At 39.1% G+C, this 144,179-nt stretch overlaps 4 protein-coding genes across 8 annotated transcripts in view; 1 reads left to right on the top strand and 3 right to left on the bottom strand.

Moving 5' to 3' along the window:
- tle2b (TLE family member 2, transcriptional corepressor b) overlaps positions 1 to 19,041 on the bottom strand; it is a 73,937-nt gene extending 54,896 nt beyond the window's left edge. For all 4 annotated transcript variants that reach the window (XM_058401152.1, XM_058401153.1, XM_058401154.1 and 1 more), the window contains exons 1-3: positions 18,369 to 19,041; positions 9,892 to 9,989; positions 7,714 to 7,777 (exon numbers count right to left, since the gene is read on the bottom strand). In XM_058401152.1, coding sequence (XP_058257135.1) covers positions 7,714 to 7,777; positions 9,892 to 9,989; positions 18,369 to 18,392 — 186 coding nt within the window. In that variant the 5' untranslated portion in view covers positions 18,393 to 19,041. The remainder of the gene's footprint in view (positions 1 to 7,713; positions 7,778 to 9,891; positions 9,990 to 18,368) is intronic.
- A 28,785-nt stretch (positions 19,042 to 47,826) lies between these two features.
- tle5 (TLE family member 5, transcriptional modulator) lies at positions 47,827 to 72,278 on the bottom strand. Of its 2 annotated transcripts, none has more exons than XM_058400883.1 (7): positions 71,843 to 72,278; positions 60,864 to 60,952; positions 58,974 to 59,037; positions 55,839 to 55,883; positions 54,635 to 54,697; positions 53,959 to 54,033; positions 47,827 to 51,514 (listed from the first exon to the last, which is right to left on the bottom strand). In XM_058400883.1, exons 1-7 carry the CDS (start codon positions 71,867 to 71,869, stop codon positions 51,281 to 51,283), a joined length of 597 nt encoding a protein of 198 aa, XP_058256866.1. In that variant the 5' UTR covers positions 71,870 to 72,278; the 3' UTR covers positions 47,827 to 51,280. The 2 variants fall into 2 exon arrangements, with proteins under 2 accessions (XP_058256866.1, XP_058256867.1); XM_058400884.1 differs by having other exon boundaries at positions 47,827 to 51,511.
- A 4,855-nt stretch (positions 72,279 to 77,133) lies between these two features.
- Positions 77,134 to 103,850, bottom strand: LOC131360851 (guanine nucleotide-binding protein subunit alpha-11-like). The gene is made up of 7 exons (XM_058401648.1): positions 102,622 to 103,850; positions 87,943 to 88,127; positions 86,750 to 86,904; positions 85,814 to 85,942; positions 82,440 to 82,569; positions 81,969 to 82,122; positions 77,134 to 81,075 (listed from the first exon to the last, which is right to left on the bottom strand). Exons 1-7 carry the CDS (start codon positions 102,755 to 102,757, stop codon positions 80,885 to 80,887), a joined length of 1,080 nt encoding a protein of 359 aa, XP_058257631.1. The 5' UTR covers positions 102,758 to 103,850; the 3' UTR covers positions 77,134 to 80,884.
- Positions 103,851 to 107,721: 3,871 nt separating this feature from the next.
- Positions 107,722 to 121,946, top strand: LOC131360565 (guanine nucleotide-binding protein subunit alpha-11-like). Its single transcript, XM_058401156.1, has 8 exons — positions 107,722 to 108,050; positions 109,123 to 109,278; positions 110,357 to 110,541; positions 111,542 to 111,696; positions 114,630 to 114,758; positions 115,912 to 116,041; positions 119,661 to 119,814; positions 120,649 to 121,946. The coding sequence occupies exons 2-8, from the start codon at positions 109,128 to 109,130 to the stop codon at positions 120,849 to 120,851; spliced, it is 1,107 nt and encodes a 368-aa protein (XP_058257139.1). The 5' UTR covers positions 107,722 to 108,050; positions 109,123 to 109,127; the 3' UTR covers positions 120,852 to 121,946.
- The last annotated feature ends 22,233 nt before the right edge of the window (positions 121,947 to 144,179 follow it).

Here is a 144,179-nt window from a genome sequence, read left to right as displayed (position 1 = left end):
TGTGTGTGTGTGTGTGTGTGTGTGTGTGTACACAAAGTCTAAGGGGTCCTACAGTCTAATGAGTGTGTTAAGTGTCCTTTGGTTCAACTTGGCAGCTGTTTGCTGTCCGAATGTACTGCTGCAATACGTCCAGCTGAAATGCTGAACATTCATCACTTAACGTGTGTGTGTGTGCATATGTGTGTGTGTGTGTGAGTGTGTTTGTGTGTTTGGCCACCGCTGGGGCATATACAGCTTCGCTCAGAAAGCTCAGCATTAAAGTAGTAGTAAAAAATTTTGGGGGGAACATTTATATTATGAAAAAATTCTAATAATACATTTTACAATTTGAAATATTAATATCAAAAAGACATAATATCCACAATATGTCAGAAAAGCATACTGTGACATTATTTAACACAATATTATCATAACACCCAGCACCACAATGCATGTGAACTGACACTAATAAACCCGTATAAAGCTTTTTCAACAATTTCTGTTTGGAGTCTGGTTGTGTTTAGTACTATTACTAATATAACGTGTTCCAGCATGTAAAGCTTCACTCATTCAGACTGGCTTCAGAAATTTAATTTAGGATATAGCTTTTGAGATTGTGTCCTGAATTTCTCTCTTTTGATTTATACGTCTACTTGATTGTGCGATAATTAATCTCGAGTCCCCCATGGAATTGATTAATGAGGAATTGCTGGAAAAACGCTACTTTTTTTTTTTTTATCAGAAAAAGAGCTTTCCTCTGAGGGTTGTTATCTGTTCTTTAAAGCGTCTTCATTTCCATTAGACATGATTTTGTCATTAACATTATCATTAAAAGTTTATCATGATGTCATTCTGTCCAATAGAACGGTGGCATTTTTACAGCTAATGACTGTATTAGAAATGCAAATGAACAGGGTGGAGGTTATAATGCTAGGATGGTGAGCGATATATTTCAGATATAAATTTGTTGCTGCAGACACACAGGTGGAGACACACACACACACACACACACACACACACACACAAAGGAGGCTTTGAAGGCATTTGTGACTGTAGCTTCACTGTTTGGGATTCCTCTGAAGAGAGGACATGGGGAGTGAGAACCTTTTTAGTAATTCTGACAAGGAAAGTTAAATGAACTTGAGCTCACTTGAAAATTTTTACTACAGAGCTATGGATTTACTCTCAACATGAACGTGCCAGATAAAGAAGCAACCGAGTGGCCTCCGTTCAATCAGAACCACATTTAACAATCAAACAAACAAGTGCATTTAAGCGGTGCTTGGCTAATCTTTATCTAATCTGCTGTTTAAAACTACAAGGCAGAATTAGTTGCCATGAGCACACGAAAAATACTGCTCTAAAAACCGTATACGAGGAATAAATGAATTCTTATGCAAAACCTTTATGCCTAGGAGTAATTAAACATACAGTAGTAGTAGTAGTGGTACAGCAGTAGGAGTTATCACTCAAAAATACACCAGAGGAGTCTCTTAACTCCAATAAAACAGGAGAGGACCATATAGATATATGAATTTGGACTGATGTGCTCAGGTGTTTTGAACTCTGTAATATTAACTGACACCATCTGGACCTGCACCATTCCTCACATCTCAAATACCCTCGACTGGACCCAAGCAGTGGCATCATTTTCTGTCATTGTAAAGAGACAGCTTTTGTTAATGTGAAATGAACTCTATCAATGGTATGGTCGACTTAGCTAAAATTAGACAAGTATACACCAACCAGGCATAACATTATGACCACCTGCCTGGTATTGGTCCCCCTTTTGCTGCCAAAACAGCCCTGAGCCGTCACGCACTGTGTATTCTGACACCTTTCTATCAGAACCAGCATTAACTTCTTCAGCAATTTGAGCAACAGTAGCTCGTCTGTTGGATCGGATCACACGGGCCAGCTTTCGCTCCCCACGTGCATCAATGAGCCTTGGTTCACAACTGTTTCTTCCTTGGACCACTTTTGATAGATACTGACCGCTGCAGACTGGGAACACCACACAAGAGCTGCAGTTTTGGAGATGATCTGATCCAGTCGTCTAGCCATCATAATCTGGCTCTTGTCAAACTCACTCAGATCCTTACGCTTGCCCATTTTTCCTGTTTCTAACACATCAACTTTGAGGACAAAATGTTCACTTGCTGCCTAATATATCCCACCCACTAACAGGTGCCATGATGAGGAGATAATCAGTGATATTCACTTCACCTCTCACTGCTCATAATGTTATGCCTGACCGTATATTAGACATCTGTTAGTTACCTTTATTAGTGATGTCATAAAAAATATCTACCCAAAAAGATTAAATAGTCCAATTTAAAGTGGCAAATGTAACACCTTTGTAACACAAATACTGATCATGGTGATCATAAGTGATTAAATACACTGGGTTTTTTACCGGTTCTCTCCTGCTCGGTTTTGGTCTGAGACCCTTTAGAGATACTTTGAGAGCAGTGAACAGTGAAAATGTCAACTATGTGGACTTTAGACAACTGATTTGTAAAATGATTCTAATGAAACATACTTTTCAGATTTCCTTTCACTGTTTACTGCACATTACTGCAGAATCACTTAAAAATCCACCATCCTACCATCCAGCAGAGTCTTCACAATTGCCACATTTCCTGATTGCACAGCTGGTAATATTATTATGCATTCCCATACTCTGCTTAAACCTGAAAAGGTGGAAATGCTTGTTTTCCTGTCTTTTTTTAAGCTAGCATGTCTGGGACGATTTCTTTTGTCTCAAAAATTTCCTCAATTAGGGAAAAGGATGCCATTCAAACATAGTTGCTGAGGGTTGAAAATCTTGCTCAATGGCCTGGCAGTGTTTCTGGTATACCAGGGATTGAGTCTTTTTCTAATCATTGTCTTAGAATCAATTTTTTGTAAGCTGCAAATGGGGAATTTGATGAAGACACACAGTCCCATCTTTCATTTATACACCGACCAGGCATAATATTATCACCACCTGCCTAATATTGTGTTTGTCCCCCTTTTGCTGCCAAAACACAACAAATTACCATGCACTGTGTATTCTGAAACCTTTCTATCAGAACCAGCATTAACTTCTTCAGCAATTTTAGCAACAGTAGCTCGTCTGTTGGATCGGATCACACTGGCCAGCCTTCACTCCCCACGTGCATCAATGATCCTTGGCCACCCATTAACCTTGCGCCAAGTTCACAACTGTTTCTTCCTTGGACCACGTTTGATAGATACTGACCACTGCAGACCGGGAACACCCCACAAGAGCTGCAGTTTTGGAGATGCTCTGATCCAGTCGTCTAGCCATCACAATTTGGCCCTTGTCAAAATCGCTCAAATTCCTTACTCTTGCCCATTTTTCCTGCTTCTAACACATCAACTTTGAGGACAAAATGTTCACTTGCTGCCTAATATATCCCACCCACTAACAGGTGCCATGATGAGGAGATAATCAGTGATATTCACTTCACCTCTCAGTGCTCATAATGTTATGGCTGATCAGTGAAATTTAGAACAAATTAGATGTCATCAATTCCCAGTATACTCAAACCAGAGGGGAAGAAAGTCAATAATAACCCAATAATAAGATATGCACATGGACTATCCATGGGATCCAACACAAAATGTTGTGAGAGCATATGTGTGTGGGCCACGTTGCTTAACCTGGGAGTGTACTGGACAGGCAACAATGCACAGCATCTATATTCCAATGTGTTTACAATGTTTATTAATTTGTCCGCATAAAGTTATGCTTCATACAGGCCAGGGTCACTGTGCTAAATTACTAATGTGTTTATATTTTCAGAAAACAGGACCAACCAGGATTTTTTTGAAAGGATTGTGGGCAGGTGCAAACAAAAATAATAACTCCGACAGCAGGTGGAGTCGGTCAGGCTGTCTGTGGGAGCAGGTAAAATTAGGATTTTTATTAATTTATTTTAAACAACTGGGGTTATAGATCAGTAAGAAGCTAATCATTGTTTAAAAAAATGGCTTTAAATGGCATCTACAGTGACATGGTTAGACAAAGATAATGGGAAAAAAATCATGAATAAATCATGCAATTTTTCTAAATATGTGTAAACTCTACAATCCTCCATGTGGTAAAACCGAAAGACATGTTAAAATATTGTTTATTAAAATAAAACAGTTACAGCAGTGATTAAAATGTGATGAAAAGCACAGGAATAATCCTACTATATGTAGACTATAAGTAAAAAAAATCTATTGAATTGTGTGGTTAAAACGTATGAATAAAAAAAGCCTACAATGAAATGACAAATTTTAATTTCACCTTCACTATATTCCCCACACACTCCCGCTATATAAATGTTTACTGAGGACTAAGCAGTTTTAGAACCACTCTTATTCCTTCCTCCCTCTGTCTGCCTCACTTCATCGTTCCTCTCCCCTAATCATTTTTTCTCCCTCACCTCAGCTCTCTCTGTGCTTTTATGTTATTTATCACTCTTTTTCTCACTGCCCTCAATCTAGCTGTATTCATCCCTGTTTTTTATCTTTTCCTCTTTTAGTGCTCTGTTTTGAACACCCATCTCTCTCTCTCTCTCTCTCTCTCTCTCTCTCTCTCTCACATTCTCTTTCTCTCTCTCTCCCCTCCTTCTCTTTCTCTCTCTGTAGGCGTGAGGGCAATCTGTGGCAGTAATGTTCCTGGATAGAGCTGAGAGTGTCAGTGTGAATCAGACAGATGAGCTGGCCAGGGGAGTTACAGTGCAGAGCAGTGCATTAATCCCCCCCGTCCACCCCTCCTTCTCTCTCTCGCTTTCTTTTTTATCTCACCCTCTATCCTTGACCACCTCAGAACCATGACTGCACCAGTGAACCCAAGTGGTTGAGTGACCATGCATACCACTTTCATTATTAGCAGTAGACTGACCTCACACCTGTCACGCACACACACACACACACACACACACACATTCCTTCATGTTAACACGCTTAGCTGAGAACTGTTTGTGGAATGTAAAATAAGGAAGTAAATGAAGTCAGACAAATCATTTTCAGCCTAATCTCTGCCCACTGCTTCAGTATGTTCAATTACACTATTTAAAGAATTTCAACATGTTTTTCTTGTACAGAGAAAAGGACGCACAACCTGTTTGCACTAAACTGAAGGCTAAGCCCAGTTTAAAACATGAGATCATATCATGCAAATTCAAAGTAATTCTCTAACCGGGCTTACAGTTCAGTTACTTATCTTAAAGCATATTATTCATGAACTACTATGAATTATTCAGATACTACATTTAAATTAATGCACTGTACTGCACTTAGGAGAATGAGAAATGCCTGAGCCCACCAATGCGTCCAAAGAGTTTAGGGCTTAAGTATGGACATAGAAATATGCCATTTAGAAATCTGTAGTTAAAGGCAAATATCTAAATGTGAATTGATTGATTTTTGTGCCTTGCATAAGGGGTTTATGAAATTATATTTCTAAAAAAATCGTTTTTGCTTTCGAAATACCTTCCCAGCATAGAGTTGTGGTATAAAGAACCTTTATTTCTTCTTTAAATACAGAAAATACGAATGTAAAATGTTCTAAATACAGTTCATGGAAAAAAAAATGAGAGGTTATGTGTTGGACTTGCCTGCAAATGACCCAGATTTTATCGCTCAGATAGCTGCGGCCAGCTGAATTCTGACTAGAAAAGTTGACGTGGCTGTCATGAAATTTGGTGGAAGAATACAGAAAAACATGCTGACACTATGGTCTCATATAAAACCATTAATCCAACATCTCTAATGAGGCTGAAGAGCCATTTCGTGCCCATCACCATATAAATCATTCAGTGAAATTCTGAAAAAAAAAAAAAACCCAATACAGTTCAGGAATGGGAGAGGGCATTGATGATGAATTAAAAATGCATGGAAATAAAGGCAATGGCTGTCGAAACAAGTCTTGGTGTACATGACAGGTTTAACTGGCTAAATATAGCCCGCTGGGCTAGCTGCTTTTTCAGAATGCTTCACATTATTTACGTGTCTGTGCTTGTGATGTCTATCTCTCCCTGCTCTTCTCCTTGCTTTCTTCATCCGTTTCTGTCACACTCTTTTCTTCTATGTCTTTTTTCATCTCTCATTCGGTCTACTGTCACATTCTCACTTGTCTTCATTCCTCTTATTCCTTCTTCTTTTCTCTCCCTCTTCTCTCATTTATATTATCACTTGCACTTCCTCACTATACGTTTTTCTTCCTTCTTGTCCTCTCTACAGATCACTGTGAAATCACACACAGTAACACATACACAGCAGTGCATATACACTCACACACAGCACACATTAGGCCTCATAATAAATGTTCTAACTGCTGTTATTTACACCGATCAGGCATAACATTATGAGCACTGAGAGGTGAAGTGAATAACACTGATCATCTCATCATCATGGCACCTGTTAGTTAGCAAAAATGGACAGGCGTAAGGATTTGAGCGAGTTTGACAAGGACCAGATTGTGATGGCTAGACGACTGGATCACAGCATCTCCAAAACTGCAGCTCTTGTGGGGTGTTCCCGGTCTGCAGTGGTCAGTATCTATCAAAAGTGGTCCAAGGAAGGAGTGAAGGCTGGCCCATTATTGGCCCATAAGTTAATGGTGGCTCTGATAATGTTATGCCTGATCTGTGTATACATGGGGTCTTCGATCTTGCTATATTATACAAATTGTGAAAATATGAATTAAATAATCTGACTGGAAATGCTTTCTTAAATATGAAAAAAAAAAGATTCTCGGCTTGATTAATGTTAGAAAAGTTGGTAGAAAGGTCCGCCTAAAAAGACGAAATGCGAACAGTAAAGCAAACAAATATTTAAAATAAATACAGCTATGAAAGTGGGGGATGGGGACGGGACAATGCTGTATTGAGATATATCTAAACATAAACATGGACACATTTGCAATGATGAAGAAACGAATGTTTTCACGGTTGAATTACCAAATGTCACCACAAGCCCGAGCAGGATCAATTAGCTACTGAAGATAAATGAATAAAGAAACAGAAAACATTAAACCTCTCTTTCATGCTGCTCTTTTCTATATAGGCACAGATAAAAAAAACAAAAAAAAAAAACAGCCGTAACCTTTGGAAAGTGTAGTCTAGTCACTTTTCCTTTCTTTTAACAACTTTCACATGACTTTAATTAACAAAAGCACAAATTCATTCATGTGTCTTTTCCCATCAATTCTTCTAAAACTCGGGAAATACTTGAATTGAACCCCAGCATGTGTTTGAATTTTAAATATAGATAAAACACCAATTGTATATGAAATTGTATAACCCTTAATCGTAATCTTACTATCATGATAGCTTTTATCTAATAAAGTAAATTATTTCTTGCTTTCCGGCTTGGTATGGTAGGCATCAAGGTACAGACAGTGTGGGAACTTGCGAGAACAAATCAGCAAACAACCTTGACACTGACAACAAAGGTACATGTGTTAAAATAGCTAGAGCATCGTCATCAGCTGCTAGTGGACCTCTATTACAGGTCCCTGATGATAGCCTGTATATCAGGTTAAGTAGTTATTACATTTATTTTTGTGCTATATCTACTCTCGTGTGAATCGAACCCTAGCTGCCTCCGTGAAACATATACGTTCTAGCTGCAACCCCGCCCCATGCCAAAGTCCAGAGTCAAACCTTTTTCTCACTTTCTGTACCGCTCACGCACTGTACAGGATTTGACTGCAGAAGTCTGAGCAGGACTCACCATGATGTAGTGCCTCTGCATCTCAGTCTTCTCACTGGCCAGCTTCTCGCACTCCAGCTTCAGACTACGGAATGAAATAACACAACTGTCAGTTCAGGTAACAGAAACAGTTAGTTCAGGTGAGAAAAACACAATTCTGCTTCAGATAAATATAGTTACATAACAGTTTTAAAAGCTAAAAGCGAAGCATGTTTTAGCTTACGAGAAAAATCGAATTCTAAATCTAATTAGCAAATCTAGTTCATAAAATCTAGAATGAAATGCATATAGTGACAAAAACTTAGATACCTGCCTTTATAAAAAAATGATTTAAAAAATGTCACTTAAAAAATAGAGGGGTCTAAAAAGCTTTTTTTTGTCTAATTTATTTCTTTATTTTTAGTCATTAGTAATAACGGGCTATTCAATATCGTTTTTAATCTGGTTATGACTATTTATAGTGCTCAAATCTAAATAATAGTAACTTTTCTTTTCTAGTTCCTACATGTTGTAGGTGTTAGTACCTCATTCAGAAAACACAAAATACATTTCCCATAATCCCCAGTCATCCAGAGAGCTCCAGCCACATCAGATGACTGACCACAAGCACACAAGCAGTACATCCCTATTCACGATCCCCTGACTAATCAGAAACAACTGTGCACAGTTACACAGACTCCTTTAAATAACTTTGTAAGGTCGTGCTTGTTGTTAACGCTGCCTTCTAGTCTTTTCGGAAAAATATGGTAATTACTAGGTGAATGCGTAACCATCTTTCCGAGTTGGGACATGCTAATAACTGTTAGCTGTTCAGTTGTTTATTTTCTTTCAGTAAGGCAAAATTAACTTCTTGTCAATGATACTCATGGTTTCCATTTTTATTTAGTACCATCCATTTTTCCGACCATACACGTGACCTTCTAAGCTAACATCAGCCGCATATATTCCTGTGGTTTTGCCCAGGTCTACATCAGTCTTTTGTTGATCTGATTTTGATTATTGATTTGTAGTTTGTAAATCACTCATCCCTTTGCCTAATATTTGGTTCTGATTAAAATATTGCTTTTTGGTTCATCTGCCCTGGTTATTCTTTATAAAGCCTAAACACAGCATTTGTATGCAAGCTTGAGCGTTGTTGACAATGGTAAATTTCCTCTCCTCACATTAAAAAAACAAAGCATCATTCTAGCAGTGCAAATCAGTACAGCTTCCCATCGCCAGGCTTAAAAAAAAAAAAAAAAAACAGATTACATGCTGTAGCCTTGCATTTATGAAACATCTTGCCTTGTGGAGTATGAATGTGACCTTAATTGATTTTGGGGTTGATGCTATATTAAACTTGCTAAGTACAATAAAGCCTCAGTATGATTCAGCCTTAATTCTTTGGATTCAGCCATCTGCCAAATTAATAAATGTAAACATAAACACAAGCTCTATGTATATTAATAGTTACTTAGTCCAGTCGACTCTAATTCTGTCACTGTTTAGCGCATGTCTGCCGGCTGATTCACTTGAACACGAGACATTTAAAGGCGTCCGTTTCTCTTATACTGTGTTCAGTATGAAAATCTCTGATGATGGAAAAGAAAGGAAATGTTCAACATTCAAGACTCAATGCACTAGGTCACTATTCAAATTTAAGCAAATCTGGGATATTGGGGGAAAAAAAAGGTCAGCTTTTATTTGAGTTGTATTCCTTTTTATTGATCGAAAATAGGTCATCAGGTTTAACCCAAACTTGAAGAGTCCATGAGAGCTCAAGTGCATGCTAAGAAATTCATGTAAGATTTTCTCTCCAATTTCATAACATTACAAAAGAATGCAAAATAGAAGCATTTTCACTAATGGTTTTAGACTGTTGGACCCAACTGTGCTTAAGTTTGCTTGTTAAAATGTATAATAATGTATAATTCATTGTGCCCTGCTGTTATTTGTTTTCTATGAATCATGAAGTAATACATGCATACTCTATTCACAGCATCCTTTCCAAATAGTACAATTTCTGATACTCATCTTTTATTCTGCAAGTCAGTGCGTATGGATTTTTTTTATAAAGTCATTGTGTAGATAGACTTCAAATAAAGCAGAAGAGTCCTTATTTCCACTTCCTGTAATAGAGGCCAGGGATGGGTGAATGGGACCAAGAATTAAGCAGCGTTAAATTCAACCAGCAGCCCCAGGGTCATGACTATTCCTCACCTGTGGTACTGTGCTTGGAGGAACTGGAACTCCTCTTTAATCCGGTCCAGTGTCTCCAGCACAGTGAACTTGAAGGACTGGCCAGGCTGCAGGGGAACCTGAGAGAGAGAGAGAGAGAGAGAGAGAGCGAGAGAGAGAGAGAGAGAGAGAGCAGATCATCCATGTGATTCATCATTTTATTACGTATCAATCACATTAAGTATCATATAGCTACCTTCTAATTTCAGATGGACACAAACAAGTGTCCTAAACCTGAGACTAACCGTGCAGCTGATTACTTGTATTTACTGATGCAGAAGCAGAAGGATGAATTATTTAGTATTTTATAGCCTATATTATCTGCTTAGATTCAGACAAATGCTTCAAAACATACTGGACTGAGCAGATGGACAATGACACAAAGCGTACTTCAAAAGTATGTTTACTACCTCTTAAAAACCGCTTACCAAAAATAGATTGTCCTTACCCAAAATGTAAGTTCTTCAGCCAAAACATGTCCAAACTTTATTCCTGCAGTTTTACTGATCTTAGCTAATTGATTATGTTTGGTCATTCTTCAACAAACTACTCCAACACTGTTTATAGATCTGCATCCTGCTCTCATCTCCACATGACAGGATCACAGTTAATCTCACACACACAGCCTGAACCAGACAGTAACCTTATTTATACACACTGTTCCTCATTAATTCCCTCACTTACTCTAATTCCACTAGCTATTTAAAGCACGGGCCACACTTAAAATGGCTGCTTTCCTGCTCTAATCTTCAGCTCTTTCTGTGGCCTGTGTGCCCTCCCTCTTTTTCCAGCCACCGTAGCACACTGCAGGACATGTGAGGAAGAACGGCTGAAAGTTTGCAGGTTTCAGAAGGAGCTTCATTAGTCTAGACAAGTGAATTTCAATTAAATTTCAATTAGGCTAACGGTGGAGGTCAGTCACTCCATGGGCTTTGTGGTAATTAAGCTGGAGGCTCAGCACTGGCTGGATGGGTTTGGCACATGCAGCACAGACGTGTGTGTGTGTGTATGCGTGTGTGTGTGTGTGTGTGTGTGTGTGTGTGTGCGTCTGTAGCATATCCCCACTGACCTTTTTCCACTCAGACAGACACAGACAGTGTTTGTGCACTCTAACTATCCTTTAGTGAGCATCCTTTAGAGCTATTACACCACAGCAGAGGCAGTTAGTACCATAAATTGCAGTATGTTGAAATACAAACACAAAAAAACAAATAAACCACATCTGAGCAAGAAAAAGTTCTAGGCCATGCATTATAGAAATAGGTATCACTTTGGTCATTCTGTCCTCCTTAACAGTTGTAAAAGGAGAAATTTCTCATATACTAATATTCAATATTCAATTTTAGTCAAATTATTAATCCAGAATAAGTGATTGTGGGTCAACAGATGCTGAGTTGATCAATTAGCAGTAGTCGATTAGCTCTAGAGTTTACATAGAATGATATATATACTTATATTATGTCGGTCCCCGTTTTTGCCCATCATGCTCTGTGTATTCTGACACCTTTCTATCAGAACCAGCATTAACTTCTTTTTGCAATTTGAGCAACAGTAGCTCGTCTGTTGGATCGGATCACACGGGCCAGCCTTCACTCCCCCCGTGCATCAATGAGCCCTGGCTGCCCATGACCCTGTCACCAGTTCACCACTATTCCTTCCTTGGACCACTTTTTATAAATATTGACCACTGCAGACCGGGAACACCCCACAAGAGCTGCAGTTTTGGAGATGCTCTGATCCAGTTGTCTAGCCATCAAAATTTGGTCCTTGTCAAACTCGTTCAGATCCTTATGCTTGTCCATTTTTCCTGCTTCTAACACACCAACTTTGAGGACAAAATGTTCACTTGCTGCCTAATATATCCCACCCACTAACGGGTGCCATGATGAGGAGATCATCAGTCTTATTCACGTCACCTGTTAGTGCTCATAATGTTACGGTCGATCGGTGTATTAGTACATTTATGAAATTTTACAAGTTGTTGTAAGTATCATAAGTTTTTCATTTCAAACTGACATGCTACTTTTTAGGTACAGCACACATGTTCCTGTCAAAGAAGAGGTTTTAAAACCTTCGTAGTGGTTTTCACAATTTAACTCTATAAGCAAACAAAGTATGCTACCCAGAATAATAATCAGTAAAAATAACTGGATAATGAATCAGCTTGGACACTGCCCTAAGAATAAGACCGTACTAATTGCTTTGTTTTTTGTGTGTAGCAAATCTTGGTATCCACCAGAGGTAAGACTGGCCATTACCTTGTCTGGTGACCTCTCCATCCCCTTCAAATATTTAAAAAATTTCAACCACCATGTAAGATGAAGCTGATCCTAAAATGCATCGGAGGTCCATTTATGGCTGAATGACTGCTTGCTGACACTGGGGTCCTGCTCAGCATGGAGTCATTTTAAAGCACATTGTGATAATAGCATAAACCTGTAAAAAATTTAATACTGGTACATGCCTAGACGTAAGCATATAAACAGGAGCAGAGTTAGAATGTCTGCTTAGTAATTGAGTGTCAGACAGCAGGGGGATCTAGAAAACCCAAACTGATCCAGCTAATCTAGGGGCTTGTGTGTGTGCATGTGTGTGCGTGTGTGTGTCTGTGTGTGTGGGTGGGTGGTTGGTAAGATAGACACACACACAGAAAGCCATGTGAGATAGTAGTCAGTCAGTCAGGCACAATTTAGATGAGCAGGAGCAAGTGAGAATTACCAAGGATTATCTACTGAGAGTGTGGAGGATGAGAAGCTGAGGAACAGACAGAAGAAGATGGAGAAAGAAAGAAAGAAAGAAAGAATATAATAATAATAATAATAATAATAATAATAATAATAATAATAATAATAATAATAATAATAATAATAATTATTATTATTATTATTATTATTATTATTATTATTATTATAGTTGTTGTTGTTGTTGTTTTTGAATTAATTATGACCAAAGATCAGATATTAAAATTTCCAGAGGCCCATTTTTGCAATTTGAACTGAATTTGGTCTCCCGACATTTTGTATCAGTATCAAAAACATTAAACAACTAAACAATGTTACTGTGGTAAAGCTGGGTTTACATTTACCACACATTTTGCAATGCTGATGTCAAAAACATTTTATTTTGCATTCATTTCTAAGAACTTTTTGGTGCATCTCAATGGGTTTTAATCTGGCAAATTTCAATTTTAATTCTCTTTTAATTTACAATAAATGGCCCATGCAAAAAAAACACACAATGAAAATAACTTTTTATCTGCTAACTTGCTAACACATAGGTTAGCAAGCTTTATTTGGGATCTTAGTAAATTAGGACATTGCTTTCATTTATTTTATATGGAATAATCTGAGTGAGATTGGTAGTATTATTTGAAATTTGGTATCTTGAAAGTAACTCCTCCATTTTGGATTTTCTCTACTGGAAAAAGATTTAGAGTTTAAGGCAAACAAAGTAGCTGCATGAATATTTGAGGGTGTGTGTAACTCAGTGTGAGGTTTTGCTTAGAAAATATATTTGCATCAGATGTAAATAACAATAAACTGTTGTCCATTGAATTCTATTGAAATAAATGTATTTTTACAGACAAAAAGCTAGAGCAACTTAACCTTAAAGTACAAAAGAAATTAGACCTGGTACCCGAACTTTTCAAAGTATTGGTGCTTGAAATCTGATGGAATCGTTTTGATCAGTCCATATAATTTGACTCAGCACTAAAAGAGACACACAGAGGGGGACAAAGGCACAAAGAGATATCAACATAGATCTATCAAGAGGGTCTCTTATCAGCAGTGAGGTATGAGCCCTTTCTCTGATGTTTCCTGACGTCTGATCACTTTGTGTGTGAGTGTTTGAGCTAACTGCAGTACCAGAGTTCAGACTGGGTGGTGAAGAGAGACTGCACTATTTCTGAAGCGTCTGTGCCAGTTGCATCACTGCCTCTTCCAAAATAGTCAGGAGACGGCCAGGGCCATGAAATAATTATCGGCTGGTGAAATATTTAGCAAAAAATGAGAGGAGAGATGAGGAGCACCAGAGTGTGGAGGGAAAGGGAGTATAGCTGTGATCCTGGGAGAGTATAACTGCCTTTGCATGCACATGCTTTCCACACTCCTCCACTCACTAACCAATGCTTAAACCCTGCAAGGCAGATCAGGCTCCTTGTCTATGTCCACTAGAAAAACACTCCATCATGGTAAGAACCACAACTGGATTTCGCATGCTACACAGTCCAGCACTGGGAATGGGTGCTCAGGTAATCAGTGCCAGTCTCCCAGCAGAAACCACTGTCCCAGCAGCTGCTATCCAGTAGTTTTCTACTCCATCTTAAACCACATTTAACACTCCAGAGTCTAAAGACTCAGCAAGTCACCATGGTTTCAGCATAGTTTGCTCTCACTTCGTTGGGTCAACCCAAAGCTGCAAATCCAAGGCTGGATTAGAAAATGCACACAGGCAGGAGAAAAACAACCTGGTGCCTTTCCAAAACCGTTCTCAGCTCACTTCTCTCACCTCTATGGCTTTACGTTGGCTGATGAAAACATTAGATTAGAAGCGAAAGCCATAACTGACTGTAACCTGCTTCGATTCCAAAATCCTGCAGAGTTACATAGGTGAGTTGGTCAAAATCTGCAGTCAGAATGGAACAATGGAAGGGCGGGAAGGAGAACATGTGCCAAAATGAGCAGCTCCTAGCTAAGTGAGCATGTGTGAGGCCTGGGGTTGGATATTTGGCATAGATGCTTCCCTTGGCCACCTGATTAGCGCAAGAAAAAAATGGCAGTCTTCCACACACACACACGCATACATTAGAACAGATATTTTCAATAAAAAAGCAGGAAGAGCAAGCTAACGACTGATGAAATCTGCATGGGATGCATGATCTCTTTTTAATTATTTTCAACAATATTAATGTCAGTACCAGTCAATGCACAACATCCTCTTAGTAACCTAGCTAACTAATATGCCTAAGGGAAGTATGCAATTTCCTATGTGATGTCCATGATCTGTGTTGTCAGTTAAATTCCTACCAGTTAATCACATAAAACTCCCATATCAGTGCAATACCAATATGGACCAATGCCCAACTCTTTTAGTTATTGGGCACACATGATGATGATTGGGCAAATGCTGTGATCAGGTCCACACATACTCACTTAGCTAGGAGATGCTCTTTCAGCCTCTTATTTTGATCCTCGTCTATTGGATCTGCCCCAGTTTCTAGCTGGTGCAACATTTTAGGAGGCTCGAAAGGGAGCTTTTAGTATCACTCCTCCCAGACAGAGGCGTTGCATAGTGAGCATTGCTAATATTTTGTCTTGTATTTAATATTAAGTCTTGTGAAGCATTCATCCAAAAGACTCCCTCAGCTGGTATTTTAAAGATGATAGAAAACACAACACTCAAATCTTAACTGGTTGCAGATCTGGTGAGTGTGAACATCACAGCATGTGATTTATATCAATTTCATCCTCCAAGTCCTTGTTCCCTGTGGATGGGGAGGAGTCAATCTGAAACAGACCACTCCCATCCACAAATATTTTTAGCATGGGTTAAAGGTGATCATTCAGACGAACTATCTATTAATTTGCAGTTCTTTAAGGGGACAAGTGAACCCAAACCATGACAGCAAAATAAACAAAAGCCCCGTAGAGCCTCTGTTTTTAACAAATATAGAGCCTCTGTTTTTCCTTTAAATTTGTCACAGATATATATATATATATATATATATATATATATATATATATATACACACACACCAACCAGGCATAACATTATGCCAGCCTAATATTGTGTTGGTCTCCCTTTTTCTGCCAAAAAAGCCCTGCCCATCATGCACTGTGTATTCTGACACCTTTCTATCAGAACCAGCATTAACTTCTACAGCAATTTGAGCAACAGTAGCTCATCTGGTGGATCGGATCACGCGGACCAGCCTTCACTCCCCACGTGCAACAATGAGCCTTGGCCTCCCATGACCCTGTCACTGGTCCACTGGTCCTCTGGTACTGTTCCTTCCTTGGACCACTTTTTATAGATACTGACCACTGCAAACCGGGAACACTCCACAAGAGCTGCAGTTTTGGAGATGCTCTGATCCAGTCGTCTAGCCATCACAATTTGGCCCTTGTCAAACTTACTCAAATCCTTACGCTTGCCCATTTTTCCTGCTTCTAACACATCAACTTTGAGGACAAAATTTTCACTTGCTGCCTAATATATCCCACCCACTAACAGGTGCCATGATGAGGAGTTAATTAGTCTTATTCATGTCACCTCTCAGGGTTCATAATATTATGCCTGATCTGCCTGATATTATATAAATATATATATATATATATATATATATATATATATATATATATATATATATATATATATATATTATATACATACACATAAACAGGGTAAGACAGAACACAGCTTTCCCAAGCACACATACATGTTATCATTCTCTTCAAATACAGACTGCACTAGAGCAACCTGCAGGGGATTCACACACCCATTTCATCATCATGTGTTCACACAACTAAACTCCATTACTTAATGTATAAGACCCCTACTCTCTCATGAAAGGTGTGCACTGTTTATCCCAAATAAGTCTGCAGCTTTCGTCTGAAGAGCCGACTCACATTACTAACCGCTTACACCATTTAGCTCATGGAAGTGTGTGTCCCAGTGTGTTTACTGTGCAGAAGCAACCTAGAAACAGAGACACAGGAACCTGTATATGGTATGGTACTAAGTGGGTGTCAAGGTTTTTGTTTTGTAACTGCACGGAAACTGATGTAGCATTTTTAATGGGCATAAAAATCAATCAATTAAATTGCCATTCTTGATTTTGTAGGCAATTGGAAAGATGTATGATCAATGTTCTATACAACAGATATTTTTGCTGTAGAATTTAAAAATTGACACTTTATTTGTTTAAATGGAAATGTTAAGTTTGTTGCTTGTATTTTTATTTAGTCCTACCAAATATATATATACAAAATAATTAAGGGACTAAAATCAAAACACAGAATTTGCGTACCATCCGACTCTCTCTTAGGCAGGATAAGGCTTATAATCACTCCAATCTCTTTTTAGCAACGACAACAAAACATCATGGCAAAAACACTGGAGGGCTTTTTCACAAATCCTAACATGTATATTGCTATTAATGCTTGTAAACAAGTGCAAGCAGAACATTTCAAAAACACTTAAAATTATATTCTATATTACAGATATATATGTATTTGTTTCTGTAACAGTGAAGTCGAATGCTACTGTAAAAGTACTACTAATGTTCTTTAAAAAACGCATAATTTATCGCAAAGTAACATCACGTAGCACAGCCCTACCAACCGCAAAAATTCTGTGGTGTTGATGATCGCTACCACACGTCCTGGCACTGTTTGCCTTGTAAAGCAGGTCTTAACCTATACACACTACATACATGCATAGGAACAGAACAAACAGAGGCTGGCACTGACATGATTTAGTGATGTCTACGATCTGCAAGATCTGCCTTTCTAGGAACTGAACTGATAGTGATGACTGAGAAGCTACAGAGTTTCTGACGGATTTACTGCCCTGTAATTGATTTTGTCACCTGTTTGGCAACTCAGCAGCAATGGAATACATGTTACAAATACATGCCGATGGTCCCAGATGCTATGAACCAAGCAAACACATTTCCCCAACATTGAAGGCGTATATGCATACACTCAATCATATCATTCTTTCCATTTTCTCTGCCGCCGGTGAGATATAAAAAGAAACACCTGCTCCAACTACCCTCTGGAGTTCATTCCTCCTGGAGAATGCTCTCTATGGCTGTAACTCTACCAATACAGCAGCTTTTACGCATATGATGGTTAGGCAGTGATACAGTATAGAGAGTTGCATGGGGAGATATTTTAATCAGGCTGTGCTAGGATAATCGTTTCACGCCAGCTGAGTGAGACTGAATTATGGATTCTCAGTGGTCTCTAGCGGGAATACATCAAACAGGCCACTGACCCGTATGCTTTCAACACCTACCTGATAACAAGCAAGCGCACTGTGACTGGTCCTCCTTTCCATGAACTCAAGTGTCTAACATGCCAGAAGGTTATTATACAAAGTATAATGCCCACAAACACAAATACACACACACGCGCGCGCGCCCACACAACTTAAAATAAACCAGCTACTGAGAACACCTGGGTGCAGCTGACGGGTTTCTGTGTGTGTGTGTGTGTGTGTGTGTGTGTGTGTGTGTGTGTGTGTGTGTTTGATTGAAAGCCTCTGAAGAGAGACATCTCTCTCCCAGCAACTGTTTTATCTATGTCCTCCCTGCTCTTACACCTTCACTGAACTAGAGAAGAGTGCATGTGCATATGCGCATCACTGAAAAGAGAAGGAATTAAGAAAGATAAATGGAGACTGAGAAAGGAAGAAAGATAAAGGATGAAAGCAAAGGAGTGTCATGCACTTACCGGGTGTCTACCCTGTGGGTACATGGTCAGTGCAGAGACGCTCGTTAGGAGTCTGATGGATAGTGGGCTCCCTCAGCTCTTTGCACTCCTGTAAAGGGGAGAGGTAGAGGTTTTAGCAGGGACAGAGCCCAGGATCCAGAGTTGGGAACCCGGCTTCAGCTTCAGCAAGTCTGGACAAACTGAGTGCATCCAACAAGAGCTGATGCAAAATTAATTCCAGAAACTCCCACTGCTGACTTTTTCTCCACCTTTCCTCCTTAGAGGAGTGAAAGTCACACTCTCAGCTGTCCTCCTCTCTCGCGCTCTGATGAGTCTGACTGCTCTGATGAAGCCGCAGTCACATCCAATTGTCCCTTCTCTGTCCTTCCTCAAAGCACACCAACAAGGTCCAAAAACAAACACACACCTCCATCCGAATCGAGCCAAGCGACTTCCTCTTGTAACACAGAGAGACAAACTAAAGGGATTTTTCCCCCAGCCAGAATGAGAGTGTAAAAGAAAGGGGGAGAGAGTTAAAAAAAAAAAAAAATGAGGATGGGAAAGAGAGAGAGAGAGAGAGGGAGAGCTTTGTTTTTAATCTAAATCTAGAGGAGGGAGAGGGAGAGAAAAAAAAACACAGGAAAGCAGGAAAGAACAGCAGGTCACTGGAAGATCCAGCAGGCTTTTCAGCAGCGAGCCCTAGACTGTAATATATTGTGCCTGTTGGCTTCAACACAAACATGAACAGCCTGCTCAAGCTGCAGTTAAGGTGGAACAGTGAAGATAACCGAGAAAGAAAGAGATCCAGAGAGAGAGAGAGTGAGTGTGTGTGTATGTGAGAGAGAGAAAGAGATAGAGAGAGAAAACACTCCTGTACACACATGTGTAATATATGGATTAATTAAGCAATAAATGCAGTATATACACAATATGTACTTATTAATCTAGCCAACTTACTTGCATCATTCTTAGCAACAAAGAAAGTTGTACAGTTTGTCAGGTTTGTCATCTGAAATATAACCAACCATAAGGCAAAGAGACACACTCATGCATCTTCAGGAAAAATACTACCAAGTTAATTTTAACAATTTACTAACCAGCTAGTTATATGAGTACGAGGAGGACAGACATACTTCCAAATTATAGTTATATATATTTTTTGTCTGTACAAAATTTATTTATTTGTGTGTGTATATATATTTTTTAAATAACACATTATTAATTTATTGACTGTTATTAACCTTTGATAAGATTTTTTTTTAAAATATAGTCCTGATATAAAAGATGTGTATTTAAGAGGCCAGATAAAAGCAATATACACCGATCAGGCATAACATTATGACCAGCTGTCTAATATTGGTGTTGGTCCCCCTTTTGCTGCCAAAACAGCCCTGACCCATCATGCACTGTGTATTCTGACACCTTTCTATCAGAACCAGCATTAACTTCTTCAGCAATTTGAGCAACAGTAGCTTGTCTGTTGGATCGGATCCCCAAGTGCATCAGTGAGTCTTGGTTGTCCATGACCCTGTCGCCAGGTCACCACTGTTCCATCATTGGACCACTTTTGATAGACACTGACCACTGCAGACTGGGAACACCCCACAAGATCTGCAGTTTTGGAGATGCTCTGATCCAATCTTCTAGCCATCACAATTTGGCCCTTGTCAAACTCTCTCAAATCCTTACACTTGTCCATTTTTCCTGCTTCTAACACATCAACTTTGAGGACAAAATGTTCACTTGCTGCCTAATATATCCCACCCACTAACCGGTGCCATGATGAGGAGATAATCAGTGTTATTCACTTCACCTATCATTGCTCACTTGACTAACAGTGGACACAAAAGTTATCATTACACCCCAGTTTAAGTCAACCAGGCTTAATAATGATCAGTAATGGTCATTCAGGGTCATCTCAAGTCAGTTTGTGCTCACTGGAAAAGAAAGGAAATGCAAAAAGAAACCGAGCAAAGCAAGGGAAAGTTGACAGAGAAAACAAGAGACTGAATGAAGGACAGTCAGGTGAAATATGATTCAATTTGCAACCAATACTGATCAAGTGCTCAGTGTGCTTTTACACATCTACTGTCTGTTTGTGTCCCTTCAAGAAAAAATGTGGTATTTTAATGACTTCGGTCATGATTGCAACAATCATGATCTCGGTTCATAATCAGATCTCAGTTCACCATCAGTGTGTTCTCAAATCTATAAAGCTCTCCATCAACTGCTAAACTCATCACAATGCTTTATCACACCATATAGAAACCATCCGCAAAATGTCCTGTGTATTTCTCTGACTCTTCCTTGGTAACCACATCACTCTTGACTCCTGGCTTTATTCTCCTTATGGCATGCTCTCTTCTTTCACCCCAACCCAGTTCTCCTGAGGTGTTTTCCCGCCAGTCATTCCACCATCCACGACACATAACCAGGTCAGGAATTGCCCTAATCAGTGTTATCTAATACCGAGGATTAGGCAGGTAATTATTCACGCAAGTCTCCCTGTGCCGCCCGCTGACAGGGCATGATAATTACCACCGCAGCAAGGTTCAAACTGCCCCGCTGAACTGCGGTAAGGAAGGTATTGTGGAAGGACCTTCGAACCTCTTGATGTCATTCTGTCTTGGTTCATGTCACTGAGTCAAAGCATTGGGAATTCCCAGTGTATGTTATTTATATATGCATATATTTCATTACATAAAAATGTAATGATTGGAATAATAGCTGGTCATAAAATATGAAAGATAGTGTCAGTGAGATGCAGTGTCGTTTTCTGTCATTTGCTGGACATTTCTCTGCTCAGTCTCTCTCATTTGATCTATCCCATTAGATACAAATCAATTGCTTCAAGATGAGATGTAGTTGTGTTAGTCAAGGGAAATCAACCATCTGCAGTGTTTGTATCTGAAACTGAGGACCACTGTACTCACTACATGACAGAAAAAGAACAGAACAATTTTTTAACACTTTATTTATCTCCTCATCTATATTGTTGATCAGTGTATTGAGACAGATATGGCAAATTGGACCTTAATAGATAATAATAATTGTAGATAATAATAATAATAATAGTAGTAGTAGATAATAGACAAAAACACAGACATACAGAATTTATTAACTACTTAATCTGCATCTATATTTATTTAGTGCTCCAAAAAATTTGTATCTGAATCTGTATTACCTGTTACCCAAAACGGACGTGACCTAGAGACTTTTTGATTTTGACCTTACTTTGGCTTGTGTGAATTGTCTGAAATTATTTCTATCTATGTTCTCTATTTGTATTTGTTTAGTGCACATTGTTGATGGTGGTGAAATGATCGTGTACAAAATCTATTTCTTATTTCCCTAGAAAATGGCGCGTGATATTTTTCCTAAACCTAAACCTAAACCTATGTAAGTGCTGCAGTGAGACATTTTGTGTGTAATTATCTGTGCAAAAATGGTGTGGAGCATCTTTCGGAGCATCAAATAATGAAGGACACTCTCCTTTAATAATATTCCAGCAGTTTCCAACAAAATGCTTTAATACTTTAATGCATAGGTGCTGTGCTGCTTTAATGGCATTCGTTTTCAGATTTTTGATAATATTGCATTGAAAGAAGATAACATAACATACCAAAATTGGTTTGTGGGGTTTTTATGCTGTTCATTTTTCACAGCATCAACCGGACTGTCCTTCACAGATCAGTAATGACAGCTGCTCTTTACACCATCTCACCTGATGTTAATGAATGGAAACAGTTTGAAATGCAATACCCTGTTCAGTTCATGTTAATCAGGGCACTGGATGTCTTCTCATACACGAAAACTGCAGTATCTGTTTCAAGATGTGACGCAAAATAAGACGGTCAAAATAAGACGGTCAAAATAAGCAAAGTGAGTTTCTTTTACCTATCCACTGACAGAATGACGCAAAATAGTTTTAATCAACTGTTGTAAGCTGCATAAAGACAACCTTAGCACAAATATGAACTCTCGGGGGCTTTAATGACCCACTTTATACCTTACTTCTTCAGAAATAACCTGCAGAAAAAACACAAGCATACACACTGAGAGTAAACTCAGGTGAACATCTTGTGCTAACGGGGCCAGCTATCAGATGTCACTAGAATTAAACAAAATGCCATTTGTGGCAACAAAAATGAAAGAAACTTTCAATGTAATGCTACTTCAACAACATAATACTACATTAGCACTGAATGGCATTAGCATTAACTTGAAGTTTGGGCACGTGACCTTTATAACGCTTTATAACTTGCTAAATATTGGACTGTACATCCTGTTTATTCTGGATAACAAATATACTAAACACAGATGGTTGAAAACCTTTCTAAACGCACACATGTCTTTTTAAAAATTAGGAAATGATGCTATTATCAATTTAAATCATATATATTATATTATATTATATTATATTATATTATATTATATTATATTATATTATATTATATTATATTATATTATATTATGGATGTAATAAATGAGGATATGAAGCTAGTGGGTGCAAGAGTTGAGGATGCAGAAGATAGGGATAGGTGGAGAGAGATGATTCGCTGAGGCCACCCCTGAAGGGAAAAGTCGAAAGAAGAAGAAGATATTATATTATATTATATTATATTATATTATATTATATTATATTATATTATATTATATTTTCACTGTAATGCTAATTCAACAACATAACACTACATTAGCATTGAATGGCATTAGCATTTCTAAATGCATACATGTCTTTTAAGAATTAGGAAATGATGCTACTATCAATTTAATTCATATATTTTATATTATATTATACTATGTTATATATTATAATATTATATATGTCACTGTAATGCTAATTCAACAGCATAATACTACATTAGCACTGAATGCCATTAGCATTAGCTCGACATAAATGTGAAAGTTTGGGCACGTGACCTTTATAACGGTTTATAACTTGCTACATATTGGACTGTACATCCTGTTTATTCTGGACAACTAATATCCTGAACACAAAAAGAATGATGGCTGTAAACGCATACATGTCTGTTTTAAAAAAAAATTAGGAAATGATGCTATTATCAATTTATTACTACAATAAATTACTACAGAAACATTCTCCATTTCAGCTATCTTTTCAAGTCCACCTTAAACGCTCGCGACGGCAAAGCGCTCTCTTTCCCTGCTCTGATTGGTTGAAGGGACTTACACGGTTCAGCCAATGAGGAAACGAATATCCCACGTTGGGGTCTGACGTGTGTCGGTGAAACCGACTAATCGTAGAGCTTGAGGCTATTGACTGGCTGCGGACGGTGAAGAAGGGAGGTGTGCAGTCTGTGGGGATTGTGGGCATTGAAGTTTCAATTATTCCAACACACACACACACACACACACACACACTCACACACACTCACTCACTCACACACACACACACACAGTTCCCCCCTCCTAAACCCCGCTGTCAGTCACGCCACATAAATGCTCGATAAATTCCGCTGTTAATTTCAGGCTTACCTCTGCTCAGTGAAGACAAACTGAGAAACGGTGCCTGCTGGGATATTGTTTTCTTTTTCACCAATTAACCCAAATCACAAAATATTCCTTCTGTATTGCAGATCATTCCTTTTTAAAAAAAAATAAAAATAAAAAAAAATTCTCTCTGTCTAGCCTATTATTCCTGTCACCTTTATGTGTGAAGAGAAATATGTTATTCATTCAGGGCCATTTTTAAAAAAAAATACCGAGTTTCGGTCTCTTTTTTAGTCTCTCAGCATATTTGTGCCACATAAAAAAAAATAAAAAAAAATCAGGTGCCCAGGAGTGTGATCAGATCAGACGGATCATCTTCCTAGACCGGATCATACTGTGATGTAAAGCTGTCTGTGGAGATTATCTATAGTGCAGTGATCCCCTTCCAGAATATCTGACTTACATCATTTAAGTCAACATGAGATAGATGTGATTCATTACTTATAATAATTTGTGGTAGTTTTTGTTATTCCTGTATGATGCTAGCGACCGTGTGCTGTTGGCTTTTAACAATCCAAAGAGCTTCTTTTTTCGCCCATTATTTTTCGTAATTCGTAGTCAAGAAAAATCCTGCACAGAAGTTCACACAGTATACAATGCAGCTGCAGTTACAGAGGAGACTCAGCTGGACTAGACGGTGATGTATGTGATGGTGTTGACGGCGGTATTAATATGAATCTTATTAGCTATGAAACCGACCTGGATTAGGATTTGAGTGAACTGGACAGATTAAATGACTAAAGTGCCGCTGCATCAGTCTGTATAGGTAAAGTCTTCTTGTTGGCATCAGTAGGTAGTTGAATGTCTTAGCAAAAAAATGAAAACAATATCAAAAGGTGTTTTCTGAGATTATCATTATGAAATAAATGCAGAGTGCCACTGATTATCCCGTTTTAATTATAAATATTGATATGCGTGCCATTTTGGGTGGATTTTTACTGTCTCTCAGAGCTGGTATTTGATGTCAGACTTGGGGTGGCAATCGGGTTAACAAGGCTTATTTCAAGGCAGGCATCTGCCACTCTGTGGTGGGTTTGCATTAGTCTGGGATTAGTGAGAAAATTTGAGCCCACAGGAGCCAATGGCATCAAATTATTCCAAAAAAAAAAAAAAATCGTAGCAAATAACCTGCAAAAAATGGATAATTCTCGTCCCTGGAGCCTGTCCCGACATTCCCTCATACATAATAAGCATAATGCTTGCCACTGCAGCTGCCACTCAACTTCTGCAGCACCTAAAATATGTCACAAAACTTTATTAAATGCAATTTAACTATTCTGTCAAGACAACTGAAACAGGCAAAAGTGCAAGCCAAATAAGTAAGCAGTTAATGTATAGCGGATTTAATTGCATTATTAAGGATTTATAGTATTACATGTTTTCTGTAGTTGTTAATACATTCAACTAATAATACAATGATAAAACACAAAGTTGCCTTGAATTAACCAGCAGCTAGTTGGCTAAAAACAACTTGAAATGGAAAACAAAGCACATTTTTCTTCTGTAACATAAAAGAGAGATAGATAGATAGATAGATAGATAGATAGATAGATAGATAGATAGATAGATAGATAGATAGATAGATAGATAGATAGATAGATAGATAGATAGATAGATTGACAGATAGATAATTTACTGCTCACGTGGGAAATTCTTACAGCAGCTTAGACAGTTACAAGATACAACACACAAAAACCTAAAATGTAAAATTAAAAACAAAACACATAAAAGTATAAAACTAAGTAGAAATAAGAGAAACCTTAAATATACGATACAACAAGTTAAATTAAACGTAGCAGCGCAAATATGAAACTCAGAACTGTCTCTCTGGGGTGCAGGGTGTGGATGGTAAACCATGATATGATATTATTGATTATTCATTTTCCCACAGTGACATAGTAAAAATTCAGCTGATTTTTAAAAGCGGGTATTTTAATGAAAAAATACAAACAAAACAATTAACGATTTATTAACGGTAAGTATAATAATGATCATAGTGATGAATTATGTACAATAAGACCAGCAACAGTTTGTAAGGTTCATCATGTCATGGTTCTTTAGGGAAGCAGCAGGTTGGTTTCTGTCTTGTTTGTTCAGTTTTCAAACAACAACGGTTGTATAGAGAGACATACTAGGTTGATAGATTTTCCTGCATGTGACATTTGTCTTGGGCATGCGACTGCTGACAAAACACACACACACACACACACACACACAGAAGAATGACTTCAATCTAACAAGCATGGAAAATTTCAATACCTTCCCCAGGCATGAACATGCCAACCTGCCAAAACTCTCTGTCACCCCATTGCCACCCAGCATAAAACTTTCTAAATCTGCCATGGCTTATTTGCACATTACAGAAGAGAAGAGAAAGAGAAAAGAAATTGAGAAAACACACTCGATAAGCACATAGAAAATTCCAGATGTAAAGGAAATGTAGAGATTGGATCATTCATTATTTACATTAAGGCTGAAATGCAATCTCAATATCTGTATTGTATTCTGTACCTATACATCTAAGTATATCTACTTATATAATATATATATATATATATACATTATCTCCTCATCATGGCAACTGTTAGTGGGTGGGATATATTAGGCAGCAAGTGAACATTTTGTCCTCAAAGCTCAAAGTTGATGTGTTGATGTGTTAAAGGAAAAATGGGCTAATAAGGATTAGAGCAAGTTTGACGAAGGGCCAAATTGTGATGGGCTGCAGTGGTCTGTAGTGGTCAGTATCTATCAAAAGTGGTCCAATGAAGGAACAATGGTGAATCGGCGCCCGGGTCATGGACGGCCAAGAAATATTGATACACGTGGGGTTCATGTGTGGTCAGATCCAACAGGCACGCTACTGTTGCTTAAATTGCTGAAGAAGTTAATGCTGGTTCTGATAGAAAGGTGTCAGAATACACAGTGTATGATGGATCAGGGCTGTTTTGGCAGAAAAAGGGGGACCAACACAGCATAAAATATAATAAATGCTTCCTGTATCTGTTCAATGCTCCAGATATCTATATCTGTATCCAAATTTAAACTTCAAGTGATATTAAACTCAAAACTTCAGAGATAAAAATGGCAGCACTGTCAGCAAGGTTCCCCAATTCACAAAATATAAACAAACTAGTAGCCTATTATAAACCACCACGACCCTGACCAGGCAGTTACTACTACCAGTCTTTGCTTATCCCACAAGTTTCATATCTGACCATTCGCTTTCAAAATTCGAATTTAATTGTCACATAAATAACCATACACAGTATGACATGTAGTGAGATGCTTGTATGACTGTCTTCCCATCAGAGAGAGTTTAAAAAGAGTTAGACAAGAGTTAGATCATTGCACAGAGTAACAATTTCTCACAAATTCTCATTGCATCCTGTGGAATCGACACACATCAGTCTCAATCAAATTAACCTGACAAGGGTTTTTTTTTCAATTCATGGAAATAAAGAATACTGCACCTTCTATTCATATAAAAGGTGAATTTGTCATATATTCATTAATATTAGTATCTGTATATTTTATATATTCTATCTGTTTAACACACATAATCTGTTCATTTCAAATAATGTATTCATATTCAGCTACAGCTCTAATTCAAATACTGATATTCAGATACATATTACATGTTATGCTGGGTACAATAGGGACTCCGACTCAATGCTACAGCCACATCCAGCACACACACAATCACAAAGAAAAGAGAAAGCCAGCTTTTGTCAGTGAATATTGATTGCTCTGATAGGTGAGGTCTGCACAGTAACTAAGCTAAACAGCTCACCCGCTGCTAACCTATCGGCCCATATCTCACTTCACACCTGTTGCACTACAGACACATGTATAGCATGCAAAGTAGACATAGTCTGATATTACATACAATACTTGGCTAATGTTTTAACAAAGTTTAATATATTGCCAATATACTGAAGGCCATGAGCGATTGTGTCTGTAGCTTGTATGACACTGTTGTTTCCTTGTTTTCCTTATTTTGAGCTATTGTTGATAACATATTAGAATATTGTATATCCATATTGCTGCTTGATTTTCTCATCATCGATGAATATTTTTATCCCCAACAAAATGCATGTCTAAAGAAAATTCAGTTTCATTTTGTGTATTTTAACAGATTGCATTATCCAGCTAGCTGACATGAGCTAACCTGACAGGATTTGAGATTAATATGTTAGAAATATAGTTATATGTTAACTATTAATTACTAATATGTTATTTATATATACAATATAGTTAGATTAATATGTCCGGCTAGCTGGATTAAGTTGAGCTTCAGTATTATGACTATATTTCCTAGAGGAATTTTACATCATATACCTCTTTGGTATTGGGTCTAATCACCAAGCTAGAATACTTTAAGAACAGAGTGCCCAGTCAGGTGCAATATGATTGGACGTATTATGGCATTTGGCAGACATCCTTATCCAGAGTGACTTACATTTATCTCGATATTTATATATTTATACAACTGAGCAATTTAGGGTTAAAGGTCTTGCTCAAGGGCCCAGCAGTGACAGCTTGGTGGTCCTAGGATTCAAACACACAACTTTCTGATCACTGGTCCAACACGTTAATCACTGAGCTATATATACACTGAGCTGAATATACACTGATCAGGCATAACATAATGACCACCTGTCTAATATCGTGTTGGTCCCTCTTTTGCTGCAAAAACAGCCCTGACCTGTCAAGCCATGGACTTCAATAGATCCCTGAAGGAGTTCTGTGGTATCTGGCACCAAGATGTTAGCAGCAGATCCTTTAAGTCCTGTAAGTTGCTAGGTGGAATCCGCATTAACTTCTTCAGCAATTTGAGCAACAGTAGCTTGTCTGTTGGATCGGATCACACGGGCCAGCCTTTGCTCCCCACGTGCATCAATGAGTCTTGGCCGTCAATGACCCTGTCACCAGTTCACCACTGTTCTTTCCTTGGACCACTTTTGATAGATACTGACCACTGCAGACCGGGAACACCAGACAAGAGCTGCAGTTTTGGAGATGCTCTGATCCAGTCGTCTAGCCATCACAATTTGGCCCTTGTCAAATTCACTCAAATCCTTATGCTTGCCCATTGTTCCTGCTTCTAACACATCAACTTTGAGGACAAAATGTTCACTTGCTGTCTAATATATCCCACCCGCTAACAGGTGCCATGATGAGGAGATAATCAGTGTTATTCACTTCACCTAACCGGTCATAATGTTATGGCTGATCGGGTGGCAAATAGAAATACCAACTTGTCCTGATTGATTAGATATTGGTGATCTACATTTGTTTTTCCTCCAGCTTTCAGAGCCTCTGAGTGTTGCAGAGGTCTTTTTCCTCTGACGGTCAATGTATATACAGCTACTAGAATGTGAGCAGGACATTGTTCTGACCTCTCAATCCTTGACTGACCTTTAAGGCTGAAGTTTTTTTTTAGTAGTGTTAGAGTAGGAGGCCTGTAATGAAGGCTCAGTTATGGTGGCCTGTAAGTAAAAAACAAATAGATTAACAAACAAAAAAAGACCACAATGACAAATCGGAAAATGCAAGAGCAAAACGAAAGCGCAACAACAAATCAAAAACACCACAACAAAATTGAAAGGCAACAGCAGCATGTCGACATTAACGATCATATGAAGCTCAGTAAGGACCAACCCACTCTTTTTTCGCACGAACGTTGATGTGTTTCTGATGTTGTTGTGGTGTGTTTGGTTTTGTTATTGTGTTATCTGATTCACTGCGGCTTTTATGGGTTTGTTGTCGTGTTTGCTGATTTGCTGTTGCATTTTTGGGGGGCTGTTAATGTGTTTTGTACTAACGGGCTACAGTACTCAGTCACGGAAAATCATTTCACTACAAACGTCATGCTGCTCCACAGGGAACTCAAACACGTTTCATATGGAGTCATTTGACCACAATTGCATGTCTTGAATTTTCTGACAAATGACATTTTTGCGTTTGTTGTAATGTTCTGTGTTTGCTTGAGCATATGTGCGAGTGTGTGTGTGTGTGTGTGTGTGTGTATTTGTACGCATGGCTTATTTCCCTAGCCCTTTTAGCGTTTCACTATGTACCTGCGCCTGCATTTCTCTTTGTTTTTAAGTGTGTGCTGCCTGTTAGTTATAGGAATTTGTGTTTCTGCATTTCAGTTCTTTGCTGGACGAAGCTATTTGCTAGGCTTTTGCTCTAATGTTGTTTCCAGGGCTATCTTGATGAGCCGAGCTGGAGATCTTTACCGTTCGTGGTTTTCACCTGAGGTGATTTTGTGATTTGATTTGTATTGCAGTTCAGCTTGTGTGGGTGTTTGGTAGAGCGACTGTGAGAACAGTCTGAGTGCCCCACTGCCTGTAACACAAATCCTAAAACCTTCGCATGGTCAATTGTGTGTGAGTATCCCATTAGCTGCAGTGACAGTGCAATAGGAATATTCTCGATTGGATTTGAAACTTCTGACGTCTGTCGTGCGTGCAGAGACATCAAACGTGATTTCTGTTTTTTGTCTGCCTCATGAGAGTCTTGCCTTGCTTTGTGTCTCTCACACTCTCTTTCATGAATTTCTCTCATCCTAACACACACACACACACGCACACACAAAATTGACTGTGTATCTTTGTGAAATCTCCCCATTAATGTGCATAACTAGAAAAATATTACTATGCCTCCATCTAACCTTAAACCAAAAACCAATTTTGTCTCTTTTATTTATTCATTTATTTGTTTTGTTGCAGCACAATGGGAGCCAGCTAAGTATCCAAATGTGTTGCAGTGGCAAATCCAGAATATTTTGGCATTTGTTCATGGGTGTATGGACAGAGTTTTTATGCTTGTGATGTTATAGTTAGGCTTGACCGGAGTGCTAATGATTAACAAAATCAAAATCATATTTCTTAGCTGATCTAAGGACGGGGGAATGACAAAGTGAATGGAAGTGTTGGGGTTTTGGAAGGTGTAGTGTAGTATTGGGGTGTAGCATTGTTTGTACTCACTCTCAGAACAATTTGCTACCAAGCTTTTTGACAGTACTGATCGGATGAACAAATAAAAAAAAATGAGTGTGTGAGCGAGTGAATGAATGAATGAACAAGGTGAGTGAGTGAATGAATGATTGAATGAATGAATACGTGAGTGAGTAAGTGAGTGAGTGAATGAGTAAATGAATGAATACTCTACTGTATGGGTAAGTGAATGAGTAAATAAATGAGTGATAGAGTGAGTGAATATGTAGGTGAGAGAATGAGTGAGTGAGTGAGTGAGTGAATGAATACTCGACTGAGTGGGTAAGTGAATGAGTGAATAAATGAATGATAGAGTGCGTGAATGAGTAGGTAAGAGAATGAATGAATGAACAAGTAAATGAATGAATGAATGAATGAGTGTGTGAGTGACCAAGCAAGTGAATGAATGAATGAATGAATGAGTGTGTGAGTGACCAAGCAAGTGAATGAATGAATGCTTGGCTGAGTGGGTGATTTAATGAGTGAAAAAGTGAGTGCATGAGCAGGTGAGGGAATGAATGAATAAATTAATGAATGAGTTTGTGAATGAGTGAGTGTGTGAGTGAATGAGTGAATGATTGATTGAATGAATGAATGAATGAATGAATGAATGAATGAATGAATACTCGATTGTGTAGGTGAGTGAATGGGTGATTGAGAGAGTAAATGAATAGGTGAAAGAATGAATGAATGGATGAATGAATAAGTAAATGTGTGAGCAAGAAAATGAATGAATGAATGAATGAATAACTAAGTGTGTGAGCAAATGAATAAATGTACTAATAAATGAATGAATGAATGAATGAATGAATGAATGAATGAATGAATGAATGAATGAATGAATGAACGAACGAACGAACTATATACATTTTTTGCTCACTTATTTTTAGGTTGAACAACAGACAGAAATCATCTCATACAGACTTCATCAACAGCTCTACTACACAAACACAATATTAAGCCAGATGCCTCATGATGTGTGTATCGAGCTAGAAAGTAGCTCATGCACATTTAGAGGTGTGTCTTGATTTCTCGCAGCTGAGTTAGCTGTGTGAATCCACACGTGAACAATGCGATTTTTCATTTTTAGTGTCTTACCCTCCTTCTTTTTCTTATTAACATATTACAAACAAACAAAAAACACCTCTGCTCTGAATTTCAATTGGATACGGAGATTAGGAAAGCTGGTATAAGGCGTGTAATTAAGGCTGTTTCCTCTTGATTGCTGGTCTGCTTTTACCTCATTGATTTTTTTGTATTTAGCTCTGTCTGAATGGCAGCTGCAGAATTAACGCAGTAGATATTGTCTTTAATTGAGAAATCTTCTTGTCTATTTCAGGAGTTTAGATACTTTGTGTGTATAACAAAGTGGGTAGCTGGCCGGTGTGGTGGCTGCCCTTTAGATAAACCCACATTGTTATGGTTTTTCAACGATCAGTGAGACATTTGCTTCTTACAAATACCTGCTCTGGCAGCAATTCTGGCAAGTAGTTGTAGTAAATGTGTGTGTGTGTGTATGTGTGTAAATGAATATGCAGCGGTGGCAGAGGCTTGGCAAAAAAAAACAGCAAACGCTCAGGAAAGATAAGCGCATGAAGCAGGAAGGGGAAAACAGAGAGACGGAGTGGAAGAGGTGGCTACGGCTCTTGGCTGAGGGGCAGACGGAGGATGTCAGCGCTGAAAAGTTCCAGATGCCATGTTTTTCAGAGTCCAGAGGGAGTTCTGGTGTTTAAATGGTTTTACAACAGCTGGGTTTTAATTCAGGAATGAGAATGGACAGACAGAGGAACACAGTGAGACAGAGAGAAACCGTTGCTTGTGGGAGTACAATATCAAGCACACGTACACATGCTATTGTGCCTCATTCCTTACTTCATACACTGCAATCTCAGTCATTAATACACATTAGTGCATATGCTATGTTAGCTTTGAGAAACGCAGCTAGTCTGCTTACACATGTAACATGTGATATTGTCATAACAGAGCTAGAGATGATTATTATTCAGCGTTCTACTGCTGTGAAGTGTTGAGTAGTGTAAAGTGCAACCTCAAGCCCAGACTCATTACTGTCTTTTATTTATCCTTTTTTTCTGATGCAACATTGACGTTAGTGACCAATATAATTAAAAATCTCTGATAATATTCTAGCACTGATTACGTTTACAAATGCTACACTGCTAGCCCTAACGCACAGTAGTGTTTTTATTGTTATTTTTTGTTTGTTTAAAGCTAAAGGCTCAGTTTTATTCGGTTGTTGGCAACCCAACTAGGAAAAGATGGAAGGAAATACTGCAAAATCAGCAGCATAAAGTCTACAGAAATAATGTTGAGAAAACAACTGAGACCATCCATTTGTATTGCTGACAGATGAATATTCATTTATTGATTAAGGTAACAAATCAAACAATTCAGGATAATGAAAATAAAAATTTGAAACAAACTTTTGTTGTATAGCAACTCTAGCTCAGCTCCAGTTGCAAATCCTCTGTTGCTGCTTGAATGATGAACAATGATAAATCAAATTGTCTAACTTATAGCTATGAACTAATGGTTAATGTTGAGTCATTAAAAGGTAACCTTGGTCACCATTCAGTCATGTTGGTTGCTTGACGTCTCCAAGCGATGAATTTTCTGTGACTGGACCTTTATGGATTTTAGATGCATAGCCCTGCCTTGAGCTGATGTTTAACTACAGCACAAGTGGACAATTCCCATCCAGGGGGTCACACAGCACTGCAAGATGTGACGCTGCTGTCTAACACTCCCATTAGCTGATGAGTTGAATCAGGTGTGATCTGTACCGTGGACTGAAATCCTAATTTTATAAGCGTCGTTTTATAACTTCCTGTGAAATGCAACCAGACAGAAACACAGGCTATGCATCATGTCCTCTGAATATGTACTTGCAAGCAAAACAAATAAATCTACCAGTGGGTTTTCTATAAAGGTATATGATCTGTATATGAATTATATATATATATATTTATATCAGTCTTCCATTTCATTGCTGAGGTACAAATGGATGAAGAAAGCATGTGATGAATGAGATGAAAGCACACTCTGTCTCTGTCTGTGTTGTTCGCAGCTGCAGAGGGGTATGGTCCATTGGCACACTGCCTAGTCCATGTCGTGCCAATTAAGTTCAGCGGCTAAAAGTCTTCCATCTGGGATCACCGCCCGCTCCTGACAGAATTAACCCTTTCCTGAAAACACACACACACACACTATGTAAACATGTCTTTCCTTCCTGGCTCTGACTCCAGCCCTGTAACACATCCACTACTCACACCCCCACACACTTGCTCACTCTCACCCTCTCACGCTCTTCCTCTCCCTCTCTCGCACCCAATTTACTTTTATTTTGGTCACATATTCTCCTTATTCCTTGGGTGGAGGGTTACAGGAGATGAGTCAATGGCTAAAAAAGTTTCAGGTTTGACATTCCAGCAATCCAGCCAAATTACACCAACAGCCTGGAAGCTTGCATCACGAAATCCATCCATATATTGAAATAATGCTTAGTGTAAATATTCTTCACCGCTGCTATCGACGTACAGAGCAGAGAAAGGTTTTAAATTCATTATGTTCATCCTGCATACTACAGCATTTTATCTGTGTATAGAGTTTAGAGCATAGAAATATGAAAAGGTAGAAGTGCAGAAACATTTTCAATTTTTAAAGGCCAAAGAAATCCAAGAAAATAATCCAGGAAAATCATTATCTATATGGAGATATGCATATTTCATTTAGTTTTTTTATTTATTTATTTTATTATTCGAAATGTCTTTATGAAATTACTTTTTTTTTTATCATATATAATATTTTTTAATCATTATATAGCAACTATATAATAATAAAATTGTGAATTGTGAATATTCACAATAATGTAAACTAGGATTCCATGAAAGGTTGTAGGAGGTTAATTTAGATAGAATCTAAATTACTTTTCAGTTTGTCTTTCTTGGAGATTTCTTCTACACATCTACTGTTGAAAGCTACAGCAGGGGTTTGTTCCATAGTAACAATGAATCTTAGCAAATAACTAGCGACATAATGAAGGACATACGTTACACACGAGCCGGTTTTGCAAGTGTTTCCCAAAAGCCTTCGTTAAAGGATCTGCTGCTGATGTCTTGTCCTGGTGCCAGATACCACAGCACACCTTCAGAGGTCTTGTGGAGTCCATGTATATATAAATATATGTCCATTGTATTATGAACACTGCACATCATTCATTGGAAGTATGATGCAGATAAAGGCTAAGATCTCTGTGACTTTAAAAATGCCATTGTTGTTGTTGTCAGATGGGCTGGTTTGAGTATTTCAGAAACTGCTGATCATCTGGGACTTTCACACACACAACAGTCTCTAGAGTTCACACCAGAATGGTGCAAAAAAAAAAATCCTGTGTATGGAGGGTCTGCAGGCTAAAACACTTTGTTGTTGGGAGAAATCAGAGGAGAATGACCAGACCAGACTGGTTAGAGCTGACATCAGGAAATCCCTAAAGCTTGCTCAACAACACTCTGATGTGTTTGCGGATTCAAAACTGGACGTATGAAGTGGAAACCTGCTGTCACACAGTAAGCACCCATTAGTGAATGCAATGTCCTTCACCATCTGACACACGCCAGAATTGGCTCAGATGAAGTATTCATGTATACTCCCGGGTCACAATGTCCGTTAACAGTCCTTTGGTGTTGTGCATGACTTTCATGTTCACTGCTGAGAATCTTTTATGGGAAATGTACATTGATGGTGCTCAGACTGGAAGGAGGTATTGGGTTCAGTGCACTTACCACTACAGCTGAAATATAAGGTCTGATCTGATGCCAGTGGAATGAATACTGACTTTTACTGTGTGAAAATTTTATGTACAGTGCATATACACCCATCAGGCATAACATTATAACCACTGAGAGGTGAAGTGAATAAGACTGACTCCTCATCATGGCACCTGTTAGTGGGTGGGATATATTAGGCAGCAAGTGAACATTTTGTCCTCAAAGTTGATGTGTTAGAAACAGGAAAAATGGGCAAATGTAAGGATTTGGGCGAGTTTGACAAGTTGTGATGGATAGACCACTGGATCAGAGCATCTCCAAAACTGCAGCTCTTGTGGGGTGTTCCTTATCTGCAGTGGTCAGTATCTATCAAAAGTGGTCCAACGAAGGAAGAGTGGTGAACCGGCGACGGATATACACAGAGCATTGCAGTTTGTTGTGTATGGGGTTGCATAGCTGCAGACCAGTCAGCGTGCCCATGCTGACCCCTGTGCACCCCCGAAAGTGTCAACAGTGGGCATGTGAGCATCAGAACTAGATCATGGAGCAATGGAAGAAGGTGCCAGATACCACAGCACACCTTCAGGGATCTAGTGGAGTCCATGCCTTGACAAGTCAGGGCTGTTTTGGCAGCAAAATGGGGACCAACACAATATTAGGCGGGTGGTCATAATGTTATGGCTGAACAGAAAACATTTATAAGGTTTAAAGTTAAGTAACTATTTTATCCCTAATGAGCAAGCCTGAGACAACAGTGGCAAAGAAAAACTTCCTCAGATGATATGAGGAAGAAACCTTGAGAGGAACCAGGCTCAGAAGGGAACCTCTTCCTCATTTGGGAGACACTGGACAGTAAATAATGTAAATGTAAATAATGTCCTTTCTACAACAGCAACCGACGGCTCACAAGGAAGTCAGTGGTCAGTGATAAATAAATATTCTTGATATGCATCCTTATGACCCTTCTCTAATGCACAGAATAGTTCATAAGTACATCCTGAATAATATCTTCTATTTACAGAGTTGAAGGTAAAAGCCACAATTTATCAAAACACCTAGTGAGAACATCCCTAGAATGTTTATGATGGACAGAATATATATATAATATATTATATATGGAACTTGAAGTGTTTATCCCTCATAATAAGTTTACAATAATTGAAATAAAACATAATGCATATTCTAATAAATATTATATATTATACATATTATAAATACATATATTAAAAAATATGTGCATATATTTATAATATGTATATTATATACAAATTATAAATACACATATTTAAACTACACAATATTATTAATTTCAATACAATTATTAATTTCTCATCATAGTATGTTTATCCCTCATAATAATTTGACAATTATTATAATTTATTAATTAATTAAGAATGACATGACATGACATGTACTAGGTATCAGTTTTCAATTTTATTTTAGAGATATTAATCAATACTTTCTGAGCAACAGCAGTGTATTTCTTGATTTATTTTGGATGTTGTCCTGTCATTTGTAGTGATGATGCTATTAGTTGTAATTTCAAGGACTGTCTGTTTGTATTGAAGTGTCTCAGGTTGAGTTTTAATCGACGAGACTCAAGCTGAAGGCTGAAAGGACCGGGCTGTGCAGTGTGTGTGTGTGTGTGTGTGTGTGTGTAGATGGTGAAGTGTATGCTTGTATGCTCTGGTTAAACACTGGTTTCCTGAGGGAGAAGGCAGCACTCTGTGTGTGTGTGTGTGTGTGTGTGTGTGTATGCTTGTCAACACTCATTTAGATCACCTCCAGCAGTGCCATTCTCCCTCTGATTCATCGTGCCTGCACCTCTGGGTAATATCTTCTCACCTTTCAGTCTCCGCCGCCCATCACTGTGACACAAGCACCTTCTTCTGTAACCTCTGCCCCTTCAGCCTCTCTGTGACTGCTATCCACATACACACACACACCTACACACACATGCACACACACAAGCACACACAAACACAGAAGCACACACAGAGACACTCTCTCTCTCTCTCTCTCTCTCTCTTAAATGTGGGTTTTGAGGAGCCTATTACAACCAATCTGATACTCTCTTATATCCAATCACTCTTACACACTCTCACACTCACACACATAGTCAACTGCTGGACACTATGAACACTCCACACACTGCAGATTTGCTCCATATCAGAGTATTTATATCTGAGTTCAAAAGTTTGCACTCGCCATGGTTTAAGTGAGGGATGCTGCATGGATTTTTTTTTATTATTCATGAATAATAAGAAGATCAAACTGCATTCGAGAATATTTATATCACACACAGAAATGATGATTCTGAAGTGAAATCTGTGAAACATTAATATGATTCATTTTGTCTTCATCATTTTTTCCTATAGGGTATGCAAACTTTTGCACTCAGCTGTTGCTTGCTAACAGATCATGACATGCACAACCATGAAACATTTGGTCAACAGATGATCAAAAGTCTTATAGTAAAGTGATGATTTGGTAGAAAATTCAATTAAATTCAATAAAATTCTCATGGATGTTAGAAACATGTATGTCGTGTATGTACTCCACTAGGTCCCTGAAGGTGTGCTGTGGTATCTGGCACCAAGATGTTAGAACATCCTTTAAGTCCTGTAAGTTGTGAGGTGGGGCCTCCATGGATTGGATTTGTTTGTCCAGCACATCCCACAGATGCTCGATTGGACTGAGATCTAGGGAATTTGGAGGCGAAGTCAACATCTCAAATTTGTTGTTGTGTTCATCAAACCATTCCTGATCCATTTTTGCTTTGTGGCACGGCACATTATCCTGCTGAAAGAGGCCACAGCCATCAGGGAATACAGTTTCCATAAAAAGGTGTACATGGTCTGCAACAATGCTTAGGTAGGTGGTACGTGTCAAAGTAATATCCAAATGGATGGCAGGACCCGAGGTTTCCCAGCAGAACATTGCCCAAAGCATGACACTGTAAGAAACCACTTTTTCGCTGTCTTTCACACTGAAAGTATGATATTGTGTGCATATCTCACCATGCACTGGCCTTCCAGTTCTACCTAAATGTTTCTAGCTTCTAGGGTCGTCATCTGTCCATCATATTGACTCCTTAAACCATAGATTATTGTAAGTGAACTCCATAAAATAAGCAAAGCACTATTGATTACACTACATAAAACTAAACTAAAACATAGTTTTCTTGAACACTTATTGATAATTTTACTTCTACATGAGAGAGGACTAAACCTTAACTCTAGTTCAGTCTGTATATGGAGCATTTCTGTTTATAGACCTCATCAGCTACAAGAATGGAAACTGCACAATCTCAAAAAGTATGCCCTATATTCCCTTCCTCTGTACTGCCTCAAAAGAGACAATATTTTGACTAAAACATGATGGTGGCGATAACTGACTATCCGATCCACAGTTAGCCTGCATTTTGTTTGAGTTTAAGTCAACTGGAGGGAAGTGGTAGCTCAGGTAACCTGATCAGAAGGTTGAGAGTTGGACATTGTCTCAAAGCAGCTTTACAGAAGTAAAGGGACAGATTTTAAATTATAAAGTTTAAAGTTACCAATAAGTAATAATTGGACAAGTAATCCAATAAGATCTGTTGGAACTCCAAATGAGTTTATGTAGATGGAAAAAGGAACCTAGAGTAAGATGTTTGGACACCATGAGCTACCCTTGCTTCAGATGCACCTTAGCATTGTTTCTACATGTTTCTGGAACTGTACTGGGAGATGAACACAGCTCTTCCAAATGATGTTCCCTCAGCTGGTGTTTTTATGATGATGGTGGTGTCTAACATGTTGCTCCAAAATCTCCCACAGATATTCAGTTGGGTTGAGATCTGGTGACTGTGAAGCCCAAACATTTTCATTTTTATATCATTTTCATCAACATCAATCCATCCAGTGAGCGCTCATTCCCTGTGGGTGAATTTGGGGTTATCCTGGAAGAGATCACTTCCATTAGAAATAAACATATTTGATAAGAGATGTTTAGTTGATCTGTCTGAAGACTTTATATCCAGGTATATGTAAAGCTGCTTGCTGACATTATCCACAAATAAAATGCAACTGAAATGAACTTTTTACTTACAGAAATCTGTTGGGATTCTTACATCATATTTATAAATTATCACTAATGCAGGTTAGCTGGCTAATATGATCAAACTTCATTTTTTTCAGAGGATTTTTATGGATATATTTAGCCATAAAAGCCCGTAAACTTCATAATCGCTCCAGTTAACTAGCGTAATATGTATTGCTAAACCTAACAGCATGGCTAACATAAGTTTGACAGGCTACTTGCTAACCTCTTTGAGTGTGATGATAAAATGTTGTGTCTTTTAATAGATATATGGACTTACAGACATACCCATCTGTACTGTTTAAAGACACGCCCACTGGGATAAAGATGAAGATAAGCCCACTGGGCATGAGATGAAGATGTGTGCGCTGAAAATGAAGACACACCTACAGGTCAGTAAAGAAAGATGAACCACTGCACTGAAAGCCACACCCACTGGGCTTAAAATGAAAACACACCCATTGTGCTGAAAATTACGACACACCCACTGGGCTGAAGATGAAAACACACCCATTGTGCTGAAAATTAAGACACACCCACTGGGCTGAAGATGAAAACACACCCATTGTGCTGAAAATTAAGACACACCCACTGAGCTGAAGATGAAAACACACCCATTTTGCTGAAAATTAAGACACACCCACTGGGCTGAAGATAAAAACACACCCATCTTGCTGAAAATTAAGACACACCCACTGGGCTGAAGATGATAACACAACCATTTTGCTGAAAATTAAGACACACCCATTAAGATGAAAACACACCCATTTTGCTGAAAATTAAGACACACCCATTGAGCTGATGATAAATGAAGTTCAGTTCCTGTACCTTATTTAACTGCAGTGTGCTGCAATAATGGAGGAGTTGGAGAAACATCATTTAGTATGATATAAATGATTTATGTAATATATTTATCAGTCAGAACACACCGCATTCAGCAAAAATACCCAGTCTCAAGTCAGGTTAAAAATCCTAAAGATTGTGAGTTTAGCAGTTTGGTGTCACAGTAAACTTGAGTCCTGATGAATTCCATCAGCGTATGATTTCTTTCAGACTGTGAGGCATCTCTGGCTGGTGATAGACTTGATCCTGATAAAACTGAAATTCTAATAGAAAATCTATATTTCTTTTGTATAAATCATCAGAACTGATTATTCTGGAATGATAAATGCTGCTTTAGGTATATGAAGCTAAATATTGAGACCGAATCTGAGACTGACGTTAGCTAATGTTTAAACCTGTATGAGTGGAGCTTGTTGTGCTGGATATTTATTCAGATAGAATGGTCTATAAGAATAAGTGATGCCATTTACAGAGCAGTCATACACACACACACACACACACACTACCAATGCTGGCCTTAGTGAGCGAAATTATTGCTCTGGCAGTTTTAACAGACCACATGACAACCACACATGATTTGCCCAGTAACCACAGCTCTGCATCAGCCCAGAGCACAGCCTTCTGGGATATACAGCTTACCGAGATTGGGCAGCCTGGGGGACTGGGACAGCATCCCAGGATCGAACAGTCCTGCACACACACACACTTTTGCATCATTATTACTGCTGGCAGATGAGCCACTGAGGCATACCTTAATGACCACAGTAACGATATTGGTGCTATTACTGTGTCATTATCACTGCGCTGTGGACTGACTGCAGGAGACATAGTGTGTGTGTGTGTGTGTGTGAGCACGTGTGCAAAAGTGAACAGACTCGCACGGAGCAAAGAAAGTAGAAGAGCGAATATGACTACAGAAAGTTGCAAGAGCTCTTGTGAGAGACAAGGTGAGAGAAAGTTGACAAGGAGCTTAAAAGGACGCGGCCAGAAAGACTGAGATCAAGCCGAGGCAGGTGTGGACAGAGAAAGAGAAAGAGAGAGACAAAAAGACAGAAGAACAGAGGACGAGGGAGAGGAAGGGATAGACAGAGACTTCTAGCCCGGGGTGCTTTCCCACTTCAGAGCCCTGCAGGACAGAGGAGGTAGTAAACGGGTGAATAAAGAATGAGAGGCAGGATGAAAGAATTTTTCCACAAGCAGCTCACACTCTCCTCAGTAAACACGCCAGGACTCAGAGCGATGTGAGTGAGGTTGCAAGGTGGAGAATCCGAGAGCAACGAGTTCTTCCAGGAGCAGCATGTGAGAGGCGTCAGGTCCGCAGCCATGATCCACAACACACAAACTCGATGCTGACTGAAACAAAGTCTTTTTATACGCTTCAGCTAGAAATTCCACATTCACATTATATTCATATACTGGCTTTATAGGTGGTGCAAAACATGTTGATAAAACTGATTTGCCAGTTTTTTTCCCCCTTACCTCAGTGTAGTTGATCACCTGAGACATGTTTACTGCCTGATGCTTGCTCTCTTGTGCCTGGCTCACACTACAACATTTTATTTTTTTAAAAAATGGAAAAAACTCCAGGTATAATGACACATTTACCAATTATTTGTCACTAATCATCCTTCAGCTAAATATGAATCGATATTCAGCCTCTAGTTCATTTAAAATAAGGTAATAAATAGAAATCACTGGAAAATTTACTGTAAGGATAACTAAATATAAATAGATTAAAAGCCAGCTAGCTCACCAGGCAACAAACAAACGTTAGGCCAACATTAACTGTTCCATTAAGCCAACGTCAAATGTTAAATGCTGGCCCAATGGAGTCATTCTGTTTGTCCGAGGTTAGGTGCCAACGTTGGCCCAACATAATTTTGCCTGCTGGAACAGCATTGGTTTAACTTTGGGTTTTATTAAAAGTGTTCATTTGGCAATGTTGCTTCAATGTTTAAAATAGAAATCTAACACTGTCACACAAATATACACTACCAGTCAAAAGTTTGGACACACCTTTTAATTCAATGTTTTTTGTTTAGGGATTTATTTTCTACATTCTAGAACAATCCTGGAGATTTCAAAACTATGAAATAACACACATGGACTTCAGTAATCCATATGTAATGACAACAAAAAACAGTCAGTTGTTATTTTAAGACACGAAGGTCAGGAGTTCTGGAATAGTTCTTGCAAGAACAGTATTGTCAAGTGCATTTACAAAACCCATCAAGCACCATGATGAAACTGGCTCACATGAAGACCATCCCAGTAAAGCAAGACCAAAACTGACCTCTGCTGCAGAGGAGAAGTTCATTTAGGGTCACCAGCCTCAGAAATCACCAATCAACAGCACCTCAGATTAGAGCCGTTATGAAGGCTTTACAGAGCATCGGTAGCAGACATATCTCAATATCAACTGTTCAAATGAGACTATTGTGTATTTCGGCCGCCTTCAGCATTGTTTTACAATCTAGAAAGAAATAAACATCAGGAAAGACCATGGAATTAGAAGTTTGTTGTCATTACATATGGATTACTTAAGTCCATGTGTGTTATGTCATAGTTTTGAAATCTCCAGTATTGTTCTAGAATGTAGAAAATAAATCCCTAAACAAAACACACTGAATTAAAAGGTGTGTCCAAACTTTTGACTGGTAGTGTATGTGTATTTTCCCTCTGTGCATTTCCTTCAGGGTCTTTGGTTACCTTCAACCTCCTAAAAACATGCTGGTTAGGGCTTTAGCTATCTAAAAGTGATAGATTCCAGATCCACTGCACCCCTGACCAGGATAAAGTGGCAACTGATGATAAAGATGGATGAATGAATGAAGGAATAAATGTGTTTATAGCTCCCACAATAATGCTGATGTCATTTGGCCTGATGTACAGGAAGGGCTGGAGGCATGGTTTTAAAACTGGGATTTGTTCCTGTGGTTACTGTTCCTGATATCTGTTTCATTTGAATCATTAGAGTTTGACTTCATTTATTGCCTTACAAATATCCGGGTACTGGAGAAGCTACAGCATAGTCTACAGTGTGAGATTTAAGACATAGCTAGTGTATTCTCAGTGCAGTTTACATCAAGGGACTCTATTGTCTATGCTCAACATAACAATCATGCTGAATGACTCACTGATGTTTTGGGGGGTTTTTGTTTTTTTTATTTTCTGAGGCAGATGTTGTAAAATCGAACCGCTGCCGACTTGGCTGTGATTTCCATAAGCATGAGAGAGAGAGAGAGAGAGAGAGAGAGGAATTAAAGGAACTGCGAAGGAGGAATAAACAGATGGGGAGAGTGAGGAATTAAAAAAAAAAAAACAGACAGTGCTTCTCCCTTGGTCCATCTCTGGGAGCATCTGTGAGAGACGCAATACTGTGTCAACACAAAGTCCCTGCTGAGGACAGCCTGTGTACTGCAGATCAACATGTGACACACACACACACACATACACACACACACAGAAAGAGAGAGAGAGAGAGAGAGAGAGAGAGAGAGAGAGAAGCTATCATCAAGGGATAATCCTTTTGTGTGTGTGTGTGTTTATCTGAAAGAAGAAAGAAATAAAGATTAAGATGAGTATGGAGGCTACTGCTAAGAGAGAGAGAGAGAGAGAGAGAGAGAGAGAAACAGAATAAGAAAGAACGACTGCAATAACCTGAAAAGACAGAACAAAAGACAAAGGATGACAGAGCGAGACAGTGAGGGAATGACAGGAGGAGAGAGAGAGAGAGAGAGAGAGAGAGAGAGAGAGAGAAAGAGAGAGAGGAAGAGATTGACAGCCTACGCTCCCTGGGACATGAATAAACCAGCACAGCATGCACTGCTTCTTCCACAGAAAACGTCTCCATAATCAAACCGTAACGCAGCACTGGAGGGAATGGGCAAGACAGAGAGAGAGAGAGAGAGAGAGAGAGAGAGGAAGAGAGAGAGAGAGAGGAAGAGAGAGAGAGAGAGAGGAAGAGAGAGAGAGAGGAAGAGAGGAAGAGAGAGAGGGAGAGAAGGAGAGAGAGAGGAAGAGAGAGAGGGAGAGAGAGTTCTGAATGAATCAATCATGACTAATCAGATGCTCTCTTCTTTCTTGTCCCTCTCACTTGTTTGCCTCTCTTGTATGCACACACACACACACACACACAAAATACCTGAATGTGCAAGTCTGAAGGGAAAAAAATTAAGTCACCACAACTGGTGTTTTGGAGGAGATGGTATCCTGACAAAATAGGGCACTTTAATATTTATTTATGCGCTCGGCCCAAATCCAGATACACACACACACACACACACAGATATGAGCGAGGGTGTCAGCCAAAAGCCAAATCACAAACACCAGATAGGAGTGTAGGACTGAGAGAGAGAGAGAGAGAGACAGAGAGAGACAGAGACAGAGACAGACAGAGAGATCACAAACTTCAGAAACTCTATTCAGTCAAGATGAGCCTCAATACTTTGATCTCATAGACATGAATATTTTCCCCAAACAGCTTAGGTGGCTTCTGTTTTTTCCCAGTTTACTGAAGATTTCACACATCGAATGAGAGAACTCGCTGAATTATCAACTGAACTTGCAGTAACGTATTAATGCTCAACTTACTACGGAAGTGAGAAGTCAGAGCAGGGAATTATGTTTTTAGCCTCATTTCATTTAAGCTACAAAGTGGGGGGAAAAAACATGGACGCCTCATTGAGCATCTTTTATTAGCAACAACTAGGCTGTATAGTTAATGACATAGATTTAACAAGTGAATATGTCTATGTGCTGATTGAGTTAGAACAAATAGTTGTAAATAGATATAATAGATAGCAAATAGATATATCCAGCCATGTGGATCTGACTTCACTTGGTAAACTCGGAATTGAGACCATCCATGAGTTCCAGAGCGGGAATTTCTGGGATTTCTTTATTTCTTTTCTAGTTAGAGGTCAGAGTTATGAGTTAATTATGGCCTTTCATTGAAAGCAACATAAAGGCATAGGTAATCGACAAAGTGCACTGAAATATGGAATAAAACAGAATAGTGTGTGTTGTTACAGGACAATAATCAGCTAGCACTCTTCCTAGGAACACAATATCTAGCACACATCCTCAGTCAGACTGGTCACTGCTATCTAGCTTTTTGCAAAAATAGATGTGGTAGCCCTGGGTGTTCTCTCTGTGCAAAGAACTGAGTCCTTATTATTTGATAATAATTCCATATCTGTTTTACGCTTCATGATAATATGTATGCTGCTATTAATAATGCTTAAGCTTACACTGATCAGGCATAACATTATAACCATCTGCCTAATATTCTGTTGGTCCCCCTTTTGCTGCCAAAACAGCCCTGACCCTTCATGCGCTGTGTATTCTGACACCTTTCTATCAGAACCAGCATTAACTTCTTCGGCAGTTTGAGCAACAGTAGCTTGTCTGTTGGATCAGATCACACAGGCCAGCCTTCACTCCCCACATGCATCAGTGAGCCTTGACCACCCACGACCCTGTCGCCGGTTCAGCACTATTCCTTCCTTGGACCACATTTGATAGATACTGACCACTGCAGATAAGGAACACCCCACAAGAGCTGCAGTTTTGGAGATGCTCTGATCCAGTGGTCTATCCATCACAATTTGGTCCTTGTCAAACTCGCCCAAATCCTTACATTTGCCCATTTTTCCTGTTTCTAACACATCAACTTTGAGGACAAAATGTTCACTTGCTGCCTAATATATCCCACCCACTAACAGGTGCCATGATGAGGAGATAGTCAGTGTTGTTCACTTCACCTCTCAGTGGTTATAATGTTATGCCTGATGGGTGTATATGCACTGTACATAAAATTTTCACACAGTAAAAGTCAGTATTCATTCCACTGGCATCAGATCAGACCTTATATTTCAGCTGTAGTGGTAAATGCACTGAACCCAATACCTCCTTCCAGTCTGAGCACCATCAATGTACATTTCCCATAAAAGATTCTCAGCAGTGAACATGAAAGTCATGCACAACACCAAAGGACTGTTAACGGACATTGTGACCCGGGAGTATACATGAATACTTCATCTGAGCCAATTCTGGCGTGTGTCAGATGGTGAAGGACATTGCATTCACTAATGGGTGCTTACTGTGTGACAGCAGGTTTCCACTTCATACATTCAGTTTTGAATCCGCAAACACATCAGTGTGTTGTTGAGCAAGCTTTAGGGATTTCCTGATGTCAGCTCTAACCAGTCTGGTCTGGTCATTCTCCTCTGATTTCTCCCAACAACAAAGTGTTTTAGCCTGCAGACCCTCGACATACAGATACTGACCACTGCAGACCGGGAACACCCCACAAGAGCTGCAGTTTTGGAGATGCTCTGATCCAGTCGTCTAGCCATCACAATCAAACTCTCTCAAATCCTTACACTTGCCCATTTTTCCTGCTTCTAACACATCAACTTTAAGGACAAAATATTCACTTGCTGTCTAATATATCCCACCCACTAACAGGTGCCATGATGAGGAGATAATCAGTGTTATTCACTTCACCTCTCAGTGCTCATAATGTTATGCCTGATCGGTGTAAGTAAAATCTTCAGAAACAGAGACTCCTTCCATAAGTGTTACATCCTCCTTTTAGAAAGCTTCTCTAATTCTTCTTTTATTAACAGAGATAAAATGTGAGATAAAATGTGTTATTTATTCTAACTTCTAGTCTGCCATGCAAATTCCAGATGTAACTTATGGAAGAGACTAAAACGTATTAGAACGAGTGTGATGATAAATTCCTGTAGACAGAGCTCCCGTTTGAGCCATGCTGCTTAAGATGATGAATCCTGAACCTTCAGAACTGAAGTTTATGTATCTGCTTATTATTAACTTAATATATAGGATGTAAACACTATAAAAGACGGCACGGCTTGCTGTTTGATCACTATTCTCTAATACTCTCAACATTTTTCAGGGCTCCTCTTGGCCAGTATATTCTGTATATTTTACATACACTGCATCCTATGATATTTGATGCATGTAGTCAGTAGGAACCAATCCTGATGTTTGTGTGAGTGTGTAATATATCGCAGTATACACTACAATTCTTCCTAAGGTGTAGTTTTGCACTCATTACACTATTTGTACTTTACATATTCATGTGTATTGAGCTGTATATTTCAGTTCACTGTACTGTATGGGCACAAATGGATCGCGTTATAATTAAAAAAAATAAGCGTGGCTCAAAGGACACTACTCTGGGAAAAAAAAACCCTAATTCACTCACAAAACAGACACATCAGCATCTCCCATTTCCTCCACTGATCTGATTTTATTTGTAAGGCACCAGCAGCATTTCCTTACTGCAGAAATATCCATTTATATAAAGTAAAATGTTACTTTGTGTGTTTGTTATTATTTCATCCTCAGGCTTTTTTTTTGTATAACACTGTTATTTTTGCACTTTAGATTGTACTATAATCAGAAAATAAGAGGTAAAAAGTTTTACAAAGCAGAAAAATGCTTACAATGCGTTATGGAAATAAAAGCAAGTGATCAAGCAGAGGGCAATCGATGACTGGGGGAAGAAAAAGAGAGGGGGGGGTCATAATGTCTTCTAAAAGAGATCAGTAACACAGATGGATCAGTGGACACATAATGCTCTAGTTCCATGTAGAACAGGACACTTTTACCGTCCCCTGGCTGCCTCTGTGAGACAAACACCTACAATTAATTCATCAGAAGAAATCTCAACAGCTGTCTGGTTACATATCCACACACAGGGGTGGGGGGGCATTTACGGAGAAGAAAAAAAAAATAATAAAGAGCTATAGAAATAATGTATGCGAGTAAGCATGTGTAGCAAGTCATCCTCAAGCACATTGGTAAATTATACAATCTGGCACTTTTACACTAGCACAACTAGATTCCATTAAAGAGTCACTTCCTGTTTTTCTTCAGCTCAAACCAGCTTTTTTGTCACCACAGTCGGTCCTGCTGCCGTTCTATCCTCTTGAGACTTCGGCTGCGTTGTCTCTTTATTACTTACTACCTTGTGATTTACATACAGAGATTTAATTGAGAAAAAGAAAGCGATGTCCTTGTACAACACAGCAGGGTCTCATGAGGATATCAATACAGAATGGCACAGTGTCCCAAAGTTAAATAGGTTGAGCACTGGGATTACTTCTAGGTGGTGGTGGTGGGCGGGAGATTAAAATAGTCACATGTGAAGTGATTCTAAAGCACACACATGCTTACAAAATGGCAGAAGTCACAGCAAACTTACCTAAAAGTCATTCAAAATAAAATAATAATAATAAAAAAGAAAGTATACATTTGTCCTGTCATTGTACACTTCAACACACATACACAAGCAGTACATGTACAGTTGGGCACAGGAAATAAAATGTGGATTCAGTTCCAGTATTCAGTATTCAGTATAGTATGTGCTAATTTCTCCTGTCAGGAATGCCAACAGGCTGCACTGAAAAGAAATCAAACTCACAGTGACGTCCTGTACACAGGCTCCCCAGGAGGATGGAGATCAGGTTCTACTTCAGCTCGCTTGTGCAAAGGAATCTAACAACAACAACAACAAAAAAACCCCTCTGGCTGCAGGTTATCAGTCTGATAAAATGAATTAATACACAAATATTTTTTTTTGTAAAGTTTGTTTAATAAGCAGCTCACTCCAAGCTGATTGGATAAATGTGCATTTTTTTTTTTTTTATTTAGACGCATCGCTAATCTCATTCTGCAAAAAAAAAAAGAAAAAGAAAAAAGAAAGAAAGGGACTTTTGTGTAAAGGTTAAAAAGATTTTTTTTTTTAAATGAGATCATGATGGTGGCTGTCACAGAACATGCTGAAAGCTTACTGCCCCCTATTGGTGGAAAGAAAGAATTTCATCTTGGATAAAAGGCACAACAGAAGACAGTAAATACCAGATCTGCAAAAAAAAAAAAAAATGGAAAGGCTTACTCAGGATCTCTATCAAAAATGTTACTTGGGTTTTCTTAAAGAAAACACAATGTGCTCTCTTTTCGTTTTGGAAATACGAGGATACTTGGGCCTCGTACATCGTGTGCTTTATTCGTGTTTCTTTTTTTTTGCATGCATCTACTAGGGGAAATCTGCTGAGAGAAAGTGCTTCTCGGTTCTCGTATACAATTTTTCCACCATATTATTTTTCCCATGTATCTCCAGGAAAAACTACACCATTTTTTTTTCTTACCAAATCGACAGTAATAGATAATACCATAAAAAATAAAAAAAAAGATCAGATTTTTTCAAACAGTTGGCCCCTTCACTTGGTGAGAGGGTTAGCTGTTCTGATTAATGACGCTAAACGCTAAAATGCTCTCCGTCTACGACAGTGAGAAAAAAACAGACACGCTTTCGGAATCCACACATTAAACAGATAAGAATATACAGAAAAACAAAAACAGGGGCCAGACAAGTTGTAGGTCGTTTTAAGTCTAGCGGATGTCACTAATCTACAATCTCTCAGTGTTGCACTGCAGTGACCACTGATTAACACCATGAACAGTTTAAAGGAATATTTTGATTGGGGGAAAAACAAGTAATTTAATTTTAGAAAGTTTTCAGTTCATCCGAATGTAGTCGCTTTCACCCAAAATGTATGTTGTAAATATACTGAATAATCAATACCATAAAATCATATCGAAGAAGTTTCAGTAATGATGTGGTTACAAATCTGACACTGGAGACTTCTTTATAATTATTAGAACATATTAACGATTATACTTTTTTTTTTTTTTTTTGATAAATATCCACCAAGTGCGAGTTGTTACCATAGAAACGATATCTTGCCTCAATTCCAGCACTACTGTTACTACAAGCATGTCTTGGTCGGATGTCTAATTGGAATGATATGGAATTATGTTGTAAATATGGACATGTTAATTAAAGGGGGAGCAGATACCTTAGCAATGTTGTTCGGGGTAGTTCTATGAATATTTGAGAATGTGTTCATGCAAAAGACTGTGAGAAAGGTAGTCTTCCGTTATTTTTAGATTGTACAATGTTATACGAACGTGCCAGCTCATGTCCAGTGCAAAACTAAGGAATCGAATCACAGACTGATAGCAAATGATCGGCTAAACCTTTCTAATCACCGTAAAAATGTTTTGTTTTTTTTTTGTTCAAAAATATTCCTTTAAAACGTCAGTAAGCCACTTCGTCCTCCCTCACTGCAAGCCATTTTAACTGCTATTTATAGAGTTAAACTACACCCATACCAAAAATGCTGCAGAAAATAAAGCATGCGTTCTACAGTTCACATACTACTGCTGACCTTCATTACACTCAACCCTTTTTCTCTTCATTCTGTCAGCGTTAAATGTGCTCCTTCAAAGGTAAAGGATAAAAAGAATCTCTTCAGGAGAAAGCAAAGTAGGAGGAGATAGAACCGTGCTCAAAGAAACACTGGTGGTGCCTCAGTGGAGCTGGATGGCCATGCTGAGACGAAGCAGAATATGGAATACATAGTACATAGAGATATATACATATACACTCTGAGAGAGATGACAGAAAAATAACTAAATATATAGTAAAAATATTTTTTTTAAAAAAAGTGGACTGCTGAATATAAAGCTAGTGGAATGATCAAGAACGAATGATCAAGGTCACAATAGCGATTTACAGCAATGAGAACAAAGGAAAAGAGACGATGCGCATGTGGTGTACGCGAGCACTGGAGGATGAGGTCACAGCCAACAGCAGGCGGAGGAGCGGCGTTTAGTCGGACTTGTCGGCGTCCTCGTCACGGTGGCCGTCCGAGGCGTCTCTGGCGCTCTTGTCCTCCTTGGCGAGCTGGGCCTGCGATGCCAAGATGCTGGAGAGGGAGAAGAGGGCAGAGCTGGAGGTGACGTTGGGCAGGCCGCTCGGCTGACTCAGGCCCAGAGGGAGTGGGGTCACGGGCAGGGCCAGTCCCTGCAGCTGGGAGAGCTGGTGTGCTTGAAGCTGCTGCTGCTTGGTGAAAAAAGAATAATAAAGCAGACTTAGTGCAAAAAATAATGAGAAATATTATGTAATTTCCCTCCTCACTTTAAAGACTTCAAAGTCTCAGTTCTGTTTAGCAAGTCAGCTCCTTCGCTACTTGTAGTCTATGATCATTATCATACTGAGACTACCTCCGGGTCATTTTTTTAAAATAAAAATAAAACACAACAACAGGTTACTTTGTCACATCTACACCGACATTAAAGTGCTGCAGAAAACAAACAATGGCTATATTCACACTACAAGCTTCAAATTCATAACTACAAATGACCCATATATCTGTCTTTAATAATATGTACCTATCCCAAAACACCCAGCATGGACCCTTGGAGTTCGAACACTACGGTGTAGCAACGTCCTTTCCAGGTTTGTTTGCAAAACTAAAGTCATTACAGCTAGGAGAACCAGCATGCCCTCGTAAAAACACTTCTATAAATTCCCACATCTCTTGCTGTTTGCAAAACCTCTGACTCTCAGCAAGTCGCTAAGGATATGTCCCTGCTGTCGCTGTCCTTTGAGTTGAGTTGGCGCGATGCGGACACCAGATGAAGTCGACCGCAATTATTTGTGCATGCGTGTAGCACAGCCACATATCAGATATGCATCCATTAAGGAGCAGAAAAGAAAACGTCTCAGGGCTGATTTAAAAAGATGAGATGTGTGTACACAGTGCTGAAAATAATCTGATCTGTGTGATATTAAGGAGAAAATCAGATTTGCATCACTTCATTTAGGTAATGTGAACGTCACCAACGGTTTTTTGGGGTGTGTATTTCATCTGCTGAGAAAATACAATGAGCATCTCCACACATAATTCTCAGCATGAAGGATACATTTAGCACACCCATGATTTAATCTGTTCAGATGTGATACAGTGAGATTAATTATTGTGCAAAATTTGGATTTTAAATCAATGAAGAGCCAAGCATCTACAGAGACAGGCACAGAAGCCACGCCTCCTTAATTGGTATCGACAAGTGCATAAGCCACACCTCCTTAAAAGGTACAAGTAGGCAGAGATGCCATGTCACTTCACCAGTCCAACAGTCTTTCACTAGCTTTAGGACTGGTGACAGGAAGTGGGGACAGAAATGAACTAGGAAGTGGGGACAGAAATGAACAATAACCGATATAATAACAGATAACCTTTCTAAAAAAATAGTCTAAACAAAAACAAAAAGGACAGCACCTTTCCTAATACATATACATCTGCACTGATTCACTGCAACCCTCGAAAATCTATTTGAAAGACAAGTTTCTGTCTCAACACTTCTGCCAATCAGCATCACTAAAATCATTACTTCTACGAGAACCAGCATAGCCTTACAAACATGTTTAGAAATTCTCACATCTCTTGCTATTTGCAAAACCTCTGACTCTCAGAAAGTCGCTAAAGACGCAACCCAACTCTGAACTCTGCTTTCCTCTCCCTGTCTTGGCCTGCGTCATGAGAAAACTGGTTAATAAGCCTTTTTAAAACCTCTCAGCTCCAAAGGGCAATACAAACTAGAAATCAGAGAAATGAAAGCAGTTAACTATATCTTCTATATATTCTTCAATATAATGGTGATGCGAGTGTCATGATTAATAAATTTAGATAATATTATTTGCTCACAGAAATTGCACGAGCATCCTCTTAAACAAACTTATTAGCATACACTATACACCGATCAACCTGCCTAATAATGCGTTGGTTCCCCTTTTGCTGCCAAAACAGCCCTGACCTGTCATGCACTGTGTATTGTGACACCTTTCTATTAAGCATTAACTTCTTCAGCAATTCGAGCAACAGTAGCTCGTCTGTTGGATCAGACCATACAGGCCAGCTTTCGTTCCCCACGTGCATCAATGAGCCTTGACCACCCATGACCCTGTCGCCGGTTCACCACTGTTCCTTCCTTGGACCAATTTTGACAGATACTCACCACTGCAGACCGGGAACACCACACAAGAGCTGCAGTTTTGGAGATGCTCTGATCCAGTCATCTAGCCATCACAATTTGGCCCTTGTCAGACTCGCTCAAATCCTTACGCTATCCTTGTCCATTTTTCCTGCTTCTAACACATCAACTTTGAGGACAAAATGTTCACTTGCTGCCTAATATATCCCACCCACTAACAGGTGCCATGATGAGGAGATCATCAGTGTTATTCATGTCACCTCTCAATGCTCAGAATGTTATGCCTGATCTGTGCATACATGCATGCATACTTTTCTCACTAACAATACAAATTTAATCTAACACTAGCATACTTCCATACTATCACAGTTTTATATTAGAAGATCGGCTAGCATACTTGCAAATATTTGCAGATGTAAAAAAAAAAAACTATAATTTATGCTGGTCCAGCTTCCAACACTACAATGAACTTAAACTGACAGAAACAGAAACTCCACTCTCCTCCACCCTTACCCGGATAATGGAGTTCATCTCTGGTGGTGTGACCTGCTTGGCTCTTTCTATAGCTCCCAGGACCTGCTGCTGGTGCTGTAACACAGAAACACACCTCAGAAATCATACTGCAAAATGCACGTCCTGCATATTTCATGTTTATTCATTTATCTATCCATCCATCCATCCCTCAATACATATCCATTTATCCATCCCACCACACATATCAATTCTCCATCAATTCCATCACACATATCCATCCATCCATCCATCTTTTCATCCATCCCAGCACACATCCATCCATGACACTCCTTCATTCATGCGTATCCATCCTCTTATTCATTCTACTACACATATCCATGCATCTCACCAAACATATTCATTCATATCCTTCAATTAATTCCACACATATCCATCCATCTAGGCATCCATCCATTTCACTAATATAGCCATCCATTCCACCACACATATCCATCCATCCATCCATCCATCCATCTTCACCTATGCTCAGATCAACACAGCACTCAATATTTACAGTGTGGCAGGCAAAAAATCAATGCATTCCTTGCTGCGAGTTTCACAGGAATTGAGGTGCCTGTAAAACTTCAGCATAAGAAAAAAAACAAAATTAAGAGTGATAACAGATGATGCTGTGTGTGGTTAAATGGGTTGTGGATGTGCAGCCATAATTCAGTACCTCTTGAGACAGGTAAGGCAGGACTTGAGCACAGATTGCATTTAATCTCTTCACAATCTCTGCCTGCAGGGGGAACACACACACACACACAATCAAGTATGATGTGGAATAAGGCAAGGTTTATTTTACTAAAACAAGTCAGTGAAGCATAAATGCTTTGCTGTCAGTCAAATGCTTACAGTATACATCTGGAACAATATTATACATAAGATTAGGTATTAGCTGATGTTCAGGTTTTCCACTATCAGTGCTGAAAAAAAGCAGTACTGTGCCGTCTCTACTGTCTTGTATATCCAAAGCACATACAGGCATCGTGTGAGAAAAGGGTGAGATGCTGTGCTGCTGTTCATGCCAGGAGAATGTAATCTACAACTGCTGGAAGAAGTGGCAAGAGGACAGGGTGTGGAGAAAGAAAAAGCAAACAAACACCAATAACCCTGTTTCAGTATAGTCCTGGCACAATGCCCTGTCACACTGACACACTACACAGCATGAAAGAGGAACAGCAGGAAAGAGAGGGAGAGAGGGAGAGAGAGAGAGAGAGAGAGAGAGAGAGAGAGACGGGAAGGAGCCAGAGAGGGTGATAAAGGAATTGGCTGAATACAAAACACCAGGTTCTTCTTTGCATTCATATCTGGACTCCTCTTCACCTTTCTCTCACTCTTTACTACTGTCTGTATGCGCGCACACACACACACACACACAAGCACACGTGCGCGCACATACGCGCACGCGTGCACACACGCCTGTGCGCGCACATACACACACACACACACACACACAGCTGTCTGCATGCCTTCCCTCCTATATTTTTCCCTGTCCCCCAACGAGCCTGATGAATTGTGCTGGAGGCGGATGCGGTGTGGGACTGGATTCCTGACAGCATGTTCAGGAAGGATGAAGAGGCTGTCACTGTAAAGCATTGTAAATCTCTGTATGCTGTCCCACAAGGGCACAGTCAATGATAAAGCAGCACTAGGAGCAGTGGACATCAACTGCTGTTCACTGGATAGTTTTTTTTTTTTTTATTCTTCTTATAAACTCTAGACTCTTATGCATGAAAATCTTATAGGATCAGCAGTTTCTGAAACAAATGCATAACTCAGGAGTTGTACAGGTGTTCCTAATAAAGGGACAAGAGACTGCACACATTATACATTTAAATATTAATATAGGTCTATTTAAAGGAGGTGAAAGCACTTACTTGCTTGTGCATTTCAATGTTCAATCCATATGACATCTCATAGTACTGCAAAGAGATAAGTGGAATTATTAACTAGAGAAATATGAACATTTTCACATGAACAGTCCTTTGGTGCATAATACAATAATTTAGTATATACACACACACACACGCAGACACTGGCACACAGACACACACACACGCACACACAAACCATTCTGTCATAGCTTGGACTGGGGAAGGGCACAGGAACTCGATAGGCTATTAGAGGGAGGAGGGGGAGCCGGATGATGGCGTGAGAGCAATACTGCACAGATTAGATCAGATTAAACTGCTGGGTGGTTCAATTAGAGGAGCAATATCAGAGAGCAACATGGAGCTCAGGCCAGCAAAAATGAGATTAGAGAGCAGAGACAGAGAGAGGGGGCAGAGTGCAGAAAGAAAGGGAAGCAGAGAGAGAGAGAGAGAGAGAGAGAGAGAGAGAGAGAGAGAGAGAGAGAGAGGAAAAAGAAAAAACAAAATAGCAAGCAAAAGAGAGATATCAGAAGAAGCGAAGAGAAGAGATAAAGACAGAAAGGAAATGTAAGAGAGAAATAGATAAGATGAAAGCAGGAGGCTAGGGAATAGGGCAGTGGGTGGAAAGCTGTGAAGGCAAGCAGCCTGAAGCTAAGCAACCCCCCTGCCTCAGATCCTCTCCTAGTTTTTGCTCCAGTTCTTGCTGTCCACTTTGTTCCTACACCTAATCCAGTGCAAAAACAATATGCCTGTCCTAATCCCTATACCTGCCCTACTCCTTAGACCTGCACCTGCCCCTGCCCCACTCCCTAATCCTTTCCAGAAACACTCCTTACATCTTCCCCAGATCCACACCGTATACAAAACCCAGCAGTACTCCCTATACCTGCCACAGAACCGGGCTCTATCCATGAACCCCTGAACCACTCCTGACACCTGCCCCAGCACCACTCCCTATATCTACTCCAGTACAACTCCCTACAGCTGCCCCAGCACCACCTAATACAGCTACACCAGAACCACTCCCTACAGCTGCCCCAGCACCACCTAATACAGCTACACCAGAACCACTCCCTAAAGCTGCCCCAGAACCACTCCCTACAGCTGCCCCAGCACCACCTAATACAGCGACACCAGAACCACTCCCTACAGCTGCCCCAGCACCACCTAATACAACTACACCAGAACCACTCCCTACAGCTGCCCCAGAACCACTCCCTACAGCTGCCCCAGCACCACCTAATACAGCGACACCAGAACCACTCCCTACAGCTGCCCCAGCACCACCTAATACAGCTACACCAGAACCACTCCCTACAGCTGCCCCAGCACCACTCCCTACAGCTGCCCCAGCACCACTCCCTACAGCTGCCCCAGCAACACCTAATACAGCTACACCAGAACCACTCCCTACAGCTGCCCCAGCAACACCTAATACAGCGACACCAGAACCACTCCCTACAGCTGCCCCAGCAACACCTAATACAGCTACACCAAAACCACTCCCTACAGCTGCCCCAGAACCACTCCCTACAGCTTCCCCAGCACCACCTAATACAGCCACACCAGAACCACTCCCTACAGCTGCCCCAGCACCACTCCCTACAGCTGCCCCAGCAACACCTAATACAGCTACACCAGAACCACTCCCTACAGCTGCCCCAGCAACACCTAATACAGCTACACCAGAACCACTCCCTACAGCTGCCCCAGAACCACTCCCTACAGCTTCCCCAGCACCACCTAATACAGCTACACCAGAACCACTCCTTACAGCTGCCCCAGCACCACCTAATACAGCTACCCCAAAACCACTCCCTACAGCTGCCCTAGCACCACCTAATACAGCTACACCAGAACCACTCCCTACAGCTGCCCCAGCAACACCTAATACAGCTACACCAGAACCACTCCCTACAGCTGCTCCAGAACCACTCCCTACAGCTGCCCCAGCACCACCTAATACAGCTACACCAGAACCACTCCTTACAGCTGCCCCAGCACCACCTAATACAGCTACCCCAAAACCACTCCCTACAGCTGCCCTAGCACCACCTAATACAGCTACACCAGAACCACTCCCTACAGCTGCCCCAGCAACACCTAATACAGCTACACCAGAACCACTCCCTACAGCTGCCCCAGAACCACTCCCTACAGCTTCCCCAGCACCACCTAATACAGCTAAACCAGAACCACTCCTTACAGCTGCCCTAGCACCACCTAATACAGCTAAACCAGAACCACTCCTTACAGCTGCCCTAGCACCACCTAATACAGCTAAACCAGAACCACTCCTTACAGCTGCCCCAGCACCACCTAATACAGCTACACCAGAACCACTCCCTACAGCTGCCCCAGCACCACCTAATACAGCTACCCCAAAACCACTCCCTACAGCTGCCCCAGCACCACCTAATAAAGCTACCCTTGAAGCACTCCCTACAACTGCCCCAGCACCACCTAATACAGCGACACCAGAACCACTCCCTACAGCTGCCCCAGAACCACTCCCTACAGCTGCCCCAGCACCACCTAATACAGCTACACCAGAACCACTCCCTACAGTTGCCCCAGAACCACTCCCTACAGCTTCCCCAGCACCACCTAATACAGCTACACCAGAACCACTCCCTACAGCTGCCCCAGCACCACCTAATACAGCTATACCAGAACCACTCATTACAGCTACCCCAGAACCACTCCCTACAGCTGCCCCAGAACCACTCCCTACAGCTGCCCCAGAACCACTCCCTACAGCTGCCCCAGAAACACTCATTGTATGTCACACAAAACATGCCGCATACTTACCCCTGCCCCACTCCCTATACTCCCCTGTCCCAGAACCACCGCCATATAAAACCTATCAACACTCCTTATACATGCTCCCAAACTACCCCATACATACTCCAGAATCACTCCCTAAACCTGCTCCTTAACACACCTCCCTGTGCCTGTCCCAGAACCATTCCTACTAGAACAAGTCCTTTTACATGTCTCTGTTCCGCACCCTGGCTAAGCTACAGCTCTATTCCTAGTTCCTGTCCTTGCTCCTCATCCTCACCCAGCTTCAGCTCCTCTCTCTGCTCCAGGCCTGCTTCAGCTCTAGCTCTGGGAACAGGCTGCATCAGTAGCACTTACCATGATGTAATGACGCTGCATCTCCGACTTCTCACTGGCCAGTTTGTCACATTCTAACTTTAGACTGTAGAGAAGAAGAGTTTGATTATTTCCAAAAAGCACACAGCACAGGCAGATATCTCTTTCAAGCTGGAAAGTGAAACATTTCCAGCCTGAATCACACAAAAGCAGCCCTAATAATAAAACAAATAAAATTAAAGTTTTAACACAAGCACATGTTTTTATAACCTTCATCCAAGCAGTCAACCACGTTGGAATGACAAAGACCTTTTTTTTTTTTTTTTTAAGTCAACACTATTTTTATTTCTGTATTATTTTTTCCGTTAACAAACAAACAAAAATTAATCTGTAATGAAAGTAAGATATTTAATTTGTGTTTTATTGTATACCATGAACACAGCAATCACAGTTCACAGTCAAAAATATCAATTTCTAAAATTTGGCTGTTCTTTTTTCCAGCTGTGAAATGAAAGGTGGCCTCGCTCTGTACTCCATCCTCACAGATTTATTTAGTTTATTTATTTATTTATTTATTTATTTATTTATTTATTTATTTAAAAAGGCCACCAAAACAAAAAAGCACCCTAACATACTTTGGAGGTTGTCATAGCGACCAACCTCCATGCAGCCAGGCTACCTGTGATTGGCCATGGCAGCCTCTGATTGGCTGTAGCTGCTAGATGCTTTTGAGGATGCTGTTGGGGGTTTAAAAAAAAAGGGCTAGAAAAAAAAACCTACACTGATGTAGTTTTATTGCTGTTTCTTTCCGCCTCCAAATCGTTTTTGCTGTCATCCTTATTTTGATTAATGCATTCCCTGATCTATTTATGCACATGCATGGGGGGAGCAAAGACCTGTCTGGGCTCTGGAGACAGCCCGCTGTACATTTCCTTTAAAAGGTTCTACACATCACACATGTGAGAGAGAGAGAGAGAGAGAGAGAGAGAGAGAGAGTATGTAAGTGTGTGTGTGTGTGTGTGAGAGAGAGAGAGAGAGAGAGAGAGAGAGAGAGAGAATGTGAGATAGAGTGTGTGAGAGACTATGTGTGAGAGAGAGAGTGTGTGAGAGATAAGAGAGCGTGTGAGAGAGTGTGTGTGAGAGAGAGTGTGTGAGAGAGAGTGTGTGAGAGATGAGAGAGTGTGAGAGATGAGAGTGTGTGTGTGAGAGATTGTGTGAGATAGATAAGAGTGTGTGAGAGAGAGTGTGTGAGAAAGTGTGTGAGAGAGTGTGTGAGAGAGAGTGTGTGTGTGAGATAGATAGAGTGTGTGAGAGAGAGAGTGCATGTGAAATAGATAAGAGTGTGTGAGACAGAGTGTGTGTGTGAGATAGAGAGTGTGCGAGATAGAGAGTTTGTGACAGACTGTGTGAGATAGAGAGGCCTTGCATTTGAGATCTCAGCTAAAGCCAGTGGCAGGAACGTGAAGGTCTGAATAGACACAGGAAGTGTGGGGCCCTGTTCTTCTCAACCTCTCACATGTAAAGGGGGGGTTAACACCAGCGCTCTTGTTGTCAAGGGAGTAAAGAGGAGGGAGAAAAAAACCTGCCTTTAAAAACAAGACAATGAGGGACGTGGGTCACGCTTTAGGTCTTGTTTCTTAAGCCCTGTTTCTTAAAAGTCACAGCATCAGACAACAGCCAGTTCATACGCTAACATACCCTGTAGCAAGAGTATGACCAATTCTTCGTGTTAAAATGTTCATCCTCAACATTCGGAAATGAACTGCATATTGAACTATGGAATGTAACGGAAATGTGCAGGGTATAAAAAAATAAGTGAAATCTCTCGTGAGATTCAGACAGGAAGGGTAAGAAAAGAAAGAAGTCGAGAGAGAGTAAGAGTGAGAGAGAGAGAGAGAGAGAGAGAGAGAGAGAGAAAGGGGTAAGAAGCACCTGTGATATTGTGCTTGGAGGAACTGGAACTCGTCTTTAATGCGGTCACAGGAGTCTGACGTCGTGAACTTCAGCTGCTGTGATGAAGCCTGTAATCAAAGTATTAACATTCAGTCAGTCAGACGCCTTCACCCCCACTGCGCCAGTACATGTGCATAGAACACACACACACACACACCTAGGCCCTGTTCTCTAACACATTAGCATGGTTAATGGCATGCCATTCAAAACGTTGCTAGGAACTCGCACCACTTCCAGAATTTCCACGAGGTTTCTGAAGAATATTACACTCCAAAACCTAGATCATGTAGGAATTCCCATGTGGTAGACCGCTACACCATAAACCTGCCAATGCCTTTTCCAAGATATGAAAATTACGACAAGAAAAATCCCTGTCAGTCAACTGTCAGTCAAAACAGACAGTCGCTAAATTCCAGCTGTATTACATGTGAGGCTCTTACGGCAGATATTATTTCCCCTGTCTCTGCAAAAAATTCCAGAAGGAGAAAGAGGGCAGATTATGACTGGAGAGATCTGGCTTCTTCTGCCATGGACGCTCAAGAACACCAGGTGCCATGCTGGCAGCACTCCCATAAAGTAAACAGGAGGCCCCTCGGATGTTTTTGACAGAATTTCATGAATACAGACTGCTCTGATTCCAGGGGAAGACAACCTTGTGAAAATCAGAGTCACCTCTTCTATATAATGCTTTGACACTGTGGGAAATTAACCATCAAGTCGGATTGAACCAAAAAGCTAATGAGCTAGAGTTTAAGCACAGAGGCAATCAAATTCAAGTCAAGTGCCTCTGCTCTCATTAACACTCGAGCATCCCGAGGGCCATGTTACCTACTGTACTGCCCAAGGGTTAAAAAAAAAAAAAAAAAAAAAAATCACATCTTTTCCATCTGTAATCATCTGTCTGTCTGAACTATGAGCTTTTAAAATGCAAAAGAGAGTGAATGCACTGCACGATCATAATCAACTAAAAAAATTCCCACTTAAAAAAAAAATCACGTAGTCATTAACATCTTAGACATATTTGTCATGCAAACTGCAATAAAACAAAAGACATTTTCCAAATAAAATTGCACCTGTTATCATCACTGAAATCCCTGTTTGGTACATCGAGAGCCACTCTGCTTTACTCCATCCTGTACGAGTGTGATTTCTGATTTGTGACACACTTATGACTGATAAATGCTCGACTCTGCCTGGTCACATGATGCTGATTAACTCACGGGTAATTACAATGCTCTCTCTCGTTCTAATACTCAACAACTTCCACAGGAACTTGCATGGTGGACTCATATATAAATGGGTTAAAAAAAAAACAAAAAAAAACCCTGTAATCCTTGATAAGGAAGTGCTGCTGGAGGGAGTCAGAGGTTAAGCTACAACTTAAACTGTTGTCTGACAGTAAAGTAAAGTGTTTGGCAGTTTGCAGTTTCTAGGGAAAAGGACAAGCCGCTCTATCATCTTCACATGAGAGGTGGGTGAGGGACTGTTTAAAGTTATAAGGTAACCTTGTTTCTTGGAAATGACATGAGAATAAACACATATATGAAATGATAAGATGTGCAATGTGCTGTTTTTTAATTGTGGTATAAGGGGAACAAAACACTGTGAGACATCCTGTTATAGGAAAATAATCCATTTTAAGTTCACACCACCATGCTGTTGATTATTTTCCTAAAACAGCACATTCCATTGTGTTTCTTTCCTTACTCATGTAATCGTTGGTAAAGTGGCATGCCACTTTGGTTGATGATGTTAATCTAACACTCAACACGGAAAGTAAAAACGAGCCGTAAATATGTCAGAACACCCACTCTCTGAAAACTGTGGTTATATATGTAGAGGTTTTGAAACAAATAACATTTTTGGGCATACACGAGTTGCCAGCTGTGGTAGGAACATTTCTACCAGTTGGCAAATTTCTACAAACGTTTTCTTCAGCCAAACCCCTAGGGAAAGTGTAACAAAAACATCTAGAGGCTAAAGGCAGACCAGGGGTCATATAGCTTAACATGAGCTCAGTATGCAGAGTAAAGCACAGTGCTTATGTGCCTCCAACCCACAGCTCCATGACTGAGGCGGCCCAGGAAACTTAATTTCCTGAGGAACAGTGGGGTATGGAACCAGCTCGAATTCTCAGACGTTCGCAGTTGATAGCCTCGGGAGGAGTATTGAGTGGTGGAAAGCTGCAGGTTGTGCCACCCACACAATAGTGGCCTTCAGTAGCTGCTCTCTGGCCTGGCAGCTTTGGTAAACGAAACTCGGGATCAGCGCAATTCAAGGCTGGGTGCTACATAGAAAATGGGCCAGAAAGCAAGTAACAGAGAAGCCAGGAATCAGGCCATGAAAGAAGGCAAGAGTGTGCACTAACCGACAACATTCCAGGTCTTTAAAAGAAAAGTCTTTCACGTGCAGATGAAGAAACTTACCAAAGTTAACTCAACTTTCACTCTCTCTCTCTCTCTCTCTCTCTTTCAAACACAACTCAAAAAATAGGACAATCCCCTAATTTGATTCTTGCTTCTTGCTATTCTGCTCTGCTCCTCTGAGATGCAATTAAAGCATTTAAAGGTTTTATGTGCTGCTGGGCAAATTGAGAATCTTCAGCAGCTAAATGAGATTCATCATTCCAGTAATTTACTGTCAGTCCCTGACCCTCATCGCTTAAAAGGAAGGAGACCCTAATAAACGATTCCAAAGAAAATCCCTTTAAACCTTCGAACACAACCGGACCGAAAAACAAAAATATGTCTACACGGCAGTGCTGTGTACAAAGACCCAGGAGATTAATGTGAGGGGAGATAGCGATTCTGGGTGACTGAGAGCGCAATTCTTCAGTGAATCCATTCATATTCTCCCTCAATCTGTTTTACTCAAAGACAAAGCACAGGAGTACTACACTTAATCTCACCTCTGCTCCTGACACATACATTTCTCCAGCTTTGTGGTGAGTGTGTTTATGTGTGAACAGGTATTTTGAAAAGCACCCAGAGCTCCCAAGTTCCCGCCTCAACGGTTATCATCACTGAATATTTGCTTGTGAACTTGGCAAATGACACAAGAAACAATCAACTGTCACTGTTTACATCAACACTTTAATACCTGCTCAAGCAAAAAAAGAAGGCATGACGTGCCTGTCAGCATACTGTCTGCTATAAATCTACACTGTAATGTAGATAACAACTGTGTCATCCGTGGCAATTCACACACCTAGAGCAATTTTAACCTTCCTTCGGAAAAATACCAAAATATTAAACACCTATGACAAATAGGAAAATATTCGATATAAAATCAGAGCACAGAATCAGACTGGAGGCTTCCTGAGTTGCTGCATGGGACGGCTGTGTAATCCAGTTGAGGGATGGAAAACTAATCCTGTTGGGCATGAATCTGATTTGGATGATTATCTCCATGGTCATGGACCTGGCACACATAGTCTCACACGCTAAAAGATGCCATTACCCCACTTTACAATACTGAGCTACTCTTGTTTAAAATGCAAGCCTCAGGTTGCAAACATCATGTTTTTTATTTTCTTTTTTAAGCTTAGATTTAGTTTCATTTTAACATTCTGCCGATGCTTAAACAACGAATAGAAAAACTCTACACAACAAGAGGTAAAAAATAATTATTTAAACCATGTTTCCAAGTTAATGTACATTCGCATGGAGGAATAGTAATGTCTTACTACAATTCCCTCACTAATTAAATCAATACATTTTTTTCCCCCGACAGTAAATGAATTTTTACTATCACTAGAACTATTACCATCCCAGTTATTAAAAAAAATGGTTTGCTGATTGGAAATGCTCTAGCTCTTTGTCTGGCAAGCTTCATATCATGGTGCACACCTCTGCTCTAAAATGTAGCCCAGCATGCCATGAATAGCACAAGCCTCAGAATCCTGCTGAACTAAACACAGCAGCAGAGATGCAGCCTGGTTGAATACAGGCTTGTGTTATGTTTTTTTTTCCCTGTTCACAACTTTACATTTGAATAAAAATGTAATCAATCAGAACCGCAAGCCAAAAAACGTCAGGAAAGAGAATTCATACCATAACTCCTACCAGGTCGGGGAAGGTGTAATGATATTACCAGCCCTGCAGTCGGGAGCTGCTTAGTGGCAGAGGCAATTACAAAAACTCAGCTGGATGCTGGATTTTTATGTGATTCGCCAGTAAGGTTTCACCGAATTTTCATTGCGCTAAAAACGGAATGATTTCTACTTAATAATGTAATCAATAGAGAAATTGGTGTAAACTGACTAATTTTGATTTAATGGCAACAAATCAAGGTTTAAATTAGCGAGTCTCTTTTTTTTCGCAAACCCAGGAGCTTTCGCAGGACAAGAACACTTAAACTGAATTAATAAATCTCGACATTTTACACATTTCCTGTGTAAACGCTCCAGGAACCGCTTTCTGAATACATTTATAAGAATCTAGCTTGATAATCGAGACTCAATTTAATTTATGTATGACGACACGTCATAAAAGAAAATAGTAATCATGAACTTGGTTGGTATTAATGCATTTACCTAGCAAACTAGCTCGCTGTATACTACAGTATTATGTAAGCTACCACTTTTTTAGTCTGGTAAGTTTCCAGGCAACCAAACTATGAGACTGGTCAGCACACAGAAAGCTCCTGAACTGAAGGTGTAGAGAAAAAGCTTCCATATAAATGAGTGTGAATTAGTCTGTTTATATACACTGAAATTTACATAAATGTGAATACACTTACATTATTATATTTTTATTAATATTCTTAAATGCTTTCACCAATACTGAAAAAAAAAATCAATATTCAGACAAAGCACATGTCACTGAGAGTTTAAGGGGGAAACGAGGCAGGACTATATGTTATGTGGTGTGTGTCATCAACTCACAGGTTTAGAGGGCAGACACTGAGTGCAGACGCCTGGCTTGGTGTGATTTATTAGATTACTGACCGAGAGCCTTTGATCGTGACTGATGCTGTTTCAGTTAAAGAAAAAAGAAAAAAGAAAAGAAGAAAGAAATCCACAGGTCACAACCTCAAGATTACTCCCAGCCCATGAAACAAATAAATCAGAAATGAGACTCGGCGCTTGAAGCTGAAATAACGTGTGCAATCACGTCTCTGAAAGCCAGTGCCAGGCAGAATGCAGATAAACTCAAACAAAGAACAGATATTCATAGCTAAACGCTGTATTAGCATCCCACACGGCAACCTCCTCCTCAGGGATTTGCCTGTGTGCAGCAGCAGGCTGTTGATGAGCTCCGGGCGGTGCTCTGGTAAGCTCCTGTGTTGCCTTTTCTAAACAGGGATTACAAGGCAGCATGATCGTTTAGAACTTCCAGAACAAGGCCTGGAAATGGGTTAAAGACACTATAACCGCTGAATCTCAACTACAGACATGGCCCTAACAACTCGGTGTGTTCTTCGAACTGAACTGTCTGTGTCATTATAACACGTTATATAAAAATACCCAGCTTCACCTCATGTTGTTATATATATATAACATGATATATATATATATATAAGACATGGGCTGAACAAATCAGTAGCCTGACTGATCAAAACAAGGGAAATACAATTCAGGGATATTAGTTATTCATAGCTGTCCAAGCAGGTTCAGTAGGAAAGCAGTCACCTGCATTCAACAACCAGAGAAAGGAAAAGCCTCTTCACTTTCAAGGCTCTTATACGTACATTTATGAAAAAAAAAAAAGCTTAATGCACCTTGAAGCATGCTGGAACGATATCACATGCTTCACATTCTGAATCCCACCACCTGCTCCACTACACACCTTGGACCAAGGATAGATGAATGATTTCTTTTGAGAATGAGGAAAATGTAGGTTTGTGGAAACACTGAGGACAAAGAGAAAGTGCAAAGCTGGCATATAACCGTCCTGCTACACAACATGCAGTCACCTCACGGTTAAACACTGACCAGCTGAATACTGGTGACCGCTATCCTACTGAACCCGCTTGTCCTCCTGTGGACAAAAATGAATAATTAATATCCCTGAAGACTTGTCCTGAGCAGTCAGGCTACTGATCTCTCCACCGCTGTCTCTGTAATGCCGGCTTCTGGTCAAGGGCATAAACATGATGTGCTACCTCAGACAAGGTCTCGGGAAATGATAATGATGGCTCCTGAATTACGCAACAGAATCGGAAAGATTTTAACAGAATTTATTGTAGCCTCGGGCAAACACGAGTCGAATCACAATCAATTCATACTCCCTTCCTTCCTGTCAATCATAGAGACACTAGCCACACTATTGTGGATGTCTATTAGCTCATGTATGAGGAGGAGGACAGATAGCTCTGCATGTGTGTTACCCTGCTCTGTGATGCTGCATGAGCAGCAGTTTGAAAAGATGCAGTTGGCTGCCTTCACGTCTCAGAGGAAGCATGTGTTCACCTTCACCATGCTAAATGGTCCATGTACATTTTGTTTATTCATTTTAAAATGAAAATAGGAACAAGGATATTAAAAGAAATAAAATAGCAAAATGCAGTACGATGTGTACTCGGGAACTATATACATGACTGGATATGATAATGTGAAATTGCAGCACTTGGAACATCCTGTTTACTTTCTTTCAGTTGCCATGCCAACATACATGTACTTTACCATCAGCCTCTTGCTATTTATTGATATTAGGAGTGGATCATGCACAACAACAGAAATCTTTAATCTACCCATCTCGCTGCTAGCTACCTGGTTATTCACGTCTGTGAGTCATTTAAGATCTCATAAGAAATTTTAAGAAGAAATTCAAGAGCTTCTTGTAACAGTTAATAGCGTTAAAGCCAAAGACTGGTTTAAATATCACGTATGCATATGTAAAATGAATAAACACAAGTACACGCAAAATACTGTGTACAAGCGATGTGTCACATATTCTGTCTAAAGTTACTTTCAGGATACGCCGTTATTATTAAGAAACAAAACTGTCTAATGTCAGACAAAAGCCATCAACATGAGCTACAGTTTATCAGCAGCCTGGAGACTGATATTTTGTCTTTCAAGTTTGCGAACAGAATTGTGGAGATCCCCGAGTGTGTCGTTTACTGCTCCGATAGCTTCAGTCGGTGAGACACAGTGAAACACAGCTGTCCAGCAGTAATACAAAACACAGACATTTAGACACACTGGTTCTCTGGAGCAGGTTCATCCTTTAGCCACTGGTACATAAATCACACGTTTTCTGTACGGTTTAGTCATTTATGAATACGCTTAGGACTTATTTTACTATCCAAGAAAATTATTTGGTTTAGCAGCAAAATTTCACTGGTCAATAACAGACAACTGTCCGTGCCAGAGAACAGGAACTTCTCGGACAACTGCTAGACCACTATTAAAATAAAACGTTATTTCCGTGGGCTGCTTGAAATTATTGTTGACCAAGAAAAAATAGCACCTCTGCAAAATCATCATTGGGTTGTTAATTTTTTAGCATGCATTACTGATTTAATTTTCACACTGACTCTGATGTTTTGGCTCTTGAGGTGATTGAAGTTCATTATAAAGATTCGCTGATTCCCTGAAACTGCACCAGAATTAAAAAATGAGAAGAAATGAATCAGTTTTATGACTACTTTTTGACCAGAGTGTATGAGATGCTCATGAAAAGTTAACTTAAAATCTCAACTAGATGGACCAAATATGAGACCACTCTTGGTTACTTCTACATACCAAGAAAGCTATGCAAGAGACAGAGATAGGTTTCAGCATCAGTTTAAGCGGGGAAAAAAAATGAAACAGGACATAGAGAGGCTTAGAGTAAAGTCACTGCCTTTTTAGCTGAAGGTCTCAGATACAGTGCAGCTCTGCACACAGTTACAGCTAAGAGCCATTCAGGGCAGTCTAAGTAAACACCATCTTTGTCAAGAACGGTGAAAAGTCGTTGCTATGGAGCCGCGCTGCCGTGGCAATAACGCCCTTCTCTTCTTCATCATCTCCTCTGGCCAGGGTTCAGGCAGGTTAGACTCTAGATAGTGATTTATGAGATGCTCTTCTGCCCTTAGAGCCACGACTAAGCTGCTTGAGCCATTTATTACTCTCAGCGTTTTCACAAATTCTGTAAACGTACTGCGTCTGCATTGCCAGCCAACATTTCCGGTTATCAATAGGTCATCAAATTTCTACTGCAGATCTATTGTACTCGTAAGAGCAGATGTCGTGTCTATGTCCTGTGATTATAACGAAAATTCAGTCATGTTCACGCAACCTTGCAAACCAGAGGCATATGACTGTATACTGAAATGCAAAACTTACTCTTAATCACGATTCATAAGCGCAGCTGCATGATGCTGTGCATTAATCAAAAGTGTGGTTCTGCCCTGTGTAATTAGTCGATTGTGGAAGTGTCTAATTTATAGTTAAATACCGGCTAGATCGGAACCAAGTGTTTCTTCTTACTGAAAGGTACTGAAGAGACAAATGAATTCAGCAACAGAGTGCAGGAGATTTTGTTGAGAATGCTTTGAAAACATAAAACCTACTGTTGCTAGTAGACCAAGAAGAGCTCCCTGAACATGTAACTTAAAATCATGGACAATATTCTCCATGTTTTATCACATTTATATCATATTCAACAAGCTAGGAACTATATAAAACTAGTTCTCTATAAAAAAAATGGCACAGAAATGGCAGGATCTAGGGTTATGATCTATATATATATATATATACATATATCTATATATATATATATATATGTATATATATATATAACCAAACTATATATACACATACATTATCGGTACATTATCTGATTAAAGTCAGTTATAGAAAATTAAAATGATTTTTAATAAGAATTATCACAGTTGTATGCAAAGGTTTGGACCCTGGACCCATAGTTTTTTTTTTGCTGTTGTTGTTTTATGTGAAAAGAAGTAAAAACTACCTCTACCTCTATTTCTGCACACACTGCTGGGCAGTTAATTCATACCTGATTAACTTAAAAGTAGAAAGAAATAATAATGTTGGTACGTGCAAATTGTGGACGCACATACAGTTGTGAAGTCTCTGAACTTAATTAACTTCATTGGCCTTATCTGACTCATTAAGACTCGTTACTCAGTGCAGGAGAGTCATTAGGATTTATCAGCTGATGAGTGTTGAATAAATTCTCCGACTCTTCAAACCTTGCGCTAAGCAGCCGACCGCAAACAAGAAAACAAAGCTGATTGATGCCTACAAAGCAGACGAAGGCTAGGGGAAAGATGTTGTTCAAAGTGTTTCCAGCTCAGAAGCTCCACTGTCCAGAAAGCCATTAAGAAATGGCGGTTATGACGAACCGTGGGCGTCAAGGCAAAGATGTGGAACACCAAGAAACCTCTCGGAAAAGCAAGCATGCTGATGCAGAAGCGGCGATGCCCTCTTTTCTACTCTGCAATGCTGTTTGCACAACCGTGACCTGCATGGAAGAGTCATCAGAGGGAAAACCTACCCATGACTTCATCACTAAATGCAAAGTAACATATAGGTAAGATTGAGTCATTTCGGAAACAAGTGCTGTGATCTGATAAATTAAAAACAGAACTCTTTCACCATCATCACCAAAAGTATGACTGGAAAAAAAGTCACATTCATATTTATTTATGTGTTCGACTTAGATTTATAACACTCAGCGCCACTTTAGAAAAGTGATATGAACCTGATTAGATGATTGATATACATATATATTCAGACTGAATATCAGAAATCAGATTTGTGCTTTAAAGTCAGCTCTGAGTTCAGAAATCACATCATACTCCTGGATTTCCATTCATAATGACTAGACTCATCACTCACCACCTACTGAATTAGCTATTATAATGCAGTTATAATCACTGAGTATCATAATTGGAGTTACATATATATGCGATACAGCAGAACATATCACTACAATATTGTAGGACACAGTAGCGCTGCTTTAAAAAATAAGCCTTTACATATTAGTTCGATGACGTTGTAATTTAATGTCTGCGAAAATACACTTTTTTTTTTTTTACAGCTTTAAAGACTCAAAAATTGTAGAAAAAATAAATAAAAAATTATATATATATATATTTTATATATAAAGTAAATAAATAAATACATAATAATAATTAAAAAATAAATCTGATCAGCTGCCTCCAGCGTGAACAATTCTATATAAAAAAGCAAAAAAGATAGGATAGCCATGATATGTCAGAAATGTGCATTGTGATATCATTTATTATTGATTTATTATTAATCTATTAATCTATATCAACATTATTGGGTCACGATACTCAGCCGTAATGTTAACTGATAAGAATCTTACTTTAATATTATCACTATACTGTATTACAGGATTGCACAGAGATACTAAAATCACTGACTAGACAACATTTTAACTCCTAGATTTTTTTATAACACATATATAAACGATTATAAAGGGTACTTTAGGTGTAATAAACACTCCCACACACGTTGTATAAATAGAAAGGAAATAACCATGGAGTACTGCATTTGCAACACAATTATTCCAAGAAAGAAAACAGAAACTAGAGCTGCTAAATATATTTATAATCACTGTATTTGTTCGGTTTTTTTTTTAAAGATGAAACCGAAAATCAGAACGGTGTGTTTAATAATAAACGTATAATAACATGTTAATACAGCATTAGTTACAGCTACTCTGAAGTCTTGAGGAGAAATGCCTTTGTTTTATTTGTTTCATGTCACGATTAAAATGACATTATTTTCGTTCTTGCTTCAGAAATATTTACAGTTCATTCTTCATTTGCTGTAGCTGATGGAGTTTAAAGCTAATCTGAGCTAAATTCCACGCACATTAGAATTTAGTGGACTCTAATTAAAGTTCACCTGGAGGATGACGCTAGCTAACTAGCTTACCAGGATTATAACAGGTTAGTTAGCTGATTAGCTTCGCGTGCTAATGACATTTACTACACCGCGAAAGCAAACAGAAATAAATAAAAAATAAACCACTCACCGAGTGCCTGGATTGTGGAAACATCATGACAGATTTCTGTTCAAATCTTTACGCGGACCTTTTAGAGCAGCAAAGCGGCCGGAATGTGTTTTTTTCCTCCTTCTTTGTTCGTCGGTGTGTGGTGGATGGAGCAGGCTAAGCTAGCCCGCTAACACGGCACCCAAACAGCGCAGCAGCAGCAGCTTTTGCTCCGATTACGAGGCTTCAGTCTCGTATCTGTAAGTGATTTCTCTTGGGGTATCATTCGGCATGGGGGTTAAAAAAGCTCGCAAAAACGCCCCGAATAACGTTGTTTTTTTGGGGGGGGGTTTTCACTGCTGAAATGTTGCCTGCTTTCGGCTGCCAGCTCCCTTTTTAACCACAATCCCGGCAGCGCTGTTTCTCAGATGCGCTTCAGTGCTTCTTCTCTGCGTTGGTGGGATTGTGAAATGAAGGCGCTTGGATGTGAACACACACACACACACACACACACGCGCGCGCGCGCACACATGCCTACATGCCTGCACACGTCCCTTCTGTGCTTTATCAGTGCTTCGGCATCGTGTGTGATTAAAACATACAGAATTTTATTGCTAACTAAAAATAAAGTAAAAAACAAAAACAAAAAACATCAGATTTATATATAAGGGCGTGTGTCATTACCACGATTGACCACAAGGAGGCGACAAAACGCTGTATGTCAATTAAGACAAGTCTCTACAGGTAGAAACATTTTTTTGTTTGTTTTTAATAAATTGCATCTATAGCTTGTGTTTTGTCTTGTTTTCTAATAGGTTTATCAATACGTCTATCGAAAGCCAACAAAAATAACACTCATGTTCACAGAATTCACTGAAATGTATGCTAACTTTGATGACTTTAAGCTCCACCCACTCCATACACTCAGTACAATCACCTCCTGTCATACAAATAATGTTACATTTCTAAATCTGGAAAATCATTTCCCTCAAAATCAGTTGTTTTCTACAAGCTTTTTTGTGAATTTCTCTTTGGGATGAATAAACTAACTAACTAACTAACTAACTAACTAACTATCTATCTATCTATCTATCTATCTATCTATCTATCTATCTATCTATCCGTCTATCCGTCTATCTGTCTGTCTGTCTGTCTGTCTAATCACTGCACAACTGGACCTGGACCATTGTACACCACTTTACCTGAACCTTTGCTGCTAGAAAACTGGAACTGTTCTGTTCTTAGATAGATAGATAGATAGATAGATAGATAGATAGATAGATAGATAGATAGATAGATAGATAGATAGATAGATAGATAGATAGTGAGTGTGAGAGAGAGAGAGAGATCTGAGATTCTTGTTACAGCAGATTAGACAGTTACAAGATACAACACACAAAAAAACCTAAAATGTAATATTAAAAACAAAACACACACAAAAATATAAGTAGAAATAAGAGAAACCTTAAATATAGCATACAGAAAGTTAAATGAAACAGAGCAGTGCAGATATGAAACACAGTTGTGGATTTAACCATACTGAGGTCAGTATTTACATTACAGTACAGTACACATGTGCACACTGGCAGTAGATAATAAATATGAAGAATATGTGAGTCTAGAAAATAGTGTTATCGGTTGTAGTATTGCAGAGTGAGAGTGATATCAGAGTGATATGTCACACACAGGTGAGCTGGTGTTATTGCGAATTGTATGAACGAGCTCCTGTATAACGTTCTCTGTCTTTTGGCGAATGAGCTCTCCACAACACACTACAGCGTCACCGGAGCTCGTTCTCTCAAAGACTCATTCAGATTCGTTGTCACAGAGAACGCCACAGGAGATCGTTCATACCGTTCACAATAACATTGTACAAACAGCTCACCTGTGTGTGACAGCTGATATCACTCTCACTCTTCAGTTCACTAACAAACATTGCTGCTTTTGGAAAACATTACAGATTGGTCCCAATAGGAACTAAAGGTACTTAAGAATAAGGTAGAACTATTGGCACAAATTGGCACTGTTTACTGGCAGTTAGTAATGTGTACCATGTCAGACAATGTGCAGCATACAGAGCTTGTATTTTTAAGAGAACGTTTTAGAAAACTGCAAAAGTTAAGTTAAAAGTTAAGTTTGCTGATGACACTGTTGTGTTGGGCCTGATCTCAAACAATGACGAGACGGCCTACCTACGGGAGATTAAAAACCTGGAGAGCTGGTGCCAGGTGAACAACCTACTCCTGAACATCAGCAAGACTAAGGAGTTAATAGTGGACTTCAGTACAAAGCAGGAGCGGTCATACCAACCGACCACAATCAGCGGAACCCCAGTGGAGAGAGTGGACAGCTTCCAGTACCTAAGTGTTCACATCACGCAGGACTTGACTTGGTCCTGTCATACCAACACCCTGGTGAAGAAGGCCTGGCAGTGTCTATACCACCTGAGACGCTTTAGGGACTTTAAACTTCCCTCTCAGGTGCTAAAGACTTTTTACACCTGCACCATTGAGAGCGTCCTGATGGGTAGCATCACTTCCTGGTTCGGGAACAGCACCATGCAGGACAGGCGAGCCCTCCAGAGAGTGGTGCATTCAGCTGAACGTACCATCCACACTGAGCTCCCTGACCTGCAGGACATCTACAGCAAGCGGTGCCGGATCAGGGCCAGGAAGATTTTGAAGGGCCTCAGCCATCCCAACAATGGACTCTTTTCTCTGTTGCGTTCAGGGAAGCGCTTCCGCTCCACGAAGGCAAACACAGAGAGAATGAGGAGGAGCTTCTTCCCGCAGGCCATTCGGAGTCTGAACCAGGAAACACCTAGAACCTGATACAGATACGGGGACTCTCTCTGCTTTTTTTCATCACTTTTCATCACTTTGCACAACCTTGCACATTTGCACAAACTGACACTTTGACACTGGACTGGCACAAGTCACTTTATACAATTATTCCAGCACATGGACACTTTAATGATAAACACTGGATCACCTCAATATATGCCATATACACATACATCCCATCACGTTCATGTCCGCATTTATGTGTATATATGTGTGTATACCACTTTGTTAGTGTATATATATATATCTACTTGCACCTATATTTTCATATTTTTACACCTATTTTCATATTTTATTTTTTATTTATATTATATCCTTATTTACACCTATATTTTCATATTTTATTTTATTTTTATTTATCTATATTATATTTTATTTTACTTTATTTTCTATTTTTATACTTTTAAGATAATCTAGTTTTATTTTTGTCTTTATTTTTATGGATCTCTTTCTCAATACTTTTTTATATATGTTTACATACCGGACAGTCGTGAAAAAACATTTCACTGCATGTCGTACTGTGTATGTAAATGTATGTGACAAATAAAATTTGAATTTGGAAAAGTTTTGTACAGACGATTAATTTTAGTAATCTTTTTTTATTCTGGTCAGGTTTTATCCAGAGTTTATGCCAAGCACACTGGACATGAAGTGGGTGAGAACTTCACCATGAACATTCACACTACAGTATCACCAATTCACCTACCACCATGTTTTAGTACTTGAAAGCAAACCAGAGAATCCAGAGGACATGGAGCAAACATGTGAAGCATCTCACAGACAATAACCCAAGCTGAGGTTCAAAACCAGAGATCCTGGAGCTGCGAGGCTGTGAGTCCACTTGCTAGTGTCGGAAGATTTGCCTTTATGTTACAGCATTAGTTCATCTGTTAAAAATGTCTAGCAGAACCTTTCACGTTACAGCTACAGCTTTGCATAATGCAATGTTTTTGTTCTTAACTAACAATGTACAGTAACAAAGATGGTAACTAGAATATAGCTAGAATAAAATCTTTAGTTTTATATGTTCTGGATGCTCAGTTACATATTTTAAATTGGAGACTGCTATTTGTAGCAGTGAAATTAAGCAATCTTTATGTTCTTTAAGTAAAAGATCTCATACTCATATTCTGCATACTTAGACACACACACATACACACAGATTGGTCAGTGGTTTCTTATTCTTTTCCAGAGCGCTATATATATATATATATATATATATATATCTCCAGATTTGAACCCTATTGAAAACCTCTGGAATGTCATCAAGAGGAAGATGGATGGTCACAAACCATCAAGCAAAGCTGAGCTGTTTGCTTTTTTGCAAAAAGAGTGGTATAAAGTTCCCCAACAGCAATGTGAGAAACTGGTGGACAGCATGGAGCCAAAACGCATGCAAATCAGGGTTATTCCACCAAATACTGATTTCTTAATGTTATTTAGCCAAAGCATTAAAACAATTTGTTTACAAATTATTTGCATTTTGTTTTATTTGAGTTATTAAAGCTCTGCAAATACTGCATGATATTGGGTTATTTTGATGTGTTGCCATTTCCTTTAAATATACACTCTAACAATAGTTATAGTTTGAATTTAGGAGAAATCTTGTCAGCAGTTCACAAAAAATGAAACAAAACTGTTCATCTCACCAATACATGAACCTGTAAGGGGAAAAAAAAAAACTGATTAGGCAGTGGGCTCTTATTTTTTCCAGAGCTATAGCGCTATATATATATATATATATATATATATATATATATATATATATATATATATATATATATATATATATATATATATATGAACTGAGGGGTGATAAATTGGACAGTGGAATTCTTTTCTTCGCATATCCCAGCTGAGGAAGCACAGAGCACAGTGGCAGCTATGATACAGCACCCCTGGAGCAGAGAGGGTTAAGAGCCTTGCTGAGTGCTGAGTTGCCCAACAGTGGCGCTTGGTGGTGCTGGAGTTTGAACCCCGATCCTCCAATCAACAACCCAGAGCTTTAAGCACTTGAGCTACCATCACTATCCATATCCATCTATCTATATCTATATATAAAAAAACACACACACAATATATAATATATGTACATGTGTATTACATTATTTATAGTATAATATTTATTTATATAAAATTAAATAAAGCAGACTATCACACCAGGTATAGGAACAAAGTTTATTCCAATTTAAAACAGATAGTTTTTCTTTTAAGGAGAAGGTTATGAAAATTGTTTCCATGTTTGAATGAGCTTCAGGCAACAGTGGCTGAAATGAACCATAGAAAAGAGAATTATGGCTAAAACACTGTAAATGAGCAAGAACTAGGCCCCTTTCCCCCCCCCCCCAACCCACACCCACCCAACCCCAGCAAATCAGACACATGCATTTAAGATGGACTTTCAGTAAACAGAAGTTTAGCATCTTTAACCTTAAATACACAACAGAAGTGTCCTTTATCTGTTTAAATTAATCACATACTTGGTGTTTGTTTTAAAAACAGGACCATAAAATACATTGACCAAGTCCTTTTTTTTTTTATGGTTTTACACAATATTGGCACTTGTTAAAAGTCTGGCTCTACAAAGAAAGGGGATTGGCACACATTATAGTACATCATTTACATTTGGTATGCTTAAAAAAGCTAAACAAACAAAAAAAAAACATTACTTTGATTTTATACACCACAAATTATTTTTTAACCTGTTATCAAAAAGCAACTGAAAGGAAAAAAACAAAAACAAAAAACCATCATTTCTATTAAGTGGTCCTACATACAGGTAAATTATTAAAAGAAAAAAGAAAAAAGAAAAAAAAAAAAGTTAGCTTCATATTTCCTGTATCCATCACATCAGCATGGACCTCAAGCAAAAGCATCCATTCCGTTAGTGTTCACATCTCCAAGTACCAGGAATGTGCTTGACCAAACAGATAAACGGCAGCCATTAGTGCTAAGCAGGTTTAGTGCACTGACCCAGGGAGAACAAAAAAAAAAACCCTCAACATTGAGAACTCAACAGCTGGGCAAATGTCTCCGCTGCCCTTTGGACATCATGAAAGAGTAATGCTTACATGTGGTACAAAGAAGTCTGTTTTTGCAATGTGTGACCTACAAGAATATCCGTAGTGTTTCCTGTTAGTGAGAAACGACAGGATCTAGTGTGATGCAGCTTCTGTACAATGAAGTCAAACCCTAGCGTTCGTATCGATATAAACAAGAACAAGTACGTTTCATATAATCAGAGATGCATGGCTAAATATGGCCCATACACGTTAAAGTACAATTGATAGAGTTTGAGTGCGCTAAAAGTTTAATCTTACCTAAACTGCACATTTCAAGGAAGTTCAAAAAAATAATAATAATAATAATAATAATAATAATAATAATAATTACAGCAGCAGTGGCCTGGCACCTGTATCCATCACCCATCCACGTCACCTCAACAAATCACGTGAATGTAGTCATCGTTAACCTTCTAGATCAAAATGCAAGTCGTATGTAGACAGGGCTTGCAGTCTAGAAATACTCGACCAAAAAAATATATATTAGTATGTGCAGTGCAACACTGAAACTTTCAAGCCAAAGTCTAACGATTTCTGGAATCCAGGCGAAATTTTTTTTTTTTTTTTTTTTTTAAAAAAAGCGCAGTGTGTGATTTCTGTGGCACTAACAAGCTTTGGACTGATCCTGTTCTCAAACCGCACAACCTGTGTGTTCTGTTAACAACAAATACCAAACACGCAGATCACAGATGGTGAAGGGAATAGAATACAAAGCAAGATGTTTTACCATTGCTAATGGCGCGTACATCTTTACTATACAATTATCAAAGAGAGGTGCTGCCGTGAAAAGAAAAAAAAAACAACCCATGCCTGTCCTAAACAGGGCCCCGAGCATGACGCAGAGTTCAGGCAGAGAGATCAGACGGAGTTCTGTTGTTGTACTGAACCAAAAATTGCATAAATATGCCACATGCTTGTTAAAAAAAAAAAAATGGAATGGTTTAGCATGTTCCCCTCTTGACTTGAACTCATTTGCGCTAAACCCACATTTCAATCTGCAGTCCATCCTAAACCACACCGCTGCAAACGAAGCAGGGGTCGGGGGCGGGGGTCGGGCAAGCAAAAGAACTTTTCTCCGAAGCCTAGAATTACCCAGAGCTTCCCATTGCATTGTAGTCAAACGTATGATTTGTCAGGTGTATCCCTGGCACACTTTGAAAGCTAAATCCGCGGAGACGATAATCATCCCATCATCCGTACACGAACACACCGTCACCCCGATTCAGCTACTCGCTTCATTGCACCTATTGCTGTTTTAGACTCAAAAGCATTCTTGCATCCTGTCAATGTCACCCATAATTAGCCCTTATAATGAAAGTATGAAAACTCACCTGAATTACATTGCAAGGAAAAAAATAAAATAAAATAATTCAAAAAAAAAAATCAATCATCTCCTTACCACAACAGCTATGAAATTTCAGACAGTCGTCAAGCAACAACTAGGATATGGTACTAAAATTGATACCGAGCGGAACCTACGACGAATTCGACCACTAAATGAATTCTTACGTTTCCTATTTGCATAAAGCGCATCTTTGTAATGGCAACTCAAACTTTCCATTGTCAAGCATCTTGAAGAAAAAAAAAGAAAAAGAAATAAAAAAAAAAAGTGACAAGCATGTACAAAATACTGAAAGAAAAGTAGATTAGCCTATAGATTTTACAGCAGTATGGACTCCTCCCCTTTCATTTCAAACAATCATTGGAGGGGAAAACAAGTCCTATTAACATTTATATATCTGGTCCGTAAATTACATAAATAGGAAAAAAAAAAAAAAAAAAAAAAAAAGATCGATTTCACTTTTGTACAGCACGCTTGTGTAGAACAATGTTGGCCAGAGAAAACGTTCTTCATGGAACCAGCAGTTTGAACACTAGGAAAAAAAAAAATCGTACTGCTTTTAGAGTTTTTACTTCAAACTGTTGCCACACAAACACCACCGATTGAAATGATCTTAAATTTCACCATGAAGTAAGCATGACACTCCATAACAGTATTTAGTAACCATATCACATTGTCGAAATAATAATAGATACTATGTGGCAAAATAACACCTGGGTTATACTGAAACTAATGATTCTCTTAATGCATGTAAACATACAGAAAATACAATTTGTTTTGCAAACTTCTAAATACATTATAGATTTTTTTTTTTTTTTTCTTTTTTTCTTTAAATCCCTTCAACTGTACCAAGTAGGCAACCAATACTGGCAAAAAACATGTAGCAAACAAATCAACTTCAAAGTAGCTAGATATAAATTTGGCAAATGGTACAGATGGAGGAGGAAACCCACTGCGAGTTATACTGTTTTTGTTAATACAGGACCTCTAAAACTACACATGAAATCGTGGCAAGGTGACGACACGCACTGATCTACCCCATTCATTTGGAGGGAATCTATTTTTCACATAACTCACGAATAACCTTTTCGTTACTTCAACAGTAGGGCTTGTGAGAAATGTTGAAATTATTTCCTAATATACAGAAATCAAAATGCACACGGTCTCTGCCATTCGGCGTGAAATGTCTTAACATCCAGTCAGATGTTAAAAAATCAAACCAAGTTACATTCAAAGATGCAAGGTGAGGTTTGGCCTTGGAGAGGCACGCTATAGGAAAAGAAAAAGAAAAAGAAAAAAAAAAAACTGCACTCAATGCCCTGCTAGAATGTTGCCTGTGCCAACGGCTCAGCATTTCAACATGGAGTTGCAGTTATGCCTCCAGACAGACCGTTTTTCTCCTAAGATCAAGGTCAGGGTCTCCTCTGATGAGGTTCTTACATCAATTCTCACTCAGCTGGAGCAACTCAGCTGCAATCCAGCTACTGTGCCCCTTTTGAGCACCACCACACACAGACTAAGTGCCCTAGCTCTCTCATTAAAAGAGAGGCAATCAGGAGGGACAAGCAGTGGAGTTATCAGCTGATGGGATAAGGCAAGACGTAGCCTGCAGCAACTGATAACGCCGTCAGAAATGAAACAAACCAAAAAACAACAACAAAAAAATCTGGTCAAATAAAAGAACAAACAAAAACATCTGTGCCTGAAAAGAGCAGAGCTGTGTCAGTCTAAATCTTGATTATGTTATGAGCGTGGATGTATGTAGGATACATTAAAAATCGTGTTGTGCATGGGCTGCAGGTGTCCCTCTTTCTCACTCCTCCTCTCCCTCCCTCCCTCACACCAGGTTGTACTCTTTGAGGTTCAGCTGCAGGATGGTGTCTTTGACGGCGGCGAAGACGAAGCGGATGTTCTCGGTGTCCGTGGCGCAGGTGAAGTGCGAGTAGATGATCTTGTCACTGTCAGGGTTTAGCTCCACAAACATCTTCAGGATGAACTCGCGTCCTGCCTGGGCATCTCTCTGTGGACCTGGAAGAACACACACGCTAGAGTTTTTATGCTGATTTACAAAAATACCCGGGCAAATGTCCTGCAATTATTCAGGCTCTGAAGGATAACTGTTCAAACAGTCAGAAAAGCACCAGATTACTTCCTATATTAAAAGACCATATTATAATATAGCAGTCACTGAAAGGCTCATTAAGTGTTTGGTCTCTTAATACATCTTGTCTAATTAGCTCTTATATTTTGAAATCTTCATGGTATGATGATCTCGTCTGAAAATATCATGGCTTCACAGAGTCATGGTATTAACTTTTAAAAAGCACACAAGTCCCCGATGAAAAAGTTAACATAAAAAATTAAAACAATTACAATTTTTTTTTTGCGCATCCTTGTGTCTTGTTCTTACTTTCAAGACTTTTCCATAAAATCAAACCAGTGTTCATCATGTTGTTATATGTTGAAAGAAAGAGTGGCTGTGAAGAAAGGCTGTACACTGACAAAATCTGACATGCACGGTAGCAGGCAGCACTGCTTAGCCAAAAATAAATTGGTTAGCAATGCCATGTTCTTTTGTGCGTTTGATATCCTTTGTGTATGATAAAGTCAGGAGTGGCAGTAGAAGTATAAGTAAGATGTTTACAGTAGAGGGTTATAGACAAAGGATTTTCAGTGCAGTGGAGTCTGCTGTACAGAGAAACAGTTTGCTGTAGTTCTATACAGGGGGGTGGCGGTGGGGGGGCACAGCCAGACACAAAGTAAGACCAATGGCAAGGGGGTGGAGGTAATCTATTATTAACTTTGGAGTTGCAATTCACATCTTTACCACTTGGTGTCTCTGTTTTCCACTCAAAGCTAAAAAGCTGGATAGGAGACGCTTTTTTTTTTTTTTTTTTTTAAAGCAAGGCAAATAAATTTACCATCAAACTCTGGGAAGTAGTCAACCAGGTGAGAGTACATGATCTTTTCCTCCAGCAGGTCCTTTTTATTGAGGAACAGAATGACAGAGGAGTTTTGGAACCAGGGGTAGGTGATTATCGTCCGGAAAAGGGCTTTGCTCTCCTCCATTCGGTTCTGGATTTAAAAAAAACAAAAAAACAAAAGCCAAACATTAAATAAGACAACAGCTTAGGTTCAGAGACATAATGGATTTGCAGTTTACACAAGACTGGTTAAGGATGTTGAACACTGCAGGTGAGCTGTTGATTCTGATCATTATTATTTTCTCACTGTTGTACAAATATTAATGCTCCGGGATTGCTGTTCTTGAATATTAGCAATTTACAACTATGAATTGGATACGGATTATTGCGTTAAATGATTAAAAAGGATTGTGTGTTTTACAGAGAGCTAACTGACATCACTGTATGCCATTTTTTGAAGGGGCTTACCTCATTGTCGGACTCCACCAGAACCTGGTCATACTCGCTCAGGGCAACAAGGAACATGATGGACGTCACATTCTCAAAGCAGTGGATCCACTTCCTGCGCTCTGAACGCTGGCCCCCCACATCCACCATCCTGAGACAAAGAAAACAAACCAGCAGAAAAGAACATTAATGCAGAGAATGGCATCCTTAAACCACAACTGATGTCTGACATTTATAACGAGGCATGAGAATATTGTCAAGTGCTTTTTCTAAATCACCCAGACTAATGTGAGCACATGATGTACTGTATATATATTTACTGGTTCTGCACTCTTTTGTAACATGTCCATGTGTTAGTGGACAAATGGTCTCAATCACTGGGTCAAAAATTTAAAAAGGTACAAGATCACATTCAATAAAAGGTCAACAGCCATTGGCTCTCTCACTAACACCCCAGTACTATATTCAGTAGACTTGCCAGGTTTCTATGTAGCAGTGTGTGGAATCGACTCCAAAGTGTTGAGGCTGACAATTTGTCAAAGCCTGGAATTGGAGAATACTTTCTGGAATCGAACCGCAGCAAAGTGAACTGAAAGCAGGATGTTGTTTTGATGACTTGACACAAAACTTGCATTAAACATTTACAGTGTGCAAGTTAAGTAAAATTACATTTATTGTAATTTTGTAATAACCAGACTGACCTACAATATTATGAACCGATTCTAAAATAATCTATATAAAAATCAATCTATTTTGAATCATTGAATTTTATTGATTTTGTGTTGTTGCATGCCAACATGTGACATCCTGTTATTCTGGCAGTGGACAAAGTACAACATGCTGGAAGGAAGGACTTGATATGCCAATCTGGGTGCATGGTATGAGCCAAGAAAGAGCACAGAAACCTTGGGGTGATAAATGGGAGAGAAAATAAAGGGCATAAATATGTGGGAGCCAGGGAAACCTACAAACCTATGGCTGTCATCCAGTATACATCCAAATGGTCTGAGCTTTAACATCTAGCGACCAAACAATTCTTTCTAACAGAAATTGGATTGTCAGAAATTTCACCAAACGATCTGAACAATCCAGCGTCCAACTGCTCATTCAATCTGCTCAAAAAACCCAACAAATTAAAACGGACCCAAGAGCAGATTGGTTGTGAAAACCCCTCAGTCTCTCTCTACCTGTGTCCCTGGTGGCCAGGCATACAGACTGATAAATGGCTCCTCCAGGAGCATTAGCCTAAAATAAAAGCTCCCTCGCATCAACCAACCTCCTTTCCAGCAGCTTGGATGACCGTCTGACCTACTTACAAAAGATAAGTGCTCCCAAGTAGAGGAAGCTTTGGGAGACAGACAATTTCATCCGTGTCTGAAGCAATTACACCTCTGAGGTATTTTGGAATCGTATGGTGTAACCATTACAGGGTTTGAACTCTTTCAGATCAACTGCTGCATAATACATCAAAGCTTCTAAATAAATTTAGCCTCCTAAAGACCTTTAGTGTTACATATCCAGTAATTGCCTAGATTGAGGAAAAGCCTCAATGTTTTCTACCACGTATCTTAATAAGGATGGCTGCAGTGAATAACGTTCATTCTGCGAGCATACCGAGATGAAAAGGAACCTCTCGAGTCCAACCTCTTTGGGAGCGGAGCTATTTCTAGCGCTGGTCCGCGTAGGCGGGCTCAACACACTGGCTTCCTGTCGATCTGCTTGCTTTCGTAATGACTCCTGTTCAGTGGCATCCTTTCTCTCTCTCCCTCCTCTTATAGCTGGAGGATAAGAGTGTGCAGAGGGCTGCTGCACCCATCACAAAGCTGCAGTCCTTAACAGAACACCTCTACACGACTAAGCTGATGCGTTTGCTTTGTCAGATGTTGTAATGCTAAAGTGATCCTAGCAACTTCCTAGCAAATCCTGCTCTGCTGCATTCCACAGCCTAGTTGTGACCAAATCATACTTGACATTCCAACAGTTCTGGGTTCTAGTTAGGAGAATACCTAAATCACAAAATAACATATCTTTACTTGTTTTAGCTAAAGCCGTACAAATAAGCACCAAGACTTAATGCTACCTGAAAACGTTCTCTGGTAACCTTCATGCCAGTGTTCTGATCAAATCAGACAATCACATGGCAGCACCACAAATGTCACTCACTCAATGTTTTTCACAACATTGTGTAAATTGTACTGACTGTTGTGTGTGAAAATTCCAAGAGAACAGCAGTTTCTGAAATACTCAAAACCAGACAATCTGGCACAACAACTATGCCACGATCAAAGTCACAGAAATGTTTTTTCCCCATTCAGAGCTCTTGACCTATATCTACTTGAGTTTTTGCATCATTCTGCTGCCACATGATTGGCTGATTAGATAACTGCATGAATGTGCAGATGTTCCTTTTACAGTAAATGCTTGTGTGCGCATATGTGAATAGTTCTTATCTATACAGCTCTGGGGGAAAAAAAAAAATGAGACCACTGTCCAATCTCCAGATTTGAACCCTATTGAAAACCTCTGGCATATCAAGAGGAAGATGGATGGTCACAAACCATCAAGCAAAGCTGAGCTGTTTGCTTTTTTGCAAAAAGAGTGGTATAAAGTTACCCAACAGCAATGTGAGAAACTGGTGGAGATCATGGAGCCAAAACGCATGCAAATCAGGGTTATTCCACCAAATACTGATTTCTTAATGTTATTTAGCCAAAGCATTAACAATTTGTTTACAAATTTGAATTTTGTTTTATTTGAGTTATTAAAGCTCTGCAAATACTGCATGATCTTGGGTTATTTTGATGTGTTGCCATTTCCTTTAAATATACACTAAATAACAATAGCTATATTTTGAATTTAGGAGAAATATTGTCAGCAGTTCACAAAAAATGAAACAAAACGGTTCATCTCACCAATACATGAACCTGTAAGAAAGAAACATAAGCTGATTTTGCAGCGGTCTCTTTTTTTCCCATAGATAGGATAGATAGTATTTATTTACAGGGTTTAGGGTTTACATGCTTAGTAGCTTACAGCTCTTTTGAATTCGCCTCTTCTAAATGTTTGCTCTTTTGTCTGTAGCCATGGCTAAACATCATTTAGGAAAGGAAAAACTTGTATTTTGACAGAATCTGCAGACCAGGTCATATCTAGTCGGCCCAGAATTCGGACAACCCTCTTTTAAGATTTAGATGGGTGATAACTTTTAATCCACAAATAAAATAAATGATGTGCATGTTAGACATGGAGGACAGATGTTTAATCACTAAAGGGAACTTTTATATGCATGAGAAACGTACTAAAAAGCATTCATCATACAGTAGATGTCAGACAAATGTGACTAACCATAGGGCAGGGAAAATGTAAAAAGAATACTTCTTGTGACGATTTTGTACCTGAAAATGATGCTTTGCAAGTCAAAGGGGTATTCGATGATCCCTGTAGTTGGAACACGGACCCTAAGGACATCTTGTTGGGTTGGTAAGTAGGATGGGTCTGCGATACGCTCCAGATCACTTAGATAGCTAGATATTTAAAGAAAAAAATAAAATAAAATAAAAAAGAAAGAAAAGCAAAGCAAAGAAAAAATAAGGCATTTGAGCAAATCCTGAAACAGAGTAAATGGACCAGGCCTTCTTAGCAACAAAGCAGAACAGAGGTTAGGATCCTGCAAATCTGGGATGAGAGCAGACCTGCTCCAGCCTTCATCTGCCTTCCACCATCTCTCAATTAGTCCTGATAGCATCCCACTGACCTTTACAAAATCTAGTTATTAAAAATAATGAAATTGATTCTGGGGCATTGAGGCCTGAGTCAATGCTAATAGCAGAGACTGCAACAGGGCTCAGACTAAGAAAGACTGTACCACTTCAGAAGTTAAACTAATACATGTTGATCTTTTGGCTGCTCCCTACTTGTGAGGGGTCGCCACAGCGGACCAACTGGTCCGCACGACAACTTGGCACAGGTTTAACGCAGGATGCCCTTCCTGATGCAACCCCCCCCCCCATTTTATCCAGGCTTGGGACCGGCACTGCATCCAGTGACTGGGTTGTGGGCACTGGCTGGGAAACAAACCCGGGCCTTCCGCATGTTAGACGAGAAACTTACCACTGAGCCACCAGTGCCCTAAACAAATATATGCATGTATCTAAAGAAAATATTCCATGCATAATGAGACAAGTCTTATCAACTATAAATTATGCATTTCATTTGGAATAATAAATTACAGAAGGAAAAAAAAAAAAGAAGTAATTTTAAAATAATGTATTTTTGACACATCATTACAGCACTAAAACAGAATAGTCTCTGATGAGCATGGACACACTCACTATTTGGTGGAGTCAGACAGCTGATACTCTCGCCTGCGATCGTAGGACTCCTGGATCCCTGGGTCAGCCCACAGCATCTTTATTGCACTGATGTAGGGCTGGTCGAAAGAGCACACCTTCTCCACATCCACCTCCCTCACCAAGAGAGCATTAGCCTGTAGACAGACAGCAATTACTGGTGACTACTGTATACATTTTCATCTGGGAAATGGATAATTCATTTTTAGAGGGAAAAAAAAAAAAGTCTCAAAAGATTGTCCATTTCTCATTCTGGGTGGTAACCATGGGTTAGGGGCATGGAATAACGATTTCCTCCACAAAGTATATTTGTAATTATTATAAACCTTTAACAAGATCACATTACAGTACCTCTACACTGGAAAGTCATTAAGACATGAGTGAAGTTCATGCTCTTTTATGGCAATAGTAGCAGACCAATTGAATGGTCATTTGCGTCCACAGCCTAGGGGTTATGTCTGTATTATTAAAATCACATCTAAATTGTGCTCATGATTGTTGGCCCCCATAATTACACAAAACAGACTGCTTATGTAGATTTACATACTAGTTTGTGTTGACTGGCATGCAGCTCAACATTCAAATGGTTTAACTATGAGTATGGCTGTGGCATTTTATTTCAGAGACATATGAGGTTTTATGAACTGCAGCTCATGCCATGTCACAGGGCAACTGAACAGAAAAATGCCCACAGATGCCATGCCTCCCACTCAGCGCACAGCTAATTTCCACTCGCTTATATTCCTGGTAAGGGATGGCTATGGTGTTGTCTGGATTCATTAATCCCAGAGGACACAGTGAACCAAGTTATTTTGATTCAAATATTCACAAACCAGATCCATTTAATTTCTATTAATGCACTAGACTTAACACCATTTTGTTTTAAGCCCATTGTTCTGTCCATGCCTTTATATTGATTACCAGCTAAAACTTATATTACCTGGTGGAAAAGCTGATCATTGAAAATATTGATAACTAATAATTATGTATTAAACACTAAAAAAAAGGTAGTGATAAGATTACTGTTAATCTGACACTTAATAAAAAGTTAAGCCATTTGAGGATGTGCTATACAAGGTTATCACAGTAAGTGACAATGTTTTGTTTTTTTTTTTCCAATAGGTGTTCTGCTTTAGTCTGTGGGACAGTGCGTGTGTGTTTGCTCAACTCCGCACCTTGTTCTGTTCATACTTGTACATGATCTTGAGGTGGTCCATGGCACGGATCATGGCCTGCATGGAGGTGAATATGTTCTGGTAGACGAGCTTAGTGTAGCTGCGCTTGTCCTCGTCGGTGTATCCCGAGCCATGAATGATGCGCATCTGTTTGATGAAGGTGCTCTTGCCACTCTCACCAGTACCTGGAGGGGGAAAAGAGATAAAAAACAAAAAGGTACAAAACCATACCATAAACAAAATACATCTAAATAGTAATATTACGATTATGAGAATAAAAGGAAATTTAATGCTCCTGAAGATAATAAGATAATGGGTAATATTTATCTCCAGTGCTCATTGTGCCAAGCCATTAGTAGAGAGTGGGATTCCAGGAAAGAATTTTCAACAATTACTGCTTCTACTGAAGAAGCTAAATGAACACAAGCATATTTTTCATCGTGTGTTACGAAGCCGAAAAAATTACAGAAGTAAAACTCCAGCCTATCAGCGTTAGCTTGTATTTAGAAAAAGTAATCAGCCAGAACTGTTTCTGCACAGCCACCAGACAGGTCTGGCCACTGTATGGGTCAAAAAAATGTTTTGAAAAAAAAGCCCACATAAAATCATACTTAAAGTTCTGTTTTATTCTGCAGAACATTTAACAAATGTAATTTCTCTTGCAGTAAATACTTTTCTGTAAATAATTTTAAGACCACAAAGACTGGTTATAAAAAAAAAAAAAAAAAAAAAAAAAAGTACTGTACCCTGATACACATACATTCTGATACACATACATATTTTTTCTGACAGTCAAAATTTTATATCATGGTATTTGAGAGACAACATTGCCAATCATTTCAAGACACCACAACTAACTTGACAATGCTGAATGACTAAGTGATTTCGAAAGGCAAAACGTAACATGACCTAGGAAAGCACATTAAGGTGATCTGCGATGTCAGGGGTCCTTTAAAAACAGTACGTTCCACACTTCAAAGGAAACAAGTGGAACTACTGTTGTGATAAATGAGACGACTAAAATAAGAGGAGAAAAAACAGGTTGTCAAGCTGTACTCCATGGTGACCTCATCGTCTCTCCATCTCACACACACTCCCTCTCTCTTTCACACACACACACACAGCTGGCAGAGGAAGCTGATCAGGGAAACCCATTAAACAGCTAGGTTGCATAACCTTAGACTCATATAGGGCCATGTGGTGACCAGGAATGGACAAATCTAAGAATATGAACAATCACGGTCAACATCCAGCCCTTATCTTCCACTACTTAGATCAGACTACCTTAATTTCCTGCCGAAACTGCAGATGGACTTGATGACCTGAACGATGAAGATGGTGTAAATAATCACATAGATGGGACAAAAATATTATCTTTTATCATGACTCATCTGGATTATTAGCCTTTCACAATGAAACTATTAGTTTATACTTGATTACTACTACTACTAGAGTATTAGCCTTCCACATTAACCTGTTTACAACGAGGCCTCTTTTTGTGATTCTTGCTCGAAAAAGACATGCCCAATTTTAAATGAGTATCTCTCAACAACTACACAGTGTATTTGGATCATTTTGGAACAAAAATAAAGGTAACAAAAATAAAAGGTAACATGAGAGACTGCTGCAAAAGTGAATAAGTATATACATTATTCAGGTCAGGGTTAAAGATGATGGAACACTGCCCAATAAATAAATAACAAAATTTAGAAGTATCCATCTCTTTAAATTCATGCAGTGACATCCTAAAACTTCAAGAATTCCATTCACCATTATCTGTTTGAAGATTGCTTTATCTTTTTGTGCATCAGGAGGTTATAGGAATTTTTAAAACAGGAATGTTGAAGAATGCGGACTCTCCAAATCGGCCATTTTGGCTCCACAGAATCTCAGCTTTCTGGCTACACCAGTGTTATTTCTGTAACCTGTAGTAGCCGGTTGCTTGTGTCGTTTTGTGGCGCACACAACATTTCCACCTTTTTTCTGAGTTTATTTAGCTGCTTGGTGTTGGAATTGTTTTGTTTAGATGGAAATGGTCTTTTGTAGACTTATAGCTGAGATTCTTCACGTTCTTTTGGAATGCTGCATGTGTAGACACCTTCAGGCTTTGTATGCTTAAAGGATTTGTGATTGCTGCCCTGTCCCGGAGCGCTCGTTTTAGGCAGGTATCCACCTCGTTTTAGTAACAGTATCTATAGTGAGCAGAGTAAGAAAGAAAAAGGAAAAAAAAAAAAAAGCGAGGCAGTTCTGTGAACGGTGAGACCAATCAGTGTTTTCCCATCTTCAGCTGTTTCGGCGAGCCTCTGCCCAATGTAGTCTCCTTTTCTTGGATGACAAGAGAGGAACATGATGTGGCCATCTGCATCAATCCATGACATGTTCATTCTGAGATGCTTTTCTGCTCACCACTGTAGTAAAAGGTGATAAGAGCAACTGTAAACTCTCCATCAGCTCAAACCAGTCTGGCCATTCTCCTCTGAGCCCTTTCAACATCATGGTCCCATCCACAAGTTCCACACAATGGAGGTCTTTGTTCTTTTGCCCCACTTTAAGTGAGCTCTAGGGACTGTTGTGTGAAAATCCCAGCAGACCATCCTTTCCTGAAACAGTCAGTCAATCAGCCTATCTAGCAACGTTTACACCTGATCTAGTCCACTCTACTTGGGTGGAGTCAACTTGGTAACTTTTAGACTCAATGAGTATGTTAAATATGCGGTACATACTGTATAGTGTTGTGTGGGTTTAGGGTTAGTCTTCCAGCAGGAGGATCAGGTCCAACTCCACCCCCTGAATTTTTGTTTCTGCAGTGAGGACTATATCTTCATCTGCCATGGTCAAAGTCACAGAGATCATGTTTTACCCATTCTGATGTTTAACGGGGAAAAAAATAACTGCCCTTGACCTGCATTTGCATGATTTTGTGTACTGCGGCTACATGCATTGGCCGATTTGGACCGAACTGCATGAATGAGGCGGTGTACAGGTTTCTATTAAAGTAGGCTGTGCGTTTAAAGAAAAAAAAAAAATCTATCCCTGTTTAAAGATTTGAGAAGGCATCCAATAAACAGAGCGAAGGCAGTATTTGGAAGCCAACATTAACAGCCGTAATGAGCTTCTGAAATGTTGAAATTTTAGCTCTCTTTTTCCAATAGATTACTCAGTGTGTTGTGAAGGCTACACACACTGCAAACTGGAACTAGTACAGTACATCTCTAACCACCGCACAAAAAGTTTAACTCCGCTGCAGGCTTTGTTTTCCATTACTATCGTTTAACAATGCAGTAAAAAAATTTTTTTTTTTAAATGATATTCTCCTACAGCATGCATCTCATTTGACAGAGTATATAGTTTTTACAGTTATTATTACTCAGACCAAAACTGTGAAGATCCAGGAAAACATGGAAAAGTCCCACAGACTTAATCTGGTTCCATCTAGACAATTAATTGTGCTTTCATATGCTGGAAAATGACACTTGTGTATATATATCTAGATATTAAAATGAAGCTAAAATCTTTACAAAAAATTTCATTGAAAATATAAATAAATCCTACAAACCCTAGATATTTTATACTTATCCTAGAACACCCCTGCTTTAAATAATGAACCTTAAATATGATGGATAGATACTGTAATAAAATGCTGCATCATACTACAATTTTATAAGACGTTTAAACACACCCATAAATGTTAGTTTGGATAGCACGCGTTTTATCTGTCTAGGTAGAGAGCAAATGAAGTTTGTTTTTTAAGCCTTCAGTATAAGCATACAAGCAAATAAAAGTTATTGTTACAAGCAGTTTGCATAGTTCTGAAATTAAACAGGAATAAGGCTGCGCCCAGTATAATGTGCACTGCAGTGCTTTCTCTAGAAATAATCCATTGTGTGTTTACTTGTGCAATAAAGTCTAGCGGTGTACATGTGCCATCAAACTGCGTTAAGTGCTTTTTGTGAGGTGTTCTGACAGTAAATGAACAGTCCTGGAATCTCAGTGTTTAAGGACAAAATTTTCAGAAGTTGCTGATGTTCATCCCTAACAGGTCATGCTGTGTAGGCTGGGCCACAGCCAGAAGCTTCCCCATAATCCATTTCTCTATGAGAGTCGTGACCAGAAAAAGCATCTTGAAAGATGCATAATACAACACACACAAAAACCCAACTCGCTCACAGTATCACTGATACAGCATGGAATTGCACCTTTACGAAACACCATAGCATGGAGTAATGCTAATCTCACTTCAGCATACTTTCATATTTCCTCAGTGGTGGGTACACAATGTGAGAGAGAAACTGGGCTACACTCACAGCCACACACGGTCCCTGTGCAGCCATAGTCGTCATGGTAACCCTTTAAAGCATTTAGTGCACACTAAACTGGATTTCAAAGAGTAGGCCAACAGCGGTACAGCACACCCCCTGTGCATGGCAAATAACAGGAATTGACCACAAATAGAAGTACGTTAAGGGGTGGGGGGGGGACGACGACTGTACACTCAATAATCATTGAATATTTTTGTTAGTTGGGATTATTGCTGCTTCCAAGGGAATACATATCTTATAACCTAAATATAAAATGTGATGGAAGGCAGGCTGTTGCTGTGTGCTGCTCAATGTCCTTCTCTACATCTGTGTAGCAAATCAATCTAGTGCAACTGAAAGGCTAAAAATGGATCAAATGCTTAGGAAACAATGGTGAAGGGAAAATAAACCTCCATTTTCAATGAACGAACTGCGATCATTTTAGTCAAGGTTGATTTTCTACAAGGGAAGGATTTATTTATTTATTTTATAATTTAACATTTAGCCTCACAGGGCCATTTAAGATTTTCCAGCAAACCTGAAAAAGTAACATTAACATGTTTTGACACCAAATAATATGAACATATTTGGTTATTTCTCAGGAGACATTCAAAGGTATAGTGCGCCTGAGCTCAAGACGTCCGCTTAAGATCATCCATTAAGCCGGCCCACAGCTGTTTCAGACAACTGTGAGCCGAAGTAAAAGCTGATAATTTATTTTGTCTTCTTGTGCTTTGCCTACTCTCACCCTGGCAGCCAGGCTTCTTGTTGCCTGGGACAACAGTGTGATTGACGGTACAAGATCCTGCCAGCGCACTTCCACTGGTCCCATGGGCAGCTGAGGTTCTGACTATGAATGGACAGCATGAACATGAAGCAAAATGGTAGGAGAATTTAATTGTGGGGCCTGTTGGAAGGAAAAACAGGAACATGGCAAGATACCAGCCGTGTAATAAGATGCCCCATCTGTGTGTGGTGCACTGTTCTAATTTGATGAGCATTCTCAACATTCCTTGCTCTGCAATGGACTTGTACACCCATCCGATAGCAAAGCCTATGGTGGTTCCTGTTCAGTTAAAAAATCTTAGCACTAGTACAACCAAGCTATGATACAGACAATGCAATGACCAAACCATAATTGTACCAGTAGCTGAATTGTTGAGTAACTGTGCGGAAATTAACAATAGTGAGCTATTCAAATTGGTGATGAGGTAGGGTGTGACGTTTGACCTAGATATCCCAGTATTTCCCCACACAGTATTTATACACAGCAATAAATGCTAATACATTTTGTTGCCACAGGCAATTAGGAGGACTCTTCACATTTGTCCCCAACAGAAGCCATTAGAGCCATTAGTACCTGCTAACCAAGGAAAGATACTAAATATAAATGCAACACTTAAACACTCACTTGTTTTCTAAATTTTCAAAAGAAATGAAGTTTGTTATGAACAAACTGTACCAGTACTGTGGCCCACTAATTTCATATTTTACTATAGATTTAGAATGGCCCTTAGACCATGGGAAAGGAAGCATGTGTCTCAGTGCTTGCACAAGTGAAGGGCAGTTTCTCTGCATGCTCGCTTCACTGCTTGTAAATACCTATAGGCATTCATTTTTAATGACCACTCTCGCGGATATCGCTCTGCGCACTCGGTCGGCCGTCCACGGTCTCTGATAAAGAGAGTTTAAAGGCCACAACCTGTGCTTTGAGAAATGACAAAGATGTTCACATATCCTATGCTACTTAAGAGCACTGGAAACCTCTGTACTGGTTAGACATAAATGTCTCTAAAACACAAGGTCACAAGTTCTAATGTCTTGCTATGCAAGAATAAAAAAATCAATAAATAAACTTGTTTAATAAGTAAACTGGGTTTTTTTTTCCCCATTAGGGGTATTACAGCGGTCCACCATCACTAGGCACAGGCCAACAGCCAGCTACTGCAACCAACGGCAAAACGGACTTAAACAGCATTTATATACCAGAAATGACCCAAGCCTCTGTGCAGGATGCAGGCTTATCTCTGGCAAACAACTGGTTTCAGAAGGGAAATCATGAGGGAAGAGTTTGCATGGCTTTAAACTGCATGCAAATTTACAGGCACCTTATCGTTCTGTGGTTAGAAGTAAGCGGTGAATATTATAAACACTACGTCTGAGAACTGGTCACTTACAGTAACTTGTGAGCAAAGGTCTGCTCTAATTCTTAGAGCTATTAAATATATGGAAAATATGTACTGATATTAGCTGAGCTGGAGATCTCAAATTCAACGTCAAAAGATGAACGTCAACAGTTAAACACAAAAATGCTTTAAGACATTATGAAGCAATTGCTTTTCAGGCCCATTACATAATTGTAGCATGGTTTAGAAAACAAATGAGCAAATAAATTTAGTTGTTGACTAATTCTTATTATCTAAAGCACCTAATTAAACTGGACACGTTCGATTTTTTTACTCCTATGTTGTCCAAAAATATTCTTTATAAAAAGGTCCCATTTCAGTAACAAAGTAAAATCACTTAGTTTTCTGATGTTAGGCACAAGCTTTTATTTTGGGATGCACTCACAAAATGGGCTGTATTTGATATTTCCAATCCACAGATCATTTATTGCATGAATGACCATGATGTGGACTCCTCTTGCACGTGACTATCGGGGCTGTTGCACACTGTAACCAGATCCAAATTGAAATCTACATTCAGTCATTTTCCCCTTCTGTTTTTATTGTTAGATGCTCAGATGTTTCAGAACGGGGCTCCACTGAGATACGTCATAATGAGAATGTGCAAAAACACTGGGATAATACATCAGGTTACACAACTCAAACAAACCAAATGATCTTAAAGTATGCCGCTAACCCTCTTGTGACAATTTGCATATCTTGCTAACAAAACCTTACAAAAGGTGCATCTTGGTTATTGTGAGTGTTGGATGTCTTTTCACCATTAGCAATTATATTATAGCCTTTAGAGTACACTCATGTAGTAAATAGGAGCCATTCAGTATAAATGTAAAAGCTGGTGAGTTTATTTATTTTAATTTTTTTTTTGTAGATACCAGGTCACCGAGAAATGTGAATTTAAACAAAACAATAAAAAACATTGTTGTGGGCAATAAAAAAAAGAAAGCGAAGCAAATAAATTCTTAAAAAAAAAATATTTATGTATTGTAACTTATGCAATGTAGATTAATATACATTACATTCATGAAAACAAATGATTTTTTTGAATGCATGCGAATTACATTTCTTCAATCACTTCCTTAATTTAATTAAGGAACCAACAACATTTTGAACCATGAAATAGAGAAGTGGGCTAGTGTTGGCATTTTAAAAACAAACCTATTAGCTTCTGTGGTTTAAAGCACATAAAGGGAGGCGACAGTTCAGAATTTTAGTTTGATAATTACTAATCATTAATGGAAAAGGGTAAGCACTGAAATCTGTGACGAAAGTATGACCACATGTAAACAAAAAAAGATGGCAGTGAGAATAATTTGTAAACAATCTTTTGGATGAGAATAAAGTTTGAGCCAGACAATAAACAGATCCCAACACAGACCTCTGCAAATCGGATTCATGGCGTATCCGTGCAGTACACAGGTACTAGCTGATTCGCTAACACTTCATAACCATGTAACATTAGATACAGAAAGCTGCCAGAAGTCTTTTCTCCATAAAGCAATGGAGAAGTCAAAAATACTACCGCTGCTAGAAACTAGACACCAGCATAACTGTGCTAACTGGAGGATAGAGAGTTAAATAACTGTCTTTTAGGGAGCGTAAAAAGCAATCCTCAGCTCCCTCTCTTTCACTTCATGAGCATCATGTGACACAGCAACAGCGTGCGTTCATGTGTGCAGCAGTAGTGTGGGCTGATATGGGGAGCGGCTGTGGAGGACGCCAACACACTCTTTCTCCCTCTCACACACAGAGCTCGGCCTCGTTCTCACAGCCTAGCCTCTCTCGCTGCACAAGAGCGAGCACACACACACACACACACACACACAGTGAGAACAAGAGAATAAGACAGCAAAGCAAACATGAACTTGAACCAAATACACACAACTGGCAGCCTAAGCTATAAACTCATTACGTTCAGATGAAACCGGATGCAATTGTCCTCAACAGGCAGATGGCTGAAACATCAGAAGGAACAAACATGAATGTGGATATTGAAAATTTTAAGGCTCCGTCATAGAAGTATGAAAACAGCTGCGGGGCTCTCAATAAGTCAAACTGACAACGCAGGACCACACTGACAAAGCACTTCCTGATGATCCATTAAAGCACCATCATTCAGAGACTAATGTTACCAAGTCCAAACACCAGATATATAACCTCACTGATTCCACACACACTGCACTCATGACAGATGAGCTCACTAATCGTATACAAATCACAAATTGTTGTTGCTGCTTTTGGAAAGAAGAAAACCACAAACAGGGGGGGGGTCATGGAAAATCACTTAAAAGCATTTCCAGCTAGAAAAATGTGGATAGTGGATTGTGATTATATAAATTGGTACTTGAGTCAAAGTTGTTCAAGTGGCCCTGAAATAAAAAACAAAGGGTTTCAGAACGTTTTTACATGCCCTTTGGTGTTATACACACCAGCAGTATATTGAGGAAAGAAAAATTGTTCTGGAGATATTCTCATTTAAATTTCATATTTCACTTCTAGGAAAAACAATTGAAATATCTCTGATGACTCATTCTCTACTAGTCGTGTGTTTGTTCAAATGAATGCTCTCTTATGTTCCACCCCCTGGGGAGGGTCTTGAGTTACAGTACAAGGACATTCACAGGAAACGCGTTTCATTGGTGCACTTTTTGCCTTTGCGTTTTCCTGCGCGCAATTTCCCTCTACCAACGTCTCTCGATTAAGGAAAACGGACATCATTCATTTTGAAAATGGTGGAAACACACCGACCAGGCATAACATAATGGCCTCATCATGGCACCTGTTAGTAGGTGGGATATATTAGGCTGCAGGTGAACATCTTGTCCTCAAAGTTGATGTGATAGAAGCAGGAAAAATGGGCAAGCGTAAGGATTTGAGTGAGTTTGACAAGGGCCATCTGTTTAGATGAATATTTTACTTTTAACTTGCTATAGCTCAAAACTTGAATGTCTTATCTCAGACTGATTGAGAATGGTGTTCCATCTTCATACACGACTGGGACATGTCTAAACGTAAGCATAAACATCTGACCTCAGCTGCATCAGATGCCTCCCAGTGATAAGCCTGCAGCTCTGTGTCACCAACAGGACCACTGCCAACTGACCTCCAAACACAAATCACATAACTTCTCATAAAACACACAGAACCTCATCCTGTCTACATCCTACTCCTCCTTAAAGTCAGAAGGTGTGGATAAAGAAAGCTTTTAAAAAATTATTCGCTGTTCTCCTTTTTTAGCTAGTCCTACCTCCTGTCAAGTGCATTTAAATACTAATTTATATTTAGCACATACTGATCACTATTCTCTAGTAACTCTAGAACATTAACAGTTTTACAGTTTGCAGTGACCGTAAGCTGGACTACAGCTTTATATATCTTAGTTTACATTCTGCACTGCTAGCACTGTTGTAAGCCATCGTTCATCTCCCTGTGCTCTTCCCGCCCAATAAACCTGTAATTTCTACAGTTCTGAGATGTATTAGACTGCGGTCCAACGGCCAATTCAACACGACAGACAACTACTAGTAGCCACTGTAGAGCTCCAGACACCTGGAACAAAAACATATACATGCAGCATGTACAACAGACAAAACACACAGCTGAACGACTGCCATGGGACTTTGTGCAGAGTTCCAGTGTCCACTCTGATGCCCACTTCATACAACTAAATAAAGCTACTGCAATGACATTTAGTAAATAAATAATACACAACCTTATGATTAAATTCTCTGAACATTATTTCACAACATCTAAACCAAGATTTTAAGCATTTAATCACACTTTGAGCACAGGACTTCCGGGCAGAAATAAAGCCCTGGATCTTTACTCTCAGCTGAAAGACCAATACAAGGCTTGTTTGGAGGATGGCTTCAGTCACCGGTTTGCATTCATATACAAAAGTTCCTTCTGAACGGAATTAATTGCACAATTCCATCCATCACTATACAATATATATATATAAAGAATCCAAGATAAAGTTACATTAATCATCGAACATCCAAACCGTGATTCTAATTAGACGCAAGTACAGGCACCCACAGCCCTTTTCCCGTTTTTAGTCGGCGTTTCAGGTGCGAGTTTTCTAATGCATGGCGTTAATTTAATAACAGGGCAGAATTTCACCACTGAAAGTCAAATCCTTCAGCAGGCCTGTCACAGTGAGTGGGCCTAAGGGGGCTGTGCCCACCCACTCAGACTGCTATACCAAAAAAAAAAAAAAAAGAAAAAAGGACTTGTTGGACTGTCAATTTAATATACACCAAATTATTTTTAAGCCTAAATAAAACACTACTGTAAGAAAAATCCCTATTATCATACTTTCTTGGTTGACAAACCCATGTAGTCTGTAGGAAGCCTAGTGATTATGTAGACTAGTTTGACATTGAGGTCAAGGTTAACCTGAAAATAGCATTATGACATGAGTGAGCTACTTTCTTTACCTTTTTCTGTCACAGTTTTGCTAGTGTGGTCTGATTAGATGGGGTGAAGTGGGTTTTGTGTGCAAGCCATTACTATTTACCCATAATGATGTTCTCTCATCTCTATTAAGACTGAGTTTACATTGCTAATCTGTGATTTAAATAAATCCTGTCAAATCCCAAACAGATTTCTATTCACTCTGTGACCTACATAGAGTGCAACATACTTAAGATATGCACTAAACTGGGATCCTGAAAGACCCTACAAAAAATTGTGGAAGAGAATGGTTTCCGCTTTCAGGCATTCAGATCTGAAGCTGACACAAAAGAGTGAAATATTGGTAGACTTGTCTGTATTTGGACAAGAGCACAACCGTTAGTGGAAATTTAGCTTCTATATTTTTCAAATTCTGTCTCAGGCTCAATAGTTCAGTATATGTTTATATTTTTTTTTTTATTTCAGGTTTAATTTGAACATTTTAGGACCATTAATAACCACCACCTAATAAGCTCCAGAGACACTCCTCGTACTTACACAGGTTATGTTATTTGATGGGAAACTGACACATACACTTGGCCAAGATGGACAGAACTAGGATCAGATTTGTTGGGGAAAATCAAACAATGCTATAAAATGACAGCTGGTACTGAACCTAGACTGTTCTTTTACAGTGCAGATGTACAAGAACAGGTATCCGTACCAGATCCAGAGATATTTGTGAAAAAGGGCTACCAGAGGACAGAAAATACACACAAGCTCAGAGGGCTGCTGAATAGGGCAACAATACAACGTTCACCCAATCGTCAGAAGATTGTGAGGTTGAACCCTAATGATGTCATAGTCATATCTGTGTCCAGGAGCTAAACTGGCCACGTGCTCTGCGTGGGAAGGGTGTCATACTCTCCATCCTTGTCAATCTCGGTGCCATTAACCAATTGTGGGCATCCATAAGCTGATTTATATGGAAGAGAACAAGTAGAGAGCGTTCCTCTGAGGATGTTGCATCACCCCTTGATGAAGCATGAGCAGCAGTTTGTAAAGATAAAATCAGCCAGCTTTACATGTTTCGGAGGTAGCATGTGTTAACAGGTGACTAAAAGTTAAGACAAATGGGTGGGAAAGATGGAAAAATTGGAAAAAGACTATCCAGAAGCTTCAGTATACCAGATCAGCAATATCCTGTGGCCCTTGGTGAGGACACGTACATGGCTGTGTAATGGATTTTACATAGTGAACTACCAATTGAAATAATAGTCCTCACTTCCAGAAAGCATACCACATCCTGAACTTTCATGAAAGCCTGAATGAAGACTGGGGTGAATAACTGTTACTGAGTGGTCAAAAGCTTCCTGCCTTGTTTGCTTAATGCATATCTTCTTTCTTTTCCCTTCCAAAAGACCTCATAAAAGCTACTTGTGTTTTCTGTGGCTGGGTATGGACTTACTGAAGCACCCAGGCTGCACAAGGCAGGGCTTTTATTGATGCTTTTAACACCACAGCACAAGATCAGGCTCATGACCATGTGCTGAACTACACATTATGCTACACATGCTTGCTGCCGTTTGTTCAAATCCATCAACAAAAGATCAGAAAATTACTATCAGAAACTGTGTGACATTTGTAAAGTGCACCACTTCAAAACAATCAGTAGCAAAAGGTGACCGAATCAAATACAAAGAGTTTTAAGTGGGCACTTCTATAGAAGGAAGTTTGGATTTGGGATGTGTTACTGATTTTGGTACATGTCCTACAATGCTGATGTTCAACCCGAGATTCAAATTAAGTCTCTGATCTAATTAGGTGCATCGTTTCGACATTCTTCAGTGGAACTCAGAGGAACAATGAAAAAGTCCATGGAGCCACATCACATGGCAACCTCCCTGATTCACTTCTGTCTATTTGATTTTCAGCTATTAGCTTTCACATGTATTCATAACAGCATTCTTTAATATCAATGAGCACAACCTAGACTGTAGTTCTGCACTCTGGCTTCAGTTGGGAATAAAGAGGTAACCATTTTATTGGACAAAGGTTTTATGTAAAACAGTGGAGAGTGGGCTCCAGAATCACAGCTCATCTACAACACTCACCAAATCAGGTATACAACTTCGGTATCAAACTTTCCCCCTACTGAATTAAAGCTACATTGGATGTGCTTTCAAATGCAAATAAAACGTGTTCTAAAGATATGCAATTTTTCAAGTGCTTTTACTGTAATTCAGCATGCAGTACCAAACATGGTACATGTCACTCTTAAGCTAATGACTGATCTGCAACGAATCAGAGCCTTGGCTGGACAGTGACCTTGAAATATTATCTATAGCAAAACCTTTACATGGGTATCTAGCTAACATTCACCTACCATGCACTACGCAGCAGCTATGTTTACTAGCAAAGCTTTTAAACCATCTTAAATTCTCTCCTAAATCAACCGTTATACATATCCTAAACTTTGTTCAAAACCTCATCATCCGAAAGGTGTCAACGTCATCGTATCTCAGAATGTAGGAGTCTCATGAGTGCATCACTTCAGCTTTTTGTGCTGCTTGAGTTTCAAGTCATTTTCATCAAAACAAACCCTGCTCCAAGTGTAATTATTAAACATACAGAGAGAGGAAAGTTTGTGACAGCAGAAGAGTTGCACATTATTCTGAAATTTTTGAAAGTAACATGAAATGCAGAGATCCACTGGTACAATGACCTCACTAATCTGCTAATGTTGTCTGGGAATAACTGTTACACATGCATGTTTTTCCAAGTGGGGTCTTAAAAATCCACAGGAATCAGTGACGCAAAGCCGGGACTTTCGTTCCTCCCCGTTTCAGCTCTCTCTGATCATACACCAACCTGGGAGTGTGAAAGCTAACTTGCGCTTCCTGTGAAATCATGAAGCCCACTACCAATTTTTAATATTTTTTTTTCCAAAACTGTTGTTCATCCTGCAACACCCAGCAGCATAATACACTCAGCTTTCGACCCTCTTCTGGATACATGCCTAGTGTTGCTGTAATTGACGGAGAGCAAGGCCAGCTTTGCTCTACTGGCTCCAAACCACAGATGGCCGTGGCTTGGGTGGGATTTGAACTTCACGATGATACAGATAACGCTTTTCTGTTGCAATGCTATGGAGCAGGTTGTCTAATGTTATTAAACCTTCAAGTAATGTTAAGTAGAAACTAAGCACATATTTGCCGTGTAAAATTTTCACTTCATGTTTAACTTCCATTTTTTTTTTTGCAATGCTTGGCTGATTTTCTCACCTGAACATGAAAAAGGTCAAATCTTACTTCTGGTGCATTCACTACATTACACAGGTAGTTTTCAGGATTGCTTTTTACATAAATAACAGATTAATTTTCTCACTGATATATGATATGGTGTATTACTGCTGTTATTTGCTCATATACACACCTCCTGAGGTGGTTTGTGTGCTTTACTCTCTTCCAGTAAACCATAGATTTATTTAATATATTTTCTGTCTCAGCTGCTCAAAGTCAATATCAGCGATGAAGAGTAGATGCATTGCTAAGTGATGAACAGAACTTAATGCTCAGTCTTTTCATATTACCTGGTCACTAGCTACTAGGACGGTACAGCAATCAAGCTGACACCATCATCATCATCCGATGCAATCAAAATGAATGAAAATGGCTAAATGCATGATAGATTATGGGGCTTGTATGCATGCTAGCAGGAAGGTGCACAGCCATGTTAAGACATTTCGGCGGCTTTAGTCGCTCGCTGGTTACAACAGCTGCTTTTAAAACCTCACATACCCAGGAGGAGAAGTTTCAGCTCCCTCCTTGCGTCTCGCTTGTCTCGGCGAAGCTGTTTATCGATCTCGGCGTTGATCCTCTTCGACTCCTTGGCCTCCTCACTCAAGCAGCAGGCCATCATCGACTCCAGCGTCATCGCCGCAGTGGTTCAGAAAAATACCCTACTTTTCTCAGAGAAGCACGAAGGCTGCTGCTAGCAGGTGGTTCCCTTTTTTTTCAGCGTTTCGATGCAGCAACAAACACGATGAGAAATGATGTTAGCTGCTGAAAATGATGCACATCGCGTAGGCCTTTCGATGTATAAATATATATATATATATATAAAAATACAGGGTGACCTGCTGACTAGCTAGTCAGATAAAAACGATTGAGGAGAACAAGCTTTGGGCCCTGAATCTTTCAATCTGATGCGGAGAACGAGGAAAGAAAGAAAAAACTGACTCTAGCTATTACACAGCCTAATGTAGCAAAGCGACAGCACTCGAGTCTGGTTTAGTTAGCATGAACGCTAACGTTAACGGTGTGTGGCTGGGTGATATCTGAGAGCAGCTGTCTGATTAAACACGTCCTGCTAAAAGATGAAATCAAAGCTGTACCACGGACACTCCTTCACTGCCGTTTGATATGCTGACTACCAACTCGAGTTGTCCCGGTGACTACAAAGCTGCCTGTCGAGACATCCGTACTGGATTTCTGCTAACTAGCCTAGCTAACCGCCCCAGTACCGAAACCAAACAACGCCAGAGTAGTCGCACAGAGCGCCCACAAAACCGTCCATCAGCTAATCAACGCGCTAGCTAGCTAAAAAACTAGCCCATAAACGGCGAAGAGCGGCAGAATGAAACGCATTACAGCGCCAGCCAGTGCTGTCTGCAGGCGTATGCGGATGATTAGCGGGATAGTTAACGTTAGCAAACACTTGCTATGCAGCGCAGCTAACCCACCTAAAACCCCCGATAGCCAGCAAGCTAAAAGTAGTTACGCTAACTAGCTAGCGATACCTTTTTTGCACCTAAACGCATAACCGTGAAAACTCGTTTCTTTCTACAACATCCGGGAATCCTTTCCTGATTTTGTTTGCTTTTTTTAAAATGTACGCTTTTATGCTAAACCTAACAGCCACCGGGGGTCTTCTAATTAATAAACGGATTATTTCAGGCTCATCGCGCATCAGCCCCGTATGCTCTCTGTAGCTTATGAACTGCACATTACCGAGAACTCTGGAATTGATTGGTGATTGACAAACGAGAAGAGCCAATCAGGACAAAGAGGCCGTCTGAAGGCGGGCTTTCGGTTGAATAAAGCTTGGTGGAGAAAGCGCGAAAGGCCCGAGGGGCGTGGCTCACCGCAGAACTCGCTGTCTGAGTGGACGGGCAACGCCCCTTAGCTTGGTCAATATTCCACAAAGTGGTAAACATGGGTGGATCCACCTGAATGAATTGTGTGTGTGTGTGTGTAGGAGGGTGGGTTTGGATATTTACATACAAATATCATTTAATTTTATTATCAATTTGTGCAACTGACATTATTCCTCCTTTCATTATTTGTTTGTTCAATTAATTGAATGTTCAGTGAATGTATAATTTCATTCCTGCAAGCCAGTAACTAGCAATTAAGGTCATTTAATGTTTAGTATGCTTTTTGATTGGATGTTTCTGAATCTTACACTTGTTCTTTTAGTGATGTTGGAAACCTGCTTAATCTAGAATGTGACACTGTGTTGGTCAGATATATAATTATGTCAAATTATCTGAGATCATTCCCAAGAGTCATTAATGGTACATTAACCATACAGTAACCCTTACTATATGTTCTCAGAAGTCACTTTCTCTCTCTCTCTCGTTCTCTCTCTCTCTCACACACACACACACACACACACACACAGAAGAGAGAGAGAGAGAGGCCTTGCTAGGCTCGCTCACCCTTTTCCCATTGTAATAGGTCTGCTTACTTTGTGCAGCATTAGAAATCTCAATATTCAATTCAGTTTTATTTCTATAGCACTTTTAACAATGGACATTGTCTCAAAGCAGCAATATTCTAATACATATCATAATCCCCATTGTGTGATTCACTCTTGCAGGTTGCAGGGTCTTTAAGTGTCCAGCTGGACTTACATGAACATTGTAGCTGATAGTTTACCATCAGAGATTTTGCTGAGCTCTACCATGATCAGCTTGATAAACCAGTTTTGCTTGCGAGGACAAAAGACTGACTTCCATAAAGTTGGAAAGAAAGGAGTGCCAAATACCAGTACAATGTATTCACAAAAGACACCAATGTATCTCTATAGATTTATAGTTACTGAATCCACAAGATTAATGTGTATGTCCATTAAAAAAGTGAATTCTGTCTTCCTTGTGACCAACACAAAACCTTTATTCCATAAACAGTGATAGACACAGCAACAGCTTCACAGTCACTGTAGTTACAAACGTTATACTCGATCCACTGACACAATGTTTATTGTTCACGGAGAATAGGTCTCCATTAAACTGTTGCCAAGACAGACAATTTTCAGTTTTAATTTTGAACACACAGACCACTGTTATACCATTACACTGGCACCTTGACAACCCGGCTAACAGAAACAGAAAATGTGAATGAGCAGCCCGTGTTCGGGAATTCCAGATAAATGAGAATAACACAAATAATAAAATGTCTAAATCTGGTAATGTTAACCCACCATGTCATCATGTGAAGATTTATAAAATAATAGAATTATAAGAATAATTACACATATCCAAGTAAAATATTTTGTAGTCATTCCCAAGAGTCATTAATGGTACATTAACCATACAGTAACCCTTACTGTATGTTCTCAGAAGTCACTTTCTCTCTCTCTCTCTCTCTCTCAGCCCAAGTACAGGCACTAAAGAAAAAGTAAAAGAGGAGTTGAAAATGTCACCAATGAAAAATCAGGAGCCCTCTAGTAAATAATTACAGCTCCACATAGTCCTTAAGTATCTTATCCTTTATAGTTTCTTTAAAACTTTATGCTAAAAGATATTATTCAGTAACTATACTAAAAATATCAGCAATAGGTATGTAGTTATCTTATGTAAGGAATGCAAATATGAACCCATCAGCAGGTCCTGGGAGTATAAGGAGTTAATCTTGCCTGCTTATTGTGTTTAATCATGCCTAGGTACAGTCAGGATCCTATCCTGACATACATGGCAAAATGCCCAGTGTTGAATTATGACTGTTCAATTCAGCACTGGAGCTTTACTGTGTACACACATCAGCACAGGAGACTGATTATGAATTTAATATTTATCATCATAAAAATTGTAAACCTCATTTTAAGTAGCTGCAACATGAAGTACGTATTCTAGTCACGGTTCACATTTTTAATGCTTTAAAATTAGACGACAAACTAAACCTTTAAAAAAATGAAATTGTTTTCGGCTACATACCAAATGGCATACCAGACTATATAAAAATAGCCGTGAAAATACAATACCTGTCATAAACAAGTTTTAATTACCGACCCTAAGTAAACATTTACACAGTAGGACAGATTTGGATTTATCTCAAATTCATATAAACCTGTATGAACACTAACCCCAACCCTCATACGCTTTGCAACATTTCATATGAATTAAGTTCATGTCACTTCTGGTCTACAGTATATGACCCCAGAGATCTAAAGCTGTCTAGGCTCGCTTGTGGATATGCTCTGGAAAATTTGGGTTTAATTCCAAGGCCATATGTGTGCCAAAAAAGTGGCACTGACAGTACTGTACTTCTATGAGAAGTGATATAACTCAATATCTGTAAAGATTCATAGGATATGACGTCTCTTATGCTGGACTAAATAGTACAGGGCAGCTGAAAAAAGCTCACACTGAGCTCTACACTGGATTCTCTACTCCAACCGTCTCTGCTTAACCCTTTCTCACGATGCACTGGGTTTCTGTTTATACAGTATTGTGACTTTGTGTTTAGCTTCTTGTGAGCAGGGTGATGGGAAAAGGGAGGGGTGTGAGCCCCCTGCTGGGCAAACAATACACACCTCTCCACAATAACATTGGTACAGAGATCAAATGCACAGCAAAGGTAAAGCTGTAAAACAAACTATACAACTACAGCAATAAAATTAAAACATTTAAACATAGGTATACATAGCTATTGGCCTAGTAACCTGAGTGTGACATCACAAATAAAAGCAGTGTTGAACAAGTGCAACCCCAAAAGAGTCAGAAATTTGATTTTTGGCCTGTGGTAAAAAGTGCTCATCGCTCCGAGGTCTGAAGGTCGATCCAGAGTTACTGTGCACATGTTTGTAAGAGTTTCAGCTGGATTCTCTGGTGTCCTCCCTCTTTCCAAAACATAACAGTAGGTGGACACATGGCTCTAAATTGTCCCTAGGTGTGAATGCATGTGGATGGTGCCATACGACAGACTCACATCTCATCTAGGGTCAATTCCCACCTCATGCATAGTATGTCTGTAGAAAAAGTGATTGCAAAAGATAAACGAATTCATCAGTGCCATAGCAATCCACTGCCAGTCTTGTTACTTTCTTATGGACTGAGTGGTGATAGTCGTGACCTCTTCTGCCAGGACAAAATCATTCTCATGAGGTTTATACATTTTAGGGTTAGTGATGGGACAACATAATTCATACCTTATCAAGGAAATCGAACAAAATCATTCTGCATTCTCAAGAAATAAAGTCGCTGTGGTGAAAAGAAACATCAGGTGTTTCACACCTTTAGTCTCTTGCCTAGGAAGGCTTATGTGGTTTAAAAACTTTAAAGATAATTGAGGCTGAACTATGTACTTTAAATTCTATTTACATTTACACTGTATTCAAGTAAAATATACATATTAATGATAAAGAGAGAAAAAAAATTTTGATGGAAAAGAAGAAAAAGTTTTGGCACCTTTGTTTCTGAGAGAGCAACTCATTCATAGACATGAGATCACAGTTATGGCAATTTTTCAGCTTGCAATTGGATCTCAATCTAAAACGTGGCTGTGTGAAGGTGGGCCACCTTTGGCCCACAATACAATTACCATTGCCCTTATCTGAGTAAGGCGGTGGCTTGAGTAAAGCTGTGCGTGTCCGTGCACAGCCAAGCTCTCGCTGGTGTGTAAGGTAGAAGCCGGGGCTTGCACTGAGTAAAGCTCACGCGCTCACTCCTTTCACACTCACTCCCTCGAGCCGCATTCCTCTGATACGCATCGGGAGCCGCCGCTCACATACCTGTCATATTCCTCCCCAAAGCTGCACTTCCGTATGTCATGCCGGTGGGGTGAGCGAAAATAATGCGATTGATCTCGACTACTTTTGGACTTTTCGGTGAAGGCAAAAAGTTTCTGATACAACTCCAGTTCACCTGAGCGAAAGATGGATCGTGTTTCCCACCCAGAGTCACAGACCGTGTAAGCTCCCGGAACAGGTGTGACAACGAATGAAGGTGAGTGATTTTGTTACATTTGTCTCTCCTAGCTGGTCAATAGGTCTTTTGTTCACTATTACAGCAGCTATAACTAATTTATTTACAATTTCCACCCAAGTGCTTGTAGACTATTTCCTTCCTTGTTGGGGAAAGTCCACCATCGATAAACCGTTCGAGAGGCTCCTCTTTTCACACATCAAAATGGCACCCAACAGGATCAGCGCGCGCTTACACACACAACTATCGGCAATATTTACAAGCCTTTACGGAAATTCACGAGCCGAAAGCCGAGAAATCACTGTCCACTGTCCATATGTACCAAGATCTCCTTTACTTTTTTTTTTCTTTTTTCTTTTTTTTTTGCCTCGAGCGAAATCCTCTAGTGTTGAGTAAACACTTCCAAATGTAGAAGTAACATCTATACTTATGTCCAAACGGGAATGAAATGAGTTTATTACAAGATACAAATGTTTATTAAATAAACTCCCTTTCAACTTGTGGGTCCGTTCAGTAATCAGACTGATCGCGGATCGGCTCTGGGGGAGAAAATTCCAGAAACCTTTATAAAGAAATAATAAAAGTGCGTAGATGAGAATAAAAACACCTTCAGCGCATCTAAGTGTAATGATATTGAACCCATTTGCAACTTCAAGGCTATGAAGAGAAACTGAAAATATTTAAAACAGTGGCTAAAACAAATGAGGGATTGACCCTGGGTGCTTTAATGTGACCAGAGTTTGTAAGTGCCTGTCATAATTAAGCATAGATACTAAATACTAAATACTAGAACTAAATCAGATCATTTTACACCATGATTACGTAATAAAAGATTATGGCTCGAATATGAAAAGCCCTGAAAGGGGTAAAACTCTTGAGTTGGTATTTTTTCCTGGTTAATCCGTCTAAAGTTGTATTAGTAGCTATTGTGAATTATCCCATAACTACAGTGAAAGTGATAGGAAAAGTATGTGATCATAGGTGTGAGGAATGTGAGCCTACTGGAAGTTTAAGGAACTCGTTTAACATTGTCGGCCCTAGCACTGAGCCGTGGTGGCGAATTCTACATCACAACTGACCTCTTGTGTTTTAGGGAAGATGGGGGGCTGCTGGAAATGGTGCTACCAAACCTGCACCTGCTGTCTGAGCGAAGAGGACAGGAAATCGATAGCTATAGACAAAGAAATCCGGAGAATTCTCGCCGAACAGAAGAAGAGAGAGCGCAGAGAAATAAAAGTGCTCCTACTGGGTAAGGAGAAATCCACTTCTAATTGTTCATTTTGCATGCAGCCGACACATGACAGCTGAAAGCGAGGCCCTGGCGTGAAGGTTAGCTCGTTTGATATTAAATGTGTCACTCAGAACACATAGTTCATGTCTAAAATTGTGATCCATGAGGCCATGAATAAATTTCGAAGCAGGATATCACAGTTTCCCCCCCCCCTCCCTCATTTAAATAGCACTGGAGATGACTGGATCACTCACTAGGTAAATGACATCATTAATATTAATATCTGCTATTAGCATTCAGATTTTACAATAAATTGATTTTAGTAGCAATCACTCGAATATATTTTCACAAGAAAGCGGAAGTGTGATTATCACAGGATTTGTAAGTATGAAGCAACCGAGTGAGTGTCCTTTACATGATAAACATCCAGTTCTCATAAACCGATAAGATCAGCGCATAGCATGTACGAGCAGATGAAAATAGGAAGCCGATCGTCTGTTTTTGTAAGCAGTCTAATGGTGCCGTCATTATGCCATGACGCTGTGGCTTATTTGATATGATAGAAGTTGCTCACTTGTGTCATTAGCAAATATTTGCTCATTGAAAAACAGTGATTAAAATGAGGACAGCCTCGGCAGCTGTGATTCCTCAAAAAGCGTACGTGAGCCATGTGTTTGTGTGCATCACCAAGGTTTATTACATAAGCAGTAGATTAACAACATAAAATGTAGTGAAATATAAACAAGTGCTTATGTATCTAGGAAAAGGTGGGTGGAGGGGATTTTGATTTTTTCAGTTCGCTGAATTCTTGGTGTAAATCTGCCTCTATGCAACACGCCCTGCAACAGGCTTTTTCAGTTTGTCTGCTTATGATTAAACACCTTGACAGTTCAGCTGCCTAAGTCTTAACAGGATAGTTAACATTCCACTGTGTGCACTGTGTGGGTCCGCAGTCAACTGATGAAAATAAGCATCAATCATCTTTTTCCTTTTTTTTTAAATTCATGGATTACTTTCATTCCTGACACGTTTTTTTACACACAGCTTTTAGATATCTATTTTTTCTTTTGCTCATTTTACTGTTGTTCCTTCGTAGGCACGGGAGAGAGTGGGAAAACTACGTTTATCAAGCAAATGAGGATCATCCATGGAAAGGGATTCTCTGAAGAAGATAGACGTTCCTTCACCAAAATGGTTTTCCAGAACATCTTCACAGCAATTAAGGCTATTACAACAGCCATGACAACCCTCAGGATTCCCTACACCAACCAGCAGAACGAGGTTAGAAGATCAGGTCTTTTTGCCAGAATAGTTTGATTAGCATTATTTGAATAGGATTTTTTGAGTCTGAGTTGCTGAAAGTCGTTAAGACTTCATAACAGAATAATGAAACATGGACTACAAGTTAATATGCAATAATAAGAAGAAAAAGACAAAAAAAAAAATCATAACTAATTGCCATAATTAAATTAACAAACAAATCCGGGTTAGCTTTTAGTTTTATGATGAGTTTTAGTCAGTCAAAATGTATTTAAAACTCTGGCATGGCAGTTCAAATGAACAGGCCCATAAACAACCACACTTTTACTTTCAAGAGATTAAGAGATCTATGCATGAATAAACGCCCGCATATATATACGCAGGTTCTCATTTGTCAATGTCCAACTAGCAGCCAGCTTTACCTTCTTAACACATTCTTTCTCTTAGACACTTGACACCAGCCAGTCACATCATTTCAATCTGTTACTCATGCTCCAAATATGTCACAGGGTAGCGTAACACACTCACAGAAAAGCACTATCTGCCCTCTTCCGCATACATGAGCTCAGAGACAGACAATTATCTATGTGTCTCTGTGACTGAAAGGAATGATAGAGAGAATCCCACACACCTTCCACCCAGAGAGCATGACCAAGGAGCAAAAACTTTTTTGTTGTGCAACTCAGGAGTCTCCAGCTCCCTGTTTCTTATAGCCCTAGGGAATACAGTACAACTGCTATAGTGACAGTTTCATACAAACTAATTTGCTCAAAAGGATTCAATAATAAAAAAAAAAATACATTGGATAGTTTAGGGCTGCTTTAAACACATCAGACCTGTTTACCTGCCAGTGGCATCCCACTTCACATCTAGTGTTCTCAGGATAGGCACAGTGACCCTGACCAAGAGAAAATAGTTACTGAAGATGAACAAATTAATTAAAGATTACAGATGATGTATAAAAGAGAATATCTACACCCTGATTAAACACCTTCTTTATTTCCTTTCTCTATATTTATAGACGTATGCTCAGTGGATTCAAGCTGTCAATATAAATGAGGTGACCCAACTGAGCCGAGGTTATGTGGATGCTATTCAGTCCCTGTGGGCAGACACTGGACTTAAAATCTGCTACAGTCGCCGGCGAGAGTACCAACTACTGGACTCCACTGAATAGTAAGTTCTGTTAGTTTTGTTAAAGTCAAACCCAACGGTGCCATTCGTGTACAGTAGCACTCGAGATATTAACTGGCTCAAAGTAAGCTCAGTTGAGCGGCAAACAAATTGGAAAATGCAATTCTTTTTCCATGTTCTTGAATGATTATTATTTACTAGAGGAAAGTAATGATAATCGCTATCTACAACCAAAATGATGTTCTACACACTATGCACTTACACTATGCACTTTAGCGTCTAGTGTATGAATTTTAGAAGGCTAGTATGGTCTCAAATGGAAATAAATCACACAACATGGGCTAATTTTAAAAGACACCTGAAAGCCGTCAGCGATATCAAGCTTTATCTCATCCAGTATCGGCCCCCAACATTCCATACTTCATTTTTTTGCGGTTCGGTAAGTGTATCATCATGCTACTTGAAGTGCACTTCTTCTCACGTCTTGGAATGTCCAGTGTGAACACACGCAATTTATACTACACAATGATGTAAAATAGTGAACATGTGCATGATGTGATGTGTCATCCATTGTGATCTCAGGTCTCAGATTCATGATGTAGACTATATACAGAACTGAATATTTCCACCAGATGGCGCTACATAGCTGGTTGTGAAATGAAAGCTGAGTATCGCAGGAGTTCGAATGCATTGTAGAAGTTGGTTATACCTATACTTCTCTTTGATTTGAAACTCTTCAGTCATACACCTTTAAACACGAAATTCACTTTCAGGTTTCATCTTGCTAGTTTCCAATCAGATTTGTGTGCAAGCAAAATAACCAGGCTTTTTATTTTAGTCACATTGTTATATTATTATATAATTGTTATATATACACACGTTGTTATATTATTATATATTGTTATATATATATTTCGACAACAAAAATGTTGCCAGAAAATGAATGAAACCCATTACGTGATATGATCAGCAAAATTGTTTAGTGTGTCATTATTTTTAGTTCTGCTTGGTACAGAACTACAACGAATCATAGCTACCTAGATCTTAACAGGAATCTACAGAAAAGACAAACTTTATGTTAACTACCTAGCTATATTCCCACAGCTCATGACAAGATCATTAACTAAACTTACATGTAATTTTAATGTAAATGACAAATTGTATTATCTAAACATATTAGGTAAAGTTCACAGTATGTAGAAAGATAATGGCTGTTTAGATTTTTGTCACTTTCTCTTACAAAACAGAAAATTCTCTCTCTACCTTTAGCTATAGCACTATCATTTCTAAAGCCGCACAATTTTTAAAGCTTTTTGTTGCATCACACAACCTATTTTTTTTTTTTTTTGAAGATAAATAATTACTTAACATTGTTGCTGTGTCCTTTGTGGTATGATCTCCTTTATGAGCATAATGGAATAATACAGACATCTATACGTTACAGTTCAGTGCGTGTCTTTAGTGTTGGTCTTATGTTAAACACTGACATTCTTAAATAAACTCCCAGTACCTGACGTTGGGTCCTGACTTACATTCGTCACACCCGTAATTAAATGAGTCACGGCTTTGTTTTAGAAAAGAGGTGGTGGAGCACTGTAGAGCATGATACACAATGAAGGTTTAGGGTTAGAGTTTTTCCTTAAACATGTTTTCATTTTGACCATACTCCCCAACACACACACACACACACACACACACACGCACAATCACTTAACATTAAACCAAAATGCGAGCTTGCAAATAGAATTGTTTATCAATTAATTAAACTCTACATTACTGATCATCTAATTTCTTGTAATGGACAGAGCGAGGCATTTTGCTGTTAGGTTTTAGTGCTAGGTCGTTCCCCGTCACTGACTGGCTTCCTGTCTCTCGCGCATTTTGCCTCTCCTTTTCCCCTTCTTTTCTCCTTTTCTTGTTCCTCATTCTCTCTCCCTCTCCCTCTCTCACTCCTGTCTTTCGATCAGTCAGTTCTCAGAACACTTTCATGATAAGAAACACAAACAAATCCTGGGCAACATTTAATTAAGGCACACAAGCTAAGCTGGCAATCCCATTCTAACACAATATGCCCATCTTTAAAGAAATTGCATCCGTGTCTATCTAATTACCTGACTATATATATATATATATATGTATGTATGTATGTATGTATGTATGTGTGTGGATATATATATATATATATATATATATATATATATATATATATATATATATATATATATATAGAGAGAGAGAGAGAGATAATGTCAGAGTTGATTGTGGTTATGACAATATTGCTGTATTGCTTCATAAGAGTCCTAATTGTTGTGTACCCATTTCCTGCACATTTTAATGTTGAGCTTGCAAAGCTAAATGCCCCCGTATTTCAAAGATTAAAAATACATCAGTTACTGCTGTCATTTAGTTTTGCTGTTTATGGATTATTTTGAACCACCAGATTCTAAGAAAATTACAAGAAGCAAAGCCGTGGCTGATTTCCTTCTAGCCCTGACAGTAGATTTATGTAGCCTATCACTGACACTGACAGTCATGTTGGGTCATTATAAAAAAATTTCAGGCCATGTTGCTGACACATCTGTAACACATCATCATCAGTGACTGAGAAGGTGCACGAGACTGATGTTGCATAAATGCATTTAGAGGAGAAAATAAACATAGACATACTAAGCACACTCTGTTCAGTGAAAGCACAGATTGCACAAAACAACAGAGAACCATACATCTTTTATTGTTTGAGCAAAAGAGTTACAGATTTTCTGTGTACCATATTTAATATTTTGTGGAAAACCTAATACTTTTATTGCAGAGCTATAGATCTATTAGATCATAGCTCTCATTACTAAATTGGGAGCTGGCTTTGATTTTCACTGTTCCCATTCTCAGACTTGATGCAATGAAAATACCTAAAACTCGGGTAATCCAGGATAAGTACTGAGAATCACTCATGCATTATAATAAACCTCTATTTGTAGTTTCATGTCAAACCTGGAGCGCATCGCGGCCCAGGACTACATCCCCAATGCTCAGGATGTGCTGCGGGTGCGTTTCCCAACCACCGGCATCAACGACTATTCCTTCGTAGTGGAGAAGATCACACTCAGGTAACAGTCACAAACACACAGTAACACCAATTTGACTGGGGGCAAAATGATTTGTGTGACCCTCATTACTGTGGGTGCTAATGATGTTCAGTAGAAACGGACTGTCTGCTCTGCTGACTGTTTACCTGTCACGCTTGATTTCTTCTAATTATTTGCGACGGCATTAAAATTTCTCGGACACGGCATTGTGTCCAAGAACATTAATGTTCTCTGTCTAGCCCATTTCCTCGGCTTAAATGGATGACATGATCAGACAGAGCCATTACTTTGCAAATCAATTCCAAAACCTGTGGAGAAAAACACCAGCTGTCTTGATTGATGTATATCGTCCTTTTTAATTGTTCATATTTGATGCCTAATGTGGTGCTCCTCTTATTTGTCTATGCTGTATTTATGTCTTATAATGACTTTTTGGCAGCAGGGAGGAAAAGAGTTTGGTTTGATGGCATCCTGTCAGCTTTTATTTTTTGCACTAACACATTTAATTAGCAGAATAAGGAAGCTGATCACAAGAGACATTAGCTGACCTGAAATATACTAGCTAGATTTACATTGTGAAGAAAATGGACTGCACTAGCAATTATTCTCTAAGTAACAGATTTTTATGTTATAGATAACTACAACTGATCATAGAAGTTTTTCTGTTTCAGGTTCACAAGCTAGCTAAGAGTGAAAGAAGCATTACCTGACTAGCAACATATTAGCTAAATGTTGTCACAATGTTAATATGAATTATGTTAGTGGTTTGTTTATGAGCAAGGCATCACTAGCTTTGTGTAAAAGTATTGACTAGCTAGTAACATGTTAGCTAAATTTACAGTTTGAAAAAAGAAGCACTAATCCTTAAATTTTTATCATTTACAGAATGTTATCTGCCCACCAGCTTAGCTAGCTAACAGTGAAATAGACATTAGCTTACTAGCAAGACGTTAGCTGATTTATGATCTATATTTGTGTGCGTTGCTGCAAGCCAGCATGGAAGAGGACTTGGCTTGGTGTGAAACTGTCAGCATTATTAGCATCCTAACAGTTTGTTGAGGATGAAGACATCTGTTTCAGGTTGAACATGGCCAAGCTATGCGGCAAGACGAATAGAAAGCTCTTCTGCTTCTGTCTGTTTCTGTTTTCACTTCTGTAACACTCTCTGGCACAGGATTGTGGATGTTGGGGGACAGAAATCAGAGAGGAGGAAATGGATCCACTGCTTCGAGTATGTGACATCGCTCATCTTCTTGGCTTCGCTTAGCGAGTACGATCAGGTTCTGGAGGAGAACAACCAAGATGTGAGCAGAGAATTTTTTTGTGGCATAGTCCTTTTCATTCTTGCTCTAATTTCACCTCTGTCTTTCTGTTACTGTGATACGGGTCTGCACTGATCTGACAGCACTTTTTACACTTTTGTTACATGTAGTGCATGTGTTTTGTTGTTTGTTTGTTACACGTGAGATTTTCTTTCACGCAAGGTTTCATTTCTTTTTCATGTTAGACACATGGTTGCATTTTCAGTTCTGAATTTCTCACATGTGCAGTTCTTTTTCACAGATTTAAGAGTATATACATTTACATATATACACCGATCAGGCATAACATTATGACCACTGACAGGTGAGGTGAATAAGGCTGATTATCTCCTCATCATGGCACCTGTTAGTGGGTGGGATATATTAGGCAGCAAGTGAACATTTTGTCCTCAAAGTTGATGTGTTAGAAGCAGGAAAAATGGGCAAGCGTAAGGACAAGGGCCAAATTGTGATGCCTAGATGACTGAATCAGAGCATCTCCAAAACTGCAGCTCTTGTGGGGTGTTCCCGGTCTGCAGTGGTCAGAATCAGTTGCTCAAATTGGTGAAGAAGTGCTTCACCAATGCTGGTTCTGATAGAAAGGTGTCAAAATACACAGTGCATTACGGGTCAGGGCTGTTTTGGCAGCAAAAGGGGGACCAACACAATATTAGGCAACTGGTCATAATGTTATGCCTGATCAGTGTATACAGCGCCCTCCACAATTATTGGCACCCCTGGTTAAGATGTGTTCTTAGGCTTCTAATAAATTCATTTTTTAAAACAATATAGAACCACAATGCAAAAAAAAAAGAGAAAAATCCATCCTTTAATTGAAGTACAATTATTCAGTGGAAAAAAATATCCCACATTAAGAATTTTTTTTTTTTTACATGAAATCATGTGTGCCACAATTATTGGCACCCCTGATGTTAATACTTCGTACAACCTCCTTTTGCCAACAAGACAGCACTTAATCTCCTCCTGTAACATTTCACAATATTGGAGAATACAGAGAGAGGGATCTTTGACCATTCCTCTTCTTCTTCAGCTCACCCCACAGGTTTTCAATTGGGTTGAGGTCTGGAGACTGAGATCTCCAGCATGATGCCATGCACTCTAACAAGGTTCCCAGGGCCTTTGGAAGAGAAACAGGCCCACAGCATCACAGATCCTCCACCATACTTCACAGTGGGCATGAGGTGCTTTTCCGCATACTCATCTTTTGTTTTACGCCAGACCCACTTAGAGTGTTTGTTACCAAAAAGCTCCATCTTAGTCACATCTGACCAAAGCATACGGTCCCAGTTGAAGTCCCAGTATCGCTTAGCAAACTCCAGATGTTTACATTTGTGATTGTAGGTGAGAAAAGGCTTTTTCCTTGCATGCCTCCCAAACATCTTGTTGGCATGTAGATAGCATCTGATGGCCCCAAGATGCCACTCTTTGATGCAGTTCTCTAACAGTGAGCTTTGGAGATTTTTTTACTTCTCTTACCATCCTCCTCACTGTGGGTGGTGGCAAGATAAACTTGGGTCCTCGTCCAGCCTTGTTTGTCACTGTTCCAGTTGTTTTAAACTTATTAATGATTCCTCTGACTGTAGATATGGGCAAGTTTAGGCGAGTGGCCATTTTCTTGTAGCCATTGCCTGACTTATGAAGGTCGACACACATCTGCCTTACTTGAATGGGGTGTTTTCTTGTCTTTCCCATGTTCAGGAGTGGATAAGAGAAACAGGCCTGTGTGTCACATCATATTTATACCCCAGGGGAACAGGAAGTCATGAATTATTAACTAAAAAGTTTCTGGATACTCTGATCAACTTTAAAAACTACAGTAAAAATTACAAAAATGCTTCAATTACATTTATTTTATAGGGATTGTTAGGGGTGCCAATAATTGTGGAACAGGTGATTTTTATAATTAAAAAAAAAAAATTTTAAGTCATGGATTTTTTTGGATTTTTTTAAATTCACTTGAGTTAAAGGTTAGATTTTTCTACAATTTCCAGTGTGAGATTATGCTTCTGCAGTAAAAATGAATTTATTAGAAGCATAAGAACACATCTTAATTGTGGAGGCCAATAATTGTGGAGGGCGCTGTATTTCCTGTTAAATTTCTTGGTGGAAAATGGACAAAGAGTTTCCCCTTTACACGTTCATCCCAGTGACAAGCTCTTTAAAAAATAATGTAACAAAATATTTGGAAAACCGAGTATTTTTGAAATAAAAATAAATGAAAATGAATTATTTAAGAGCATAACATAGTGGCTTGTAATTTCTACTATAACATAAGAAAAACACAGACCACTTGACAGTGACCTCTCTTTGGTGTCTTATCCAGTCAGAGCCGATAAAAGTGAAAGTATGTAACTAACTGGTCTCTTCTTATTATCTAAAATCATAATCATTACTTCCTATGTTTAGTAGATTCTTACTTAAAAGGAAATAACAGCAAAAATTACGTCCTATCAGTAACCTGTTTTGAACAACTTTTATGATTATTAAAGTGAAAATAATTCAGCATAGGCTCAGTTGAGGTATTTTCTCAGTTTTTCCCATAATGAAATACTGTTAAAGAATTCATTTTAACAAAAAATACCATTTTTTTCTCGGTTTTCTAAATATGACATCACAATATTGTTTTTTTTTAAGAGTTTGTTACTGGGATGAAAGTGTAAAGGGGAAACCCTGTCCATTTTCTACCAAGACATCTATCAGGAACTATGCATGTAAGTGTATATACTGTTAAATCCACATGTGAGAAAATCAGAACTGAAAAAGCAACCATATGACCAACATGACAAAGAAATGAAACCTGTCAGAAAAACAAACAAAAACAAAACAAGACACATGCACTAAACATGACAAAAGCATGAAATCTATATTATATACTAAGAGCTGTCCGTAAGGCATGCTTATGTACCTTATATGTGTACTTTATTTACTATTTCAATAGAAAGATGTATATTCAAGCATTAGTACAGTTTAGCGCCTTTTTTGAGAGAGAGAGAGAGAGAGAGAGAGAGAGAGAGAGAGAAATAGTGGCATTTGGCTTAAAAATATTCACATTTATCAAGGATTCCCTAATATGTAAATAACATAAACCAAATTAAAGACTATTGTTTTGTTGTCAGATGCTCATTTTAAGCATTTGTTTCTGAAAAAGCTGCAAAATTATCTGAAAAATGGGACAAGAAAATATAACACAAAGTGGGGCGAAAAGGTTTAATAATCTTAGATTTGGTTTATTGTAATCGTATAATAGGAAATACTAGACATGACTGCGTTCAAGGTATTTTCATTTGTTAAGATGCCAGTTTTTGGTATTATATGTTCCTTTTTGCAATAGTAAGTACTGAATCTCAGCCAAAATACAGCTCTGTTGTCATTATTATTATTATTATTATTATTATTATTATTGAGCGAATGGGATTATTCTATCCATACTAAAGGGCAAATCTAATCTGTTGATCTAAGAGGTGCCTCTTTCTTGCCACTTTATTTCCTGTTTTCGCTCAGTCTCGTTTTTATCCTTTTAAAACATTTTTCGATCACTTATTTTTACTTCCTCTGATATCGTAGAGTTAATATTCCTCTCTTTATTCCTCCTGTGTTGCAGAACCGCATGGAGGAGAGTCTGACTCTTTTCTACACTACCATCCACTCACCCTGGTTTGCCAATTCCTCTATCATCCTCTTTCTCAATAAAATGGACATCCTGGCCGAGAAGATTAAGACGTCTGACCTGCATAGCTACTTCCCCAGGTTCCAGGGTACGATGAGCTAAAATTGCACGCACCTGACGAGAAAAAAAAAGTTCCTGGCAAAGATTGTGTTCACTTGTGTTTGTGAAAATGCTCTGAGTCACTTTATATCTCTGTATCTCCAAACCTTCACTTTCCCATTTCTGTCTGTTACTCTTGGCAACCATGAAATGCCCAGCGTTTTGCATCAGCAAGCAGCAGAGCAGGAAGACTGACAGCCTGTTTTTATGATGGAATGGAGTAGAATTTCCAGCTCTCACCTATGACGGCTGTTTGCCTGACAGGATTCGTGGGGCACATTTTTAAAATTCAGGACGAAACAACAGCCATTAACTGACAAAGAGCTTTGCATTAAAAGAGCAGTCTGTCATATTTTGAGCCCTCTGCTGCTTGTGATGGGAATTGCAATAGCAGTAAACAAAAAGCAATTTCATAGAACACCACATTTCCTGAGTTGGAACTGCACGTGCTGTGTGAGGTAGCTTTTACTGGTAATGGGGCTGGGCTGAGCACTTCTGTTCTGGCTGGAGGTGGAGCCTGTTACTGGGCCAGAAAAATGTAAACAGACATAAATAAAATAGCCAGATCCATGTACGGTAAAAATGGCCATCACAGTTATTCGAAAGCTTATTTGCAATGATATTATTATTATATTTCTTACATATTTGAATACATACTTTTAATCTCTTAAAGCCAGTGATCATCCTACATTAGCACACAAGCGAATATTGTATTCGCATTTCCGTTAGCAAAACTAACTGTCCTATTTGTTATTGTTGTTTTTAGTAAACTAACTCTTAACTTCAATGGCATTGACCCTCTTTTATTGCACTTCACTTGCAGGCAGGAAACGGGACCCTGATGCAGCCATGGAGTTCATCCGTGAGATGTACAAGCAGCAGGCCCAGAACCCTGAAAAGAAGGAAAACAAGACCATTTACCCGCACTTCACCTGCGCAACAGACACCAACAACATCCGCAAGGTGTTCAGCGATGTGAAAGACACAGTGCTCATCAAGTCTCTGCAGGAATATGGCGTGCTGTGACCAGGCCATGTCATGACTACTTCTGAAAACCCACCTCACCTTCACCATTTTCCAGTGTCATTTTTTCTGAAAGTTCATTTGTCTAATTGTTTTGGGTGGTAGACATGGTACAGACATCTCCCAACATTGCAATAGTGGAATGGGCCAGAGCTTGGCTAAAGAAATCATTATGGTTTCTCTGCCATGTGACAATGAGGACAGATATTTGTGGGTTTCTGTTTTTCTTCCTGTTTGTGTGCAAGACAACAATGCTGTGGTGAAAATGAAAAACACTCTGGATTTTACATTTGACTGCTGCAGTGCTGGCTGGAGGGACTGTGTTTCAGTGTACACACAAAGGCATCCATGTAGATGAAGAAAAATATGGCTTCTCTCAATGAGAACATTAGAATGAATGAAACTTTTTTTTCACGAAAGTGTTTATTCACTTCTCTTGAAAGGATGCTGCATGTCTGATCAACTTTATTGCTAGGGTTACATGATTTGTTGGTGTTGCAGTTATAACAGGACACAGTGACTATTCACCATTTTTACAGTTAAATGTAAGAGACTGCAGATAGTAAGGGCTTTACTTCTTCCTCTGGGACTAGGTCTTACGTCCTTATCTACAGGGACACAGCTTTTTCATACTATTTTCACTTTGTACTCTTTTTTTGCTCAATTATACTCTTTTTAAATGAGAGTATATTTGTTCTCTGTGCAGTTCATATTTATCATTTGGTCTTAGTATTATGTCCAGCAAATGTTATAAACCTAGGTGCTTATAATCATTTTTGACCTGTAGGGTGAGCTGAACTTCTTATTTGTAAGCAACTGAAGATAAAATATCTCAAACAAATGAAGGACAATCCGATGTGTTATATGTGCTCACCTTTTAACCTATGAATGATTTGTCCATTACATTGGGGATAAATGATGAACTTTTTTAATATTATAAAGGAATTATATAGTTATTTCTTGGTTGCTCATTGAACAGACATTTGTGTTGGCTAAGCATAACCTTAATCCATGTTCATATATTCACCAAACCACCTCATTTAATAAATAATGATAACTGATAATATAATAAATACCTAAATGAATAAAATAATAAACGACATGGTCATGGCAGAATTACGTGGGGGGGAATCTAGTTAGGTTTTCATTAGAAATATTTAAAAGCATGTTCATTCAGTCATCTTCAGTCCATCGTCATGCTGGTCAGTGGAGCTTGTCCAGGCAGGAGTCAGGAATACATCCTGGATTAGACACCATTACAAATTTCATGCACACACTAAATCAAGACCAAGGGGTAATTTAGCATAGACAGTTCAAAATTTTGGTATGTTTGTACCAGATGGTAGGAAACAGAACATGAGGAACGGGGAGAATACAGAAACTCCATCCAGACAGAAACCCACACTCTGGATGGAGCCAGAGACCCTCACGCTGTGAGGAGGCAACGCTACCAACTGTACCACCTTTATTTATGCCATATACAACGCTTATCATAATTCACTCAGCATGTGGTTATATATCAGCATGGTAATTATCCATCCTGCTCACAAACTAAGCCATCTGTTTGCAATAATTATTAATATTTCATGGTCAATGGACAATTTTTATCATGGTGCCTGATTTAGGAGGGAAACGGGAAACGGACAAAAGGCTTCGTAATAGAGAAATAAGCAGAAATTTTATTTGCTTCATTAAGTATACATTAGTGTGCTGTATATGTCTCATACAGTATTGCCATCTTCATATAAGGGAGGTGTTTTTTTCCTGTGTGTGAGTGAGTTGCCGCAGTTGCCGCTTACCTCAAACAAGTTAGTGGAATTATTGGCTGCTGTGGTTTGCAATAATTATCACTCCCATGACCCCCAAGCCTTTGGATTATAGAAGACAAATGTGTCTTCAAGACAACCATGAATCAGACCTTTCCAGATGCAGTCCAACAGCCACAATTTTCAATACAGGAATTAGAAACAATTATTTACGGTGTAAAACATCAGTGTTTCAATCTATCAGCATACAGATATTTCAGTATCACACAGCTGCTTAGACTGAGTATCATGTGTTGTCACACGAGAGCAGGCTGTTACATTGAGAAGAAGGCTCTGCTGTCTTGAAAACACAGTACAGCTGATATACCCACTGTTCACACCTTCACATTCATGTAGTTCATCAGCCAAACATGTGGGAGCAAATCAAGGAGTTACAGGTGAAGAGCTTCAGTTAATGTTCACATCAAACATCAGAATGATGACTTCATTGTTGGCATGATAACAGTGGCATGACTGTTGGTATCAGATGGGCTGGTTTGAGTATTTCAGAACCTGCTGATCTCCTGGCACTTTCACCCACAAGTCTCTAGAGATGGTGCAAAAAACAAAAAACATCGAGGGAATGACAGTTTTGTGGGTAGAGCTGCCTTGTTGATCAGAGAAGTCACTCTTTACAACCAGCCGATGAGCATCTCAGCATGCAAAAAAACATCACACATCATATATGGACTACAGATACTATAGAAATAAGAATAATACCACACTGGGTTCCACTCCTGTCAGCCAAGAACAAGAATCTGAGGCTATCTTGGCCCAGACAGACACAAACTGGACAGGTGAAGAATTTTTTAACTGGTCTTTTTAGAATTATCAACTATCTAGCTTCTGTGAGTTTGTGCCCATGATAGTCTCGGATTCCTGTTCTTGGCTGATGGGAGTGGAACCTGATGTGGTCTTTTTGTAGCACAGTCACCTCACAGTTTGATGTGTTGTGCTTTCTGAGTTACTTTTCTGTTCACCACCATTGTAAAGAGTGATTATATGGGTCACTATAGACTTCCTGTCAAGCTCAAACCAATCTGCCCATTCTCCTCTGACCTCTCTTTTATTAACAATGGGTTTCCACCCACAGATCTGTCACTCACTCAGTGTTTTATTGTTTTACTGTTGTGTGTGAAAATCCCGAGAGATCAACCAGCCCCTTCTGGTACTAATATCCAAAAAAAAATTAACAGAAGCTCTTGACCTGAATCTACATGCTTTTCTATTCTCTTTTCACCGATCAGTCATGTTCCATTCAGCTGTTTTTCTACCTTTCCTCTCTGATCCTGATCCTGCCAGCTCTTCCAGCAAAACTTTTTAGCTCACATGTGTCACATTTTTATAGCTGTTTTATTTTCTATTCTGTAGTGAGTTCTACTATATGTTTTATATTGTTCTCTCTTTTTATTTGTACACTGCTTATTTATTTACTTAGGGGGCCTTGATGGAAATTACATATTTGTTTCTTTATCCTCTACAATCCGTTGTGTTAAATTAAATTAGCAAGGGCTTTGCAGCACAGTCAGAGACAAAAGACTTTTATGTATTTGACTCTTCCATGCCAAAGGTACACATACACATTTTACATTGTATTATATGTAATTATTATTGTTTGTTTTCAAGTTTTCTCACACATTGAAGTAAACAGAAATGTCAATGCAGAAAGTTTTAATGAAATGGTTCATCCAGCTGTTCCTGTGCAAATAATCATATATGAGCGTCTGTTTGTTGTTTAGAAGCCAATTTTGTCGATGTGTGAGTCAGGTAAGCCAAGTTCACTTGTGTTTTCACCAAAATAAAGCTAGACTGAAAGACTGAGTATTATTTAATTGTATTCAGAAATATGACTATTACTAATAATAATAATACTAATAATAATAATAATAATGATATTATCTAACTTTAGTATAAAGGGGTCTGATCTAATCTTTATTGAGCAACAATAAAGCTATAGACTTTATTCATGTATTTCATACTTTTAACAATCGCACTTGCAAACCTGAAACTAGCCTTTTGTGGAGTTAAATTATTGCACAAAGAAATAACTCTTCTATGTCCTGGTTATGATATAATAGTGCTCTTAAGACTATGATAAGACTAAATTTATTCAAATACATAAACCTCAGATGTTCCTAAACTATATACACCAAGTCCATGGCAGAGGTGAGTTGATGGATTGGGAATAATGTATAATTCTAGTATAATGACTAGCTTAGTGACTACGGTTCCATTCAAGAGAACAGAAGATTGTGAGTTTAAATCTCAGGACAACAAAAGAGGAGTCACATTTGAACCCTTGAATAAGTCCCTTACTACAACTGTCCAGCTCCAGGTTTAGACTGGCTCCTGACTTACTTGTAGCTTAAAATTCAACGGATATTTACAGAGGTTATTTTTCATTCATATGTGCAAGTGATAAAATGGACAGTGCATAAAAATGGAGGCAGCATGGTGGCACAGTAGATTTCATTCAACCCTTATAGCACCAGAGCTCCCAGTTCAATCCTGAGCTTGGATTACCATCTATATACTACAATAAATCGCCCCCAGTGTGTTAATGTGTGTGCATGGTGCCCCGTAATAGACTAATGTCCCATTCAGGGTGGGGCCCCGGCTTGCACCCAGTATTCAATTCAATTCAATGTTATTTGTACAGAGCTTTTAACAGTGGACATTGTCTCAAATCAGCTTTAAATGAAGCTCCTTTAAATGTTAAGAGGAAGAAACCTTGAGAGGAAGCAGAGTCAAAAGGGAACGTTTGGGTGACACGGAGAATGTGATTATAAATGATTATAAACCCCAGAGAGTGTGATTATGAATGATGTCCTTTGTACAGTCATAAACAGTCAGTTGGAGATGCGTGATGCAGATGCAGCATATGTAGAATGTTATTTTGTGTATTGATGAATGAAATTTTTAAACATGGAGCAAGATTAAGGAGGTCACACGATGTCTCTCGTGTGGATTTATACACTTGGTAGGAAATGGCTTACATCACTTTAAGTAAATAGTTTAAGCCATTTAAGATACATAGCTTAAGTTACATTGGATATATAGCCTTAGCCACTTTAAATTAATAGCTTAAGTTGATTTAAATTGATAGCTGGTCAATTTAAATGAAAGAGTTTGCCAGTGAAAATGTAAAATATACAGTATAGGTGACTCCTAGTATTGATTTCTCAGCCCCATCTGCATATCAACAAACCCCATTATAGTTAACCTTTAGCTCCTGTCTCATTTTCATAAAATGGTATAAGGACAACAAATTCCACTGAAATCCAAGACTAAAAGAAATTATAAACACCAAGTTCCTCTTAAAGCAGCAGCACTGCCATCCTCAATCCCCTCAACCATGGCAAGTGCAAAGTGCTTACCAAGAGACTGAAGGCCCTCTGAGACATGCTGTAAACTTCCACAAGAACATGCTCATTCCCTTGAAGTCCACATCACACAGCCTCATCTCATCCCTGTAATCCCATAAACTGCAACAATTTTAGCCACTGAATCTGTCTGTTCAAGGTGCCAAGCCTAGAATTCACTCCCCACAAAAGCTAAAGCCTTTCAGAGCAAGCTTTTTTGGGAGACTAGAGGGAAGGCCAATAAACTGTCTGTCTCACCTCATCCCTTGACCTGGAATGATCTACAGATGAGCGCTCTACCAGATGCAATCCATAATGCACTGAGTTTGTTTTTATAGTCGTGTTCTTTGTTCATGAGTATAAATAAGGCCTTAACAGTACTCACTACCATGTGAATAATGAGCATAGTCCAAACCAAATCCAGATCTTCATCATAACAGTCACAGTTCATGCCTAAATTTGGTTTGAACCAACCCGACATTTCTATTTTGTTTTGCAAAGCCTGTATGCATCAGAGCACTCCAGGCTGCATATTGAGCCTATTAAACTCTCCAGAAATATAATTATACCTCTCACTGTGGCATTTTTGAAGTGCACTGATTACCTCAGCAGATAGAAACACTATTAAAAACTCTAAAAGATGAATTCCAGTGCCTGCAGAGAAGCATGAAGGAGGCAGTTTTGCACCTGCTGCTGCAGCATGAGCTCGCCAAGTTCTTAATTAAAGATACAGTAAGGTGTGTGTGGATAAATGTAAGGCATCTGAAGTGAACTAATGTGCGTGAGGAAAAATGTTTCTAAGTAACACAGCATATGTGACAGTAACAGTTTTTCTATCCAATCTTCTATCCACAGATTTATAAAGAATTTCAAGATTTCAAGGTGCCGCCCCCGGAAAGTTAGCCAGAGAAGACTACGTGCTACTTTAACACATTAACAATAATTATATTTTTTAATAACGAAATAAAATCATTTGTGGAATCCATGTGCCATCAGATCCATATGACTGTGTGGCAACATAAAAGTCCACAGTGTTCCACTGAATAGGTGTAGTGTACATAAGATTGGGTCAGGTTGGTCCAGTCTTATTATACTGACTGAAAACATGGCAAATTTAGCTACTGAAGCTTTGCCATTTCTTGCAACATTATCATCTTCATTATTGCATAATCATCATCATGTCAAAGGGGCAAGTAATAATAGTTCATATTAGGATATAGTATATTAGATAATTTGACTTACAAAACACTTGACTCCTGCTCATTATGAAACCCCTGATATGTTAAAAATGACTATGTTACAGCAAGAAAACATGAAAAAAACACTGAAAGAGCTGAAAGAGTTACTCATCAGTCACTTAGCAGAGCCAATCATGAGTGTTTATACAGTATCCTGAGAGAGGCTAGCTGGGGCATTCCTTAAATGCTTGAGCCCTAAAAAATAGTGTCTATATGACCTCCTTTTGTCTTTTTAGTTTTTAGTCATGGCCGAGCCTCCTGGAGGTCCAACGGCAGGCTCCCACACTCTTGTTGCTGCGGCCCGGGTTCGATCCACTGAAGAGTTACCTGCCGGTCCCAAGCCCAGATTAAATGGCATGGTTGCGCCCAGAAGGGCATCCAGTGTAAAACCTATGCCAAATGTAGACCAAATGATCCACTGTGGTGACCCCAAACAGGGAGCAGCCGAAAGATCAACAACAACAACAACAGTTTTTAGTCATGGCCATTCCATATAGGATTCCTCCCAACCCTCTGAAACTCTATATATGGGTTTGACTATATGATTATAAATACTGAAAATATTGTTTTTGTTATTTTGAGACAGTGCGGTCAGAAATTCACTGCATTGCAGCCGATTGCTGCAGACACTGGTAATCCATTCTCAACCTTAAACTTTACTAAGTTTAAAAAATAAGAAAGCACAAATCATTGTATGGGTGATTTCATGACTGGGGTGATACCTAGACACTGTAACTCTTTAAAAGTAGGGAGAAAATACTTTGAATTTTAGAAAACATACACTTAACTATGGAAAAAAGTGTTTTTATCTCAGGCAACAATTTTATTTTGTCAGGTTTCTTTGTTAACAATGTCCATATACCATACAGCCATATGAGTAACAGGGTTTAAAGCAACATGGTTGAGTACTTTTTTAACATAGAATTAGCAAAATGCACAAAATGCATTTAACTAGGATCCATGCTAAAGGCATAAGGACATTAATTATATTCTAATGAATGCTGGATTACAGGGTTTTATGCTCAAAAAAACCTCAGAAAAACAACACTTCTTTCTTCTTCCCATGTTTTTCAGGGAATTCGAATGATGCAATTTCCTGTCACTTGTGGACTATACCAAATGTTTCAAAGGCTATAGACGTGAAATCCCCATACATGTGGGAAAGCCTCACACTTGTTTTACCTCATGAGCTAATTACCAAACCCTCCATAACTTGGGACAGGTATGATGGGATTAGAGAAACCTTCAGTTTGTTCAGGGACATGAGCCTCAAATTTAGAAATGAAGAACTACAGGTACAGATACATTAATATACTTGTACTTGGTTTGTACCATGGCAGTATTTCTGAATTTGTGCATACGTTTATCAGGGCAGTCCTCATCCATTGTCGGGTTTAACCATCCAAACTTTATTCAGAATACTGAATACTTCATTTGAATGCATCTTGTTAGTGTGTGACACTGAGAAAGAAAGAGAGACAGACAGACAGACAGCTCTGGTGATTTGGCAGCCCCAGTGACTGTCACTCCCTGTTAATGCATATGACTTTCGTCCCACTGGACTTCATGAATGCGCCTCTCAGTTACCCACCGGTTCGAGAGCTTTTACTCATCATGCTGTCCCTGTCTTAAGAGTTGCATCATTTGATATGCCTGCCAATCTCTGTACCATATGCTGTGCCCTTGTAATATTACTTTAGATAGCAGACCAAAATGTGCAAAAAAATGATCAAGAGTAATATAAAAAGTAATAATGGAAAAAAACAGAATTTGCCCTAAAGCCACTAATAAAAGGAATGGTTTCAAATGAGATATTTTATCATGATAATTATTTTTATTTAAATTGTTTAGGATCAGCACGTTGCTTAGGACGCATTTTCATGCCAGACAATCTGTCTGACATTTAGAAAGATGGCTTTGTCTAGGCCTTCTTCTACCAGAAGTCCTCTTCGCTTGAGAGGTGACTTAATTATTGTTGCAGATATTTGTTAGCGTGTGAGAAATGATGGAGCGATTCAAGCTCAGCATTTTTCATTCAGAGCTCTCACTGATACATTCTTACAACTTTATCAATGTTTCTCAGGCTAGTGGTTTATCCAGCATCCTCCCATCCTGGCAGACATATAAAAGACATGACAAGTTATCCTCTGCTGAGAGCAGGCTGGTTTAGGTGCCTTAAACACATGTAGCTTTGGAGTCTGGATGCTGAGGAGATAGGAGCATTTAGCATGCTTTGTGGGTCCACCTTGGCTTGCCACTGGCACATGCTGCATTTACTGATAAGAGACCGCCAAAGCAAGCCATTCATTTACATTACTGCCTTGTGTCCTACGAAAACCTCTGCACTCCTGTGATGTGATGCATACATGAAATGTTCATATTTTTTAGACAAACATTTGGAAAACAGTTTTTTTTTCTCCCTGTTTAAATCTGTGAAGTTTCTGAAAGGGAACAATGTGGTTTGAAATAGACAGACCACAGGTACATCATATTGGCCTCAGCAAACTAATCAAAATAGCTCCAAATCATGAAGAAAGTTTCACAGAATGCTAGAGATACTGACTGAAAAACTACTGAACCAAATGAAATTTTTAATTTGTGAGAGAATTAGTTGCATTAAGTGAGTTCATTTATTCTTCTGCGCTTTTTTTAATTTCTTTGCCAGTTTCATAATTTCAAAGCAGTCCTTGGGAAGTAAGAACACCAGCATATAACCAATCAGGGATTATTTTTGTTGTTGTTGTAGTAATTTTGTGAATTACTTCACCCGGCATTCACGCCAAATATGTGAGTTAGAGCAGTGGAAGAAGTCGAGTTATCGAATATCAAGTTCATTAAGATTGTGGCCATGAAGTGATAAACCTGTTCAGCAGCAGTACTCAAAAATATTTTGGCATTCAAGCAATGATTGATTGGTGTTAGCAGGCCCAATGTGCCAAGAAAACATTCCCCACACCATTACACCACCTGCTATGCGAGTATATATTTGAGCTGAAAAAAAATAACCACATCTCCTGGATATGAAATTTTAATATCACGTCTACCGTCATTAAGACTAGCATCTGTTACTGCACTCATTTCTTGTTCGAAATAATAACTCAGAATAACTCAGTTTGAAATGACTATTTTGAAACACCTGTTGTAATCTTGCTTGTGGAACTAGAGAGGTGCTTGAACACGGTGTCACAGTGACCTGACATTTTCTAGTGTATTCAATAAAAGAACAGCCAGTGAGCAAGAAAAAAAATAAAAAATTTCCTGTCACAGGCCAGCATATGGGTTTGACAGTGTGTTTGATGGGGTACTATGTGCTTATATGGAGTAAATTTAATAGCCACAAGTCACAACAATGCATAAGCAAGGAATATATCATTTGCATCTGTAAAAAAAAATAAAACTTAAAAAATAATTACATCTGAAATAAAAATGCAGCACCGAACAGCACTGCATGTGACTAACAATGGGAGTTAAAATAGAGCTGTGATGTTCTTTATGTAGAGCTTCTTCATTGACATCATGAGAGTCGTTTGTGCGCTCCAGGATGGACAAACACAGCAGTCCTGTGCAGGAAGAGAGTGTTCAATACACCTAACTGCATTTGAGATCTCAGTAATTCAGCTCTGAGCTCTGAGAGCAGTATGTGGAGATGAGTCTTCAGATGTCCTGATCAGGTTGATGCCCGCTGACAACAGGGATGAAATTATCCCCTTGGGAAACAAATCATGCTTTAGTTTTAAGACACTTTTGAAGACGCATTTGTTTATAGTCTGGTGAGTTCATGTCAATTTAGCTCTCTCTCTCTCTTTCTCTCTCTTTCTCTCTCTCACTCTCTCTCTCTCACACACACACACACACCTGGTTCTGGATCCATCAATTAGATTTAGACCAAACTCCTCAGGGGTTGTGCTTTATTAATGCTGTGAAACACCAAACACAAAATGTTTTCAATTAAAATGAAGATGAATTGCAGAGTGCAGCCCCCTGTCGAGCATCAGCATGTGAATTATTGCCAGGCAGACAGACTATTAAGCTCCGGCTCTCCCACAGTGCTCCTGCTCAGTTTTCTCTCACTATGTCTCTGTTGCCTAATAATATATATGTGAATAAAGATAAAAAGTGAGGCACATGTTCAAATACCAAGTATGTGTCATATCAAATGGTCCTTTTTTTAAAGGCAGCAAAAGTTTTATGCTGCCATTATATAATTAGCACTTATGGGTTCATAACAATGAACTACACGTCATTCTCATTGCTCATTCTCACAACGCTTCTTTTTAGCTATCTAACTGTGGTTAACAATGTGTATAAAAATAACTGGGATATGCTGATGCCTTGAATTTTATAGCTAAGCTACAGCAAACTTTTCTACTCTTCTGTTTTGCCTAGAATTGTGTAGATTTTATGAGACTGAGAAGATGAAGCTGGAATTAAAGGTGTTTTAGTTCAGTTTGCTAGCTGAGGAAAACTTAGCCATGGCAAAGTGTGCTTCTGGTAGATAGTAGTTGGGCTCAGGTAATAAACCACCTGTGTTACACACTATTGTTTTTACAAATTTAATTTATTTTGTAACATTTGTTCTGTATTGACTGGGAGTACTAAAAGCCCCCCCTCCATCGCACAAGTTGGTAATGCCCTAACTGATGACTTGCAACAGAGTGATGACTTGATTGGTGCCGTGTGGCTGGGAGAGCACAGAAGAAAAGCACTGGTCAGCAGAGTATTTTGCATTGCTGGTCAGCGAGGGAGCGTAAAAGCAATAAAACTCGTTCTCAGAAGGAGGCAGTATTTATATGGCATAATCTAGCTAACGACACTACACATACTGTATATTGCAGCTAGCTAGCTAATTCATTGCAATTTAGCCATAACTATCAATATAACAAGTTAGGGAAAAGCAGCCTTGTGTTATGTCAGCTATTTTAGCAGTTCCCATTATTCAGCAACAAGGTTTTTCACACTGGACATTGTGTTGTGGCAGCTGTGATAGATAGATAGATAGATAGATAGATAGATAGATAGATAGATAGATAGATAGATAGATAGATAGATAGATAGATAGATAGATAGATAGATAGATAGATAGATAGATAGCAGACGGACGGATGGAAGGACGGATGGACTTACAGACAGACAGATAGATAGATAGATAGATAGATAGATAGATAGATAGATAGATAGATAGATAGATAGATAGATAGATAGATAGACAGATTGGTAGATAGAAAGCTAAATAAGCAGAAATAAGGAGAGTGACTAAAGACACTTCAGATATAATAAAGCTGAAATAAAAAAAAGAATCACTTATTTATTAAGAATCTTGGGAAGCATACCTATGCACTCTAATGCTCAAGCCAAATCTACGCCTATGTCCAGTGCTATCATTCTTATGTTATTTTGAGCAATGAAGCTCCAGTTTCTCCCTCTACTCCTTTAGATAAGTTCTGTTGCATGCAGAGCAGTGACAAATCTCCTACTAAATAAGAATAAAGTGAACAGTGGTGCACCATCACTGCGATGTAATACCATGGAAAACTTATTAGCCTCATCTGAAGCCTGTTAAACCTCATACACTGAGTGCCTGGTGATGGCTGTGATAGCAGACCTGACTTTCCAACAGCAAGACAAGACCAGGCACAGAGAGTGATTTTATCTGCAGCACCACTGCCTTCAGGGAAACACTCTGTTTCTGCGATATTAGCCCAAATGTAACCAACAGCACTCTCCTTCATCCGGGGAGAAACGAGTGAAATGAGGGTGAGTCATTTGATTGTTTAATGTTGTTGAGATATGCTGGTACCAATCCATTTCACTTTGTAGCCTGTTGGTTGATTAATTAGCACATTTACCAGCGCAGACCAGACACATTAATAATAAGTGCCAACAACTCGTAAAACAACTATAATGAGCAGCCGCTTATCTCTGAACACAAATGTGAACACAAACATTTCCAGATATCCAAATTAAAAAATATTTCTTCCCTTCCATCTAGACTGAGTCCTACATCTTTTAACACTATATAATATTTTTTTCCATTTATCTTCAGTATTTTATCCTCTGAGGTGGGAATACCACTGGATGGGCCTCCAGTCCATCACACATCATCTTGCACACACATTCCCACAATAACTCACATGTAGGGGAAATTTAGCCTACAGACATATAAAGATCATGTGAAAGTAACCTGATCTTTCACATCACAGACTCTGGAACTGTAAGATGGAGCTTCAGCAATGTCACCCCACTGTGCTCCCCAGGATATGAATACTACTGTTCAATTTGTAATCTGATTTAGCTTTAAATCACAATTTCATCTCGCTATACAAAGTAAACTAGCTGCCTACTAACAGAAACCTTTGAAAAACAATATTGTATGTAAGTAATAGATAACAGCAATAATATAAGACCTGTAGGACTGAGGCATTAACCTCTATGAAACAGGAAAGATGGACAATAGGCTAGCTAAACACAGAGTTTTTGTAGCTAGCATGTAGTTTGAGCTTTCTGTCAGTGCAATTTTGCTTACAACAAATTCTAATATAACTCACAAAGATTATTTACATTTCTTTCAAATTATAGTACTGGAGGCTGTGTGTTCAGCTAAATAGTAAGTTGCATGCTAGCTAGAAGGCAAAGCAGCCTTAGTCATGTAGCTCTACCAAAGACAATACAGTACCACTAAAACAGTGTTTGTGATTTAGTGCAGAAAGGCAGAGTGGTTATGAAACTTGTACCTAGTGTTAGTGTCATCCACCAGAGGCCAAACAATTCCATTATTAATTGCAAAATATACACAATATTGCCAAAAGTTTTGGGACATCTGCCTTTAAATGCACATGAATGTAATATGGAGTCTCAACTTTTGCAGCTATAACAGCTTCAGCTCTTCTGACAAGGTTTAGGAATGTGTTTATGGGAATTTTTGACCATTCCACTAGAAGTGCATTTGTGAAGTCAGGCACTGATGTAGGACAAGAAGGCCTGGCTCGCAATCTCTGCTCTAATTCATCCCAAAGGTGTTCTATCGGGTTGAGGTCAAGACTCTGTGAAGTTCCTCCACACCAAACTCACTCAGGAAGGGGTCATCCCCAAACTGTTCCCACAATATTGGGAGCATGAAATTGTCCATCAGGTCTTGGTATGCTGAAGCATAGAGTTCCTTTCACTAAAACCAACCCCAACCCCTGAAAAACAACACCTGAATTCAATGATATGGAAGCGTGTCCCAAAACTTTTGGCAATACAGTGTTTCTCTGTATTTTTTGCATCTGGTGTAAAACCTGTGCCAAATCAAATATGAGGACCAGGTGATCCACTGTGGTGACCTCGAACAAGGAGCGGCCGAAAGATAGCAACATATATAATAACCTTATTTCCGAAGAACAAGAATTCTTCAGTAATAGTATTTATTTATTTCAACACCTTACAATATACCAAACTGCTTAAATGCAAAAATTTCACATTGCATTACATTACATTCTGGTCTAGCTTTAAAGTGCTGTCTGAGGATGATATCAAACTGGAGCAGATGTGTGGGCTGTGCTTCAGTAGTCAGAGAGATTAGGCACTCTTATTTTCATATTGTATATTAATGAGAGGCTGATTTGAAGGCGTGAATGAGTCTGACCTTTTCTGCCATAGTAAAGCAGGCATGAGGCTCGAGCATGCTAAGCGTACAATCATGCACATAAATTTAAAAGTGCACAAAATCATACATCACACACACACACACGCACACACACATTGTAAATTCTATAAGTGTAGTAACAAAAGTCTTAACAAAATGTACTTTTAAAAGTGGCACCAAAAAGGCAACAAAATACCCACCCCTATGCAGCAGACAGGAAAGGGCTGCTCTCTACATCAGTAAGTAATTTTCTCCTTGATGGATCTGCAAGGTGAACTGAGACTTCTTTAATATATTTCATAAACCCAAGGCTTCTGCTGCCATCAGCGCAGCTGGGATTGATAAAAGAATACTTGAGCTTTCCTAAGAGACATTGGACAGCACTTTTAGTTATATTTTGCAATAATTGGAGATTTTAGAGGCGGAGAGGGAAGACAGCTCTCTTAGCCTCAGGGAACTGACAGACAGCATGTGACTTGGAGTGTCTGGAACGTGTTTAGTGCTTGTTCAGAGAAGACAAGGGACCGCTCTTTCTTTTAATGTTCGAAATAGACCTGTGTTCTCCTGTTGTACATAGGAAATAAAGCTTAGGCAGCCCACTGTTGTGATACAAGCTCCATGCTATGCTGTGATCATTATAAGAAGATGCACGGGAAGGACGTCTTTGTGTGAAAAGAGGTTAGTGTCCCACAAATTTTTAGCCCTTTCAATGGCCAGTGCTGAACAGTCAGCTTGGTCTGAGCAGCTACACAGCCTGGAGAACATAGGTCTAGCTGGTCACATGTTTGATAAGTTCTAGTAGCTTGAAACAGTTACCACAAATAATGCTATATATAGCAAGGCTGACTATATAGAAAAAATATCTATATACCTTACCTCTGTATCTTTTCATACTTTTCTTCCCAAAAGATATTGCACCAGTATTGTGTTTTGATGAGCAAACCATCTTCTACAAGTCAAGAACTTGTCCTTTACTGTCCCTTTAACCATACATAGCTGACACAGTACACAGTGAAATGAGACAACATTTCTCCATCGTGCTACATAAAACAACATAGAGCTACAAAACAACACAAAGCTAAGGACAGAAAGTAATTTGTCCTAGCTACATGAAGTGCAACGTGTGCAACCTAGTGCAAAGTCAAAAAGACAATAGAAAACAAAACAGTACAGGACAGATACACAAAATACACAAAATAGCGCCGACCAGTATACATTCTGTATATGTTATACAGTGCAATGTGCAAAATAGAACTGTAAACAAAGAGGGTTCTTGTAAACATCTAAACACTAACACTAACACAGCTAAACACTTCTGTATAGCAGCAGTTGGTGGCAGTTTTGCAACAAAAATCACCAGTAGGCGTTCAATAAGTCATCTCAGTATAAGTCATCATTTTCATCCTAACCATTCAGTGCGTACTTGTGCTCTGTAGATTAGGGGCGGGGTCATCCAGGAAGAGACCACTCCCATCAGAAGTAAAATGTTTCATCATAGGATTAAGGTAATCAGGCAGAACTTCATATTGATTTGTAATGACTCTTCCTTAATGGACAAGAGGACTCGAACCATGCTAGCAAAAAGCCCCGAGAGCAAAACATGGGCTCTGTTTTACTTTAAGTAATTTGTAGCATAGATGGAGAGAGTCTTGTCTGGAAGAACATATGCTGCGTAAGTTTATTTAATATTTTTCTTTTGAATTGAACCCCTAACTCAACCAGTGAATTCAATTAAATTATGTTTCCGGGATCGTCCGAGCCGTTTTCGATCACGGAAATGATGATGATTTACATGTTTCAAACAAGTCTCAGGGCTGATCTTTACTCATTAATCATCTTTATTTTTTCACAGTGACATAGGTGAGGCCCAACAGCGAGTTAATGAGTGTATAAGTGTGCACGCACACACACACACACACACACACACAGACACACACACACAGATTCTCATCGCCTCCAATCTAATTATCCATTTGAGAGGTGAATTGTGGCGTTGAAGCTACCCTTCTCAGGCATGGAAATGTAAATGCAGCACTCATGCTCTTCAGAATTAGGAGAGAGAAATGTTACCAGTTACAGTGATGTCTTAAGGATAAACATTCCCTCTTTTTAATAGTGATATAGCAAAAAGCAGGTCATCAAAGAAAGAGAAAAAAGTGTCAGCGGTTTGTTCATATCACTAGTGGAGATATATTAATTTAATTTATTAATATGTATAATACTCTCTCTCTCTCTCTCTCTCTCTCTTTCTCTGTGCTATTGAGTGCACTGAAGCGCACTAAGCTGTCTGCAGCTTTGACATCCTTCACTGGTAAATAAGCCATGCTGAAACACACAGCTTAAGAAGTATAATGAACAGAAACAAAAGTAATTCTCTATTTTAGTCATGGATATTTCCTTCTATGCTTCCAAACTCAATCACGCATTTCCATTCACATTAATTAAGCAATTAAATTTGGATTTGCATATCATTAACTAATGGATAGGCTTCAAAACATGAGTACTTTGATATCACATATCTGTCCTAACAAAACGTGTCATTATTTTTTCATAAGGCACATGTAACGCCTGCATTTCCTGTCTTTAGCATTTTTAAATCACTGTCTAAAACACAGAACTCTAAATTCACGTTGTGAAAGGTGATGCTATTCTTCATCACACGATGGGTTATGGAGCCCCTGTGGCTACTCTCTCCCCGACTGCTCATTAGACAGGCTCTGGTGGTGTACACCAGACCCTCCGTAACTTTATTAGATAGATCTATCGACCTGCGCTGACCCTTGTTCTGCACAAACAAGCCAACCAACAACTGCATGTTCTTGGAGCTGCACAAGCTGTATCACTCTCTCTCCATGACAGAGGTCCTTTCATTTAAGTCATATTGTGGCAATAGTTAAGAGAAAAACAAACATTTCACACATCAGTAACAAGTTGTCTTTCTCAAGCAGCTGAATTTTACATGTGACAGCAACAAGGTGGAATATGGCACTCGGCTATCGAGAAGTAGATGAGGAGATGAGGGAGGAAAGAATTTAAAGCCAGTCCCTGAGGCAAACTGAGGACTGACAACGAGGCTGAGAAAGAACGTGAGAGCATGAATAGCAAATGGCATAAATTGTTCTTATTTTAATGTTAGCAGATGAAGCTATATGTTACCTGCTTATCTGAAAAGTCTTATTCTGTTTTAATACTACTGAGTGAGGGGAAGTCAAAATATAACCACAACAAATAATAACTGGAATTGTAAAGCTCACTTATCAAACTATTACAGTCATTTCAGTAACTGCATTATGTGGTCAGGGTTCTGGTGAAGCGTTTCCTGGGAAATCGTATGCAAGGTGGTGATGTCACCAAAGACACACATTCACACACTCATACACACCTAGAGGCAACTTATCATAGCTAATCTGCCTACCTGCATGTTTTGGACAGTCAGAGGAAATTGGAAAAACCCAGAGGAAATCCATATGGACAGATGGAGACCATGTGAAACTTTAGACAGACAGGAAACTGAGCTCAGGCTTGAACCCTGAAGCTGTGAGAAGGCAAAGTAATTCACACTGCCTCCATATCACAATGTCAAGCTCAGTTTGTTAACATTTGCCCAGGTAAAAATATCAGTGGATTACTGATTATACTATATAAAAAATAAAAAGGGTGATGTGATGAATATTTCATACAAATTTAGTTAATAAGAATAAGTATAAATTCTAAGCCGACCTCTAGCAACCTTTAATATAATCCTAACATACATACGAGTTGTGCAAATTTTTAGAAGTGAGATCATGGTTCTTAGTTCATTAGCTAATGATCAAGCTCTGGATCTTGTATTCAGGAAAAACAGGGAGACAGTTTTTAATGAGGAGTGCAGTGTAGTGGTTGTCCATGACAGCGGTTTGATTTGTAGTCGACTGAATGATGAACTGCTACGATAGTGATTTACAGCATCATACCACAATGTTTCTCCTCTGTGGACAAAAAGAGAAAGAGGGAGGCTGAACTTTATTGATTGAAAGAAATCGAGTGAGTGGAAAGATCCTGAGATCAAGACAGATCCACGTACCAAACATCACAAACTTTAGCAGTTTTTAACAATGAAACCAACAAGCCAACAAGTCTGATTTCCTACAAATCACCCTAAACTCATGGCTCATCTCGTTTCTTTTCCTCTAGAAATATTGAAAAACCCAAGCCATTATTGGCCGTTAGGACATCAAGAGAGTCTTAGCCTGATGAAATGGAAATCAATACAAGTGTCAGCGGGATTCTCAGGACACCAGAGGAGGAGAGACGAAATAAAGCTAATCCGCTCATATCTTCCCCAAAGTTCCTAATTCTGGCTAGAAGATTTAAGAGCAAGATTAGAGCATGCCATGCACAAGAGACAGCAGCGATAAGAGAGACAGATTAGAAAAGAGAAAAACTAACCAAGCAGAGATTAGGTGAATTACTGTGGAAGATATAAGGTGAAGCAGGAATGATATCATTACGGGGCTGGATATAACCCATGGCTTCACACCATGAAACATTCAGAGATTCCTTTCTGTACACAAGTGACTGAAGTGTAATAATTGTACGATATTGAAACAACCGGTGAGAAATCCTGATTTACTTGAGTCAAAGGAACGCTTCAATGTTTTGTACAATCTGGTATCTGTCTCCTGCATCTGGGGCTTTGGTGTGATTTCCACCGAGAAGAATTTTGATACTCTTACTGAGAAAAGAACAGGACATCTGTTATCATATAAGTCATTTTTAATAGAACTCTAAAGCCGGAGGTCTGGGCACTGAATAAACATATGTGCCAAAAAAAAAAAGGAAATTTTTAGGAAACATTTTCATAAACTCTTCAGTTAAATTCATGTAGAAATTGAGCTCTAAATCTGTATTCATCATTTCAATGAAAGGACAAATATAGAAGTGTTTTAGATTGTGTCTAATGGTACTGAGGTTTCCCGAATGGCTTATCCTTATCCGCGCAACAGTCTAACAGTTGTATTGCTATTTATTAGTTATATAATACTGAACTGCCCTTAGAGCACATGTATAATTGTCTTTTAATTGTGCTTCCTTTTCTCTGTACAAGGAAATTATCCAAAATCTTGTCCATAGTATTCATACATACACTACACATGCAGTCGATAGAAATTATGTGGATAAAAACAACAACACTAAAGTATACTTTTAACGTAATGCATCAAATGAAAGTATTATTCATTTATCATCAGTGTGGTAAATAGCAGTGAGAGGTGTGTGCTGTGGCTGAAGCAGTGACAGACCACGCATCAGTCCCACAGGCTTTCCTCTATTTGAGCCAGTCTGGAGATTATTTACAGTCCTACACACATGATCAGTCAAAGTGATGGGCTAAATCAACCGAACAAGAAACTTGAGATTTATAGGAACTATGAGAAACTTTTTTTTACCAAGACAGTCCAAGACCAGTGTGTGTTCCAGTATACCTGCCTACTTTATCATTCTGTGTTGTACAGTGACATAGATGGAGACATTTATTTCAGCATATATATAGAAGCTGGTAGAAATGATTTTAGAAATATACCTCCTTACTCCTCTGTGATTCAGAATATGTGGACTAAACAGCTGGTTAGCTGGTACCATTACATGCCATTAAACCTAATCATGAAATTGACATGAAAATGGAACAATTTAGATTTTCTCTCATCCCTACAGATATTTGTACCTGTGGATATCTGCAATAAGATAATGACGCTCAACAGAAATGCAACTTTTTAAAATGATAATCTAAGCTCTATATGCAGCGAGGCTTTGATATATTGATGAGAAATGCACCTGAGACTTCATGAAGAAAGAAATCATCACCATCTGAGAACTTGAGTCTACGGATGGCATACATAATTTTCTCTCAATTTGTTTGCACCTTTTATCCACTATAAATAGTACTCGGCCATGGTGGGTCATGTGTTGGGTGTAACAAATCATTGTGTGTGTGTGTGTGTGTGCAAAGAGGTGCCATGAATGCTCACCTAGAGGATGCATCAGAAGTCTCTCCCAATCAGTACTGTCTTTGTTGTGGTAATCATTCTCTCAGCATACATGACAACCACACTCTTATCTCTCTCTCTCTCTCTCTCTCTCTCTCTCTCTCTCTCCATCTCTCTCTCTCTCTATCTCTATCTCTCTCTCTCTCTCTCTGTCCCTCTCTCTCACACACACACTCTCCACTATAATGCAAGCAAAATTAGGGGCAAAAGATTTAGGTAGAATTATTGAAAAAAAACCCCAATCATCTACCATCTACCAGGCTTACTACCATTTTCTTTCTCCCCTGTGTCCCTACGCCTATTTTTCAACAGGGATTGTGACATCGTGCTTCAGGTTGATGACACCTTTTCTTCAAAAGTTCTCATGTTTGTATTTTTACTCTGCTAATAATAACTCGTTTGTGTCAGCGTTTATAATCTGATACAAACACGACACACCAAATTGTTCTGAAGTGATTTTTATGGCAAATTACTACTGGGATTAATGATTATTCAAATTCAATTTATGGAGGTTATGCAATTTTACCAAGGCTTTAGCATTTTATTTATAAAATATTTATGTATTATGTATTTTCTGTGTACCTCAAAATGGCTTTTGCAGTTTTCCTGAAAAAATATTTCCCTTAATGTTTCCCTTAAATAAAAAGTAAATTCTAACGACTTTCTTCTAAGTCGTTTTCCCTTTCCAGAATTAAATACATTGTGAACGTTACAGAATATTCAGTGAAGGACAATTTGAGAACAAAAACGCAGTAAAATCTAAAGGAAAGTGTAAAATTACAGCACATCCAACACAACATGTAAGAAGAGTGTGACCCTGAAGCAACAACAGAGAACACTGAAGACATAAAAAAAGGCTAAAAGTAACTTTAACCATGTTCACCTCTTTCTTGCACTGATTTATGGATATCTGATTGTTAGTGTGTAAGAAAACACCACATTGTTTTCATAGATTGATGACTACAACAGTATGTAGTTGCCAAAAAGGTCTTCTGTTTACATCCGGTTTCAGCCCCTATTTTTCACAGCCTCGGAGGCTCTAGTTTCACCCTAAACACTTCGTCTGATCAATGTTTTTCATTTCATTTAACTATATATATATTGTTAAGCCAGAGGTGACATTGACAAAGGAAAAACTTCCTGAGAAATGATGAGGAAGAAACCTGGAGAGGAACCAGACTCAGAAGGAACTCATCCTCTTCTGGATGTGACCGGACAGTGTGATTATACATCATTGCAGTATACAGGTCTGAAGTATGAAGTGTTTAACAGACGTTCAGATTGTTAATAAGAGTTCTGGGTATCTATGATATCAGCATCAGTTCTCGGTACAAATCTACAGTATTGATGTGAGATTATTCACTGAAGCATGATTCACAGGAGAATGATGAGCTAGGATGAATAAGGGCAATCAGTACTATTGTAGCCATTCATCTTGTTTTGTCTTATCTATCTGTTTTTAGTTTAGTGTATTTGAGAAGTCTTGTGTGCATATATCACTGCAATTTCAAAATGTTTCCCAGTTTCAACATCACTGAGGTTTGAATTGCAGATTGAATGTGCAATTTTGTCTTTCTGCACTACACACAATGGGAGATGTATATAAATCCTAGCTATGCATGTTTCCTTTTTATGATTTAATTCTATTCAATTTTGTAATCCAAATTGTTTTGTACAGTATTCTCTCTGACCACTGCAGAGTGGGATGTAAAGGGAGCGTCTCTTCTACATTAAAGTATAATCCTGACAGGGGCTATTACTAGCTTGAAAATAACACAAAGAGGCATTGACAGAAATAAGCTTTATGTTGAAAAAAGTACCATGACTACAGGCCCATCATGAAAGAATTCAGTAAAGCATCATAAACAGGAAAAGGTTAAAAAAAAAGAAAGAGAGAAAACAGAAAGTCCAGACTGTTGCTGCAGACTGCTTCCAATCCCTTAATCTCCCGACAAAATGTATGCCAAAGACCAGAAAAGCCACCTACACTGGGCAGAAACAGCCTTTGCCATTTCAGGTTTTGCTCTACCCCTTTAGACACCTGTTCAATTGTGCGCTAATTCTCTTTGATTTTATGGAAGCGGTGCATTAAAAAGATGTGCTGGATTACACTGTGCATTGTGCTTGTCTTTCTGTCTCCCCCTCCTTTCTGACTCTAATTAAAGCTTCGGCTGTTGCCACTCGGCGGCAGGCTGATGTTAATTCACAGGTGTCCACATTGGCAGGGTCTCCATAGTGACAGAGAGGTATCCCATTACTCCCCTACATTTTATCGACGCTGATTAATCTGGACCCAAAAACACTGCCTGCAGCCCACCTAGTTTCAGACTCCAAGAGTCTAAAGATTGGACTGCAAATTGAGGGCATTCAAGTGGAATCCTTTTAGAGTAACAATACACCTGTCTCCTGTTCGGACTCTGTAACCAGTTAACGCTTTCAGTCAATGCTGCCCAATTTTTTATGGTCTTGTCAGGAGCAGGATTCCAGCAGTCTGGAGAGAGGGCATGTAATGGTATGTATGGCGATGGTAATGCTGAAACCTGTCAAAGCCTGCAAATGTGCACTTCTCATAAAAGAGTGCAAAAAGCAACACTTCGAATTTTCTAAACTTTCACCAAGTTTCCTGCTGTCACCATCAACCGTTGCTGCTTGGACCTGCAAAATGTCACGTTTGCTTATATCAGAGTAAGGACATGAGATGACATTTTAAATGGCGAAACTCAGACTTGCTGCTTATTAGTCATACTATTTAGTTACAAGACATTTAAGACTGGACCTTTGGGTGGCTGAGATTTAATTGATTCTATTCAAAATGCTAAATGATGGCATTGAGGATAGCAATAACAATAAACAGTATAGCATTTATTAGCACACACAAACAAATGCACTGTGTATGTAGTACATAAATGATTATAATGTAACTGCTGCCTATGTAAAGGGATATGATCAACACAGCACAGTTGAATCCCCATATCATAACATGTGGATCATTTTCTATAACAGCATGGCTCTGACAGAAGTTCCAGCTGTTACATAAATGATAGGTTCATATTAATACATGCATTTTAAGACGTTATCGTTTCTATAGTAACAGCTCATTCACTGAAGTTTGTATGGTGGACTCCCCACATACGTCTAATAATAAACAGTCTATAATCGTTGACATAGTGATGTTTTCTCTTAGGAGAGGTTTATGTAACGTTTATGGAAGTCTCCAGTGTCAGAAGATTGTAAGTCAGTAAGTTTTCGGAGAGGACTGATTAGTTTGCACTATGTGGT

The sequence above is a fragment of the Hemibagrus wyckioides genome, linkage group LG10 (genome assembly GCF_019097595.1).
Source record: "Hemibagrus wyckioides isolate EC202008001 linkage group LG10, SWU_Hwy_1.0, whole genome shotgun sequence".
Lineage (NCBI taxonomy): Eukaryota > Metazoa > Chordata > Actinopteri > Siluriformes > Bagridae > Hemibagrus > Hemibagrus wyckioides.
Note: the sequence above shows the minus strand (reverse complement) of the source record. Positions and strands in the feature narration are given on the sequence as shown.

Coding starts and splice junctions, on each gene's coding strand:
- LOC131360565 (XM_058401156.1), top strand. CDS start 109,128: ATGGGGGGCTGCTGGAAATGGTGCTACCAAACCTGCACCTGCTGTCTG. Junction 114,759..115,911: donor GTGGAGAAGATCACACTCAG/GTAACAGTCACA, acceptor TCTCTGGCACAG/GATTGTGGATGTTGGGGGAC. Junction 119,815..120,648: donor CTACTTCCCCAGGTTCCAGG/GTACGATGAGCT, acceptor CTTCACTTGCAG/GCAGGAAACGGGACCCTGAT.
- LOC131360851 (XM_058401648.1), bottom strand. CDS start 102,757: ATGACGCTGGAGTCGATGATGGCCTGCTGCTTGAGTGAGGAGGCCAAG. Junction 82,123..82,439: donor TGGTGGAGTCCGACAATGAG/GTAAGCCCCTTC, acceptor TTTTAAATCCAG/AACCGAATGGAGGAGAGCAA. Junction 81,076..81,968: donor CTACTTCCCAGAGTTTGATG/GTAAATTTATTT, acceptor GTGTTCTTCCAG/GTCCACAGAGAGATGCCCAG.
- tle5 (XM_058400883.1), bottom strand. CDS start 71,869: ATGATGTTTCCACAATCCAGGCACTCG. Junction 59,038..60,863: donor CTCCAAGCACAATATCACAG/GTGCTTCTTACC, acceptor TCTTCTCTACAG/TCTAAAGTTAGAATGTGACA. Junction 54,698..55,838: donor ACATTGAAATGCACAAGCAA/GTAAGTGCTTTC, acceptor TTCCCCCTGCAG/GCAGAGATTGTGAAGAGATT.